Below are 144,179 nucleotides of genomic sequence, written 5' to 3' on the forward strand. Positions count from 1 at the left end.
TCGAGATGAGGGATCCTTTCCCTGCTTTCAACGGGAAAGAATTCCCGGCGTTCCCGTCGCATCTCAAGAGGAGGCACTCTCAACAGGAAAGGCGAGAGGAACTCCATGGTCGTACCACCATTCCAAGAGTCCCCCAGATGTCTCAGTCCATTCCAGAGGAACCTCTTTGCCCTGCACTGGCTCATCTTTCACGCCGAGGATCGACTCACACCACGGTGGCACGTGGGACAGCCCTGTGGGAAAGCCTCGAGGGAAAGCCTCGAGGGAAAACCACAGATCCTTTGATCAACGCCACGGGAAGCGTGACATTGCTGCTACAGCCTGGAAGGAAAGCGCACGTGCATGCTCCCACTCAAGTCGAGGCCTGACTCCCCTGGGGAGACTCCAGAAGTACCCAAAGATCCATGTCAGCCCCTGATAGGAATCCTCGGTTCCGGGCCTGACTCCACAGAAGGTTTTTGGCCCCGGTATCGACGGGAGAGGAATCCCGAGAGGCCCCCTAGCAACTAGCATGGGGACTGGCCTCTCCTGAGGCCACCAGGGCGGGTCCCTGAGGTCCCCGTCGTAACTCGAGAACACCTGCCGCAACTCGAGCAAATCCAGGAAGTTCTCCCTTCCAGGCGAGATGAGGCCTATTTCCGATGAGGCGTCTGGAGCCTAATGACACCTAACCTCTGGAACTTCGAAAGGGTCATTCACACCCTTGCTGCAACTCAAGAAGTTCACCGCCATACCCGTCTCCACTCGGGAGGAAGCACGATGGTCCCGCCCACATCCAGAGGAGCCCCGTTTCCCCCTCTTAGCTCGAGATGAGGGATCCTTTCCCTGCTTTCAACGGGAAAGAATTCCCGGCGTTCCCGTCGCATCTCAAGAGGAGGCACTCTCAACAGGAAAGGCCAGAGGAACTCCATGGTCGTACCACCATTCCAAGAGTCCCCCAGATGTCTCAGTCCATTCCAGAGGAACCTCTTTGCCCTGCACTGGCTCATCTTTCACGCCGAGGATCGACTCACACCACGGTGGCACGTGGGACAGCCCTGTGGGAAAGCCTCGAGGGAAAGCCTCGAGGGAAAACCACAGATCCTTTGATCCACGCGACGGGAAGCGTGACATTGATGCTACAGCCTGGAAGGAAAGCGCACGTGCATGCTCCCACTCAAGACGAGGCCTGACTCCCCTGGGGAGACTCCAGAAGTACCCAAAGATCCATGTCAGCCCCTGACAGGAATCCTCGGTTCCGGGCCTGACTCCACAGAAGGTTTTTGGCCCCGGTATCGACGGGAGAGGAATCCCGAGAGGCCCCCTAGCAACTCGCATGGGGACTGGCCTCTCCTGAGGCCACCAGGGCGGGTCCCTGAGGTCCCCGTCGTAACTCGAGAACACCTGCCGCAACTCGAGAAAATCCAGGAAGTTCTCCCTTCCAGGCGAGATGAGGCCTATTTCCGATGAGGCGTCTGGAGCCTAATGACACCTAACCTCTGGAACTTCGAAAGGGTCATTCACAACCTTGCTGCAACTCAAGAATTTCACCGCCATACCCGTCTCCACTCGGGAGGAAGCACGATGGTCCCGCCCACATCCAGAGGAGCCCCGTTTCCCCCTCGGAGCTCGAGATGAGGGATCCTTTCCCTGCTTTCAACGGAAAAGAATTCCTGGCGTTCCCGTCGCATCTCAAGAGGAGGCACTCTCAACAGGAAAGGCGAGAGGAACTCCATGGTCGTACCACCATTCAAAGAGTCCCCCAGATGTCTCAGTCCATTCCAGAGGAACCTCTTTGCCCTGCACTGGCTCATCTTTCACGCCGAGGATTGACTCACACCACAGTGGCACGTGGGACAGCCCTGTGGGAAAGCCTCGAGGGAAAGCCTCGACGGAAAACCACAGATCCTTTGATCCACGCGACAGGAAACGTGACATTGCTGCTACAGCCTGGAAGGAAAGCGCACGTGCATGCCCCCACTCGAGACGAGGCCTGACTCCCCTGGGGAGACTCCAGAAGTACCCAAAGATCCATGTCAGCCCCTGAGAGGAATCCTCGGTTCCGGCCCTGACTCCACACAAGGTTTTTGGCCCCGGTATCGACAGAAGAGGAATCCCGAGAGGCCCCCCAGCAACTCGCATGGGGAATGGCCTCTCCTGAGGCCACCAGGGCGGGTCCCTGAGGTCCCCGTCGTAACTCGAGAACACCTGCCGCAACTCGAGAAAATCCAGGAAGTTCTCCCTTCCAGGCGAGATGAGGCCTATTTCCGATGAGGCGTCTGGAGACTAATGACACCTAACCTCTGGAACTTCGAAAGGGTCTTTCACACCCTTGCTGCAACTCAAGAAGTTCACCGCCATACCCGTCTCCACTCGAGAGGAAGCACGATGGTCCCGCCCACATCCAGAGGAGCCCCGTTTCCCCCTCGTAGCTCGAGATGAGGGATCCTTTCCCTGCTTTCAACGGGAAAGAATTCCCGGCATTCACGTCGCATCTCAAGAGGAGGCACTCTCAACAGGAAAGGCGAGAGGAACTCCATGGTCGTACCACCATTCCAAGAGTCCCCCAGATGTCTCAGTCCATTCCAGAGGAACCTCTTTGCCCTGCACTGGCTCATCTTTCACGCCGAGGATCGACTCACACCACGGTGGCACGTGGGACAGCCCTGTGGGAAAGCCTCGAGGGAAAGCCTCGAGGGAAAACCACAGATCCTTTGATCCACGTGACGGGAAGCGTCACATTCCTGCTACAGCCTGGAAGGAAAGCGCACGTGCATGCCCCCGCTCGAGACGAGGCCTGACTCCCCTGGGGAGACTCCAGAAGTACCCAAAGATCCATGTCACCCCTGAGAGGAATCCTCGGTTCCGGCCCTGACTCCACACAAGGTTTTTGGCCCCGGTATCGACAGGAGAGGAATCCCGAGAGGCCACCTAGCAACTCGCATGGACCTGGCCTCTCCTGAGGCCATCAGGGCGGGTCCCTGAGGTCCCCGTCGTAATCGAGAACACCTGCCCCAACTCAAAAAAATCCAGGAAGTTCTCCCTTCCAGGCGAGATGAGGCCTATTTCCGATGAGGCGTCTGGAGCCTAATGACACCTAACCTCTGGAACTTCGAAAGGGTCTTTCACACCCTTGCTGCAACTCAAGAAGTTCACCGCCATACCCATCTCCACTCGAGAGGAAGCACGACGGTCCCGCCCACATCCAGAGGAGCCCCGTTTCCCCCTCGTAGGTCGAGATGAGGGATCCTTTTCCTGCATTCAACGGGAAAGAATTCCCGGCGTTCCCGTCGCATCTCAAGAGGAGGCACTCTCAACAGGAAAGGCGAGAGGAACTCCATGGTCGTACCAGCATTCCAAGAGTCCCCCAGATGTCTCAGTCCATTCCAGAGGAACCTCTTTGCCCTGCACTGGCTCATCTTTCACGCCGAGGATCGATTCACACCACGGTGGCACGTGCGACAGCCCTGTGGGAAAGCCTCGAGGGAAAACCACAGATCCTTTGATCCACGCGACGGGAAGCGTGACATTGCTGCTACAGCCGGGAAGGAAAGTGCACGTGCATGCCCCCATTCGAGACGAGGCCTGACTCCCGTGGGGAGTCTCCAGAAGTACCCAAAGATCCATGTCAGCCCCTGAGAGGAATCCTCGGTCCCGGCCCTGACTCCACACAAGGTTTTTGGCCCCGGTATCGACGGGAGAGGAATCCCGAGAGGCCGCCTAGCAACTCGCATGGGGACTGGCCTCTCCTGAGGCCACCAGGGCGGGTCCCTGAAGTCCCCGTCGTAACTCGAGAACACCTGCCGCAACTCGAGAAAATCCAGGAAGTTCTCCCTTCCAGGAAAGATGAGGGCTATTTCCGATGAGGCGTCTGGAGACTAATGACACCTAACCTCTGGAACTGCGAAAGGGTATTTCACACCCTTGCTGCAACTCAAGAAGTTCACCGCCATACCCGTCTCCACTCGAGAGGAAGCACGATGGTCCCGCCCACATCCAGAGGAGCCCCGTTTCCCCCTCGTAGCTCGAGATGAGGGATCCTTTCCCTGCTTTCAACGGGAAAGAATTCCCGGCGTTCCCGTCGCATCTCAAGAGGAGGCACTCTCAACAGGAAAGGCGAGAGGAACTCCATGGTCGTACCACCATTCCAAGAGTCCCCCAGATGTCTCAGTCCATTCCAGAGGAACCTCTTTGCCCTGCACTGGCTCATCTTTCACGCCGAGGATCGACTCACACCACGGTGGCACGTGGGACAGCCCTGTGGGAAAGCCTCATGGGAAAGCCTCGAGGAAAAACCACAGATTCTTTGATCCACGCGACGGGAAGCGTGACATTGCTGCTAGAGCCTGGAAGGAAAGCGCACGTGCATGCCCCCACTCGAGACGAGGCCTGACTCCCCTGGGGAGACTCCAGAAGTACCCAAAGATCCATGTCAGCCCCTGAGAGGAATCCTCGGTTCCGGCCCTGACTCCACACAAGGTTTTTGGCCCCGGTATCGACGGGAGAGGAATCCCGAGGGGCCCCCTAGCAACTAGCATGGGGACTGGCCTCTCCTGAGGCCACCAGGGCGGGTCCCTGAGGTCCCCGTCGTAACTCGAGAACACCTGCCCCAACTCGAGAAAATCCAGGAAGTTCTCCCTTCCAGGCGAGATGAGGCCTATTTCCGTTGAGGCGTCTGGAGACTAATGACACCTAACCTCTGGAACTTCGAAAGGGTCTTTCACACCCTTGCTGCAACTCAAGAAGTTCACCGCCATACCCGTCTCCACTCGGGAGGAAGCACGATGGTCCCGCCCACATCCAGAGGAGCCCCGTTTCCCCCTCGGAGCTCGAGATGAGGGATCCTTTCCCTGCTTTCAACGGATAAGAATTCCTGGCGTTCCCGTCGCATGTCAAGAGGAGGCACTCTCAACAGGAAAGGCGAGAGGAACACCATGGTCGTACCACCATTCCAAGAGTCCCCCAGATGTCTCAGTCCATTCCAGAGGAACCTCTTTGCCCTGCACTGGCTCATCTTTCACGCCGAGGATCGACTCACACCACAGTGGCACGTGGGACAGCCCTGTGGGAAAGCCTCGAGGGAAAGCCTCGAGGGAAAACCACAGATCCTTTGATCCACGCCACGGAAAGCGTGACATTGCTGCTACAGCCTGGAAGGAAAGCGCACGTGCATGCCCCCACTCGAGACGACGCCTGACTCCCCTGGGGAGACTCCAGAAGTACCCAAAGATCCATGTCAGCCCCTGAGAGGAATCCTCGGTTCCGGCCCTGACTCCACACAATGTTTTTGGCCCCAGTATTGATGGGATAGGAATCCCGAGAGGCCCCCTAGCAACTCACATGGGGACTGGCCGTTCCTGAGGCCACCAGGGCGGATCCCTGAGGTCCCCGTCGTAACTCGAGAACTCCTGCCGAAACTCGAGAAAATCCAGGAAGTTCTCCCTTCCAGGCGAGATGAGGCCTATTTCCGATGAGGCGTCTGGAGACTAATGACACCTAACCTCTGGAACTTCGAAAGGGTCTTTCACACCCTTGCTGCAACTCAAGAAGTTCACCGCCATACCCGTCTCCACTCGAGAGGAAGCACGATGGTCCCGCCCACATCCAGAGGAGCCCCGTTTCCTCCTCGGAGCTCGAGATGAGGGATCGTTTCCCTGCTTTCAACAGGAAAAAATTCCCAGCATTCCCGTCGCAACTCAACAGGAGGCACTCTCAACAGGAAAGGCGAGAGGAATTCAATGGTTGTACCACCATTCCTAGAGTCCCCTAGATGTCTCAGTCCATTCCAGAGGAACCTCTTTTACCTGCACTGGCTCATCTTTCACGCCGAGGATCGACTCACACCACGGTGGCACGTGGGACAGCCCTGTGGGAAAGCCTCGAGGGAAAGCCTCGAGGGAAAGCCACAGATCCTTTGATAAATGCGACGGGAAGAATGACATTGCTGCTACAGCCTGGAAGGAAAGCACACGTGCATGCCCCCACTCGATACGAGGCCTGACTCCCCTGGGGAGACTCCAGAAGTACCCAAAGATCCATGTCAGCCCCTGAGAGGAATCCTCGGTTCCGGCCCTGACTCCACACAATGTTTTTGGCCCCAGTATTGATGGGATAGGAATCCCGAGAGGCCCCCTAGCAACTCGCATGGGGACTGGCCGTTCCTGAGGCCACCAGGGCGGATCCCTGAGGTCCCCGTCGTAACTCGAGAACTCCTGCCGAAACTCGAGAAAATCCAGGAAGTTCTCCCTTCCAGGCGAGATGAGGCCTATTTCCGATGAGGCGTCTGGAGACTAATGACACCTAACCTCTGGAACTTCGAAAGGGTCTTTCACACCCTTGCTGCAACTCAAGAAGTTCACCGCCATACCCGTCTCCACTCGAGAGGAAGCACGATGGTCCCGCCCACATCCAGAGGAGCCCCGTTTCCTCCTCGGAGCTCGAGATGAGGGATCGTTTCCCTGCTTTCAACAGGAAAAAATTCCCAGCATTCCCGTCGCAACTCAACAGGAGGCACTCTCAACAGGAAAGGCGAGAGGAATTCAATGGTTGTACCACCATTCCTAGAGTCCCCTAGATGTCTCAGTCCATTCCAGAGGAACCTCTTTTACCTGCACTGGCTCATCTTTCACGCCGAGGATCGACTCACACCACGGTGGCACGTGGGACAGCCCTGTGGGAAAGCCTCGAGGGAAAGCCTCGAGGGAAAGCCACAGATCCTTTGATAAATGCGACGGGAAGAATGACATTGCTGCTACAGCCTGGAAGGAAAGCACACGTGCATGCCCCCACTCGATACGAGGCCTGACTCCCCTGGGGAGACTCCAGAAGTACCCAAAGATCCATGTCAGCCCCTGAGAGGAATCCTCGGTTCCGGCCCTGACTCCACACAAGGTTTTTGGCCCCGGTATCGACGGGAGAGGAATCCCGAGGGGCCCCCTAGCAACTCGCATGGGGACTGGCCTCTCCTGAGGCCACCAGGGCGGGTCCCTGAGGTCCCCGTCGTAACTCGAGAACACCTTCCGCAACTCGAGCAAATCCAGGAAGTTCTCCCTTCCAGGCGAGATGAGGCCTATTTCCGATGAGGCGTCTGGAGACTAATGACACCTAACCTCAGGAACTTCGAAAGGGTCATTCACACCCTTGCTGCAACTCAAGAAGTTCACCGAAATACCCGTCTCCACTCGGGAGGAAGCACGATGGTCCCGCCCACATCCAGAGGAGCCCCGTTTCCCCCTCGGAGCTTGAGATGAGGGATCCTTTCCCTGCTTTCAACGGGAAAGATTTCCCGGCGTTCCCGTCGCATCTCAAGAGGAGGCACTCTCAACAGGAAAGGCGAGAGGAACTCCATGGTCGTACCACCATTCCAAGAGTCCCCCAGATGTCTCAGTCCATTCCAGAGGAACCTCTTTGCCCTGCACTGGCTCATCTTTCACACCGAGGATCGACTCACACCACGGTGGCACGTGGGACAGCCCTGTGGGAAAGCCTCGAGGGAAAGCCTCGAGGGAAAACCACAGATCCTTTGATCCACGCGACGAGAAGCGTGACATTGCTGCTACAGCCTGGAAGGAAATCGCACGTGCATGCCCCCACTCGAGACGAGGCCTGACTCCCCTGGGGAGTCTCCAGAAGTACCCAAAGATCCATGTCAGCCCCTGAGAGGAATCCTCGGTTCCGGCCCTGACTCCACAAAAGGTTTTTGGCCCCGGTATCGACGGGAGAGGAATCCCGAGAGGCCGCCTAGGAACGCGCATGGGGAGTGGCCTCTCCTGAGGCCACCAGGGCGGGTCCCTGAGTTCCCCGTCGTAACTCGAGAATACCTGCCGCAACTCGAGAAAATCCAGGAAGTTCTCCCTTCCAGGCGATATGAGGCCTATTTCCGATGAGGCGTCTGGAGACTAATGACACCTAACCTCTGGAACTTCGAAAGGGTCTTTCACACAATTGCTGCAACTCAAGAAGTTCACCGCCATACCCGTCTCCACTCGAGAGGAAGCACGATGGTCCCGCCCACATCCAGAGGAGCCCCGTTTCCCCCTCGTAGCTCGAGATGAGGGATCCTTTCCCTGCTTTCAACGGGAAAGAATTCCCAGCGTTCCCGTCGCATCTCAAGAGGAGGCACTCTCAACAGAAAAGGCGAGAGGAACTCCATGGTCGTACCACCATTCCAAGAGTCCCCCAGATGTCTCAGTCTATTCCAGAGGAACCTCTTTGCCCTGCACTGGCTCATCTTTCACGCCGAGGATCGACTCACACCAAGGTGGCACGTGGGGCAGCCCTGTGGGAAAGCCTCGAGGGAAAACCACAGATCCTTTGATCCACGCGACGGGAAGCGTGACATTGCTGCTACAGTCTGGAAGGAAAGCGCACGTCCATGCCCCCACTCGAGACGAGGCCTGACTCCCCTGGGGAGACTCCAGAAGTACTCAAAGATTCATGTCAGCCCCTGAGAGGAATCCTCGGTTCCAGCCCTGACTCCACACAAGGTTTTTGGCCCCAGTATCGACGGGAGAGGAATCCCTAGAGGCCCCCTAGCAACTCGCATGGGGACTGGCTTTTCCAGAGGCCACCAGAGCGGGTCCCTGATGTCCCCGTCGTATCTCGAGAACACCTGCCGCAACTCGAGAAAATCCAGGAAGTTCTCCCTTACAGGCGAGATGAGGCCAATTTCCGATGAGGCGTCTGGAGAGTAATGACACCTAACCTCTGGAAATTCGAAAGGGTCTTTCACACCCTTGCTGCAACTCAAGAAGTTCACCGCCATACCCGTCTCCACTCGAGAGGAAGCACGATGGTCCCGCCCACATCCAGAGGAGCCCCGTATCCCCCTCGTAGCTCGAGATGAGGGATCCTTTCCCTGCTTTCAACGGGAAAGAATTCCCGGCGTTCCCGTCGCATCTCAAGAGGAGGCACTCTCAACAGGAAAGGCGAGAGTAACTCCATGGTCGTACCACCATTCCAAGAGTCCCCCAGATGTCTCAGTCCATTCCAGAGGAACCTCTTTGCCCTGCACTGGCTCATCTTTCACGCCGAGGATCGACTCACACCACGGTGGCACGTGGGACAGCCCTGTGGGAAAGCCTCGAGGGAAAGCCTCGAGGGAAAACCACAGATCCTTTGATCCACGCGATGGGAAGCGTGACATTGCTGCTACAGCCTGGAAGGAAAACGCACGAGCATGCCCCCACTCGAGATGAGGCCTGTCTCCCCTGGCGAGACTCCAGAAGTACCCAAAGATCCATATCAGCCCGTGAGAGAAATCCTCGGTTCCGGCCCTGACTCCACACAAGGTTTTTGGCCCGGGTATCGACGGGAGAGGAATCCCGAGAGGCCCCCTAGCAACTCGCATGGGGACTGGCCTCTCCTGAGGCCACCAGGGCGGGTCCCTGAAGTCCCCGTCGTAACTCGAGAACACCTGCCGCAACTCGAGAAATTCCATTAAGTTCCCCCTTCCAGGCGAGATGAGGCCTATTTCCGATGAGGCGTCTGGAGACTAATGACACCTAACCTCTGGAAATTCGAAAGGGTCTTTCACACCCTTGCGGCAACTCAAGAAGTTCACCGCCATACCCATCTCCACTCGAGAGGAAGCACGATGATCCCGCGCACATCCAGAGGAGCCCCGTATCCCCCTCTTAGCTCGAGATGAGGGATCCTTTCCCTGCTTTCAACGGGAAAGAATTCCCGGCGTTCCCGTCGCATCTCAAGAGGAGGCACTCTCAACAGGAAAGGCGAGAGGAACTCCATGGTCGTACCACCATTCCAAGAGTCCCCCAGATGTCTCAGTCCATTCCAGAGGAACCTCTTTGCCCTGCACTGGCTCATCTTTCACGCCGAGGATCGACTCACACCACGGTGGCACGTGGGACAGCCCTGTGGGAAAGCCTCGAGGGAAAGCCTCGAGGGAAAACCACAGATCCTTTGATCAACGCCACGGGAAGCGTGACATTGCTGCTACAGCCTGGAAGGAAAGCGCACGTGCATGCTCCCACTCAAGTCGAGGCCTGACTCCCCTGGGGAGACTCCAGAAGTACCCAAAGATCCATGTCAGCCCCTGATAGGAATCCTCGGTTCCGGGCCTGACTCCACAGAAGGTTTTTGGCCCCGGTATCGACGGGAGAGGAATCCCGAGAGGCCCCCTAGCAACTAGCATGGGGACTGGCCTCTCCTGAGGCCACCAGGGCGGGTCCCTGAGGTCCCCGTCGTAACTCGAGAACACCTGCCGCAACTCGAGCAAATCCAGGAAGTTCTCCCTTCCAGGCGAGATGAGGCCTATTTCCGATGAGGCGTCTGGAGCCTAATGACACCTAACCTCTGGAACTTCGAAAGGGTCATTCACACCCTTGCTGCAACTCAAGAAGTTCACCGCCATACCCGTCTCCACTCGGGAGGAAGCACGATGGTCCCGCCCACATCCAGAGGAGCCCCGTTTCCCCCTCTTAGCTCGAGATGAGGGATCCTTTCCCTGCTTTCAACGGGAAAGAATTCCCGGCGTTCCCGTCGCATCTCAAGAGGAGGCACTCTCAACAGGAAAGGCCAGAGGAACTCCATGGTCGTACCACCATTCCAAGAGTCCCCCAGATGTCTCAGTCCATTCCAGAGGAACCTCTTTGCCCTGCACTGGCTCATCTTTCACGCCGAGGATCGACTCACACCACGGTGGCACGTGGGACAGCCCTGTGGGAAAGCCTCGAGGGAAAGCCTCGAGGGAAAACCACAGATCCTTTGATCCACGCGACGGGAAGCGTGACATTGATGCTACAGCCTGGAAGGAAAGCGCACGTGCATGCTCCCACTCAAGACGAGGCCTGACTCCCCTGGGGAGACTCCAGAAGTACCCAAAGATCCATGTCAGCCCCTGACAGGAATCCTCGGTTCCGGGCCTGACTCCACAGAAGGTTTTTGGCCCCGGTATCGACGGGAGAGGAATCCCGAGAGGCCCCCTAGCAACTCGCATGGGGACTGGCCTCTCCTGAGGCCACCAGGGCGGGTCCCTGAGGTCCCCGTCGTAACTCGAGAACACCTGCCGCAACTCGAGAAAATCCAGGAAGTTCTCCCTTCCAGGCGAGATGAGGCCTATTTCCGATGAGGCGTCTGGAGCCTAATGACACCTAACCTCTGGAACTTCGAAAGGGTCATTCACAACCTTGCTGCAACTCAAGAATTTCACCGCCATACCCGTCTCCACTCGGGAGGAAGCACGATGGTCCCGCCCACATCCAGAGGAGCCCCGTTTCCCCCTCGGAGCTCGAGATGAGGGATCCTTTCCCTGCTTTCAACGGAAAAGAATTCCTGGCGTTCCCGTCGCATCTCAAGAGGAGGCACTCTCAACAGGAAAGGCGAGAGGAACTCCATGGTCGTACCACCATTCAAAGAGTCCCCCAGATGTCTCAGTCCATTCCAGAGGAACCTCTTTGCCCTGCACTGGCTCATCTTTCACGCCGAGGATTGACTCACACCACAGTGGCACGTGGGACAGCCCTGTGGGAAAGCCTCGAGGGAAAGCCTCGACGGAAAACCACAGATCCTTTGATCCACGCGACAGGAAACGTGACATTGCTGCTACAGCCTGGAAGGAAAGCGCACGTGCATGCCCCCACTCGAGACGAGGCCTGACTCCCCTGGGGAGACTCCAGAAGTACCCAAAGATCCATGTCAGCCCCTGAGAGGAATCCTCGGTTCCGGCCCTGACTCCACACAAGGTTTTTGGCCCCAGTATCGATGGGAGAGGAATCCCGAGAGGCCCCCTAGCAACTCGCATGGGGACTCTCCGTTCCTTAGGCCACCAGGGCGGGTCCCTGAGGTCCCCGTCGTAACTCGAGAACACCTGCCGCAACTCGAGAAAATCCAGGGAGTTCTCCCTTCCAGGCGAGATGAGGCCTATTTCCGATGAGGCGTCTGGAGACTAATGACACCTAACCTCTGGAACTTCGAAAGGGTCTTTCACACCCTTGCTGCAACTCAAGAAGTTCACCGCCATACCAGTCTCCACTCGAGAGGAAGCACGATGGTCCCGCCCACATCCAGAGGAGCCCCGTTTCCCCCTCGGAGCTCGAGATGAGGGATCGTTTCCCTGCTTTCAACGGGAAAAAATTCCCAGCATTCCCGTCGCATCTCAAGAGGAGGCAATCTCAACAGGAAAGGCGAGAGGAACTCCATGGTCGTACCACCATTCCTAGAGTCCCCTAGATGTCTCAGTCCATTCCAGAGGAAACTCTTTGACCTGCACTGGCTCATCTTTCACGCCGAGGATCGACTCACACCACGGTGCCACGTGGGACAGCCCTGTGGGAAAGCCTCGAGGGAAAGCCTCGAGGGAAAGCCACAGATCCTTTCATAAATGCGACGTGAAGAATGACATTGCTGCTACAGCCTGGAAGGAAAGCGCACGTGCATGCCCCCACTCGAGACGAGGCCTGACTCCCCTGGGGAGACTCCAGAAGTACCCAAAGATCCATGTCAGCCCCTGAGAGGAATCCTCGGTTCCGGCCCTGACTCCACACAAGTTTTTTGGCCCCGGTATCGACGGGAGAAGAATCACGAGAGGCCACCTAGCAAGACGCATGGGGACTGTTCTCTATTGAGGCCACCAGGGCGGGTCCCTGAGGTCCCCGTCTTAACTCTAGAACACCTCCCGCAACTCGAGAAAATCCAGGAAGTTCTCCCTTCCAGGCGAGATGAGGCCTATTTCCGATGAGGCGTCTGGAGACTAATGACACCTAACCTCTGGAACTTCGAAAGGGTCTTTCACACCCTTGCTGCAACTCAAGAAGTTCACCGCCATACCCGTCTCCACTCTAGAGGAAGCACGATGGTCCCGCCCACATCCAGAGGAGCCCCGTTTCCCCCTCGTAGCTCGAGATGAGTGATCCTTTTCCTGCATTCAACGGGAAAGAATTCCCGGCGTTCCCGTCACATCTCAAGAGGAGGCACTCTCAACAGGAAAGGCGAGAGGAACTCCATGGTCGTAACACCATTCCAAGAGTCCCCCAGATGTCTCAGTCCATTCCAGACGAACCTCTTTGCCCTGCACTGGCTCATCTTTCACGCCGAGGATCGACTCACACCACGGTGGCACGTGGGACAGCCCTGTGGGAAAGCCTCGAGGGAAAACCACAGATCCTTTGATCCACGCCACGGGAAGCGTCACATTGCTGCTACAGCCTGTAAGGAAAGCGCACGTGCATGCCCCCACTCGAGACGAGGCCTGACTCCCCTGGGGAGACTCCAGAAGTACCCAAAGATCCATGTCAGCCCCTGAGAGGAATCCTCGGATCCGGCCCTGACTCCAAACAAGGTTTTTGGCCCCGGTATCGACAGAAGAGGAATCCCGAGAGGCCCCCCAGCAACTCGCATGGGGAATGGCCTCTCCTGAGGCCACCAGGGCGGGTTCCTGAGGTCCCCGTCGTAACTCGAGAACACCTGCCGCAACTCGAGAAAATCCAGGAAGTTCTCCCTTCCAGGCGAGATGAGGCCTATTTCCGATGAGGCGTCTGGAGACTAATGACACCTAACCTCTGGAACTTCGAAAGGGTCTTTCACACCCTTGCTGCAACTCAAGAAGTTCACCGCCATACCCGTCTCCACTCGAGAGGAAGCACGATGGTCCCGCCCACATCCAGAGGAGCCCCGTTTCCCCCTCGTAGCTCGAGATGAGGGATCCTTTCCCTGCTTTCAACGGGAAAGAATTCCCGGCATTCACGTCGCATCTCAAGAGGAGGCACTCTCAACAGGAAAGGCGAGAGGAACTCCATGGTCGTACCACCATTCCAAGAGTCCCCCAGATGTCTCAGTCCATTCCAGAGGAACCTCTTTGCCCTGAACTGGCTCATCTTTCACGCCGAGGATCGACTCACACCACGGTGGCACGTGGGACAGCCCTGTGGGAAAGCCTCGAGGGAAAGCCTCGAGGGAAAACCACAGATCCTTTGATCCACGCGACGGGAAGCGTCACATTCCTGCTACAGCCTGGAAGGAAAGCGCACGTGCATGCCCCCGCTCGAGACGAGGCCTGACTCCCCTGGGGAGACTCCAGAAGTACCCAAAGATCCATGTCACCCCTGAGAGGAATCCTCGGTTCCGGCCCTGACTCCACACAAGGTTTTTGGCCCCGGTATCGACAGGAGAGGAATCCCGAGAGGCCACCTAGCAACTCGCATGGACCTGGCCTCTCCTGAGGCCATCAGGGCGGGTCCCTGAGGTCCCCGTCGTAATCGAGAACACCTGCCCCAACTCAAAAAAATCCAGGAAGTTCTCCCTTCCAGGCGAGATGAGGCCTATTTCCGATGAGGCGTCTGGAGACTAATGACACCTAACTTCTGGAACTTCGAAAGGGTCTTTCACACCCTTGCTGCAACTCAAGAAGTTCACCGCCATACCCATCTCCACTCGAGAGGAAGCACGACGGTCCCGCCCACATCCAGAGGAGCCCCGTTTCCCCCTCGTAGGTCGAGATGAGGGATCCTTTCCCTGCATTTAACGGGAAAGAATTCCCGGCGTTCTCGTCGCATCTCAAGAGGAGGCACTCTCAACAGGAAAGGCTTGAGGAACTCCATGGTCGTACCACCATGCCAAGAGTCCCCCAGATGTCTCAGTCCATTCCAGAGGAACCTCTTTGCCCTGCACTGGCTCATCTTTCACGCCTAGGATCGACTCACACCACGGTGGCACGTGGGACAGCCCTGTGGGAAAGCCTCGAGGGAAAGCCTCGAGGGAAAACCACAGATCCTTTGATCCACGCGACGGGAAGCGTGACATTGCTGCTACAGCCTCGAAGGAAAGCGCACGTGCATGTCCCCACTCGAGACGAGGCCTGACTCAGCTGGGGAGACTCCAGAAGTTCCCAAAGATCCATGTCAGCCCCTGAGAGGAATCCTCGGTTCCGGCCCTGACTCCACACAAGTTTTTTGGCCCCGGTATCGACGGGAGAGGAATCCCGAGAGGCCACCTAGCAACACGCATGGGGACTGTCCTCTATTGAGGCCACCAGGGCGGGTCCCCGAGGTCCCCGTCTTAACTCTAGAACACCTCCCGCAACTCGAGAAAATCCAGGGAGTTCTCCCTTCCAGGCGAGATGAGGCCTATTTCCGATGAGGCGACTGGAGACTAATGACACGGAACCTCTGGAACTTCGAAAGGTTCATTCACACCCTTGCTGCAACTCAAGAAGTTCACCGCCATACCCGTCTCCACTCGAGAGGAAGCACGATGGTCCCGCCCACATCCAGAGGAGCCCTGTTTCCCCGTCATAGCTCGAGATGAGGGATCCTTTCCCTACTTTCAACGGGAAAGAATTCCCGGCGTTCCCGTCGCATCTCAAGAGGAGGCACTCTCAACAGGAAAGGCGAGAGGAACTCCATGGTCGTCCCACCATTCCAAGAGTCCCCCAGATGTCTCAGTCCATTCCAGAGAACCTCTTTGCCCTGCACTGGCTCATCTTTCACGCCGAGGATCGATTCACACCACGGTGGCACGTGGGACAGCCCTGTGGGAAAGCCTGGATGGAAAATCACAGATCCTTTGATCCACGCGACGGGAAGCGTGACATTGGTGCTACAGCCTGAAAGGAAAGCGCACGTGCATGCCCCCACTCGAGACGAGGCCTGACTCCCCTGGGGAGACTCCAGAAGTACCCAAAGATCCATGTCAGCCCCTGAGAGGAATCCTCGGTTCCGGCCCTGACTCTACACAAGGTTTTTGGCCCCGGTATCGACGGGAGAGGAATCCCGAGAGGCCCCCTAGCAACTCGCATGGGGACTGGCCTCTCCTGAGGCCACCAGGGCGGGTCCCTGAGGTCCCCGTCGTAACTCGAGAACACCTGCCGCAACTCGAGAAAATCCAGGAAGTTCTCCCTTCCAGGCGAGATGAGGCCTATTTCCGATGTGGCGTCTGGAGACTAATGACACCTAACCTCTGGAACTTCGAAAGGGTCTTTCACACCCTTGCTGCAACTCAAGAAGTTCACCGCCATACCCGTCTCCACTCGAGAGGAAGCACGATGGTCCCGCCCACATCCAGAGGAGCCCCGTTTCCCCCTCGTAGCTCGAGATGAGGGATCCTTTCCCTGCTTTCAACGGGAAAGAATTCCCGGCGTTACCGTCGCATCTCAAGAGGAGGCACTCTCAACAGGAAAGGCGAGAGAAACTCCATGGTCGTACCACCATTACAAAAGTCCCCCAGATGTCTCAGTCCATTCCAGAGGAACCTCTTTGCCCTGCACTGGCTCATCTTTCACGCCGAGGATCGACTCACACCACGGTGGCACGTGGGGCAGCCCTGTGGGAAAGCCTCGAGGGAAAGCCTCGAGGGAAAACCACAGATCCTTTGATCCACGCGACGGGAAGCGTCACATTGCTGCTACAGCCTGGAAGGAAAGCGCACGTGCATGCCCCCACTCGAGACGAGGCCTGACTCCCCTGGGGAGACTCCAGAAGTACCCAAAGATCCATGTCAGCCCTTGAGAGGAATTCTCGGTTCCGGCCCTGAATCCACACAAGGTTTTTGGCCCCGGTATCAACGGGAGAGGAATCCCGAGAGGCCTCCCAGCAACTCGCATGGGGACTGGCCTCTCCTGAGGCCACCAGGGCGGGTCCCTGAGGTCCCCGTCGTAACTCGAGAACACCTGCCGCAACTCGAGAAAATCCAGGAAGTTCTCCCTTCCAGGCGAGATGAGGCCTATTTCCGATGAGGCGTCTGGAGACTAATGACACCTAACCTCTGGAACTTCGAAAGGGTCTTTCACACCCTTGCTGCAACTCAAGAAGTTCACCGCCATACCCGTCTCCACTCTAGAGGAAGCACGATGGTCCCGCCCACATCCAGAGGAGCCCCGTTTCCCCCTCGTAGCTCGAGATGAGTGATCCTTTCCCTGCATTCAACGGGAAAGAATTCCCGGCGTTCCCGTCACATCTCAAGAGGAGGCACTCTCAACAGGAAAGGCGAGAGGAACTCCATGGTCGTACCACCATTCCAAGAGTCCCCCAGATGTCTCAGTCCATTCCAGACGAACCTCTTTGCCCTGCACTGGCTCATCTTTCACGCCGAGGATCGACTCACACCACGGTGGCACGTGGGACAGCCCTGTGGGAAAGCCTCGAGGGAAAACCACAGATCCTTTGATCCACGCCACGGGAAGCGTGACATTGCTGCTACAGCCTGTAAGGAAAGCGCACGTGCATGCCCCCACTCGAGACGAGGCCTGACTCCCCTGGGGAGACTCCAGAAGTACCCAAAGATCCATGTCAGCCCCTGAGAGGAATCCTCGGATCCGGCCCTGACTCCAAACAAGGTTTTTGGCCCCGGTATCGACAGAAGAGGAATCCCGAGAGGCCCCCTAGCAACTCGCATGGGGAATGGCCTCTCCTGAGGCCACCAGGGCGGGTCCCTGAGGTCCCCGTCGTAACTCGAGAACACCTGCCGCAACTCGAGAAAATCCAGGAAGTTCTCCCTTCCAGGCGAGATGAGGCCTATTTCCGATGAGGCGTCTGGAGACTAATGACACCTAACCTCTGGAACTTCGAAAGGGTCTTTCACACCCTTGCTGCAACTCAAGAAGTTCACCGCCATACCCGTCTCCACTCGAGAGGAAGCACGATGGTCCCGCCCACATCCAGAGGAGCCCCGTTTCCCCCTCGTAGCTCGAGATGAGGGATCCTTTCCCTGCTTTCAACGGGAAAGAATTCCCGGCATTCACGTCGCATCTCAAGAGGAGGCACTCTCAACAGGAAAGGCGAGAGGAACTCCATGGTCGTACCACCATTCCAAGAGTCCCCCAGATGTCTCAGTCCATTCCAGAGGAACCTCTTTGCCCTGCACTGGCTCATCTTTCACGCCGAGGATCGACTCACACCACGGTGGCACGTGGGACAGCCCTGTGGGAAAGCCTCGAGGGAAAGCCTCGAGGGAAAACCACAGATCCTTTGATGCAAGCGACGGGAAGCGTCACATTGCTGCTACAGCCTGGAAGGAAAGCGCACGTGCATGCCCCCGCTCGAGACGAGGCCTGACTCCCCTGGGGAGACTCCAGAAGTACCCAAAGATCCATTTCACCCCTGAGAGGAATCCTCGGTTCCGGCCCTGACTCCACACAAGGTTTTTGGCCCCGGTATCGACAGGAGAGGAATCCCGAGAGGCCACCTAGCAACTCGCATGGACCTGGCCTCTCCTGAGGCCATCAGGGCGGGTCCCTGAGGTCCCCGTCGTAATCGAGAACACCTGCCGCAACTCAAAAAAATCCAGGAAGTTCTCCCTTCCAGGCGAGATGAGGCCTATTTCCGATGAGGCGTCTGGAGACTAATGACACCTAACCTCTGGAACTTCGAAAGGGTCTTTCACAACCTTGCTGCAACTCAAGAAGTTCACCGCCATACCCATCTCCACTCGAGAGGAAGCACGACGGTCCCGCCCACATCCAGAGGAGCCCCGTTTCCCCCTCGTAGGTCGAGATGAGGGATCCTTTCCCTGCATTTAACGGGAAAGAATTCCCGGCGTTCTCGTCGCATCTCAAGAGGAGGCACTCTCAACAGGAAAGGCGAGAGGAACTCCATGGTCGTACCACCATGCCAAGAGTCCCCCAGATGTCTCAGTCCATTCCAGAGGAACCTCTTTGCCCTGCACTGGCTCATCTTTCACGCCTAGGATCGACTCACACCACGGTGGCACGTGGGACAGCCCTGTGGGAAAGCCTCGAGGGAAAGCCTCGAGGGAAAACCACAGATCCTTTGATCCACGCGACGGGAAGCGTGACATTGCTGCTACAGCCTCGAAGGAAAGCGCACGTGCATGTCCCCACTCGAGACGAGGCCTGACTCAGCTGGGGAGACTCCAGAAGTACCCAAAGATCCATGTCAGCCCCTGAGAGGAATCCTCGGTTCCGGCCCTGACTCCACACAAGTTTTTTGGCCCCGGTATCGACGGGAGAGGAATCCCGAGAGGCCACCTAGCAACACGCATGGGGACTGTCCTCTATTGAGGCCACCAGGGCGGGTCCCCGAGTTCCCCGTCTTAACTCTAGAACACCTCCCGCAACTCGAGAAAATCCAGGAAGTTCTCCCTTCCAGGCGAGATGAGGCCTATTTCCGATGAGGCGACTGGAGACTAATGACACGGAACCTCTGGAACTTCGAAAGGTTCATTCACACCCTTGCTGCAACTCAAGAAGTTCACCGCCATACCCGTCTCCACTCGAGAGGAAGCACGATGGTCCCGCCCACATCCAGAGGAGCCCCGTTTCCCCCTCGTAGCTCGAGATGAATGATCCTTTCCCTGCATTCAACGGGAAAGAATTCCCGGCGTTCCCGTCACATCTCAAGAGGAGGCACTCTCAACAGGAAAGGCGAGAGGAACTCCATGGTCGTACCACCATTCCAAGAGTCCCCCAGATGTCTCAGTCCATTCCAGACGAACCTCTTTGCCCTGCACTGGCTCATCTTTCACGCCGAGGATCGACTCACACCACGGTGGCACGTGGGACAGCCCTGTGGGAAAGCCTCGAGGGAAAACCACAGATCCTTTGATCCACGCCACGGGAAGCGTGACATTGCTGCTACAGCCTGTAAGGAAAGCGCACGTGCATGCCCCCACTCGAGACGAGGCCTGACTCCCCTGGGGAGACTCCAGAAGTACCCAAAGATCCATGTCAGCCCCTGAGAGGAATCCTCGGATCCGGCCCTGACTCCAAACAAGGTTTTTGGCCCCGGTATCGACAGAAGAGGAATCCCGAGAGGCCCCCTAGCAACTCGCATGGGGAATGGCCTCTCCTGAGGCCACCAGGGCGGGTCCCTGAGGTCCCCGTCGTAACTCGAGAACACCTGCCGCAACTCGAGAAAATCCAGGAAGTTCTCCCTTCCAGGCGAGATGAGGCCTATTTCCGATGAGGCGTCTGGAGACTAATGACACCTAACCTCTGGAACTTCGAAAGGGTCTTTCACACCCTTGCTGCAACTCAAGAAGTTCACCGCCATACCCGTCTCCACTCGAGAGGAAGCACGATGGTCCCGCCCACATCCAGAGGAGCCCCGTTTCCCCCTCGTAGCTCGAGATGAGGGATCCTTTCCCTGCTTTCAACGGGAAAGAATTCCCGGCATTCACGTCGCATCTCAAGAGGAGGCACTCTCAACAGGAAAGGCGAGAGGAACTCCATGGTCGTACCACCATTCCAAGAGTCCCCCAGATGTCTCAGTCCATTCCAGAGGAACCTCTTTGCCCTGCACTGGCTCATCTTTCACGCCGAGGATCGACTCACACCACGGTGGCACGTGGGACAGCCCTGTGGGAAAGCCTCGAGGGAAAGCCTCGAGGGAAAACCACAGATCCTTTGATCCACGCCACGGGAAGCGTCACATTCCTGCTACAGCCTGGAAGGAAAGCGCACGTGCATGCCCCCGCTCGAGACGAGGCCTGACTCCCCTGGGGAGACTCCAGAAGTACCCAAAGATCCATGTCACCCCTGAGAGGAATCCTCGGTTCCGGCCCTGACTCTACACAAGTTTTTTGGCCCCGGTATCGACAGGAGAGGAATCCCGAGAGGCCACCTAGCAACTCGCATGGACCTGGCCTCTCCAGAGGCCATCAGGGCGGGTCCCTGAAGTCCCCGTCGTAATCGAGAACACCTGCCGCAACTCAAAAAAATCCAGGAAGTTCTCCCTTCCAGGCGAGATGAGGCCTATTTCCGATGAGGCGTCTGGAGACTAATGACACCTAACCTCTGGAACTTCGAAAGGGTCTTTCACACCCTTGCTGCAACTCAAGAAGTTCACCGCCATACCCATCTCCACTCGAGAGGAAGCACGACGGTCCCGCCCACATCCAGAGGAGCCCCGTTTCCCCCTCGTAGGTCGAGATGAGGGATCCTTTCCCTGCATTTAACGGGAAAGAATTCCCGGCGTTCTCGTCGCATCTCAAGAGGAGGCACTCTCAACAGGAAAGGCTTGAGGAACTCCATGGTCGTACCACCATGCCAAGAGTCCCCCAGATGTCTCAGTCCATTCCAGAGGAACCTCTTTGCCCTGCACTGGCTCATCTTTCACGCCTAGGATCGACTCACACCACGGTGGCACGTGGGACAGCCCTGTGGGAAAGCCTCGAGGGAAAGCCTCGAGGGAAAACCACAGATCCTTTGATCCACGCGACGGGAAGCGTGACATTGCTGCTACAGCCTCGAAGGAAAGCGCACGTGCATGTCCCCACTCGAGACGAGGCCTGACTCAGCTGGGGAGACTCCAGAAGTACCCAAAGATCCATGTCAGCCCCTGAGAGGAATCCTCGGTTCCGGCCCTGACTCCACACAAGTTTTTTGGCCCCGGTATCGACGGGAGAGCAATCCCGAGAGGCCACCTAGCAACACGCATGGGGACTGTCCTCTATTGAGGCCACCAGGGCGGGTCCCCGAGTTCCCCGTCTTAACTCTAGAACACCTCCCGCAACTCGAGAAAATCCAGGAAGTTCTCCCTTCCAGGCGAGATGAGGCCTATTTCCGATGAGGCGACTGGAGACTAATGACACGGAACCTCTGGAACTTCGAAAGGTTCATTCACACCCTTGCTGCAACTCAAGAAGTTCACCGCCATACCCGTCTCCACTCGAGAGGAAGCACGATGGTCCCGCCCACATCCAGAGGAGCCCCGTTTCCCCCTCATAGCTCGAGATGAGGGATCCTTTCCCTACTTTCAACGGGAAAGAATTCCCGGCGTTCCCGTCACATCTCAAGAGGAGGCACTCTCAACAGGAAAGGCGAGAGGAACTCCATGTTCGTCCCACCATTCCAAGAGTCCCCCAGATATCTCACTCCATTCCAGAGGAACCTCTTTGCCCTGCACTGGCTCATCTTTCACGCCGAGGATCGACTCACACCACGGTGGCACGTGGGACAGCCCTGTGGGAAAGCCTCGATGGAAAATCACAGATCCTTTGATCCACGCGACGGGAAGCGTGACATTGGTGCTACAGCCTGGAAGGAAAGCGCACGTGCATGCCCCCACTCGAGACGAGGCCTGACTCCCCTGGGGAAACTCCAGAAGTACCCAAAGATCCATGTCAGCCCCTGAGAGGAATCCTCGGTTCCGGCCCTGACTCTACACAAGGTTTTTGGCCCCGGTATCGACGGGAGAGTAATCCCGAGAGGCCCCCTAGCAACTCGCATGGGGACTGGCCTCTCCTGAGGCCACCAGGGCGGGTCCCTGAGGTCCCCGTCGTAACTCGAGAACACCTGCCGCAACTCGAGAAAATCCAGGAAGTTCTCCCTTCCAGGCGAGATGAGGCCTATTTCCGATGAGGCGTCTGGAGACTAATGACACCTAACCTCTGGAACTTCGAAAGGGTCTTTCACACCCTTGCTGCAACTCAAGAAGTTCACCGCCATACCCGTCTCCACTCGAGAGGATGCACGATGGTCCCGCCCACATCCAGAGGAGCCACGTTTCCCCCTCGTAGCTCGAGATGAGGGATCCTTTCCCTGCTTTCAACGGGAAAGAATTCCCGGCGTTCTCGTCGCATCTCAAGAGGAGGCACTCTCAACAGGAAAGGCGAGAGAAACTCCATGGTCGTACCACCATTCCAAAAGTCCCCCAGATGTCTCAGTCCATTGCAGAGGAACCTCTTTGCCCTGCACTGGCTCATCTTTCACGCCGAGGATCGACTCACACCACGGTGGCACGTGGGGCAGCCCTGTGGGAAAGCCTCGAGGGAAAGCCTCGAGGGAAAACCACAGATCCTTTGATCCACGCGACGGGAAGCGTCACATTGCTGCTACAGCCTGGAAGGAAAGCGCACGTGCATGCCCCCACTCGAGACGAGGCCTGACTCCCCTGGGGAGACTCCAGAAGTACCCAAAGATCCATGTCAGCCCTTGAGAGGAATTCTCGGTTCCGGCCCTGACTCCACACAAGGTTTTTGGCCCCGGTATCGACGGGAGAGGAATCCCGAGAGGCCTCCCAGCAACTCGCATGGGGACTGCCCTCTCCTGAGGCCACCAGGGCGGGTCCCTGAGGTCCCCGTCGTAACTCGAGAACACCTGCCGCAACTCGAGAAAATCCAGGAAGTTCTCCCTTCCAGGCGAGATGAGGCCTATTTCCGATGAGGCGTCTGGAGACTAATGACACCTAACCTCTGGAACTTCGAAAGGGTCTTTCACACCCTTGCTGCAACTCAAGAAGTTCACCGCCATACCCGTCTCCACTCGAGAGGAAGCACGATGGTCCCGCCCACATCCAGAGGAGCCCCGTTTCCCCCTCGTAGCTCGAGATGAGGGATCCTTTCCCTGCTTTCAACGGGAAAGAATTCCCGGCGTTCCCGTCGCATCTCAAGAGGAGGCACTCTCAACAGGAAAGGCGAGCGGAACTCCATGGTCGTACCACCATTCCAAGAGTCCCCCAGATGTCTCAGTCCACTCCAGAGGAACCTCTTTGCCCTGCACTGGCTCATCTTTCACGCCGAGGATCGACTCACACCACGGTGGCACGTGGGACAGCCCTGTGGGAAAGCCTCGAGGGAAAACCACAGATCCATTACTCCACGCGATGGGATGCGTGACATTGCTGCTACAGCCTTGAAGGAAATCGCACGTGCATGCCCCCACACGAGCCGAGGCCTGACTCCCCTGGGGAGACTCCAGAAGTACCCAAAGATCCATGTCAGCCCCTGAGAGGAATCCTCGGTTCCGGCCCTGACTCCACACAAGGTTTTTGGCCCCGGTATCGACGGGAGATTAATCCCGAGAGGCCCCCTAGCAACTCGCATGGGTACTGGCCTCCCCTGAGGCCACCAGGGCGGGTCCCTGAGGTCCCCGTCGTAACTCGAGTACACCTGCCGCAACTCGAGAAAATCCAGGAAGTTCTCCCTTCCAGGCGAGATGAAGCCTATTTCCGATGAGGCGTCTGGAGACGAATGACACCTAACCTCTGGAACTTCGAAAGGGTCTTTCACACCCTTGCTGCAACTCAAGAAGTTCACCGCCATACCCGTCTCCACTCGAGAGGAAGCACGATGGTCCCGCCCACATCGAGAGGAGCCCCGTTTCCCCCTCGAAGCTCGAGATGAGGGATCCTTTCCCTGCTTTCAACGCAAAGAATTCCCAGCGTTCCCGTCACATCTCAAGAGGAGGCACTCTCAACAGGAAAGGCGAGAGAAACTCCATGGTCGTACCACCATTCCAAGAGTCCCCGAGATGTCTCTGTCCATTCCAGAGGAACCTCTTTGCCCTGCACTGGCTCATCTTTCACGCCGAGGATCGACGCACACCACGGTGGCACGTGGGACAGCCCTGTGGGAAAGCCTCGAGGGAAAGCCTCGAGGGAAAACCACAGATCCTTTGATCCACGCCACGGGAAGCGTGACATTGCTGCTACAGCCTGGAAGGAAAGCGCACGTGCATGCCCCCACTCGAGACGAGGCCTGACTCCCCTGGGGAGACTCCAGAAGTACCCAAAGATCCATGTCAGCCCTTGAGAGGAATTCTCGGTTCCGGCCCTGACTCCACACAAGGTTTTTGGTCCCGGTATCGACGGGAGAGGAATCCCGAGAGGCCTCCCAGCAACTCGCATGGGGACTGGCCTCTCCTGAGGCCACCAGGGCGGGTTCCTGAGGTCCCCGTCGTAACTCGAGAACACCTGCCACAACTCGAGAAAATCCAGGAAGTTCTCCCTTCCAGGCGAGATGAGGCCTATTTCCGATGAGGCGTCTGGAGACTAATGACACCTAACCTCTGGAACTTCGAAAGGGTCTTTCACACCCTTGCTGCAACTCAAGAAGTTCACCGCCATACCCGTCTCCACTCGAGAGGAAGCACGATGGTCCCGCCCACATCCAGAGGAGCCCCGTTTCCCCCTCGTAGCTCGAGATGAGGGATCCTTTCCCTGCTTTCAACGGGAAAGAATTCACGGCGTTCCCGTCGCATCTCAAGAGGTGGCACTCTCAACAGGAAAGGCGAGCGGAACTCCATGGTCGTACCACCATTCCAAGAGTCCCCCAGATGTCTCAGTCCATTCCAGAGGAACCTCTTTGCCCTGCACTGGCTCATCTGTCACGCCGAGGATCGACTCACACCACGGTGGCACGTGGGACAGCCCTGTGGGAAAGCCTCGAGGGAACGCCTCGAGGGAAAACCACAGATCCTTTGATCCACGCGACGGGAAGCGTCACATTGCTGCTACAGCCTGGAAGGAAAGCGCACGTGCATGCCCCCATTCGAGACGAGGCCTGACTCCCCTGGGGAGACTCCTGAAGTACCCAAAGATCCATGTCAGCCATTGAGAGGAATTCTCGGTTCCGGCCCTGACTCCACACAAGGTATTTGGCCCCAGTATCGACGGGAGAGGAATCCCGAGAGGCCTCCCAGCAACTCGCATGGGGACTGGCCTCTCCTGAGGCTACCAGGGCGGGTCCCTGAGGTCCCCGTCGTAACTCGAGAACACCTGCCGCAACTCGAGAAAATCCAGGAAGTTCTCCCTTCCAGGCGAGATGAGGCTTAATTCCGATGAGGCGTCTGGAGACTAATGACACCTAACCTCTGGAACTTCGAAAGGGTCTTTCACACCCTTGCTGCAACTCAAGAAGTTCACCGCCATACCCGTCTCCACTCGAGAGGAAGCACGATGGTCCCGCCCACATCCAGAGGAGCCCCGTTTCCCCCTCGTAGCTCGAGATGAGTGATCCTTTCCCTGCATTCAACGGGAAAGAATTCCCGGCGTTCCCGTCACATCTCAAGAGGAGGCACTCTCAACAGGAAAGGCGAGAGGAACTCCATGGTCGTACCACCATTCCAAGAGTCCCCCAGATGTCTCAGTCCATTCCAGACGAACCTCTTTGCCCTGCACTGGCTCATCTTTCACGCCGAGGATCGACTCACACCACGGTGGCACGTGGGACAGCCCTGTGGGAAAGCCTCGAGGGAAAGCCTCGAGGGAAAACCACAGATCCTTTGATCCACGCCACGGGAAGCGTGACATTGCTGCTACAGCCTGTAAGGAAAGCGCACGTGCATGCCCCCACTCGAGACGAGGCCTGACTCCCCTGGGGAGACTCCAGAAGTACCCAAAGATCCATGTCAGCCCCTGAGAGGAATCCTCGGATCCGGCCCTGACTCCAAACAAGGTTTTTGGCCCCGGTATCAACAGAAGAGGAATCCCGAGAGGCCCCCTAGCAACTCGCATGGGGAATGGCCTCTCCTGAGGCCACCAGGGCGGGTCCCTGAGGTCCCCGTCGTAACTCGAGAACACCTGCCGCAACTCGAGAAAATCCAGGAAGTTCTCCCTTCCAGGCGAGATGAGGCCTATTTCCGATGAGGCGTCTGGAGACTAATGACACCTAACCTCTGGAACTTCGAAAGGGTCTTTCACACCCTTGCTGAAACTCAAGAAGTTCACCGCCATACCCGTCTCCACTCGAGAGGATGCACGATGGTCCCGCCCACATCCAGAGGAGCCCCGTTTCCCCCTCGTAGCTCGAGATGAGGGATCCTTTCCCTGCTTTCAACGGGAAAGAATTCCCGGCGTTCCCGTCGCATCTCAAGAGGAGGCACTCTCAACAGGAAAGGCGAGAGAAACTCCATGGTCGTACGACCATTCCAAGAGTCCCCCAGATGTCTCAGTCCATTCCAGAGGAAACTCTTTGCCCTGCACTGGCTCATCTTTCACGCCGAGGATCGACTCACACCACGGTGGCACGTGGGGCAGCCCTGTGGGAAAGCCTCGAGGGATAGCCTCGAGGGAAAACCACAGATCCTTTGATCCACGCGACGGGAAGCGTGACATTGCTGCTACAGCCTGGAAGGAAATCGCACGTGCATGCCCCCACTCGAGACGAGGCCTGACTCCCCTGGGGAGACTCCAGAAGTACCCAAAGATCCATGTCAGCCCTTGAGAGCAATTCTCGGTTCCGGCCCTGACTCCACACAAGGTTTTTGGCCCCGGTATCGACGGGAGAGGAATCCCGAGAGGCCTCCCAGCAACTCGCATGGGGACTGGCCTCTCCTGAGTCCACCAGGGCGGGTCCCTGAGGTCCCCGTCGTAACTCGAGAACACCTGCCGCAACTCGAGAAAATCCAGGAAGTTCTCCCTTCCAGGCGAGATGAGGCCTATTTCCGATGAGGCGTCTGGAGACTAATGACACCTAACCTCTGGAACTTCGAAAGGGTCTTTCACACCCTTGCTGCAACTCAAGAAGTTCACCGCCATACCCGTCTCCACTCGAGAGGAAGCACGATCGTCCCGCCCACATCCAGAGGAGCCCCCTTTCCCCCTCGTAGCTCGAGATGAGGAATCCTTTCCCTGCTTTCAATGGGAAAGAATTCCCGGCGTTCCCGTCGCATTTCAAGCGGAGGTACTCTCAACAGGAAAGGCGAGAGGAACTCCATGGTCGTACCACCATTCCAAGAGTCCCCCAGATGTCTTAGTACATTCCAGAGGAAGCTCTTTGCCCTGCACTGGCTCATCTTTCACGCCGAGGATCGACTCACACCACGGTGGCACGTGGGACAGCCCTGTGGGAAAGCCTCGAGGGAAAGCCTCGAGGGAAAACCACAGATCCTTTGATCCACGAAACGGGAAGCGTGACATTGCTACTACAGCCTGGAAGGAAAGTGCACGTGCATGCCCCGACTCGAGACGAGGCCTGACTCCCCTGGGGAGACTCCAGAAGTACCCAAAGATCCATGTCAGCCCCTGAGAGGAGTCCTCGGTTACGGCCCTGACTCCACACAAGGTTTTTGGCCCCGGTATCGACGGGAGAGGAATCCCGAGAGGCCCCCTAGCAACTCGCATGGGGACTGGCCTCTCCTGAGGCCACCAGGGCGGGTCCCTGAGGTCCCCGTCTTAACTCGAGAACACCTGCCGCAACTCGAGATATTCCAGGAAGTTCCCCCTTCCAGGCGAGATGAGGCCTATTTCCGATGAGGCGTCTGGAGACTAATGACACCTAACCTCTGGAACTTCGAAAGGGTCTTTCACACCCTTGCTGCAACTCAAGAAGTTCACCGCCATACCCGTCTCCACTCGAGAGGAAGCACGATCGTCCCGCCCACATCCAGAGAAGCCCCCTTTCCCCCTCGTAGCTCGAGATGAGGAATTCTTTCCCTGCTTTCAATGGGAAAGAATTCCCGGCGTTCCCATCGCATCTCAAGCGGAGGCACTCTCAACAGGAAAGGCGAGAGGAACTCCATGGTCGTACCACCATTCCAAGAGTCCCCCAGATGTCTCAGTCCATTCCAGAGGAACATCTTTGCCCTGCACTGGCTCATCTTTCACGCCGAGGATCGACTCACACCACGGTGGCACGTGGGACAGCCCTGTGGGAAAGCCTCTAGGGAAAGCCTCGAGGGAAAACCACAGATCCTTTGATCCACGCCACGGGAAGCGTGACATTGCTGCTACAGCCTGGAAGGAAAGCGCACGTGCATGCCCCCACTCGAGACGAGGCCTGAATCCCCTGGGGAGTCTCCAGAAGTACCCACAGATCCATGTCAGCCCCTGAGAGGAATCCTCGGTTCCGGCCCTGACTCCACACAAGGTTTTTGGCTCCGTTATCGACGGGAGAGGAATCCCGAGAGGCCCCCTAGCAACTCGCATGGGGACTGGCCTCTCCTGAGGCCACCAGGGCGGGTCCCTGAGGTCCCCGTCGTAACTCGAGAACACCTGCCGCAACTCGAGAAAATCCAGGAAGTTCTCCCTTCCAGGCGAGATGAGGCCTATTTCCGATGAGGCTTCTGGAGACTAATGACACCTAACCTCTGGAACTTCGAAAGGGTCTTTCACACCCTTGCTGCAACTCAAGAAGTTCACCGCCATACCCGTCTCCACTCGAGAGGAAGCACGATGGTCCCGCCCACATCCAGAGGAGCCCCGTTTCCCCCTCGTAGCTCGAGATGAGGGATCCTTTCCCTGCTTTCAACGGGAAAGAATTCCCGGCGTTCCCGTCGCATCTCAAGAGGAGGCACTCTCTACAGGAAAGGCGAGAGGAACTCCATGGTCGTACCACCATTCCAAGACTCCCCCAGATGTCTCAGTCCATTCCAGAGGAACCTCTTTGCCCTGCACTGGCTCATCTTTCACGCCGAGGATCGACTCACACCACGGTGGCACGTGGGACAGCCCTGTGGGAAAGCCTCGAGGGAAAGCCTCGAGGGAAAACCACAGATCCTTTGATCCACGCGATGGGAAGCGTGACATTTCTGCTACAGCCTGCAAGGAAAGCGCACGTGCATGCCCCCACTCGAGACGAGGCCTGACTCCCCTGGGGAGACTCCAGAAGTACCCAAAGATCCATGTCAGCCCCTGAGAGGAATCCTCGGTTACGGCCCTGACTCCACACAAGGTTTTTGGCCCCGGTATCGACGGGAGAGGAATCCCGAGAGGCCCCCTAGCAACTCGCATGGGGACTGGCCTCTCCTGAGGCCACCAGGGCGGGTCCCTGAGGTCCCCGTCTTAACTCGAGAACACCTGCCGCAACTCGAGATATTCCAGGAAGTTCCCCCTTCCAGGCAAGATGAGGCCTATTTCCGATGAGGCGTCTGGAGACTAATGACACCTAACCTCTGGAACTTCGAAAGGGTCTTTCACACCCTTGCTGCAACTCAAGAAGTTCACCGCCATACCCGGCTCCACTCGAGAGGAAGCACGATCGTCCCGCCCACATCCAGAGGAGCCCCCTTTCCCCCTCGTAGCTCGAGATGAGGAATCCTTTCCCTGCTTTCAATGGGAAACAATTCCCGGCGTTCCCGTCGCATCTCAAGCGGAGGCACTCTCAACAGGAAAGGCGAGAGGAACTCCATGGTCGTACCACCATTCCAAGAGTCCCCCAGATGTCTCAGTCCATTCCAGAGGAAGCTCTTTGCCCTGCACTGGCTCATCTTTCACGCCGAGGATCGACTCACACCACGGTGGCACGTGGGACAGCCCTGTGGGAAAGCCTCGAGGGAAAGCCTCGAGGGAAAACCACAGATCCTTTGATCCACGCCACGGGAAGCGTGACATTGCTGCTACAGCCTGGAAGGAAAGCGCACGTGCATGCCCCGACTCGAGACGACGCCTGACTCCCCTGGGGAGACTCCAGAAGTACCCAAAGATCCATGTCAGCCCCTGAGAGGAATCCTCGGTTCAGGCCCTGACTCCACACAAGGTTTTTGGCCCCGGTATCGACGGGAGAGGAATCCCGAGAGGCCCCCTAGCAACTCGCATGGGGACTGGCCTCTCCTGAGGCCACCAGGGCGGGTCCCTGAGGTCCCCGTAGTAACTCGAGAACACCTGCCACAACTCGAGAAATTCCAGGAAGTTCCCCCTTCCAGGCGAGATGAGGCCTATTTCCGATGAGGCGTCTGGAGACTAATGTCACCTAACCTCTGGAACTTCGAAAGGGTCTTTCACACCCTTGCTGCAACTCAAGAAGTTCACCGCCACACCCGTCTCCACTCGAGATGAAGCACGATGGTCCCGCCCACATCCAGAGGAGCCCCGTTTCCCCCTCGTAGCTCGAGATGAGGGATCCTTTCCCTGCTTTCAACGGGAAAGAATTCCCGGCGTTCCCGTCGCATCTCAAGAGGAGGCACTCTCAAAGGAAAGGCGAGAGGAACTCCATGGTCGTACCACCATTCCAAGAGTCCCCCAGATGTCTCAGTCCATTCCAGAGGAACCTCTTTGCCCTGCACTGGCTCATCTTTCACGCCGAGGATCGACTCACACCACGGTGGCACGTGGGACAGCCCTGTGGGAAAGCCTCGAGGGAAAGCCTCGAGGGAAAACCACAGATCCTTTGATCCACGCGATGGGAAGCGTGACATTGCTGCTACAGCCTGGAAGGAAAGCGCACGTGCATGCCCCCACTCGAGACGAGGCCTGAATCCCCTGGGGAGTCTCCAGAAGTACCCACAGATCCATGTCAGCCCCTGAGAGGAATCCTCGGTTCCGGCCCTGACTCCACACAAGGTTTTTGGCTCCGTTATCGACGGGAGAGGAATCCCGAGAGGCCCCCTAGCAACTCGCATGGGGACTGGCCTCTCCTGAGGCCACCAGGGCGGGTCCCTGAGGTCCCCGTCGTAACTCGAGAACACCTGCCGCAACTCGAGAAAATCCAGGAAGTTCTCCCTTCCAGGCGAGATGAGGCCTATTTCCGATGAGGCTTCTGGAGACTAATGACACCTAACCTCTGGAACTTCGAAAGGGTCTTTCACACCCTTGCTGCAACTCAAGAAGTTCACCGCCATACCCGTCTCCACTCGAGAGGAAGCACGATGGTCCCGCCCACATCCAGAGGAGCCCCGTTTCCCCCTCGTAGCTCGAGATGAGGGATCCTTTCCCTGCTTTCAACGGGAAAGAATTCCCGGCGTTCCCGTCGCATCTCAAGAGGAGGCACTCTCTACAGGAAAGGCGAGAGGAACTCCATGGTCGTACCACCATTCCAAGACTCCCCCAGATGTCTCAGTCCATTCCAGAGGAACCTCTTTGCCCTGCACTGGCTCATCTTTCACGCCGAGGATCGACTCACACCACGGTGGCACGTGGGACAGCCCTGTGGGAAAGCCTCGAGGGAAAGCCTCGAGGGAAAACCACAGATCCTTTGATCCACGCGATGGGAAGCGTGACATTTCTGCTACAGCCTGCAAGGAAAGCGCACGTGCATGCCCCCACTCGAGACGAGGCCTGACTCCCCTGGGGAGACTCCAGAAGTACCCAAAGATCCATGTCAGCCCCTGAGAGGAATCCTCGGTTACGGCCCTGACTCCACACAAGGTTTTTGGCCCCGGTATCGACGGGAGAGGAATCCCGAGAGGCCCCCTAGCAACTCGCATGGGGACTGGCCTCTCCTGAGGCCACCAGGGCGGGTCCCTGAGGTCCCCGTCTTAACTCGAGAACACCTGCCGCAACTCGAGATATTCCAGGAAGTTCCCCCTTCCAGGCAAGATGAGGCCTATTTCCGATGAGGCGTCTGGAGACTAATGACACCTAACCTCTGGAACTTCGAAAGGGTCTTTCACACCCTTGCTGCAACTCAAGAAGTTCACCGCCATACCCGGCTCCACTCGAGAGGAAGCACGATCGTCCCGCCCACATCCAGAGGAGCCCCCTTTCCCCCTCGTAGCTCGAGATGAGGAATCCTTTCCCTGCTTTCAATGGGAAACAATTCCCGGCGTTCCCGTCGCATCTCAAGCGGAGGCACTCTCAACAGGAAAGGCGAGAGGAACTCCATGGTCGTACCACCATTCCAAGAGTCCCCCAGATGTCTCAGTCCATTCCAGAGGAAGCTCTTTGCCCTGCACTGGCTCATCTTTCACGCCGAGGATCGACTCACACCACGGTGGCACGTGGGACAGCCCTGTGGGAAAGCCTCGAGGGAAAGCCTCGAGGGAAAACCACAGATCCTTTGATCCACGCCACGGGAAGCGTGACATTGCTGCTACAGCCTGGAAGGAAAGCGCACGTGCATGCCCCGACTCGAGACGACGCCTGACTCCCCTGGGGAGACTCCAGAAGTACCCAAAGATCCATGTCAGCCCCTGAGAGGAATCCTCTTTTCAGGCCCTGACTCCACACAAGGTTTTTGGCCCCGGTATCGACGGGAGAGGAATCCCGAGAGGCCCCCTAGCAACTCGCATGGGGACTGGCCTCTCCTGAGGCCACCAGGGCGGGTCCCTGAGGTCCCCGTAGTAACTCGAGAACACCTGCCACAACTCGAGAAATTCCAGGAAGTTCCCCCTTCCAGGCGAGATGAGGCCTATTTCCGATGAGGCGTCTGGAGACTAATGTCACCTAACCTCTGGAACTTCGAAAGGGTCTTTCACACCCTTGCTGCAACTCAAGAAGTTCACCGCCACACCCGTCTCCACTCGAGATGAAGCACGATGGTCCCGCCCACATCCAGAGGAGCCCCGTTTCCCCCTCGTAGCTCGAGATGAGGGATCCTTTCCCTGCTTTCAACGGGAAAGAATTCCCGGCGTTCCCGTCGCATCTCAAGAGGAGGCACTCTCAAAGGAAAGGCGAGAGGAACTCCATGGTCGTACCACCATTCCAAGAGTCCCCCAGATGTCTCAGTCCATTCCAGAGGAACCTCTTTGCCCTGCACTGGCTCATCTTTCACGCCGAGGATCGACTCACACCACGGTGGCACGTGGGACAGCCCTGTGGGAAAGCCTCGAGGGAAAGCCTCGAGGGAAAACCACAGATCCTTTGATCCACGCGATGGGAAGCGTGACATTGCTGCTACAGCCTGGAAGGAAAGCGCACGTGCATGCCGCCACTCGAGACGAGGCCTAACTCCCATGGGGAGACTCCAGAAGTACCCAAAGATTCATGTCAGCCCCTGAGAGGATTCCTCGGTTCCGGCCCTGATTCCACACAAGGTTTTTGACCCCGGTATCGACGGGAGAGGAATCCCGAGAGGCCCCCTAGCAACTCGCATGGGGACTGGCCTCTCCTGAGGCCACCAGGGGGGGTCCCTGAGGTCCCCGTCGTAACTCGAGAACACCTGCCGCAACTCGAGATAATCCAGGAAGTTCTCCCTTCCAGGCGAGATGAGGCCTATTTCCGATGAGGCGTCTGGAGACTAATGACACCTAAACTCTGGAACTTCGAAAGGGTCTTTCACACCCTTGCTGCAACTCAAGAAGTTCACCGCCATACCCGTCTCCACTCTAGAGGAAGCACGATGGTCCCGCCCACATCCAGAGGAGCCCCGTTTCCCCCTCCTAGCTCGAGATGAGCGATCCTTTCCCTGCTTTCAACGGGAAAGAATTCCCGGCGTTCCCGTCGCATCTCAAGAGGAGGCACTCTCAACAGGAAAGGCGAGAGGAACTCCATGGTCGTACCACCATTCCAAGAGTCCCCCAGATGTCTCAGTCCATTCCAGAGGAACCTCTTTGCCCTGCACTGGCTCATCTTTCACTCCGAGGATCGACTCACACCACGGTGGCACGTGGGACAGCCCTGTGGGAAAGCCTCGAGGGAAAGCCTCGAGGGAAAACCACAGATCCTTTGATCCACGCGATGGGAAGCGTGACATTGCTGCTACAGCCTGGAAGGAAAGCGCACGTGCATGCCCCCACTCGAGACGAGGCCTGACTCCCATGGGGAGACTCCAGAAGGACCCAAAGATCCATGTCAGCCCCGGAGAGGAATCCTCGGTTCCGGGCCTGACTCCACACAAGGTTTTTGGCCCCGGTATCGACGGGAGAGGAATCCCGAGAGGCCCCCTAGCAACTCGCATGGGGACTGGCCTCTCCTGAGGCCACCAGGGCGGGTCCCTGAGGTCCCCGTCGTAACTCGAGAACACCTGCCGCAACTCGAGAAAATCCAGGAAGTTATCCCTTCCAGGCGAGATGAGGCCTATTTCCGATGAGGCGTCTGGAGACTAATGACACCTAACCTCTGGAACTTCGAAAGGGTCTTTCACACCCTTGCTGCAACTCAAGAAGTTCACCGCCATACCCGTCTCCACTCGAGAGGAAGCACGATAGTTCCGCCCACATCCAGAGGAGCCCCGTTTCCCCCTCGGAGCTCGAGATGAGGGATCCTTTCCCTGCTTTCAACGGGAAAGAATTCCCGGCGTTCCCGTCGCATCTCAAGAGGAGGCACTCTCAACAGGAAAGGCGAGAGGAACTCCATGGTCGTACCACCATTCCAAGACTCCCCCAGATGTCTCAGTCCATTCCAGAGGAACCTCTTTGCCCTGCACTGGCTCATCTTTCACGCCGAGGATCGACTCACACCACGGTGGCACGTGGGACAGCCCTGTGGGAAAGCCTCGAGGGAAAGCCTCGAGGGAAAACCACAGATCCTTTGATCCACGCGATGGGAAGCGTGACATTTCTGCTACAGCCTGCAAGGAAAGCGCACGTGCATGCCCCCACTCGAGACGAGGCCTGACTCCCCTGGGGAGACTCCAGAAGTACCCAAAGATCCATGTCAGCCCCTGAGAGGAATCCTCGGTTACGGCCCTGACTCCACACAAGGTTTTTGGCCCCGGTATCGACGGGAGAGGAATCCCGAGAGGCCCCCTAGCAACTCGCATGGGGACTGGCCTCTCCTGAGGCCACCAGGGCGGGTCCCTGAGGTCCCCGTCTTAACTCGAGAACACCTGCCGCAACTCGAGATATTCCAGGAAGTTCCCCCTTCCAGGCAAGATGAGGCCTATTTCCGATGAGGCGTCTGGAGACTAATGACACCTAACCTCTGGAACTTCGAAAGGGTCTTTCACACCCTTGCTGCAACTCAAGAAGTTCACCGCCATACCCGGCTCCACTCGAGAGGAAGCACGATCGTCCCGCCCACATCCAGAGGAGCCCCCTTTCCCCCTCGTAGCTCGACATGAGGAATCCTTTCCCTGCTTTCAATGGGAAAGAATTCCCGGCGTTCCCGTCGCATCTCAAGCGGAGGCACTCTCAACAGGAAAGGCGAGAGGAACTCCATGGTCGTACCACCATTCCAAGAGTCCCCCAGATGTCTCAGTCCATTCCAGAGGAAGCTCTTTGCCCTGCACTGGCTCATCTTTCACGCCGAGGATCGACTCACACCACGGTGGCACGTGGGACAGCCCTGTGGGAAAGCCTCGAGGGAAAGCCTCGAGGGAAAACCACAGATCCTTTGATCCACGCGATGGGAAGCGTGACATTGCTGCTACAGCCTGGAAGGAAAGCGCACGTGCATGCCCCCACTCGAGACGAGGCCTGACTCCCATGGGGAGACTCCAGAAGGACCCAAAGATCCATGTCAGCCCCGGAGAGGAATCCTCGGTTCCGGGCCTGACTCCACACAAGGTTTTTGGCCCCGGTATCGACGGGAGAGGAATCCCGAGAGGCCCCCTAGCAACTCGCATGGGGACTGGCCTCTCCTGAGGCCACCAGGGCGGGTCCCTGAGGTCCCCGTCGTAACTCGAGAACACCTGCCGCAACTCGAGAAAATCCAGGAAGTTATCCCTTCCAGGCGAGATGAGGCCTATTTCCGATGAGGCGTCTGGAGACTAATGACACGTAACCTCTGGAACTTCGAAAGGGTCTTTCACACCCTTGCTGCAACTCAAGAAGTTCACCGCCATAACCGTCTCCACTCGAGAGGAAGCACGATAGTCCCGCCCACATCCAGAGGAGCCCCGTTTCCCCCTCGGAGCTCGAGATGAGGGATCCTTTCCCTGCTTTCAACGGGAAAGAATTCCCGGCGTTCCCGTCGCATCTCAAGAGGAGGCACTCTCAACAGGAAAGGCGAGAGGAACTCCATGGTCGTACCACCATTCCAAGAGTCCCCCAGATGTCTCAGTCCATTCCAGAGGAAGCTCTTTGCCCTACACTGGCTCATCTTTCACGCCGAGGATCGACTCACACCACGGTGGCACGTGGGACAGCCCTGTGGGAAAGCCTCGAGGGAAAGCCTCGAGGGAAAACCACAGATCGTTTGATTCACGCCACGGGAAGCGTGACATTGCTGCTACCGCCTTGAAGGAAAGCGCACGTGCATGCCCCCACTCGAGACGAGGCCTGACTCCCCTGGGGAGACTCCAGAAGTACCCAAAGATCCATGTCAGCCACTGAGAGGAATCCTCGGTTCCGGCCCTGACTCCACACAAGGTTTTTGGCCCCGGTATCGACGGGAGAGGAATCCCGAGAGGCCCCCTAGCAACTCGCATGGGGACTGGCCTCTCCTGAGGCCACCAGGGCGGGTCCCTGAGGTCCCCGTCGTAACTCGAGAACACCTGCCGCAACTCGAGAAAATCCAGGAAGTTCTCCCTTCCAGGCGAGATGAGGCCTATTTCCGATGAGGCGTCTGGAGACTAATGACACCTAAACTCTGGAACTTCGAAAGGGTCTTTCACACCCTTGCTGCAACTCAAGAAGTTCACCGCCATACCCGTCTCCACTCGAGAGGAAGCACGATGGTCCCGCCCACATCCAGAGGAGCCCCGTTTCCCCCTCCTAGCTCGAGATGAGCGATCCTTTCCCTGCTTTCAACGGGAAAGAATTCCCGGCGTTCCCGTCGCATCTCAAGAGGAGGCACTCTCAACAGGAAAGGCGAGAGGAACTCCATGGTCGTACCACCATTCCAAGAGTCCCCCAGATGTCTCAGTCCATTCCAGAGGAACCTCTTTGCCCTGCACTGGCTCATCTTTCACTCCGAGGATCGACTCACACCACGGTGGCACGTGGGACAGCCCTGTGGGAAAGCCTCGAGGGAAAGCCTCGAGGGAAAACCACAGATCCTTTGATCCACGCGATGGGAAGCGTGACATTGCTGCTACAGCCTGGAAGGAAAGCGCACGTGCATGCCCCCACTCGAGACGAGGCCTGACTCCCATGGGGAGACTCCAGAAGGACCCAAAGATCCATGTCAGCCCCTGAGAGGAATCCTCGGTTCCGGCCCTGACTCCACACAAGGTTTTTGGCTCCGTTATCGACGGGAGAGGAATCCCGAGAGGCCCCCTAGCAACTCGCATGGGGACTGGCCTCTCCTGAGGCCACCAGGGCGGGTCCCTGAGGTCCCCGTCGTAACTCGAGAACACCTGCCACAACTCGAGAAAATCCAGGAAGTTCTCCCTTCCAGGCGAGATGAGGCCTATTTCCGATGAGGCTTCTGGAGACTAATGACACCTAACCTCTGGAACTTCGAAAGGGTCTTTCACACCCTTGCTGCAACTCAAGAAGTTCACCGCCATACCCGTCTCCACTCGAGAGGAAGCACGATGGTCCCGCCCACATCCAGAGGAGCCCCGTTTCCCCCTCGTAGCTCGAGATGAGGGATCCTTTCCCTGCTTTCAACGGGAAAGAATTCCCGGCGTTCCCGTCGCATCTCAAGAGGAGGCACTCTCAACAGGAAAGGCGAGAGGAACTCCATGGTCGTACCACCATTCCAAGACTCCCCCAGATGTCTCAGTCCATTCCAGAGGAACCTCTTTGCCCTGCACTGGCTCATCTTTCACGCCGAGGATCGACTCACACCACGGTGGCACGTGGGACAGCCCTGTGGGAAAGCCTCGAGGGAAAGCCTCGAGGGAAAACCACAGATCCTTTGATCCACGCGATGGGAAGCGTGACATTTCTGCTACAGCCTGCAAGGAAAGCGCACGTGCATGCCCCCACTCGAGACGAGGCCTGACTCCCCTGGGGAGACTCCAGAAGTACCCAAAGATCCATGTCAGCCCCTGAGAGGAATCCTCGGTTACGGCCCTGACTCCACACAAGGTTTTTGGCCCCGGTATCGACGGGAGAGGAATCCCGAGAGGCCCCCTAGCAACTCGCATGGGGACTGGCCTCTCCTGAGGCCACCAGGGCGGGTCCCTGAGGTCCCCGTCTTAACTCGAGAACACCTGCCGCAACTCGAGATATTCCAGGAAGTTCCCCCTTCCAGGCAAGATGAGGCCTATTTCCGATGAGGCGTCTGGAGACTAATGACACCTAACCTCTGGAACTTCGAAAGGGTCTTTCACACCCTTGCTGCAACTCAAGAAGTTCACCGCCATACCCGGCTCCACTCGAGAGGAAGCACGATCGTCCCGCCCACATCCAGAGGAGCCCCCTTTCCCCCTCGTAGCTCGACATGAGGAATCCTTTCCCTGCTTTCAATGGGAAAGAATTCCCGGCGTTCCCGTCGCATCTCAAGCGGAGGCACTCTCAACAGGAAAGGCGAGAGGAACTCCATGGTCGTACCACCATTCCAAGAGTCCCCCAGATGTCTCAGTCCATTCCAGAGGAAGCTCTTTGCCCTGCACTGGCTCATCTTTCACGCCGAGGATCGACTCACACCACGGTGGCACGTGGGACAGCCCTGTGGGAAAGCCTCGAGGGAAAGCCTCGAGGGAAAACCACAGATCCTTTGATCCACGCCACGGGAAGCGTGACATTGCTGCTACAGCCTGGAAGGAAAGCGCACGTGCATGCCCCGACTCGAGACGACGCCTGACTCCCCTGGGGAGACTCCAGAAGTACCCAAAGATCCATGTCAGCCCCTGAGAGGAATCCTCGGTTCAGGCCCTGACTCCACACAAGGTTTTTGGCCCCGGTATCGACGGGAGAGGAATCCCGAGAGGCCCCCTAGCAACTCGCATGGGGACTGGCCTCTCCTGAGGCCACCAGGGCGGGTCCCTGAGGTCCCCGTAGTAACTCGAGAACACCTGCCACAACTCGAGAAATTCCAGGAAGTTCCCCCTTCCAGGCGAGATGAGGCCTATTTCCGATGAGGCGTCTGGAGACTAATGACACCTAACCTCTGGAACTTCGAAAGGGTCTTTCACACCCTTGCTGCAACTCAAGAAGTTCACCGCCACACCCGTCTCCACTCGAGATGAAGCACGATGGTCCCGCCCACATCCAGAGGAGCCCCGTTTCCCCCTCGTAGCTCGAGATGAGGGATCCTTTCCCTGCTTTCAACGGGAAAGAATTCCCGGCGTTCCCGTCGCATCTCAAGAGGAGGCACTCTCAAAGGAAAGGCGAGAGGAACTCCATGGTCGTACCACCATTCCAAGAGTCCCCCAGATGTCTCAGTCCATTCCAGAGGAAGCTCTTTGCCCTACACTGGCTCATCTTTCACGCCGAGGATCGACTCACACCACGGTGGCACGTGGGACAGCCCTGTGGGAAAGCCTCGAGGGAAAGCCTCGAGGGAAAACCACAGATCCTTTGATCCACGCGATGGGAAGCGTGACATTGCTGCTACAGCCTGGAAGGAAAGCGCACGTGCATGCCCCCACTCGAGACGAGGCCTGACTCCCATGGGGAGACTCCAGAAGTACCCAAAGATTCATGTCAGCCCCTGAGAGGATTCCTCGGTTCCGGCCCTGACTCCACACAAGGTTTTTGGCCCCGGTATCGACGGGAGAGGAATCCCGAAAGGCCCCCTAGCAACTCGCATGGGGACTGGCCTCTCCTGAGGCCACCAGGGGGGGTCCCTGAGGTCCCCGTCGTAACTCGAGAACACCTGCCGCAACTCGAGATAATCCAGGAAGTTCTCCCTTCCAGGCGAGATGAGGCCTATTTCCGATGAGGCGTCTGGAGACTAATGACACCTAAACTCTGGAACTTCGAAAGGGTCTTTCACACCCTTGCTGCAACTCAAGAAGTTCACCGCCATACCCGTCTCCACTCTAGAGGAAGCACGATGGTCCCGCCCACATCCAGAGGAGCCCCGTTTCCCCCTCGTAGCTCGAGATGAGCGATCCTTTCCCTGCTTTCAACGGGAAAGAATTCCCGGCGTTCCCGTCGCATCTCAAGAGGAGGCACTCTCAACAGGAAAGGCGAGAGGAACTCCATGGTCGTACCACCATTCCAAGAGTCCCCCAGATGTCTCAGTCCATTCCAGAGGAACCTCTTTGCCCTGCACTGGCTCATCTTTCACTCCGAGGATCGACTCACACCACGGTGGCACGTGGGACAGCCCTGTGGGAAAGCCTCGAGGGAAAGCCTCGAGGGAAAACCACAGATCCTTTGATCCACGCGATGGGAAGCGTGACATTGCTGCTACAGCCTGGAAGGAAAGCGCACGTGCATGCCCCCACTCGAGACGAGGCCTGACTCCCATGGGGAGACTCCAGAAGGACCCAAAGATCCATGTCAGCCCCGGAGAGGAATCCTCGGTTCCGGGCCTGACTCCACACAAGGTTTTTGGCCCCGGTATCGACGGGAGAGGAATCCCGAGAGGCCCCCTAGCAACTCGCATGGGGACTGGCCTCTCCTGAGGCCACCAGGGCGGGTCCCTGAGGTCCCCGTCGTAACTAGAGAACACCTGCCGCAACTCGAGAAAATCCAGGAAGTTATCCCTTCCAGGCGAGATGAGGCCTATTTCCGATGAGGCGTCTGGAGACTAATGACACCTAACCTCTGGAACTTCGAAAGGGTCTTTCACACCCTTGCTGCAACTCAAGAAGTTCACCGCCATACCCGTCTCCACTGGAGAGGAAGCACGATAGTCCCGCCCACATCCAGAGGAGCCCCGTTTCCCCCTCGTAGCTCGAGATGAGGGATCCTTTCCCTGCTTTCAACGGGAAAGAATTCCCGGCGTTCCCGTCGCATCTCAAGAGGAGGCACTCTCAACAGGAAAGGCGAGAGGAACTCCATGGTCGTACCACCATTCCAAGAGTCCCCCAGATGTCTCAGTCCATTCCAGAGGAAGCTCTTTGCCCTACACTGGCTCATCTTTCACGCCGAGGATCGACTCACACCACGGTGGCACGTGGGACAGCCCTGTGGGAAAGCCTCGAGGGAAAGCCTCGAGGGAAAACCACAGATCGTTTGATTCACGCCACGGGAAGCGTGACATTGCTGCTACAGCCTTGAAGGAAAGCGCACGTGCATGCCCCCACTCGAGACGAGGCCTGACTCCCCTGGGGAGACTCCAGAAGTACCCAAAGATCCATGTCAGCCACTGAGAGGAATCCTCGGTTCCGGCCCTGACTCCACACAAGGTTTTTGGCCCCGGTATCGACGGGAGAGGAATCCCGAGAGGCCCCCTAGGAACTCGCATGGGGACTGGCCTCTCCTGAGGCCACCAGGGCGGGTCCCTGAGGTCCCCGTCGTAACTCGAGAACACCTGCCGCAACTCGAGAAAATCCAGGAAGTTCTCCCTTCCAGGCGAGATGAGGCCTATTTCCGATGAGGCGTCTGGAGACGAATGACACCTAAACTCTGGAACTTCGAAAGGGTCTTTCACACCCTTGCTGCAACTCAAGAAGTTCACCGCCATACCCGTCTCCACTCGAGAGGAAGCACGATGGTCCCGCCCACATCCAGAGGAGCCCCGTTTCCCCCTCCTAGCTCGAGATGAGCGATCCTTTCCCTGCTTTCAACGGGAAAGAATTCCCGGCGTTCCCGTCGCATCTCAAGAGGAGGCACTCTCAACAGGAAAGGCGAGAGGAACTCCATGGTCGTACCACCATTCCAAGAGTCCCCCAGATGTCTCAGTCCATTCCAGAGGAACCTCTTTGCCCTGCACTGGCTCATCTTTCACTCCGAGGATCGACTCACACCACGGTGGCACGTGGGACAGCCCTGTGGGAAAGCCTCGAGGGAAAGCCTCGAGGGAAAACCACAGATCCTTTGATCCACGCGATGGGAAGCGTGACATTGCTGCTACAGCCTGGAAGGAAAGCGCACGTGCATGCCCCCACTCGAGACGAGGCCTGACTCCCATGGGGAGACTCCAGAAGGACCCAAAGATCCATGTCAGCCCCTGAGAGGAATCCTCGGTTCCGGCCCTGACTCCACACAAGGTTTTTGGCCCCGGTATCGACGGGAGAGGAATCCCGAGAGGCCCCCTAGCAACTCGCATGGGGACTGGCCTCTCCTGAGGCCACCAGGGCGGGTCCCTGAGGTCCCCGTCGTAACTCGAGAACACCTGCCGCAACTCGAGAAAATCCAGGAAGTTCTCCCTTCCAGGCGAGATGAGGCCTATTTCCGATGAGGCGTCTGGAGACTAATGACACCTAACCTCTGGAACTGCGAAAGGGTATTTCACACCCTTGCTGCAACTCAAGAAGTTCACCGCCATACCCGTCTCAACTCGAGAGGAAGCACGATAGTCCCGCCCACATCCAGAGGAGCCCCGTTTCCCCCTCGTAGCTCGAGATGAGGGATCCTTTCCCTGCTTTCAACGGGAAAGAATTCCCGGCGTTCCCGTCGCATCTCAAGAGGAGGCACTCTCAACAGGAAAGGCGAGAGGAACTCCATGGTCGTACCACCATTCCAAGAGTCCCCCAGATGTCTCAGTCCATTCCAGAGGAAGCTCTTTGCCCTGCACTGGCTCATCTTTCGCGCCGAGGATCGACTCACACCACGGTGGCACGTGGGACAGCCCTGTGGGAAAGCCTCGAGGGAAAGCCTCGAGGGAAAACCACAAATCCTTTGATCCACGCGATGGGAAGCGTGACATTGCTGCTACAGCCTGGAAGGAAAGCGCACGTGCATGCCCCCACTCGAGATGAGGCCTGTCTCCCCTGGCGAGACTCCAGAAGTACCCAAAGATCCATATCAGCCCGTGAGAGGAATCCTCGGTTCCGGCCCTGACTCCACACAAGGTTTTTGGCCCCGGTATCGACGGGAGAGGAATCCCGAGAGGCCCCCTAGCAACTCGCATGGGGACTGGCCTCTCCTGAGGCCACCAGGGCGGGTCCCTAAGGTCCCCGTCGTAACTAGAGAACACCTGCCGCAACTCGAGAAGATCCAGGAAGTTCTCCCTTCCAGGCGAGATGAGGCCTATTTGCGATGAGGCGTCTGGAGACTAATGACACCTAACCTCTGGAACTTCGAAAGGGTCTTTCACACCCTTGCTGCAACTCAAGAAGTTCACCGCCATACCCGTCTCCACTCGAGAGGAAGCACGATGGTCCCGCCCACATCCAGAGGAGCCCCCTTTCCCCCTCGTAGCTCGAGATGAGGAATCCTTTCCCTGCTTTCAATGGGAAAGAATATCTGGCGTTCCCGTCGCATCTGAAGCGGAGGCACTCTCAACAGGAAAGGAGAGAGGAACTCCATGGTCGTACCACCATTCCAAGAGTCCCCCAGATGTCTCAGTCCATTCCAGAGGAACCTCTTTGCCCTGCACTGGCTCATCTTTCACTCCGAGGATCGACTCACACCACGGTGGCACGTGGGACAGCCCTGTGGGAAAGCCTCGAGGGAAAGCCTCGAGGGAAAACCACAGATCCTTTGATCCACGCGATGGGAAGCGTGACATTGCTGCTACAGCCTGGAAGGAAAGCGCACGTGCATGCCCCCACTCGAGACGAGGCCTGACTCCCATGGGGAGACTCCAGAAGGACCCAAAGATCGATGTCAGCCCCTGAGAGGAATCCTCGGTTCCGGCCCTGACTCCACACAAGGTTTTTGGCCCCGGTATCGACGGGAGAGGAATCCCGAGAGGCCCCCTAGCAACTCGCATGGGGACTGGCCTGTCCTGAGGCCACCAGGGCGGGTCCCTGAGGTCCCCGTCGTAACTCGAGAACACCTGCCGCAACTCGAGAAGATCCAGGAAGTTCTCCCTTCCAGGCGAGATGAGGCCTATTTCCGATGAGGCGTCTGGAGACTAATGACAACTAACGTCTGGAACTTCGAAAGGGTCTTTCACACCCTTGCTGCAACTCAAGAAGTTCACCGCCATACCCGTCTCCACTCGAGAGGAAGCACGATCGTCCCGCCCACATCCAGAGGAGCCCCCTTTCCCCCTCGTAGCTCGAGATGAGGAATCCTTTCCCTGCTTTCAATGGGAAAGAATTCCCGGCGTTCCCGTCGCATCTGAAGCGGAGGCACTCTCAACAGGAAAGGAGAGAGGAACTCCATGGTCGTACCACCATTCCAAGAGTCCCCCAGATGTCTCAGTCCATTCCAGAGGAAGATCTTTGCCCTGCACTGGCTCATCTTTCACGCCGAGGATCGACTCACACCACGTTGGCACGTGGGACAGCCCTGTGGGAAAGCCTCGAGGGAAAGCCTCGAGGGAAAACCACAGATCCTTTGATCCACGCCACGGGAAGCGTGACATGGCTGCTACAGCCTGGAAGGAAAGCGCACGTGCATGCCCCCATTCGAGACGAGGCCTGACTCCCCTGGGGAGACTCCACAAGTACCCACAGATCCATGTCAGCCCCTGAGAGGAATCCTCGGTTCCGGCCCTGACTCCACAGAAGGTTTTTGGCCCCGGTATCGACGGGAGAGGAATCCCGAGAGGCCCCCTAGCAACTAGCATGGGGACTGGCCTCTCCTGAGGCCACCAGGGCGGGTCCCTGAGGTCCCCGTCGTAACTCGAGAACACCTGCTGCAACTCGAGAAAATCCAGGAAGTTCTCCCTTCCAGGCGAGATGAGGCCTATTTCCGATGAGGCGTCTGGAGACTAATGACACCTAAACTCTGGAACTTCGAAAGGGTCTTTCACACCCTTGCTGCAACTCAAGAAGTTCACCGCCATACCCGTCTCCACTCGAGAGGAAGCACGATGGTCCCGCCCACATCCAGAGGAGCCCCGTTTCCCCCTCCTAGCTCGAGATGAGCGATCCTTTCCCTGCTTTCAACAGGAAAGAATTCCCGGCGTTCCCGTCGCATCTCAAGAGGAGGCACTCTCAACAGGAAAGGCGAGAGGAACTCCATGGTCGTACCACCATTCCAAGAGTCCCGCAGATGTCTCAGTCCTTTCCAGAGGAACCTCTTTGCCCTGCACTGGCTCATCTTTCACGCCGAGGATCGACTCACACCACGGTGGCACGTGGGACAGCCCTGTGGGAAGCCTCGAGGGAAAGCCTCGAGAGAAAACCACAGATCCTTTAATCCACGCGATGGGAAGCGTGACATTGCTGCTACAGCCTGGAAGGAAAGCGCACGTGCATGCCCCCACTCGAGATGAGGCCTGTCTCCCCTGGCGAGACTCCAGAAGTACCCAAAGATCCATATCAGCCCGTGAGAGGAATCCTCGGTTCAGGCCCTGACTCCACACAAGGTTTTTGGCCCCGGTATCGGCGGGAGAGGAATCCCGAGAGGCCCCCTAGCAACTCGCATGGGGACTGGCCTCTCCTGAGGCCACCAGGGCGGGTCCCTGAGGTCCCCGTAGTAACTCAAGAACACCTGCCACAACTCGAGAAATTCCAGGAAGTTCCCCCTTCCAGGCGAGATGAGGCCTATTTCCGATGAGGCGTCTGGAGACTAATGACACCTAACCTCTGGAACTTCGAAAGGGTCTTTCACACCCTTGCTGCAACTCAAGAAGTTCACCGCCACACCCGTCTCAACTCGAGAGGAAGCACGATGGTCCCGCCCACATCCAGAGGAGCCCCGTTTCCCCCTCGTAGCTCGAGATGAGGGATCCTTTCCCTGCTTTCAACGGGAAAGAATTCCCGGCGTTCCCGTCGCATCTCAAGAGGAGGCACTCTCAAAGGAAAGGCGAGAGGAACTCCATGGTCGTACCACCATTCCAAGAGTCCCCCAGATGTCTCAGTCCATTCCAGAGGAACCTCTTTGCCCTGCACTGGCTCATCTTTCACGCCGAGGATCGACTCACACCACGGTGGCACGTGGGACAACCCTGTGGGAAAGCCTCGAGGGAAAGCCTCGAGGGAAAACCACAGATCCTTTGATCCACGCCACGGGAAGCGTGACATTTCTGCTACAGCCTGGAAGGAAAGCGCACGTGCATGCCCCCACTCGAGACGAGGCCTGACTCCCCTGGGGAGACTCCAGAAGTACCCAAAGATCCATGTCAGCCCCTGAGAGGAATCCTCGGTTCCGGCCCTGACTCCACACAAGGTTTTTGGCCCCGGTATCGACGGGAGAGGAATCCCGAGAGGCCCCCTAGCAACTCGCATGGGGACTGGCCTCTCCTGAGGCCACCAGGGCGGGTCCCTGAGGTCCCCGTCGTAACTCAAGAACACCTGCCACAACTCGAGAAATTCCAGGAAGTTCCCCCTTCCAGGCGAGATGAGGCCTATTTCCGATGAGGCGTCTGGAGACTAATGACACCTAACCTCTGGAACTTCGAAAGGGTCTTTCACACCCTTGTTGCAACTCAAGAAGTTCACCGCCACACCCGTCTCCACTCGAGAGGAAGCACGATGGTCCCGCCCACATCCAGAGGAGCCCCGTTTCCCCCTCGTAGCTCGAGATGAGGGATCCTTTCCCTGCTTTCAACGGGAAAGAATTCCCGGCGTTCCCGTCGCATCTCAAGAGGAGGCACTCTCAACAGGAAAGGCGAGAGGAACTCCATGGTCGTACCACCATTCCAAGAGTCCCCCAGATGTCTCAGTCCATTCCAGAGGAACGTCTTTGCCCTGCACTGTCTCATCTTTCACGCCGAGGATCGACTCACACCACGGTGGCACGTGGGACAGCCCTGTGGGAAAGCCTCGAGGGAAAGCCTCGAGGGAAAACCACAGATCGTTTGATTCACGGCACGGGAAGCGTGGCATTGCTGCTACAGCCTTGAAGGAAAGCGCACGTGCATGCCCCCACTCGAGACGAGGCCTGACTCCCCTGGGGAGACTCCAGAAGTACCCAAAGATCCATGTCAGCCACTGAGAGGAATCCTCGGTTCCGGCCCTGACTCCACACAAGGTTTTTGGCCCCAGTATCGACGGGAGAGGAATCCCGAGAGGCACCCTAGCAACTCGCATGGGGACTGGCCTCTCCTGAGGCCACCAGGGCGGGTCCCTGAGGTCCCCGTCGTAACTCGAGAACACCTGCCGCAACTCGAGAAAATCCAGGAAGTTCTCCCTTCCAGGCGAGATGAGGCCTATTTCCGATGAGGCGTCTGGAGACTAATGACACCTAACCTCTGGAACTTCGAAAAGGTCTTTCACACCCTTGCTGCAACTCAAGAAGTTCACCGCCATACCCGTCTCCACTCTAGAGGAAGCACGATGGTCCCGCCCACATCCAGAGGAGCCTCGTTTCCCCCTCCTAGATCGAGATGAGGGATCCTTTCCCTGCTTTCAACGGGAAAGAATTCCCGGTATTCCCGTCCCATCTCAAGAGGAGGCACTCTCAACAGGAAAGGCGAGAGGAACTCCATGGTCGTACCACCATTCCAAGAGTCCCCCAGATGTCTCAGTCCATTCCAGAGGAACCTCTTTGCCCTGCACTGGCTCATCTTTCACGCCGAGGATCGACTCACACCACGGTGGCACGTGGGACAGCCCTGTGGGAAAGCCTCGAGGGAAAGCCTCGAGGGAAAACCACAGATCCTTTGATCCACGCGACGGGAAGCGTCACATTGCTGCTACAGCCTGGAAGGAAAGCGCACGTGCATGCCCCCACTCGAGACGAGGCCTGTCTCCCCTGGCGAGACTCCAGAAGTACCCAAAGATCCATATCAGCCCCTGAGAGGAATCCTCGGTTTGGGCCCTGACTCCACACAAGGTTTTTGGCCCCGGTATCGACGGGAGAGGAATCCCGAGAGGCCCCCTAGCAACTCGCATGGGGACTGGCCTCTCCTGAGGGCACCAGGGCGGGTCCCTGAGGTCCCCGTCGTAACTCGAGAACACCTGCCGCAACTCGAGAAAATCCAGGAAGTTCTCCCTTCCAGGCGAGATGAGGCCTATTTCCGATGAGGCGTCTGGAGACTAATGACACCTAACCTCTGGAACTTGGAAAGGGTCTTTCACACCCTTGCTGCAACTCAAGAAGTTCACCGCCATACCCGTCTCCACTCGAGAGGAAGCACGATGGTCCCGCCCACATCCAGAGGAGCCCCGTTTCCCCCTCGGAGCTCGAGATGAGGGATCCTTTCCCTGCTTTCAACGGGAAAGAATTCCCGGCGTTCCCGTCGCATCTCAAGAGGAGGCACTCTCAACAGGAAAGGCGAGAGGAACTCCATGGTCGCACCACCATTCCAAGAGTCCCCCTAATGTCTCAGTCCATTCCAGAGGAAACTCTTTGCCCTGCACTGGCTCATCTTTCACGCCGAGGATCGACTCACACCACGGTGGCACGTGGGACAGCCCTGTGGGAAAGCCTCGAGGGAAAGCCTCGAGGGAAAACCACAGATCCTTTGATCCACGCCTCGGGAAGCGTGACATTGCTGCTACAGCCTGGAAGGAAAGCGCAAGTGCATGCCCCCACTCGAGCCGAGGCCTGACTCCCCTGGGGAGACTCCAGAAGTACCCAAAGATACATGTCAGCCCGTGAGAGGAATCCTCGGTTCCGGCCCTGACTCCACACAAGGTTTTTGGCCCCGGTATCGACGGGAGAGGAATCCCGAGAGGCCCCCTAGCAACTCGCATGGGGACTGGCCTCTCCTGAGGCCACCAGGGCGGGTCCCTGAGGTCCCCGTCGTAACTCAAGAACACCTGCCACAACTCGAGAAATTCCAGGAAGTTCCCCCTTCCAGGCGAGATGAGGCCTATTTCCGATGAGGCGTCTGGAGACTAATGACACCTAACCTCTGGAACTTCGAAAGGGTCTTTCACACCCTTGTTGCAACTCAAGAAGTTCACCGCCACACCCGTCTCCACTCGAGAGGAAGCACGATGGTCCCGCCCACATCCAGAGGAGCCCCGTTTCCCCCTCGTAGCTCGAGATGAGGGATCCTTTCCCTGCTTTCAACGGGAAAGAATTCCCGGCGTTCCCGTCGCATCTCAAGAGGAGGCACTCTCAACAGGAAAGGCGAGAGGAACTCCATGGTCGTACCACCATTCCAAGAGTCCCCCAGATGTCTCAGTCCATTCCAGAGGAACGTCTTTGCCCTGCACTGTCTCATCTTTCACGCCGAGGATCGACTCACACCACGGTGGCACGTGGGACAGCCCTGTGGGAAAGCCTCGAGGGAAAGCCTCGAGGGAAAACCACAGATCGTTTGATTCACGGCACGGGAAGCGTGGCATTGCTGCTACAGCCTTGAAGGAAAGCGCACGTGCATGCCCCCACTCGAGACGAGGCCTGACTCCCCTGGGGAGACTCCAGAAGTACCCAAAGATCCATGTCAGCCACTGAGAGGAATCCTCGGTTCCGGCCCTGACTCCACACAAGGTTTTTGGCCCCAGTATCGACGGGAGAGGAATCCCGAGAGGCACCCTAGCAACTCGCATGGGGACTGGCCTCTCCTGAGGCCACCAGGGCGGGTCCCTGAGGTCCCCGTCGTAACTCGAGAACACCTGCCGCAACTCGAGAAAATCCAGGAAGTTCTCCCTTCCAGGCGAGATGAGGCCTATTTCCGATGAGGCGTCTGGAGACTAATGACACCTAACCTCTGGAACTTCGAAAAGGTCTTTCACACCCTTGCTGCAACTCAAGAAGTTCACCGCCATACCCGTCTCCACTCTAGAGGAAGCACGATGGTCCCGCCCACATCCAGAGGAGCCTCGTTTCCCCCTCCTAGATCGAGATGAGGGATCCTTTCCCTGCTTTCAACGGGAAAGAATTCCCGGTATTCCTGTCCCATCTCAAGAGGAGGCACTCTCAACAGGAAAGGCGAGAGGAACTCCATGGTCGTACCACCATTCCAAGAGTCCCCCAGATGTCTCAGTCCATTCCAGAGGAACCTCTTTGCCCTGCACTGGCTCATCTTTCACGCCGAGGATCGACTCACACCACGGTGGCACGTGGGACAGCCCTGTGGGAAAGCCTCGAGGGAAAGCCTCGAGGGAAAACCACAGATCCTTTGATCCACGCGACGGGAAGCGTCACATTGCTGCTACAGCCTGGAAGGAAAGCGCACGTGCATGCCCCCACTCGAGACGAGGCCTGTCTCCCCTGGCGAGACTCCAGAAGTACCCAAAGATCCATATCAGCCCCTGAGAGGAATCCTCGGTTTGGGCCCTGACTCCACACAAGGTTTTTGGCCCCGGTATCGACGGGAGAGGAATCCCGAGAGGCCCCCTAGCAACTCGCATGGGGACTGGCCTCTCCTGAGGGCACCAGGGCGGGTCCCTGAGGTCCCCGTCGTAACTCGAGAACACCTGCCGCAACTCGAGAAAATCCAGGAAGTTCTCCCTTCCAGGCGAGATGAGGCCTATTTCCGATGAGGCGTCTGGAGACTAATGACACCTAACCTCTGGAACTTGGAAAGGGTCTTTCACACCCTTGCTGCAACTCAAGAAGTTCACCGCCATACCCGTCTCCACTCGAGAGGAAGCACGATGGTCCCGCCCACATCCAGAGGAGCCCCGTTTCCCCCTCGGAGCTCGAGATGAGGGATCCTTTCCCTGCTTTCAACGGGAAAGAATTCCCGGCGTTCCCGTCGCATCTCAAGAGGAGGCACTCTCAACAGGAAAGGCGAGAGGAACTCCATGGTCGCACCACCATTCCAAGAGTCCCCCAAATGTCTCAGTCCATTCCAGAGGAAACTCTTTGCCCTGCACTGGCTCATCTTTCACGCCGAGGATCGACTCACACCACGGTGGCACGTGGGACAGCCCTGTGGGAAAGCCTCGAGGGAAAGCCTCGAGGGAAAACCACAGATCCTTTGATCCACGCCTCGGGAAGCGTGACATTGCTGCTACAGCCTGGAAGGAAAGCGCAAGTGCATGCCCCCACTCGAGCCGAGGCCTGACTCCCCTGGGGAGACTCCAGAAGTACCCAAAGATCCATGTCAGCCCCTGAGAGGAATCCTCGTTTCCGGCCCTGACTCCACACAAGGTTTTTTGCCCCGGTATCGATGGGAGAGGAATCCCGAGAGGCCCCCTAGCAACTCGCATGGGGACTGGCCTCTCCTGAGGCCATCAGGGCGGGTCCCTGAGGTCCCCGTCGTAACTCGAGAGCACCTGCCGCAACTCGAGAAAATCCAGGAAGTTCTCCCTTCCAGGCGAGATGAGGCCTATTTCCGATGAGGCGTCTGGAGACTAATGACACCTAACCTCTGGAACTTCGAAAAGGTCTTTCACACCCTTGCTGCAACTCAAGAAGTTCACCGCATACCCGTCTCCACTCTAGAGGAAGCACGATGGTCCCGCCCACATCCAGAGGAGCCCCGTTTCCCCCTCCTAGCTCGAGATGAGCGATCCTTTCCCTGCTTCCAACGGGAAAGAATTCCCGGCGTTCCCGTCGCATCTCAAGAGGAGGCACTCTCAACAGGAAAGGCGAGAGGAACTCCATGGTCGTACCACCATTCCAAGAGTCCCCCAGATGTCTCAGTCCATTCCAGAGGAACCTCTTTGCCCTGCACTGGCTCATCTTTCACGCCGAGGATCGACTCACACCACGGTGGCACGTGGGACAGCCCTGTGGGAAAGCCTCGAGGGAATGCCTCGAGGGAAAATCACAGATCCTTTGATCCACGCGACGGGAAGCGTGACATTGCTGCTACAGCCTGGAAGGAAAGCGCACGTGCATGCCCCCACTCGAGACGAGGCCTGACTCCCCTGGGGAGACTCCACAAGTACCCAAAGATCCATGTCAGCCCCTGAGAGGAATCCTCGGTTCCGGCCCTGACTCCACACAAGGTTTTTGGCCCCGGTATCGAAGGGAGAGGAATCCCGAGAGGCCCCCTAGCAACTCGCCTGGGGACTGGCCTCTCCTGAGGCCACCAGGGCGGGTCCCTGAGGTCACCATCGTAACTCGAGAACACCGGCTGCAACTCGAGAAAATCCAGGAAATTCTCCCTTCCAGGCTAGATGAGGCCTATTTCCGATGAGGCGTCTGGAGACTAATGACACTTAACCTCTGGAACTTCGAAAGGGTCTTTCACACCCTTGCTGCAACTCAAGAAGTTCACCGCCATACCCGTCTCCACTCGCGAGGAAGCACGATGGTCCCTCCCAAATCCAGAAGAGCCCCGTTTCCCCCTCGTAGCTCGAGATGAGGGATCCTTTCCCTGCTTTCAACGGGAAAGAATTCCTGGCGTTCCCGTCGCATCTCAAGAGGAGGCACTCTCAACAGGAAAGGCGAGAGGAACTCCATGGTCGTACCACCATTCCAAGAGTCCCCCAGATGTCTCAGTCCATTCCAGAGGAAACTCTTTGCCCTGCACTGGCTCATCTTTCACGCCGAGGATCGACTCACACCACGGTGGCACGTGGGACAGCCCTGTGGGAAAGCCTCGAGGGAAAACCACAGATCCTTTGATCCACGCGACGGGAAGCGTGACATTGCTGCTACAGCCTGGAAGGAAAGTGCACGTGCATGCCCCCACTCGAGACGAGGCCTGACTCCCCTGGGGAGACTCCAGAAGTACCCAAAGATCCATGTCAGCCCCTGAGAGGAATCCTCGGTTCCGGCCCTGACTCCACACAAGGTTTTTGGCCCCGGTATAGACGGGAGAGGAATCCCGAGAGGCCCCCTAGCAACTCGCATGGGGACTGGCCTCTCCTGAGGCCACCAGGGCGGGTCCCTGAGGTCCCCGTCGTAACTCGAGAACACCTGCCGCAACTCGAGAAAATCCAGGAAGTTCTCCCTTGCAGGCGAGATGAGGCCTATTTCCGATGAGGCGTCTGGAGACTAATGACACCTAACCTCTGGAACTTCGAAAGGGTCTTTCACACCCTTGCTGCAACTCAAGAAGTTCACCGCCATACCCGTCTCCACTCGAGAGGAAGCACGATGGTCCCGCCCACATCCAGAGGAGCCCCGTTTCCCCCTCGTAGCTCGAGATGAGGGATCCTTTCCCTGCTTTCAACGGGAAAGAATTCCCGGCGTTCCCGTCGCATCTCAAGAGGAGGCACTCTCAACAGGAAAGGCGAGAGGAACTCCATGGTCGTACCACCATTCTAAGAGTCCCCCAGAAGTCTCAGTCCATTCCAGAGGAACCTCTTTGCCCTGCACTGGCTCATCTTTCACGCCGAGGATCGACTCACACCACGGTGGCACGTGGGACAGCCCTGTGGGAAAGCCTCGAGGGAAAGCCACGAGGGAAAACCACAGATCCTTTGATCCAGGCCACGGGAAGCGTGACATTACTGCTACAGCCTGGAAGGAAAGCACACGTGCATGCCCCCACTCGAGACGAGGCCTGACTCCCCTGTGGAGACTCCACAAGTACCCAAAGATCCATGTCAGCCCCTGAGAGGAATCCTCGGTTCCGGCCCTGACTCCACACAAGGTTTTTGGCCCCGGTATCGAAGGGAGAGGAATCCCGAGAGGCCCCCTAGCAACTCGCCTGGGGACTGGCCTCTCCTGAGGCCACCAGGGCGGGTCCCTGAGGTCCCCATCGTAACTCGAGAACACCGGCTGCAACTCGAGAAAATCCAGGAAATTCTATCTTGCAGGCTAGATGAGGCCTATTTCCGATGAGGCGTCTGGAGACTAATGACACTTAACCTCTGGTACTTCGAAAGGGTCTTTCACACCCTTGCTGCAACTCAAGAAGTTCACCGCCATACCCGTCTCCACTCGCGAGGAAGCACGATGGTCCCTCCCAAATCCAGAGGAGCCCCGTTTCCCCCTCGTAGCTCGAGATGAGGGATCCTTTCCCTGCTTTCAACGGGAAAGAATTCCCGGCGTTCCCGTCGCATCTCAAGAGGAGGCACTCTCAACAGGAAAGGCGAGAGGAACTCCATGGTCGTACCACCATTCCAAGAGTCCCCCAGATGTCTCAGTCCATTCCAGAGGAACCTCTTTGCCCTGCACTGGCTCATCTTTCACGCCGAGGATCGACTCACACCACGGTGGCACGTGGGAGAGCCCTGTGGGAAAGCCTCGAGGGAAAGCCTCGAGGGAAAACCACAGATCCTTTAATCCACGCGACGGGAAGAGTGACATTGCTGCTACAGCCTGGAAGGAAAGCGCACGTGCATGCCCCCACTCGAGACGAGGCCTGACTCCTCTGGGGAGACTCCACAAGTACCCAAAGATCCATGTCAGCCCCTGAGAGGAATCCTCGGTTCCGGCCCTGACTACACACAAGGTTTTTGGCCCCGGAATTGACGGGAGAGGAACCCCAAGAGGTCCCCTAGCACCTCGCATGGGGACTGGCCTCTCCTGAGGCCACCAGGGCGGGTCCCTGAGGTCACCGTCGTAACTCGAGAACACCTGCCGCAACTCGTGAAAATCCAGGAAGTTCTCCCTTCCAGGCGAGATGAGGCCTATTTCCGATGAGGCGTCTGGAGACTAATGACACCTAACCTCTGGAACTTCGAAAGGGTCTTTCACACCCTTGCTGCAACTCAAGAAGTTCACCGCCATACCCGTCTCCACTCGAGAGGAAGCACGATGGTCCCGCCCACATCCAGAGGAGCCCCGTTTCCCCCTCGTAGATCAAGATGAGGGATCCTTTCCCTGCTTTCAACGGGAAAGAATTCCCGGCGTTCCCGTCGCATCTCAAGAGGAGGCACTCTCAACAGGAAAGAAGAGAGGAACTCCATGGTCGTACCACCATTCCAAGAGTCCCCCAGATGTCTCAGTCCATTCCAGAGGAACCTCTTTGCCCTGCACTGGCTCATCTTTCACGCCGAGGATCGACTCACACCACAGTGGCACGAGCGACAGCCCTGTGGGAAAGCCTCGAGGGAAAACCACAGATCCTTTGATCCACGCGACGGGAAGCGTGACATTGCTGCTACAGCCTGGACGGAAAGCGCACGTGCATGCCCCGACTCGAGACGATGCCTGACTCCCCTGGGGAGACTCCAGAAGTACCCAAAGATCCATGTAAGCCCCTGAGAGGAATCCTCGTTTCCGGACCTGACTCCACACAAAGTTTTTGGCCCCGGTATCGACGGGAGAGGAATCCCGAGAGGCCCCCTAGCATCTCGCATGGGGACTGGCCTCTCCTGAGGCCACCAGGGCGGGTCCCTGAGGTCCCCGTCGTAACTCGAGAGCACCTGCCGCAACTCGAGAAAATCCAGGAAGTTCTCCCTTCCAGGCGAGATGAGGCCTATTTCCGATGAGGCGTCTGGAGACTAATGACACCTAACCTCTGGAACTTCGAAAGGGTCTTTCACACCCTTGCTGCAACTCAAGAAGTTCACCGCCATACCCGTCTCCACTCGAGAGGAAGCACGATGGTCCCGCCCACATCCAGAGGAGCCCCGTTTCCCCCTCGTAGCTCGAGATGAGCGATCCTTTCCCTGCTTTCAACGGGAAAGAATTCCCGGCGTTCCCGTCGCATCTCAAAAGGAGGCATTCTCAACAGGAAAGGCGAGAGGAACTCCATGGTCGTACCAACATTCCAAGAGTCCCCCAGATGTCTCAGTCCATTCCAGCGGAACCTCTTTGCCCTGCACTGGCTCATCTTTCACGCCAGGATCGACTCACACCACGTTGGCACGTGGGACAGCCCTGTGGGAAAGCCTCGATGGAAAGCCTCGAGGGAAAACCACAGATCCTTTGATCCACGCGAAGGGAAGCGTGACATTGCTGCTACAGCCTGGAAGGAAGGCGCACGTGCATGCCCCCACTCGAGACGAGGACTTACTCCCCTGTGGAGACTCCAGAAGTACCCAAAGATCCATGTCAGCCCCTGAGAGGAATCCTCGGTTCCGGCCCTGACTCCACACAAGGTTTTTGGCCCCGGTATCGACGGGAGAGGAATCCCGAGAGGCCCCCTAGCAACTCGCATGGGGACTGGCCTCTCCTGAGGCCACCAGTGCGGGTCCCTGAGGTCCCCGTCGTAACTCCAGAACAGCTGCCGCAACTCGAGAAAATCCAGGAAGTTCTCCCTTCCAGGCGAGATTAGGCCTATTTCCGACGAGGCGTCTGGAGACTAATGACACCTAACCTCTGGAACTTCGAAAGGGTCTTTCACACCCTTGCTGCAACTCAAGAAGTTCACCGCCATACCCGTCTCGACTCGAGAGGAAGCACGATGGTCCCGCCCACATCCAGAGGAGCCCCGTTTCCCCCTCGTAGCTCGAGATGAGGGATCCTTTCCCTGCTTTCAACGGGAAAGAATTCCCGGCGTTCCCGTCGCATCTCAAGAGGAGGCACTCTCAACAGGAAAGGCGAGAGGAACTCCATGGTCGTACCACCATTCCAAGAGTCCCCCAGATGTCTCAGTCCATTCCAGAGGAACCTCTTTGCCCTACACTGGCTCATCTTTCACGCCGAGGATCGACTCACACCACGGTGGCACGTGGGACAGCCCTGTGGGAAAGCCTCGAGGGAAAACCACAGATCCTTTGATCCACGCGACGGGAAGCGTGACATTGCTGCTACAGCCTGGAAGGAAATCACACGTGCATGCCCCCACTCGAGACGAGGCCTGACTCCCCTGGGGAGACTCCAGAAGTACCCAAAGATCCATGTCAGCCCCTGAGAGGAATCCTCGGTTCCGGCCCTGACTCCACACAAGGTTTTTGGCCCCGGTATCGACGGGAGAGGAATCCCGAGAGGCCCCCTAGCAACTCGCATGGGGACTGGCCTCTCCTGAGGCCACCAGGGCGGGTCCCTGAGGTCCCCGTCGTAACTCGAGAACACCTGCGGCAACTCGAGAAAATCCAGGAAGTTCTCCCTTCCAGGCGAGATGAGGCCTATTTCCGATGAGGCGTCTGGAGACTAATGACACCTAACCTCTGGAACTTCGAAAGGGTCTTTCACACCCTTGTTGCAACTCAAGAAGTTCAATGCCATACCCGTCTCGACTCGAGAGGAAGTACGATGGTCCGCCCACATCCAGAGGAGCCCCGTTTCCCCCTCGTAGCTAGAGATGAGGGATCCTTTCCCTGCTTTCAACGGGAAATAATTCCCGGCGTTCCGGTCGCATCTCAAGAGGAGGCACTCTCAACAGGAAAGGCGAGAGGAACTCCATGGTCGTACCACCATTCCAAGAGTCCCCCAGATGTCTCAGTCCATTCCAGAGGAACCTCTTTGCCCTGCACTGGCTCATCTTTCACGCCAGGATCGACTCACACCACGGTGGCACGTGGGACAGCCCTGTGGGAAAGCCTCGAGGGAAAGCCTCGAGGGAAAACCACAGATCCTTTGATCCACGCGAAGGGAAGCGTGACATTGCTGCTACAGGCTGGAAGGAAAGCGCACGTGCATGCCCCCACTCGGGACGAAGCCTGATTCCCCTGGGGAGACTCCAGAAGTACCCAAAGATCCATGTCAGCCCCTGAGAGGAATCCTCGATTCCGGCCCTGACTCCACACAAGCTTTTTGGCCCCGGTATCGACGGGAGAGGAATCCCGAGAGGCCCCCTAGCAACTCGCATGGGGACTGGCCTCTCCTGAGGCCACCAGGGCGGGTCCCTGAGGTCCCCATCGTAACTCGAGAACACCTGCCGCAACTCGAGAAAATCCAGGAAGTTCTCCCTTCCAGGCGAGATGAGGCCTATTTCCGATGAGGCCTCTGGAGACTAATGACACCTAACCTCTGGAACTTCGAAAGGGTCTTTCACACCCTTGCTGCAACTCAAGAAGTTCACCGCCATACCCGTCTCCACTCGAGAGGAAGCACGATGGTCCCGCCCACATCCAGAGGAGCCCCGTTTCCCCCTCGTAGCTCGAGATGAGGGATCCTTTCCCTGCTTTCAACGGGAAAGTATTCCCGGCGTTCCCGTCGCATCTCAAGAGGAGGCACTCTCAACAGGAAAGGCGAGAGGAACTCCATGGTCGTACCACCATTCCAAGAGTCCCCCAGATGTCTCAGTCCATTCCAGAGGAACCTCTTTGCCCTGCACTGGCTCATCTTTCAAGCCGAGGATCGACTCACACCACGGTGGCACGTGGGACAGCCCTGTGGGAAAGCCTCGAGGGAAAGCCTCGAGGGAAAACCACAGATCCTTTGATCCACGCGACGGGAAGCGTGACATTGCTGCTTCAGCCTGGAAGGAAAGCGCACGTGCATGCCCCCACTCGAGACGAGGCCTGACTCCCCTGGGGAGACTCCAGAAGTACCCAAAGATCCATGTCAGCCCCTGAGAGGAATCCTCGGTTCCGGCCCTGACTCCACACAAGGTTTTTGGCCCCGGTATCGACGGGAGAGGAATCCCGAGAGGCCCCCTAGCAACTCGCATAGGGACTGGCCTCTCCTGAGGCCACCAGGGCGGGTCCCTGAGGTCCCCGTCGTAACTCGAGAACACCTGCCGCAACTCGAGAAAATCCAGGAAGTTCTCCCTTCCAGGCGAGATGAGGCCTATTTCCGATGAGGCGTCTGGAGACTAATGACACCTTACCTCTGGAACTTCGAAAGGGTCTTTCACAGCCTTGCTGCAACTCAAGAAGTTCACCACCATACCCTGCCGGAAGCCAGTGTGAGGAATCCCGCCCGTGACAAGGTCATGAGGAAGGAAGCTGACATAGGCAAGGCGTGCTCAGACTTCAGGGACCCCTCTGGATATTCCTAAGCATGTACCCCAGCAAAAATCTGCTGGCTTTTGTGCTCTGCTTTTCCACTTTTCTGATATTCTCTGGAAAAAAGTCAATTCAGGGTTTTAGTCTTCTGCATTTGAAAGGGATGTTTCAGTTAAACCCCTCTGATAGCTCTCTAGTCTGCCTAACAGGTTCCCCAGACCTCTTACAGCTTGTGAATTGCTTACAGCCCCCCAACCGCGAGAGGCACAAAGCTTACAGCTTGTGAATTGCTTACAGCCCCCCAACCGCGGGAGGCACAAAGCTTAAAAGCATCTTAAAGATACAGAGCCTTTTCTAAAGAGTTAAAAATTATATTGGTAGAGGGTTTTCACTGTTGACTCAAGGATTGCTGCCAGACCTCCTTATTCTTTATCTTTTAGGCACCTGGAAGGATGTTAATGTAAGCAGGATGTAGAAAAAGATACATAGTAGTTTTGATGTTAGCAACACTAGACTTTTGAGTTAATTGCTTCTCTTTTGCTATAAATCACTGCACTCCCTCTACTTGTTATAAGTTGCTGTATCCTTGCTGTCTAAGAATGTAACTTTCTTTAGTGCTTTCCGAGAGTGGCACCAGACCTTGGGAAGATCAACACAAATAAGTCTTGTGGTTGACAAACCCTTATCAGAAAAAAGGCTGTAAAATGTTAATTGGCCCTTTTGGTTGGAAGATGATGTAAATTACCTAAGACTTGTGTATACAATTAGGTATGCAGAGAGAAAAGCCTGGTTTTGATAAGAGTCTGGACTGCTAACGCTGCATAACTTTGTGTTACCCATTGATCTCCATGTTTTATCAAAAGTATAAAAGGCCTTCTGAACAATAAAGGACGGGACCAGATTCTCAGACCAGTTTCTCGGACTAGTCTCGGCCTGGTTTCTTGGGAATCTGGCTCCCCCCCTGTCTCTCTGTCTCTCTCTTTTTCTCTCCCTTTTCTTCCCTCTGCTCTTTACTTTAATTTCAGGCTGAATTTCCATCTGGGGCGCGGAGGCTCGCCAGGTCTACTTATTTGCCCTGGTTATTAAGATCCGCGAGAAAGGGAGCTTAAGGCGAGGCACCCTTAGATATTCAAGCGGGCACCGGTGGCCCAACGTAGATGGTGCAAATTCCTTGTCTGGAATTTTATTGGTCTTCCGCGTAAACCAAGCTATTCAGCCCTCTTTCTCCACTTAATCTTCCTACTGCACTACAGTTTCTTAATCTAATCTTATATTAATAAATAAACAAGTCTTTCCACGCCAACGCCGTCCACCCTTCGAATTCCCTGGATCCACCGGGGCTGGACCCCGGCAAGTGGCGCCCGGAACAGGCTATTCGAAGGTAGGTTCCTCGGAGCAAAAGCTCCCCCCGGAGCACTCTCTGTAGCTCCCCCCGGAGCACTCTCTGTTGCTCCCCCCGGAGCACTCTCTGTTGCTCCCCCCCGGAGTGACTTAATCACTCCCCCCGGAGTACTTTCGGGTACTCCCCCAGTGTTGAGTGTTCGGGACGGCTAGGACCCCACTCAGGGTGCCGCGGACCCCCCTGTAGGATAGACAGGGTGAGGAGGAGTGGGAAGTGTTCAAGGGTTTAAGAGAAACCTGGTGCTCTAGAGGTTGAAAAGAAACCTGCTATCTTAGGGTTGAAAACAAAACCCCCCTCGCCAAAGGTAAAACCTTTTTGTTGAGGTAGACTTTTCTATAAGACTTAATTTTCTGACATGGGTAACAGTGAATCAAAAGAAAGACAGCTTTTTACAGGAGTAATCTTGCAGTTACTAACTAAACGAGGAATTAAAGTTAAAAAATCCAATATTCATTCATTTTTTTCCTTTGTACAAGAACAGTGTCCCTGGTTTCCAGAAGAAGGCACTGTTAACTTAGACACCTGGGAGAGAGTAGGAAAACAACTAAAAACTTACCATGCTGAACATGGCTCACAAAAGGTGCCTACTGACGCCTTTTCCTTATGGAATATAATTAGGGACGCTCTAGACCCTGCCCCTGAATCTGAAAAGGTACATCTTAAAGAGGAAAGTGCAGAGAAAAAGGTATCTATCGAAGAGGAGAGTGATGAAAAGGAGGCTACACCTAACTATCGGCAGTTGAGTCAAATGATAGCTGCAATGACTGCCCAAGAAAAGGTAATAGATAGAGATGACAAAAAAGAGCAGCTTTCAGATGAGGAAGATTTGGAAGAGGAAGTAAGTCAAGATCATTCTGATGAGGACTGGTCTTTATTAAATAAAGATGCTCCAAGGAGTTTAAGAGAAACTTCTCCAATTAGATTATCTGCTCCAAAGAGCTTAATAAAAACTTCCCCAACCAGACCACCTGCTTCCACAAATTCAAGAGAAATTTCCTTAATTAAGCCTTCTGCTTCCAGAGGCTCAAGACAAATGTCCCCCATCAGATTATATGCACCTGAGAGTTTAAGGCCAGATTCCCCAGATAAAACATCCGTAAGACCTAAACACAGAACGGATAAAAAATTCCCAAAGTACGAAGAAAGTGACATAGGACACCCCTTGCCCCCCCCTCCCTATAAGGGTGAGGGGCCTCCACTAGAAGCTCCCCGAAGAAGAGTTTTCTCTAGCCCAGATGATGAACTTGATCCCCACCTTGAGGCTTGTTTCCCCATAATATTTGGTGGAAGTGGTGGGAGAACAGCCCCCCACTGGGAACCCATTCCAATGAAAATGATTAAAGAACTCAAACAGGCTTGTGCTTTGTATGGGCCTAAAGCCCCGTACACTGTATCATTGGTGGAAGCTTTAGCGGGCAGATGGATGACACCCCATGACTGGAAGACAGTCGCTAAAGCTTGTCTGTCTGGAGGTCAATATGTACTTTGGAGAACTGAATATGAAGATCTAGCCCAAAAACAGGCTGATGCTAACCAAAAATATGGCCCAAGATATATTATAAAAAATATGTTGGCAGGGACTAATGATTTTGGAACACTTAGAGATCAAATGGGATTAGATAAAACCACTTTAGATCAAGTAACCGCCTGCGCCCTTGGGGCTTGGCGTTTGTTGCCTGAAGGGAAAGAATCTACCTCTTCCTTCTCAAATGTTAAACAAAAACCAGAAGAGCCATATGAAGACTTTATATCAAGACTTGCAGAGGCAGTCAACAGAGTAATTTCCAACACTGAGGCAGCTAGTATATTGATAAAACAACTGGCATTTGAAAATGCTAATTCTACCTGCCAGGCCATTTTACGTCCTATTAAAAAAACTGGGGAAATAATAGATTATATCAGGCAATGTGCAGATGTAGGACCAGCGATGATGCAGGGCGTTGCCATAGCTGCAGCCATAAAGGGAAATTCTTACCAGCAGGCAGTACAGTCCTTTTTTACAAATAGAAATAACCCGTCAAAGAGTCATTCCAGTAGTCCAGGCCAGAATATTGGTTTATCCAAGGCCTGCTTCTCTTGCGGACGGGAAGGGCACCTTATGCGAGCTTGTCCCCAAAAAGCAGCCGGTTCTTCTCTGCCGAATTCTCCCTCCCCGGCTGTGCCTACTAATCTCCCTAGATCTCTCTGCCCTCGTTGTCAAAAAGGATATCACTGGGCAAAAGAATGTAGGTCACAATTCCATAGAAATGGAGCCTTTTTGGGCCCCGACCAGCAGTTGGGAAACGGATTGAGGGGCCAGCCTCAGGCCCCGACAACAATTGGGGCAGCCTCACTGAACCCATTCATTCCCTTCGTCCCATCGCAGAACTCATCAGAGCAACCCCAGGCAGCGCAGGACTGGACCTCAGTTCCACCACCTCAGCAATATTAACACCAGATAGCCCCACTGTAAAAATACCTACAGGAGTTAAAGGCCCATTACCAACAGGTTTAGTAGGAATTATACTAGGCAGAAGTTCCTTAGCTATGCAAGGTCTCACAATCATCCCTGGAGTAATTGACTCAGATTATACAGGAGAAATCCAGATAATGATTTCACCCCCAACTAAAACTTTCCAAATACATCAGGGACAAAGAATAGCCCAACTTTTGCTTTTGCCTTACCACACTGCAATTGGGCGCACAGCTACTCAAAATGAAAGGCAGGATAAAGGATTTGGGTCTAGTGATATGGTTTTTTGGATAACAGAAATTACTCAGAAACGTCCTATGAAGACTATCCTGATTAATGGCAAGTCTATTGTGGGGTTATTAGACACAGGAGCAGATGTTTCTTGCATTTCAGGAAAAGACTGGCCCAGCTCCTGGCCCACACATACTACTGAAAATAACTTGGTGGGGATAGGAAGAGCCCCCACAATAGCCAAAAGTGCAAAAATTTTAGATTGGCAATTTGAGGATACCCGTGGAACTTTCCAACCTTATGTCGTTCCTTCGCTCCCCCTTACCCTGTGGGGGAGGGACGTGCTATCTCAAATGGGAGTGTTACTTTTTAGCCCTGATGATAAAGTGACCTCTCAGATGTTGCAGATGGGCTATGATCCATCAAAAGGATTGGGTAAACAACAGACAGGAATAATTGAGCCAATTTGCCCAACTCCTCGCAAGCTACGTGCTGGATTGGGATATCCAAATTTATAATTGAGGCCATTGTTTTTGCTGCCGACCCCATCACATGGAAATCTCAAGATCCGGTGTGGGTAGAACAGTGGCCTCTGCATAAGGAAAAATTATTGGCAGCTAAAGCATTAATCTTTGAACAATTAGAATTGGGACATATTGAGCCCTCCAATAGCCCCTGGAACACTCCTATTTTTGTCATTAAGAAAAAATCTGGTAAATGGCGACTTTTACAGGATTTGAGAGCTATTAATGCCACCATGGAGGACATGGGGGCCTTACAGCCTGGGCTCCCTTCCCCAGTAGCCGTTCCAGAGGGATATAATATAATTGTTATTGATTTACAAGATTGTTTTTTCACTATTCCCTTAAATCCTGAGGATAAAAAGCGATTTGCCTTTAGTCTGCCATCAGAAAATCTTAAACAGCCTTATTTACGGTTTCAGTGGAAGGTTCTGCCTCAGGGAATGAAAAATAGCCCTACTTTATGCCAAAAATTTGTTAATGCCGCTCTAGAAGATACTAGGGCTAAATATGAACACGTGTATATGATTCACTATATGGATGATATTTTAATAGCTCATCCTGATAGAGTTCACCTGCAGACTGTGCTCCAAGACCTGACCCAGGCATTGACAGACAGAGGCCTAAAAATTGCCCCAGAAAAAATTCAAATCAATCCGCCCATAACTTACTTAGGAAGAGTCATAAATTCGGAAACGGTGACTCATACCCCGCTGCAATTGAGAAAAGACCATCTTATTACTTTAAATGATTATCAAAAACTCTTAGGTGATATTAATTGGATTAGACCATATTTAAAATTAACCACTGCCGAATTAAAACCTCTTTTTAACACTTTACGCGGGGATCCTGATCCAACCTCAAAAAGACAATTAACAGCTGAGGCTCAAGAAGCCCTAGGCAAAGTAGAAGCAGCCTTATCAAATAGCTATGTAAAAAGAATTGATTTGACGATGACGTGGCAGTTCCTTTGCCTAGCTACTCCAACGGCGCCTACGGGAGTTCTGTGGCAACGCGGCCCTTTAGAATGGATCCATCTTCCTACCCAAGCTAAAAAAGTCGTGGCTTCTTATCCTGGTTTAATTGCCACATTAATGCTAAAAGGAAGGAAGCGGAGCATTGAATTGTTTGGTAAAGAGCCATCAGAGATTGTAATTCCATATAATAAGGAGCAGCTTGATGCTCTTTTAATGTTTGATGAAGACTGGCAGATTGCCATAGGGAATTACTGTGGTCAAATTTTGCATCATTTACCCTCGCATGTTTTACTAAATTTTATGTCTAACCATCCAGTTATTTTTCCTGTCCGGTGTAAACAGTTCCCTATTTCAGATGCTCAGGTAGTCTTTACTGATGGATCGGCTAACGGTAGAGCCTCTATAGTCACAAGAGATCATCAAAAACTTTTGGAAACACAAGAAACTTCAGCTCAAAGGGCTGAAATCACAGCTGTTATTGAGGCCTTTGTTATGTTTGCGGAGAAAGAATTTAACCTTTATTCTGACTCTCAGTATGTGGTCAGGCTGTTTCCACACATTGAGACTGCAGTTTTGCCTGAAAACAAAACTGCTATCTTCCATTTGTTAACTAAACTGCAGCAGCAAATATGGAAAAGAAATCGGGCGTTCTTTATCGGCCACATTCGGGCTCATTCCGGCCTGCCTGGCCCTTTAAATGCTCTCAATGAATTGGCAGATTCGTTAACCAGGATTTCAGTGGCTTCTGTTTTTGAAGAAGCTCGAGCTTCTCACTCACTTCATCACCAAAATGCCACTGCCTTACGATACCAGTTTCAAATTCCTCGAGAATCTGCCCGAGAGATTGTTCGTTCTTGTTCACATTGTCCTACTACCGTGAATGCTTTGCCTCTGGGAGTTAACCCTCGCGGTCTCAAACCTAATGCACTCTGGCAAATGGATGTAACCCATGTCTCTTCATTTGGAAAACTGTCTTTTGTTCATGTAACTGTAGATACCTTCTCTCATGTTATTATTGCCACTGCTCGTACAGGGGAAGCAGTTAAAGATGTAATACAACATCTTTTTACATGCTTTTCCTATCTGGGCTTGCCAAAAGCTTTAAAAACTGATAATGCTCCTGCTTACACTTCTAAATCTTTTCAGCAATTCTGTACAAGATTTCAAATTAAACATAACACCGGCATCCCTTATAACCCACAAGGACAAGCCATTGTGGAAAGAGCACATCAAACACTGAAAATCCATATTCAAAAACTAAAAGAAGGGGAATTTAAATATAGTTCCCCCCATCAGATTTTGCAACATGCTCTTTTCGTAATAAATAACTTAAATGCTGATTCATCCGGAAACACTGCAATGCTTCGCCATTGGTGCCCAGAGCAATTGAATGCAAAACCATTAGTAAAATGGAGGGACCTTCTTTCCGGACAATGGAAAGGTCCTGACCCCTTATTAACCAATGGGCGAGGGTATGCTTGTGTTTTTCCACAGGACGCGGACGCTCCGATTTGGGTTCCAGACAGACTAATTCGCCATGTCTCAGCTCCCCGGATACCAGAATCCCCCGCCACCGCGATCTCTAAAAAGGAAGAAACTCCCTCTTCCCCCGCTCCCTCCGCCAGCACGGGAAACGCCGCTGACCCCAGGACAGCTGACATTGGAGATCCCGGATAGGCGCGGATCGGAGCCACCCACTGGACAGATGTCACGACTTCAGATACAGGATATTGCACCCCCTGATTTTTTGCCTCGCAGGAATCCATTAGGACGCCCAGCTCAGTCAACCCAACAAGCCTCCTTGCCCACCTGGGGACAGATTAAAGCTCTCTGTCGCCAGGCACAGGGGATAGCTACCCTACAGGGATCGTCAGTCTCTCCTGAAAAGGTGTTTATTGCCATGCTTGCCTTGCTCTCTTGCCAGGTAAGCGCTGCTCCCATTCCAACCAAATATTGGGCGTTTCTCCCGGATCCTCCAACTTTCCAAGTTGTTACTTGGAACAGTGACCCCATACGAGTTAGTACAGACCAGCCTCGCCTTTTGGGAGGATCTTATACTTCCTATACAAAAGACCAATACCCTATTAATTTCAATTATACCTTTAAAGGACTAGCAGATGATTTTCCTGTCTGCTTTAATTTTCCTCCTGGCCTTACAGGAGACTTCTTTACCAAGACAGGATGCATTGGAGCCTCCACAAAAGCAGTTATGACAGATTCCCCAACCTCTAAATTTGCATCTATAGGGGATCGGTCTGCTTGGATATTACGAGCCCGTATGCCTGGGGTCCTTGGCCCCTATAAGTCTTTGTCTCTCAAAACTCCATCAGAATATCCAAATTGTGATGATGTTGCTCCCTCAGATGTTATTTGGAAAACTATAGATGATCATTCAGGATATCCGATTTGGAAATCTTGTATTTATAATTCGAGAGTAGATTACAATATGCCGGGAGGAAGAAATTGTGCGATTCAGGACTGGAACAACCCAAATCCAGGTCAAGACCCTGAGTCTGACGATGACTTTATCAATAGATTGGATAATTGGAAAGAATATTCAATTTCTTGGCCGTTAGTTGCCACCAGACGGCATCATAACCAATTTGTTCCCCCTATGCTGTCTTATATAACTAGAGGTAAAACCTTTTGGCAGCCAGAAATTTGGAGAGCCCTTGCGGCTACCGCCCCTATTATTTTAATCCGACCAAAAAATACCTCTATTTACTCTATTTTAGCTTGTCTACCCTCTCCTTATGTTTTTCTTTTCACTAATGATTCTGAAAGACTTAACATACAATTGAATTATACAGGTGGACCCCATGTAGTGTCTTGTGAACAATGTATGCTTTCATCCTGTTTAACTCCTCAATATAAAGTTTGCTCTTTCATGGTTTTAAAACGTCCGCCCTATCTCATGGTACCTGTAACTGTAGCCACGTATTGGTATGATAACCATGGCCTAGCTGTACTGCAACAGCTACAAGATTTAATGCGAACACGACGGTTTGTGGGCTTACTTGTTTTGGGAATATCAGCTTTGATAACCGCAATTACTTCTATTACTGTGGCGGCATTATCATTGTCTCAACAAGTGTATACTGCCCAATATGTTGACACCGTATCCAAAAATGTTTCTCTAACGCTGGCAACCCAGGAAATTATAGATAGGAAGCTAGAAATAAGGATTGATGCCTTAGAAGAAGCAGTAATGCATATTGGGAATGAATTACAGAGTCTGAAAATGAAATTGGCTCTTTCATGTCATGCCGATTACCGGTGGATATGTGTTACATCCCTGAAAGTAAATGAGACAGATTTTAAATGGGAGAGGGTCAAAAATCATATTTTAGGTGTCTGGAACAGCTCAGATATTAGTTTAGATTTAGGGAAACTTCATAATCAGATTCAGACCTTGGAACACTCCCGATTAGATTTTACCGCCGCAGGAGAAGCCAATGACTTTTTCCACACCTTCTCTGACTTCATTTCTGGAAAAACTCTTCTGACTACTGTCTCTAGCTATGCTGCTGTGGGTGCCATAATCCTGCTCCTTGTAATCGTGCTTCCTTGTGTTGTCAGGACTCTTCGGCAGAGCATTCGGAATCTCGCGACTGAACTGCACCTAATTTTTTTAAAAAACTAATAAAGAAGGGGGAGTTGCCGGAAGCCAGTGTGAGGAATCCCGCCCGTGACAAGGTCATGAGGAAGGAAGCTGACATACGCAAGGCGTGCTCAGACTTCAGGGACCCCTCTGGATATTCCTAAGCATGTACCCCAGCAAAAATCTGCCGGCTTTTGTGCTCTGCTTTTCCACTTTTCTGATATTCTCTGGAAAAAAGTCAATTCAGGGTTTTAGTCTTCTGCATTTGAAAGGGATGTTTCAGTTAAACCCCTCTGATAGCTCTCTAGTCTGCCTAACAGGTTCCCCAGACCTCTTACAGCTTGTGAATTGCTTACAGCCCCCCAACCGCGAGAGGCACAAAGCTTACAGCTTGTGAATTGCTTACAGCCCCCCAACCGCGGGAGGCACAAAGCTTAAAAGCATCTTAAAGATACAGAGCCTTTTCTAAAGAGTTAAAAATTATATTGGTAGAGGGTTTTCACTGTTGACTCAAGGATTGCTGCCAGACCTCCTTATTCTTTATCTTTTAGGCACCTGGAAGGATGTTAATGTAAGCAGGATGTAGAAAAAGATACATAGTAGTTTTGATGTTAGCAACACTAGACTTTTGAGTTAATTGCTTCTCTTTTGCTATAAATCACTGCACTCCCTCTACTTGTTATAAGTTGCTGTATCCTTGCTGTCTAAGAATGTAACTTTCTTTAGTGCTTTCCGAGAGTGGCACCAGACCTTGGGAAGATCAACACAAATAAGTCTTGTGGTTGACAAACCCTTATCAGAAAAAAGGCTGTAAAATGTTAATTGGCCCTTTTGGTTGGAAGATGATGTAAATTACCTAAGACTTGTGTATACAATTAGGTATGCAGAGAGAAAAGCCTGGTTTTGATAAGAGTCTGGACTGCTAACGCTGCATAACTTTGTGTTACCCATTGATCTCCATGTTTTATCAAAAGTATAAAAGGCCTTCTGAACAATAAAGGACGGGACCAGATTCTCAGACCAGTTTCTCGGACTAGTCTCGGCCTGGTGTCTTGGGAATATGGCTCCCCCCGTGTCTCTCTCTCTCTCTCTTTTTCTCTCCCTTTTCTTCCCTCTGCTCTTTACTTTAATTTCAGGCTGAATTTCCATCTGGGGCGCGGAGGCTCGCCAGGTCTACTTATTTGCCCTGGTTATTAAGATCCGCGAGAAAGGGAGCTTAAGGCGAGGCACCCTTAGATATTCAAGCGGGCACCGGTGGCCCAACGTAGATGGTGCAAATTCCTTGTCTGGAATTTTATTGGTCTTCCGCGTAAACCAAGCTATTCAGCCCTCTTTCTCCACTTAATCTTCCTACTGCACTACAGTTTCTTAATCTAATCTTATATTAATAAAAAAACAAGTCTTTCCACGCCAACGCCGTCCACCCTTCGAATTCCCTGGATCCACCGGGGCTGGACCCCGGCAATACCCGTCTCCACTCGAGAGGAAGCACGATGGTCCCGCCCACATCCAGAGGAGCCCCGTTTCCCCCTCGTAGCTCGAGATGAGGGATCCTTTCCCTGCTTTCAACGGGAAAGAATTCCCGGCGTTCCCGTCGCATCTCAAGAGGAGGCACTCTCAACAGGAAAGGCGAGAGGAACTCCATGGTTGTACCACCATTCCAAGAGTCCCCCAGATGTCTCAGTCCATTCCAGAGGAACCTCTGTGCCCTGCACTGGCTCATCTTTCACGCCGAGGATCGACTCACAACACGGTGGCACGTGGGACAGCCCTGTGGGAAAGCCTCGAGGGAAAGCCTCGAGGGAAAACCACAGATCCTATGATCCACGCGACGGGAAGCGTGACATTGCTGCTACAGCCTGGAAGGAAAGCGCACGTGCATGCCCCCACTCGAGACGAGGCCTGACTCCCCTGGGGAGACTCCAGAAGTACCCAAAGATCCATGTCAGCCCCTGAGAGGAATCCTCGGTTCCGGCCCTGACTCCACACAAGGTTTTTGGCCCCGGTATCGACGGGAGAGGAATCCCGAGAGGCCCCCTAGCAACTCGCATAGGGACTGGCCTCTCCTGAGGCCACCAGGGCGGGTCCCAGAGGTCCCCGTCGTAACTCGAGAACACCTGCCGCAACTCGAGAAAATCCAGGAAGTTCTCCCTTCCAGGCGAGATGAGGCCTATTTCTGATGAGGTGTCTGGAGACTAATGACACCTAACCTCTGGAACTTCGAAAGGGTCTTTCACACCCTTGCTGCAACTCAAGAAGTTCACCGCCATACCCGTCTCCACTCGAGAGGAAGCACGATGGTCCCGCCCACATCCAGAGGAGCCCCGTTTCCCCCTCGTAGCTCGAGATGAGGGATCCTTTCCCTGCTTTCAACGGGAAAGTATTCCCGGCGTTCCCGTCGCATCTCAAGAGGAGGCACTCTCAACAGGAAAGGCGAGAGGAACTCCATGGTCGTACCACCATTCCAAGAGTCCCCCAGATGTCTCAGTCCATTCCAGAGGAACCTCTTTGCCCTGCACTGGCTCATCTTTCAAGCCGAGGATCGACTCACACCACGGTGGCACGTGGGACAGCCCTGTGGGAAAGCCTCGAGGGAAAGCCTCGAGGGAAAACCACAGATCCTTTGATCCACGCGACGGGAAGCGTGACATTGCTGCTTCAGCCTGGAAGGAAAGCGCACGTGCATGCCCCCACTCGAGACGAGGCCTGACTCCCCTGGGGAGACTCCAGAAGTACCCAAAGATCCATGTCAGCCCCTGAGAGGAATCCTCGGTTCCGGCCCTGACTCCACACAAGGTTTTTGGCCCCGGTATCGACGGGAGAGGAATCCCGAGAGGCCCCCTAGCAACTCGCATAGGGACTGGCCTCTCCTGAGGCCACCAGGGCGGGTCCCTGAGGTCCCCGTCGTAACTCGAGAACACCTGCCGCAACTCGAGAAAATCCAGGAAGTTCTCCCTTCCAGGCGAGATGAGGCCTATTTCCGATGAGGCGTCTGGAGACTAATGACACCTTACCTCTGGAACTTCGAAAGGGTCTTTCACAGCCTTGCTGCAACTCAAGAAGTTCACCACCATACCCTGCCGGAAGCCAGTGTGAGGAATCCCGCCCGTGACAAGGTCATGAGGAAGGAAGCTGACATAGGCAAGGCGTGCTCAGACTTCAGGGACCCCTCTGGATATTCCTAAGCATGTACCCCAGCAAAAATCTGCTGGCTTTTGTGCTCTGCTTTTCCACTTTTCTGATATTCTCTGGAAAAAAGTCAATTCAGGGTTTTAGTCTTCTGCATTTGAAAGGGATGTTTCAGTTAAACCCCTCTGATAGCTCTCTAGTCTGCCTAACAGGTTCCCCAGACCTCTTACAGCTTGTGAATTGCTTACAGCCCCCCAACCGCGAGAGGCACAAAGCTTACAGCTTGTGAATTGCTTACAGCCCCCCAACCGCGGGAGGCACAAAGCTTAAAAGCATCTTAAAGATACAGAGCCTTTTCTAAAGAGTTAAAAATTATATTGGTAGAGGGTTTTCACTGTTGACTCAAGGATTGCTGCCAGACCTCCTTATTCTTTATCTTTTAGGCACCTGGAAGGATGTTAATGTAAGCAGGATGTAGAAAAAGATACATAGTAGTTTTGATGTTAGCAACACTAGACTTTTGAGTTAATTGCTTCTCTTTTGCTATAAATCACTGCACTCCCTCTACTTGTTATAAGTTGCTGTATCCTTGCTGTCTAAGAATGTAACTTTCTTTAGTGCTTTCCGAGAGTGGCACCAGACCTTGGGAAGATCAACACAAATAAGTCTTGTGGTTGACAAACCCTTATCAGAAAAAAGGCTGTAAAATGTTAATTGGCCCTTTTGGTTGGAAGATGATGTAAATTACCTAAGACTTGTGTATACAATTAGGTATGCAGAGAGAAAAGCCTGGTTTTGATAAGAGTCTGGACTGCTAACGCTGCATAACTTTGTGTTACCCATTGATCTCCATGTTTTATCAAAAGTATAAAAGGCCTTCTGAACAATAAAGGACGGGACCAGATTCTCAGACCAGTTTCTCGGACTAGTCTCGGCCTGGTTTCTTGGGAATCTGGCTCCCCCCCTGTCTCTCTGTCTCTCTCTTTTTCTCTCCCTTTTCTTCCCTCTGCTCTTTACTTTAATTTCAGGCTGAATTTCCATCTGGGGCGCGGAGGCTCGCCAGGTCTACTTATTTGCCCTGGTTATTAAGATCCGCGAGAAAGGGAGCTTAAGGCGAGGCACCCTTAGATATTCAAGCGGGCACCGGTGGCCCAACGTAGATGGTGCAAATTCCTTGTCTGGAATTTTATTGGTCTTCCGCGTAAACCAAGCTATTCAGCCCTCTTTCTCCACTTAATCTTCCTACTGCACTACAGTTTCTTAATCTAATCTTATATTAATAAATAAACAAGTCTTTCCACGCCAACGCCGTCCACCCTTCGAATTCCCTGGATCCACCGGGGCTGGACCCCGGCAAGTGGCGCCCGGAACAGGCTATTCGAAGGTAGGTTCCTCGGAGCAAAAGCTCCCCCCGGAGCACTCTCTGTAGCTCCCCCCGGAGCACTCTCTGTTGCTCCCCCCGGAGCACTCTCTGTTGCTCCCCCCCGGAGTGACTTAATCACTCCCCCCGGAGTACTTTCGGGTACTCCCCCAGTGTTGAGTGTTCGGGACGGCTAGGACCCCACTCAGGGTGCCGCGGACCCCCCTGTAGGATAGACAGGGTGAGGAGGAGTGGGAAGTGTTCAAGGGTTTAAGAGAAACCTGGTGCTCTAGAGGTTGAAAAGAAACCTGCTATCTTAGGGTTGAAAACAAAACCCCCCTCGCCAAAGGTAAAACCTTTTTGTTGAGGTAGACTTTTCTATAAGACTTAATTTTCTGACATGGGTAACAGTGAATCAAAAGAAAGACAGCTTTTTACAGGAGTAATCTTGCAGTTACTAACTAAACGAGGAATTAAAGTTAAAAAATCCAATATTCATTCATTTTTTTCCTTTGTACAAGAACAGTGTCCCTGGTTTCCAGAAGAAGGCACTGTTAACTTAGACACCTGGGAGAGAGTAGGAAAACAACTAAAAACTTACCATGCTGAACATGGCTCACAAAAGGTGCCTACTGACGCCTTTTCCTTATGGAATATAATTAGGGACGCTCTAGACCCTGCCCCTGAATCTGAAAAGGTACATCTTAAAGAGGAAAGTGCAGAGAAAAAGGTATCTATCGAAGAGGAGAGTGATGAAAAGGAGGCTACACCTAACTATCGGCAGTTGAGTCAAATGATAGCTGCAATGACTGCCCAAGAAAAGGTAATAGATAGAGATGACAAAAAAGAGCAGCTTTCAGATGAGGAAGATTTGGAAGAGGAAGTAAGTCAAGATCATTCTGATGAGGACTGGTCTTTATTAAATAAAGATGCTCCAAGGAGTTTAAGAGAAACTTCTCCAATTAGATTATCTGCTCCAAAGAGCTTAATAAAAACTTCCCCAACCAGACCACCTGCTTCCACAAATTCAAGAGAAATTTCCTTAATTAAGCCTTCTGCTTCCAGAGGCTCAAGACAAATGTCCCCCATCAGATTATATGCACCTGAGAGTTTAAGGCCAGATTCCCCAGATAAAACATCCGTAAGACCTAAACACAGAACGGATAAAAAATTCCCAAAGTACGAAGAAAGTGACATAGGACACCCCTTGCCCCCCCCTCCCTATAAGGGTGAGGGGCCTCCACTAGAAGCTCCCTGAAGAAGAGTTTTCTCTAGCCCAGATGATGAACTTGATCCCCACCTTGAGGCTTGTTTCCCCATAATATTTGGTGGAAGTGGTGGGAGAACAGCCCCCCACTGGGAACCCATTCCAATGAAAATGATTAAAGAACTCAAACAGGCTTGTGCTTTGTATGGGCCTAAAGCCCCGTACACTGTATCATTGGTGGAAGCTTTAGCGGGCAGATGGATGACACCCCATGACTGGAAGACAGTCGCTAAAGCTTGTCTGTCTGGAGGTCAATATGTACTTTGGAGAACTGAATATGAAGATCTAGCCCAAAAACAGGCTGATGCTAACCAAAAATATGGCCCAAGATATATTATAAAAAATATGTTGGCAGGGACTAATGATTTTGGAACACTTAGAGATCAAATGGGATTAGATAAAACCACTTTAGATCAAGTAACCGCCTGCGCCCTTGGGGCTTGGCGTTTGTTGCCTGAAGGGAAAGAATCTACCTCTTCCTTCTCAAATGTTAAACAAAAACCAGAAGAGCCATATGAAGACTTTATATCAAGACTTGCAGAGGCAGTCAACAGAGTAATTTCCAACACTGAGGCAGCTAGTATATTGATAAAACAACTGGCATTTGAAAATGCTAATTCTACCTGCCAGGCCATTTTACGTCCTATTAAAAAAACTGGGGAAATAATAGATTATATCAGGCAATGTGCAGATGTAGGACCAGCGATGATGCAGGGCGTTGCCATAGCTGCAGCCATAAAGGGAAATTCTTACCAGCAGGCAGTACAGTCCTTTTTTACAAATAGAAATAACCCGTCAAAGAGTCATTCCAGTAGTCCAGGCCAGAATATTGGTTTATCCAAGGCCTGCTTCTCTTGCGGACGGGAAGGGCACCTTATGCGAGCTTGTCCCCAAAAAGCAGCCGGTTCTTCTCTGCCGAATTCTCCCTCCCCGGCTGTGCCTACTAATCTCCCTAGATCTCTCTGCCCTCGTTGTCAAAAAGGATATCACTGGGCAAAAGAATGTAGGTCACAATTCCATAGAAATGGAGCCTTTTTGGGCCCCGACCAGCAGTTGGGAAACGGATTGAGGGGCCAGCCTCAGGCCCCGACAACAATTGGGGCAGCCTCACTGAACCCATTCATTCCCTTCGTCCCATCGCAGAACTCATCAGAGCAACCCCAGGCAGCGCAGGACTGGACCTCAGTTCCACCACCTCAGCAATATTAACACCAGATAGCCCCACTGTAAAAATACCTACAGGAGTTAAAGGCCCATTACCAACAGGTTTAGTAGGAATTATACTAGGCAGAAGTTCCTTAGCTATGCAAGGTCTCACAATCATCCCTGGAGTAATTGACTCAGATTATACAGGAGAAATCCAGATAATGATTTCACCCCCAACTAAAACTTTCCAAATACATCAGGGACAAAGAATAGCCCAACTTTTGCTTTTGCCTTACCACACTGCAATTGGGCGCACAGCTACTCAAAATGAAAGGCAGGATAAAGGATTTGGGTCTAGTGATATGGTTTTTTGGATAACAGAAATTACTCAGAAACGTCCTATGAAGACTATCCTGATTAATGGCAAGTCTATTGTGGGGTTATTAGACACAGGAGCAGATGTTTCTTGCATTTCAGGAAAAGACTGGCCCAGCTCCTGGCCCACACATACTACTGAAAATAACTTGGTGGGGATAGGAAGAGCCCCCACAATAGCCAAAAGTGCAAAAATTTTAGATTGGCAATTTGAGGATACCCGTGGAACTTTCCAACCTTATGTCGTTCCTTCGCTCCCCCTTACCCTGTGGGGGAGGGACGTGCTATCTCAAATGGGAGTGTTACTTTTTAGCCCTGATGATAAAGTGACCTCTCAGATGTTGCAGATGGGCTATGATCCATCAAAAGGATTGGGTAAACAACAGACAGGAATAATTGAGCCAATTTGCCCAACTCCTCGCAAGCTACGTGCTGGATTGGGATATCCAAATTTATAATTGAGGCCATTGTTTTTGCTGCCGACCCCATCACATGGAAATCTCAAGATCCGGTGTGGGTAGAACAGTGGCCTCTGCATAAGGAAAAATTATTGGCAGCTAAAGCATTAATCTTTGAACAATTAGAATTGGGACATATTGAGCCCTCCAATAGCCCCTGGAACACTCCTATTTTTGTCATTAAGAAAAAATCTGGTAAATGGCGACTTTTACAGGATTTGAGAGCTATTAATGCCACCATGGAGGACATGGGGGCCTTACAGCCTGGGCTCCCTTCCCCAGTAGCCGTTCCAGAGGGATATAATATAATTGTTATTGATTTACAAGATTGTTTTTTCACTATTCCCTTAAATCCTGAGGATAAAAAGCGATTTGCCTTTAGTCTGCCATCAGAAAATCTTAAACAGCCTTATTTACGGTTTCAGTGGAAGGTTCTGCCTCAGGGAATGAAAAATAGCCCTACTTTATGCCAAAAATTTGTTAATGCCGCTCTAGAAGATACTAGGGCTAAATATGAACACGTGTATATGATTCACTATATGGATGATATTTTAATAGCTCATCCTGATAGAGTTCACCTGCAGACTGTGCTCCAAGACCTGACCCAGGCATTGACAGACAGAGGCCTAAAAATTGCCCCAGAAAAAATTCAAATCAATCCGCCCATAACTTACTTAGGAAGAGTCATAAATTCGGAAACGGTGACTCATACCCCGCTGCAATTGAGAAAAGACCATCTTATTACTTTAAATGATTATCAAAAACTCTTAGGTGATATTAATTGGATTAGACCATATTTAAAATTAACCACTGCCGAATTAAAACCTCTTTTTAACACTTTACGCGGGGATCCTGATCCAACCTCAAAAAGACAATTAACAGCTGAGGCTCAAGAAGCCCTAGGCAAAGTAGAAGCAGCCTTATCAAATAGCTATGTAAAAAGAATTGATTTGACGATGACGTGGCAGTTCCTTTGCCTAGCTACTCCAACGGCGCCTACGGGAGTTCTGTGGCAACGCGGCCCTTTAGAATGGATCCATCTTCCTACCCAAGCTAAAAAAGTCGTGGCTTCTTATCCTGGTTTAATTGCCACATTAATGCTAAAAGGAAGGAAGCGGAGCATTGAATTGTTTGGTAAAGAGCCATCAGAGATTGTAATTCCATATAATAAGGAGCAGCTTGATGCTCTTTTAATGTTTGATGAAGACTGGCAGATTGCCATAGGGAATTACTGTGGTCAAATTTTGCATCATTTACCCTCGCATGTTTTACTAAATTTTATGTCTAACCATCCAGTTATTTTTCCTGTCCGGTGTAAACAGTTCCCTATTTCAGATGCTCAGGTAGTCTTTACTGATGGATCGGCTAACGGTAGAGCCTCTATAGTCACAAGAGATCATCAAAAACTTTTGGAAACACAAGAAACTTCAGCTCAAAGGGCTGAAATCACAGCTGTTATTGAGGCCTTTGTTATGTTTGCGGAGAAAGAATTTAACCTTTATTCTGACTCTCAGTATGTGGTCAGGCTGTTTCCACACATTGAGACTGCAGTTTTGCCTGAAAACAAAACTGCTATCTTCCATTTGTTAACTAAACTGCAGCAGCAAATATGGAAAAGAAATCGGGCGTTCTTTATCGGCCACATTCGGGCTCATTCCGGCCTGCCTGGCCCTTTAAATGCTCTCAATGAATTGGCAGATTCGTTAACCAGGATTTCAGTGGCTTCTGTTTTTGAAGAAGCTCGAGCTTCTCACTCACTTCATCACCAAAATGCCACTGCCTTACGATACCAGTTTCAAATTCCTCGAGAATCTGCCCGAGAGATTGTTCGTTCTTGTTCACATTGTCCTACTACCGTGAATGCTTTGCCTCTGGGAGTTAACCCTCGCGGTCTCAAACCTAATGCACTCTGGCAAATGGATGTAACCCATGTCTCTTCATTTGGAAAACTGTCTTTTGTTCATGTAACTGTAGATACCTTCTCTCATGTTATTATTGCCACTGCTCGTACAGGGGAAGCAGTTAAAGATGTAATACAACATCTTTTTACATGCTTTTCCTATCTGGGCTTGCCAAAAGCTTTAAAAACTGATAATGCTCCTGCTTACACTTCTAAATCTTTTCAGCAATTCTGTACAAGATTTCAAATTAAACATAACACCGGCATCCCTTATAACCCACAAGGACAAGCCATTGTGGAAAGAGCACATCAAACACTGAAAATCCATATTCAAAAACTAAAAGAAGGGGAATTTAAATATAGTTCCCCCCATCAGATTTTGCAACATGCTCTTTTCGTAATAAATAACTTAAATGCTGATTCATCCGGAAACACTGCAATGCTTCGCCATTGGTGCCCAGAGCAATTGAATGCAAAACCATTAGTAAAATGGAGGGACCTTCTTTCCGGACAATGGAAAGGTCCTGACCCCTTATTAACCAATGGGCGAGGGTATGCTTGTGTTTTTCCACAGGACGCGGACGCTCCGATTTGGGTTCCAGACAGACTAATTCGCCATGTCTCAGCTCCCCGGATACCAGAATCCCCCGCCACCGCGATCTCTAAAAAGGAAGAAACTCCCTCTTCCCCCGCTCCCTCCGCCAGCACGGGAAACGCCGCTGACCCCAGGACAGCTGACATTGGAGATCCCGGATAGGCGCGGATCGGAGCCACCCACTGGACAGATGTCACGACTTCAGATACAGGATATTGCACCCCCTGATTTTTTGCCTCGCAGGAATCCATTAGGACGCCCAGCTCAGTCAACCCAACAAGCCTCCTTGCCCACCTGGGGACAGATTAAAGCTCTCTGTCGCCAGGCACAGGGGATAGCTACCCTACAGGGATCGTCAGTCTCTCCTGAAAAGGTGTTTATTGCCATGCTTGCCTTGCTCTCTTGCCAGGTAAGCGCTGCTCCCATTCCAACCAAATATTGGGCGTTTCTCCCGGATCCTCCAACTTTCCAAGTTGTTACTTGGAACAGTGACCCCATACGAGTTAGTACAGACCAGCCTCGCCTTTTGGGAGGATCTTATACTTCCTATACAAAAGACCAATACCCTATTAATTTCAATTATACCTTTAAAGGACTAGCAGATGATTTTCCTGTCTGCTTTAATTTTCCTCCTGGCCTTACAGGAGACTTCTTTACCAAGACAGGATGCATTGGAGCCTCCACAAAAGCAGTTATGACAGATTCCCCAACCTCTAAATTTGCATCTATAGGGGATCGGTCTGCTTGGATATTACGAGCCCGTATGCCTGGGGTCCTTGGCCCCTATAAGTCTTTGTCTCTCAAAACTCCATCAGAATATCCAAATTGTGATGATGTTGCTCCCTCAGATGTTATTTGGAAAACTATAGATGATCATTCAGGATATCCGATTTGGAAATCTTGTATTTATAATTCGAGAGTAGATTACAATATGCCGGGAGGAAGAAATTGTGCGATTCAGGACTGGAACAACCCAAATCCAGGTCAAGACCCTGAGTCTGACGATGACTTTATCAATAGATTGGATAATTGGAAAGAATATTCAATTTCTTGGCCGTTAGTTGCCACCAGACGGCATCATAACCAATTTGTTCCCCCTATGCTGTCTTATATAACTAGAGGTAAAACCTTTTGGCAGCCAGAAATTTGGAGAGCCCTTGCGGCTACCGCCCCTATTATTTTAATCCGACCAAAAAATACCTCTATTTACTCTATTTTAGCTTGTCTACCCTCTCCTTATGTTTTTCTTTTCACTAATGATTCTGAAAGACTTAACATACAATTGAATTATACAGGTGGACCCCATGTAGTGTCTTGTGAACAATGTATGCTTTCATCCTGTTTAACTCCTCAATATAAAGTTTGCTCTTTCATGGTTTTAAAACGTCCGCCCTATCTCATGGTACCTGTAACTGTAGCCACGTATTGGTATGATAACCATGGCCTAGCTGTACTGCAACAGCTACAAGATTTAATGCGAACACGACGGTTTGTGGGCTTACTTGTTTTGGGAATATCAGCTTTGATAACCGCAATTACTTCTATTACTGTGGCGGCATTATCATTGTCTCAACAAGTGTATACTGCCCAATATGTTGACACCGTATCCAAAAATGTTTCTCTAACGCTGGCAACCCAGGAAATTATAGATAGGAAGCTAGAAATAAGGATTGATGCCTTAGAAGAAGCAGTAATGCATATTGGGAATGAATTACAGAGTCTGAAAATGAAATTGGCTCTTTCATGTCATGCCGATTACCGGTGGATATGTGTTACATCCCTGAAAGTAAATGAGACAGATTTTAAATGGGAGAGGGTCAAAAATCATATTTTAGGTGTCTGGAACAGCTCAGATATTAGTTTAGATTTAGGGAAACTTCATAATCAGATTCAGACCTTGGAACACTCCCGATTAGATTTTACCGCCGCAGGAGAAGCCAATGACTTTTTCCACACCTTCTCTGACTTCATTTCTGGAAAAACTCTTCTGACTACTGTCTCTAGCTATGCTGCTGTGGGTGCCATAATCCTGCTCCTTGTAATCGTGCTTCCTTGTGTTGTCAGGACTCTTCGGCAGAGCATTCGGAATCTCGCGACTGAACTGCACCTAATTTTTTTAAAAAACTAATAAAGAAGGGGGAGTTGCCGGAAGCCAGTGTGAGGAATCCCGCCCGTGACAAGGTCATGAGGAAGGAAGCTGACATACGCAAGGCGTGCTCAGACTTCAGGGACCCCTCTGGATATTCCTAAGCATGTACCCCAGCAAAAATCTGCCGGCTTTTGTGCTCTGCTTTTCCACTTTTCTGATATTCTCTGGAAAAAAGTCAATTCAGGGTTTTAGTCTTCTGCATTTGAAAGGGATGTTTCAGTTAAACCCCTCTGATAGCTCTCTAGTCTGCCTAACAGGTTCCCCAGACCTCTTACAGCTTGTGAATTGCTTACAGCCCCCCAACCGCGAGAGGCACAAAGCTTACAGCTTGTGAATTGCTTACAGCCCCCCAACCGCGGGAGGCACAAAGCTTAAAAGCATCTTAAAGATACAGAGCCTTTTCTAAAGAGTTAAAAATTATATTGGTAGAGGGTTTTCACTGTTGACTCAAGGATTGCTGCCAGACCTCCTTATTCTTTATCTTTTAGGCACCTGGAAGGATGTTAATGTAAGCAGGATGTAGAAAAAGATACATAGTAGTTTTGATGTTAGCAACACTAGACTTTTGAGTTAATTGCTTCTCTTTTGCTATAAATCACTGCACTCCCTCTACTTGTTATAAGTTGCTGTATCCTTGCTGTCTAAGAATGTAACTTTCTTTAGTGCTTTCCGAGAGTGGCACCAGACCTTGGGAAGATCAACACAAATAAGTCTTGTGGTTGACAAACCCTTATCAGAAAAAAGGCTGTAAAATGTTAATTGGCCCTTTTGGTTGGAAGATGATGTAAATTACCTAAGACTTGTGTATACAATTAGGTATGCAGAGAGAAAAGCCTGGTTTTGATAAGAGTCTGGACTGCTAACGCTGCATAACTTTGTGTTACCCATTGATCTCCATGTTTTATCAAAAGTATAAAAGGCCTTCTGAACAATAAAGGACGGGACCAGATTCTCAGACCAGTTTCTCGGACTAGTCTCGGCCTGGTGTCTTGGGAATATGGCTCCCCCCGTGTCTCTCTCTCTCTCTCTTTTTCTCTCCCTTTTCTTCCCTCTGCTCTTTACTTTAATTTCAGGCTGAATTTCCATCTGGGGCGCGGAGGCTCGCCAGGTCTACTTATTTGCCCTGGTTATTAAGATCCGCGAGAAAGGGAGCTTAAGGCGAGGCACCCTTAGATATTCAAGCGGGCACCGGTGGCCCAACGTAGATGGTGCAAATTCCTTGTCTGGAATTTTATTGGTCTTCCGCGTAAACCAAGCTATTCAGCCCTCTTTCTCCACTTAATCTTCCTACTGCACTACAGTTTCTTAATCTAATCTTATATTAATAAAAAAACAAGTCTTTCCACGCCAACGCCGTCCACCCTTCGAATTCCCTGGATCCACCGGGGCTGGACCCCGGCAATACCCGTCTCCACTCGAGAGGAAGCACGATGGTCCCGCCCACATCCAGAGGAGCCCCGTTTCCCCCTCGTAGCTCGAGATGAGGGATCCTTTCCCTGCTTTCAACGGGAAAGAATTCCCGGCGTTCCCGTCGCATCTCAAGAGGAGGCACTCTCAACAGGAAAGGCGAGAGGAACTCCATGGTTGTACCACCATTCCAAGAGTCCCCCAGATGTCTCAGTCCATTCCAGAGGAACCTCTGTGCCCTGCACTGGCTCATCTTTCACGCCGAGGATCGACTCACAACACGGTGGCACGTGGGACAGCCCTGTGGGAAAGCCTCGAGGGAAAGCCTCGAGGGAAAACCACAGATCCTATGATCCACGCGACGGGAAGCGTGACATTGCTGCTACAGCCTGGAAGGAAAGCGCACGTGCATGCCCCCACTCGAGACGAGGCCTGACTCCCCTGGGGAGACTCCAGAAGTACCCAAAGATCCATGTCAGCCCCTGAGAGGAATCCTCGGTTCCGGCCCTGACTCCACACAAGGTTTTTGGCCCCGGTATCGACGGGAGAGGAATCCCGAGAGGCCCCCTAGCAACTCGCATAGGGACTGGCCTCTCCTGAGGCCACCAGGGCGGGTCCCAGAGGTCCCCGTCGTAACTCGAGAACACCTGCCGCAACTCGAGAAAATCCAGGAAGTTCTCCCTTCCAGGCGAGATGAGGCCTATTTCTGATGAGGTGTCTGGAGACTAATGACACCTAACCTCTGGAACTTCGAAAGGGTCTTTCACACCCTTGCTGCAACTCAAGAAGTTCACCGCCATACCCGTCTCCACTCGAGAGGAAGCACGATGGTCCCGCCCACATCCAGAGGAGCCCCGTTTCCCCCTCGTAGCTCGAGATGAGGGATCCTTTTCCTGTTTTCAACGGGAAAAAATTCCCGACGTTCCCGTCGCATCTCAAGAGGAGGCACTCTCAACAGGAAAGGCGAGAGGAACTCCATGGTCGTACCACCATTCCAAGAGTCCCCCAGATGTCTCAGTCCATTCCAGAGGAACCTCTTTGCCCTGCACTGGCTCATCTTTCACGCCGAGGATCGACTCACACCACGGTGGCACGTGGGACAGCCCTGTGGGAAAGCCTCGAGGGAAAGCCTCGAGGGAAAACCACAGATCCTTTGATCCACGCGACGGGAAGCGTGACATTGCTGCTACAGCCTGGAAGGAAAGTGTACGTGCATGCCCCCTCACGAGACGAGGCCTGTCTCCCCTGGCGAGACTCCAGAAGTACCCAAAGATCCATATCAGCCCCTGAGAGGAATCCTCGGTTCTGGCCCTGACTCCACACAAGGTTTTTGGCCCCGGTATCGACGGGAGAGGAATCCCGAGAGGCCCCCTAGCAACTCGCATGGTGACTGGCCACTCCTGAGGCCACCAGGGCGGGTCCCTGAGGTCCCCGTCGTAACTCGAGAACACCTGCCGCAACTCGAGAAAATCCAGGAAGTTCTCCCTTCCAGGCGAGATGAGGCCTATTTCCGATGAGGCGTCTGGAGACTAATGACACCTAACCTCTGGAACTTCGAAAGGGTCTTTCACACCCTTGCTGCAACTCAAGAAGTTCACCGCCATACCCGTCTCCACTCGAGAGGAAGCACGATGGTCCCGCCCACATCCAGAGGAGCCCCGTTTCCCCCTCGTAGCTCGAGATGAGGGATCCTTTGCCTGCTTTCAACGGGAAAGAATTCCCGGAGTTCCCGTCGCATCTCAAGAGGAGGCACTCTCAACAGGAAAGGCGAGAGGAACTCCATGGTCGTACCACCATTCCAAGAGTCCCCCAGATGTCTCAGTCCATTCCAGAGGAACCTCTTTGCCCTGCACTGGCTCATCTTTCACGCCGAGGATCGACTCACACCACGGTGGCACGTGGGACAGCCCTGTGGGAAAGCCTCGAGGGAAAACCACAGATCCTTTGATCCACGCGAAGGGAAGCGTGACATTGCTGCTACAGCCTGGAAAGAAAACGCACGTGCATGCCCCCACTCGAGACGAGGCCTGACTCCCCTGCGGAGACTCCAGAAGTACCCAAAGATCCATGTCAGCCCCTGAGAGGAATCCTCGTTTCCGGCCCTGACTCCACACAAGGTTTTTGGCCCCGGTATCGACGGGAGAGGAATCCCGCGAGGCCCCCTAGCAACTCGCATGTGGACTGGCCTCTCCTGAGGCCACCAGGGCGGGTCCCTGAGGTCCCCGTCGTAACTCGAGAACACCTGCCGCATCTCGAGAAAATCCAGGAAGTTCTCCCTTCCAGGCGAGATGAGGCCTATTTCCGATGAGGCGTCTGGAGACTAATGACACCTAACCTCTGGAACTTCGAAAGGGTCTTTCACACCCTTGCTGCAACTCAAGAAGTTCACCGCCATACCCGTCTCCACTCGAGAGGAAGCACGATGGTCCCGCCCACATCCAGAGGAGCCCCGTTTCCCCCTCGTAGCTCGAGATGAGGGATCCTTTCCCTGCTTTCAACGGGAAAGTATTCCCGTCATTCCCGTCGCATCTCAAGAGGAGGCACTCTCAACAGGAAAGGCGAGAGGAACTCCATGGTCGTACCACCATTCCAAGAGTCCCCCAGATGTCTCAGTCCATTCCAGAGGAACCTCTTTGCCCTGCACTGGCTCATCTTTCACGCCGAGGATCGACTCACACCACGGAGGCACGTGGGACAGCCCTGTGGGAAAGCCTCGAGGGAAAGCCTCGAGGGAAAACCACAGATCCTTTGATGCACGCGACGGGAAGCGTGACATTGCTGCTACAGCCTGGAAGGAAAGCGCACGTGCATGCCCCCACTCGAGACGAGGCCTGACTCCCCTGGGGGGACTCCAGAAGAACCCAAAGATCCATGTCAGCCCCTGAGAGGAATCCTCGGTTCCGGCCCTGACTCCATACAAAGTTTTTGGCCCCGGTATCGACGGGAGAGGAATCCCGAGAGGCCCCCTAGCAACTCGCATGGGGACTGGCCTCTCCTGACGCCACCAGGGCGGGTCCGTGAGGTCCCCGTCGTAACTCGAGAACACCTGCCCCAACTCGAGAAAATCCAGGAAGTTCTCCCTTCCAGGCGAGATGAGGCCTATTTCCGATGAGGCGTCTGGAGACTAATGACACCTAACCTCTGGAACTTCGAAAGGGTCTTTCACACCCTTGCTGCAACTCAAGAAGTTCACCGCCATATCCGTCTCCACTCGAGAGGAAGCATGATGGTCCCTCCCACATCCAAAGGAGCCCCGTTTCCCCCTCGGAGCTCGAGATGATGGATCCTTTCCCTGCTTTCAACGGGGAAGATTTCCCGGCGTTCCCGTCGCATCTCAAGAGGAGGCACTCTCAACAGGAAAGGCGAGAGGAACTCCATGGTCGTACCACCATTCCAAGAGTCCCCCAGATGTCTCAGTCCATTCCAGAGGAACCTCTTTGCCCTGCACTGGCTCATCTTTCACGCTGAGGATCGACTCACACCACGGTGGCACGTGGGACAGCCCTGTGGGAAAGCCTCGAGGGAAAACCACAGATCCTTTGATCCACGCGACGGGAAGCGTGACATTGCTGCTACAGCCGGGAAGGAAAGCGCACGTGCATGCCCCCACTCGAGAAGAGGCCTAACTCCCCTGGGGAGACTCCAGAAGTACCCAAAGATCCATGTCAGCCCCTGAGAGGAATCCTCGGTTCCGGCCCTGACTCCACACAAGGTTTTTGGCCCCGGTATCGACGGGAGAGGAATCCCGAGAGGCCCCCTAGCACCTCGCATGGGGACTGGCCTCTCCTGAGGCCACCAGGGCGGGTCCCTGAGGTCCCCGTCGTAACTCGAGAACACCTGCCGCAACTCGAGAAAATCCAGGAAGTTCTCCCTTTCAGGCGAGATGAGGCCTATTTCTGATGAGGCGTCTGGAGACTAATGACACCTAACCTCTGGAACTTCGAAAGGGTCTTTCACACCCTTGCTGCAACTCAAGAAGTTCACCGCCATACCCGTCTCCACTCGAGAGGAAGCACGATGGTCCCGCCCACATCCAGAGGAGCCCCGTTTCCCCCTCGGAGCTCGAGATGATGGATCCTTTCCCTGCTTTCAACGGGGAAGATTTCCCGGCGTTCCCGTCGCATCTCAAGAGGAGACACTCTCAACAGGAAAGGCGAGAGGAACTCCATGGTCGTACCACCATTCCAAGAGTCCCCCAGATGTCTCAGTCCATTCCAGAGGAACCTCTTTGCCCTGCACTGGCTCATCTTTCACGCCGAGGATCGACTCACACCACGGTGGCACGTGGGACAGCCCTGTGGGAAAGCCTCGAGGGAAAACCACAGATCCTTTGATCCACGCGACGGGAAGCGTGACATTGCTGCTACAGCCGGGGAGGAAAGCGCACGTGCATGCCCCCACTCGAGAAGAGGCCTAACTCCCCTGGGGAGACTCCAGAAGTACCCAAAGATCCATGTCAGCCCCTGAGAGGAATCCTCGGTTCCGGCCCTGACTCCACACAAGGTTTTTGGCCCCGGTATCGACGGGAGAGGAATCCCGAGAGGCCCCCTAGCACCTCGCATGGGGACTGGCCTCTCCTGAGGCCACCAGGGCGGGTCCCTGAGGTCCCCGTCGTAACTCGAGAACACCTGCCGCAACTCGAGAAAATCCAGGAAGTTCTCCCTTGCAGGCGAGATGAGGCCTATTTCCGATGAGGCGTCTGGAGACTAATGACACCTAACCTCTGGAACTTCGAAAGGGTCTTTCACACCCTTGCTGCAACTCAAGAAGTTCACCGCCATACCCGTCTCCACTCGAGAGGAAGCATGATGGTCCCGCCCACATCCAGAGGAGCCCCGTTTCCCCCTCGTAGCTCGAGATGAGGGAACCTTTCCCTGCTTTAGACGGGAAAGAATTCCCGGCGTTCCCGTCGCATCTCAAGAGGAGGCACTCTCAACAGGAAAGGCGAGAGGAACTCCATGGTCGTACCACCATTCAAGGAGTCCCCAAGATGTCTCAGTCCATTCCAGAGGAACCTCTTTGCCCTGCACTGGCTCATCTTTCACGCCGAGGATCGACTCACACCACGGTGGCACGTGGGACAGCCCTGTGGGAAAGCCTCGAGGGAAAGTCTCGAGGGAAAACCACAGATCCTTTGATCCACGCGAAAGGAAGCGTGACATTGCTGCTACAGCCTGGAAGGAAAGCGCACGTGCATGCCCCCACTCGAGACGAGGCCTGACTCCCCTGGGGAGACTCCAGAAGTACCCAAAGATCCATGTCAGCCCCTGAGAGTAATCCTCGGTTCCGGCCCTGACTCCACACAAGGTTTTTGGCCCCGGTATCGACGGGAGAGGAATCCCGAGAGGCCCCCTAGCATATCGCATGGGGACTGGCCTCTCCTGAGGCCACCAGGGCGGGTCCCTGAGTTCCCCGTCGTAACTCGAGAACACCTGCCGCAACTCGAGAAAATCCAGGAAGTTCTCCCTTCCAGGCGAGATGAGGCCTATTTCCGATGAGGCGTCTGGAGACTAATGACACCTAACCTCTGGAACTTCGAAAGGGTCTTTCACACCCTTGCTGCAACTCAAGAAGTTCACCGCCATACCCGTGTCCACTCGAGAGGAAGCACGATGGTCCGCCCACATCCAGAGGAGCCCCGTTTCCCCCTCGTAGCTCGAGATGAGGGATCCTTTCCCTGCTTTCAACGGGAAAGAATTCCCGGCGTTCCCGTCGCATCTCAAGAGGAGGCACTCTCAACAGGAAAGGCGAGAGGAACTCCATGGTCGTACCACCATTCCAAGAGTCCCCCAGATGTCTCAGTCCATTCCAGAGGAACCTCTTTGCCCTGCACTGGCTCATCTTTCACGCCGAGGATCGACTCACACCACGGTGGCACGTGGGACAGCCCTGTGGGAAAGTCTCGAGGGAAAACCACAGATCCTTTGATACACGCCACGGGAAGCGTGACATTGCTGCTACAGCCTGGAAGGAAAGCGCACGTGCATGCCCCCACTCGAGTCGAGGCCTGACTCCCCTGGGGAGACTCCAGAAGTACCCAAAGATCCATGTCAGCCCCTGAGAGGAATCCTCGGTTCCGGCCCTGACTCCACACAAGCTTTTTGGCCCCGGTATCGACGGGAGAGGAATCCCGAGAGGCCCCCTAGCACCTCGCATGGGGACTGGCCTCTCCTGAGGCCACCAGGGCGGGTCCCTGAGGTCCCCGTCTTAACTCGAGAACACCTGCGGCAACTCGAGAAAATCCAGGAAGTTCTCCCTTCCAGGCGAGATGAGGCCTATTTCCGATGAGGCGTCTGGAGACTAATGACACCTAACCTTTGGAATTTCGAAAGGGTCTTTCACACCCTTGCTGCAACTCAAGAAGTTCACCGCCATACCCGTCTCCACTCGAGAGGAAGCACGATGGTCCCGCCCACATCCAGAGGAGCCCCGTTTCCCTCTCGGAGCTCGAGATGAGGGATCCTTTCCTGCTTTCAACGGGAAGGAATTCCCGGCGTTCCCGTCGCATCTCAAGAGGAGGCACTCTCAACAGGAAAGGCGAGAGGAACTCCATGGTCGTACCACCATTCCTAGAGTCCCCCAGATGTCTCAGTCCATTCCAGAGGAACCTCTTTGCCCTGCACTGGCTCATCTTTCACGCCGAGGATCGACTCACACCACGGAGGCACGTGGGACAGCCCTGTGGGAAAGCCTCGAGGGAATGCCTCGAGGGAAAACCACAGATCCTTTGATCCACGCGACGGGAAGTGTGACATTGCTGCTACAGCCTGGAAGGAAAGCGCACGTGCATGCCCCCACTCGAGACGAGGCCTGTCTCCCCTGGCGAGACTCCAGAAGTACCCAAAGATCCATATAAGCCCCTGAGAGGAATCCTCGGTTCCGACCCTGACTCCACACAAGGTTTTTGGCCTTGGAATCGACGGGAGAGGAATCCCGAGAGGCCCCCTAGCACCTCGCATGGGGACTGGCCTCTCCTGAGGCCACCAGGGCGGGTCCCTGAGGTCCCCGTCGTAACTCGAGAACACCTGCCGCAACTCCAGAAAATCCAGGAAGTTCTCCCTTCCAGGCGAGATGAGGCCTATTTCCGATGAGGCGTCTGGAGACTAATGACACCTAACCTCTGGAACTTCGAAAGGGTCTTTCACACCCTTGCTGCAACTCAAGAAGTTCACCGCCATATCCGTCTCCACTCGAGAGGAAGCACGATGGTCCCGCCCACATCCAGAGGAGCCCCGTTTCCCCCTCTTAGCTCGAGATGAGGGATCCTTTCCCTGCTTTCAGCGGGAAAGAATTCCCGGTGTTCCCGTCGTATCTCAAGAGGAGGCACTCTCAACAGGAAAGGCGAGAGGAGCTCCATGGTCGTACCACCATTCCAAGAGTCCCCCAGATGTCTCAGTCCATTCCAGAGGAACCTCTTTGCCCTGCACTGGCTAATCTTTCACGCCGAGGATCGACTCACACCACGGTGGCACGTGGGACAGCCCTGTGGGAAAGCCTCGAGGGAAAGCCTCGAGGGAATACCACAGATCCTTTGATTCACGCGACAGGAAGCGTGACATTGCTGCTACAGCCTGGAAGGAAAGCGCACGTGCATGCCCCCACTCGAGTCGAGGCCTGACTCCCCTGGGGAGACTCCAGAAGTACCCAAAGATCCATGTCAGCCCCTGAGAGGAATCCTCGGTTCCGGCCCTGACTCCACACAAGCTTTTTGGCCCCGGTATCGACGGGAGAGGAATCCCGAGAGGCCCCCTAGCACCTCGCATGGGGAATGGCCTCTCCTGAGGCCACCAGGGCGGGTCCCTGAGGTCCCCGTCTTAACTCTAGAACACCTGCCGCAACTCGAGAAAATCCAGGAAGTTCTCCCTTCCAGGCGAGATGAGGCCTATTTCCAATGAGGCGTCTGGAGACTAATGACACCCAACCTCTGGAACTTCGAAAGGGTCTTTCACACCCTTGCTGCTACTCAAGAAGTTCACCTCCTTGCCCGTCTCCACTCGAGAGGAAGCACGATGGTCCCGCCCACATCCAGAGGAGCCCCGTTTCCCCCTCGTAGCTAGAGATGAGGGATCCTTTCCCTGCTTTCAACGGGAAAGAATTCCCGGCATTCCCGTCGCATCTCAAGAGGAGGCACTCTCAACAGGAAAGGCGAGAGGAACTCCATGGTCGTACCACCATTCCAAGAGTCCCCCAGATGTCTGAGTCCATTCCAGAGGAACCTCTTTGCCCTGCACTGGCTCATCTTTCATGCCGAGGATCGAATCACACCACGGTGGCACGTGGGACAGCCCTGTGGGAAAGCCTCGAGGGAAAGCCTCGAGGGAAAACCACAGATCCTTTGATCCACGCGACGGGAAGCGTGACATTGCTGCTACAGCCTGGAAGGAAAGCACACGTGCATGCCCCCACTCGAGACGAGGCCTGACTCCCCTGGGGAGACTCCAGAAGTACCCAAAGATCCATGTCAGCCCCTGAGAGGAATCCTCGGTTCCGGCCCTGACTCCACACAAGGTTTTTGGCCCCGGTATCGACGGGAGAGGAATCCCGAGAGGCCCCCTAGCAACTCGCATGGGGACTGGCCTCTCCTGAGGCCACCAGGGCGGGTCCGTGAGGTCCCCGTTGTAACTCGAGAACACCTGCCGCAACTCGAGAAAATCCAGGAAGTTCTCCCTTCCAGGCGAGATGAGGCCTATTTCCGATGAGGCGTCTGGAGACTAATGACACCTAACCTCTGGGACTTCGAAAGGGTCTTTCACACCCTTGCTGCAACTCAAGAAGTTCACCGCCATACCCGTCTCCACTCGAGAGGAAGCACGATGGTCCCGCCCACATCCAGAGGAGCCCCGTTTCCCCCTCGTAGCTCGAGATGAGGGATCCTTTCCCTGCTTTCAACGGGAAAGTATTCCCGTCATTCCCGTCGCATCTCAAGAGGAGGCACTCTCAACAGGAAAGGCGAGAGGAACTCCATGGTCGTACCACCATTCCACGAGTCCCCCAGATGTCTCAGTCCATTCCAGAGGAACCTCTTTGCCCTGCACTGGCTCATCTTTCACGCCGAGGATCGACTCACACCACGGTGGCACGTGGGACAGCCCTGTGGGAAAGCCTCGAGGGAAAATCACAGATCCTTTGATCCACGCGACGGGAAGCGTGACATTGCTGCTACAGCCTGGAAGGAAAGCGCACGTGCATGCCCCCACTCGAGACGAGGCCTGACTCCCCTGGGGAGACTCCAGAAGTACCCAAAGATCCATGTCAGCCCCTGAGAGGAATCCTCGGTTCCGGCCCTGACTGCACACAAGGTTTTTGGCCCCGGTATCGACGGGAGAGGAATCCCGAGAGGCCCCCTAGCACCTCGCATGGGGACTGGCCTCTCCTGAGGCCACCAGGGCGGGTCCCTGAGGTCCCCGTCGTAACTCGAGAACACCTGCCGCAACTCGAGAAAATCCAGGAAGTTCTCCCTTCCAGGCGAGATGAGGCCTATTTCCGATGAGGCGTCTGGAGACTAATGACACCCAACCTCTGGAAATTCGAAAGGGTCTTTCACACCCTTGCTGCTACTCAAGAAGTTCACCGCCATACCCGTCTCCACTCGAGAGGAAGCACGATGGTCCCGCCCACCTCCAGAGGAGCCCCGTTTCCCCCTCGTAGCTAGAGATGAGGGATCCTTTCCCTGCTTTCAACGGGAAAGAATTCCCGGCATTCCCGTCGCATCTCAAGAGGAGGCACTCTCAACAGGAAAGGCGAGAGGAACTCCATGGTCGTACCACCATTCCAAGAGTCCCCCAGATGTCTGAGTCCATTCCAGAGGAACCTCTTTGCCCTGCACTGGCTCATCTTTCATGCCGAGGATCGACTCACACCACGGTGGCACGTGGGACAGCCCTGTGGGAAAGCCTCGAGGGAAAGCCTCGAGGGAAAACCACAGATCCTTTGATCCACGCGACGGGAAGCGTGACATTGCTGCTACAGCCTGGAAGGAAAGCACACGTGCATGCCCCCACTCGAGACGAGGCCTGACTCCCCTGGGGAGACTCCAGAAGTACCCAAAGATCCATGTCAGCCCCTGAGAGGAATCCTCGGTTCCGGCCCTGACTCCACACAAGGTTTTTGGTCCCGGTATCGACGGGAGAGGAATCCCGAGAGGCCCCCTAGCAACTCGCATGGGGACTGGCCTCTCCTGAGGCCATCAGGGCGGGTCCCTGTGGTACCCGTCGTATCTCGAGAACACCTGCCGCACCTCGAGAAAATCCAGGAAGTTCTCCCTTCCAGGCGAGATGAGGTCTATTTCCGATGAGGCATCTGGAGACTGACACGTAACCTCTGGAACTTCGAAAGGGTCTTTCACACCCTTGCTGCAACTCAAGAAGTTCACCGCCATACCCGTCTCCACTCGAGAGGAAGCACGATGGTCCCGCCCACATCCAGAGGAGCCCCGTTTCCCCCTCGTAGCTCGAGATGAGGGATCCTTTCCCTGCTTTCAACGGGAAAGAATTCCCGGCGTTCCCGTCGCATCTCAAGAGGAGGCACTCTCAACAGGAAAGGCGAGAGGAACTCCATGGTCGTACCACCATTCCAAGAGTCCCCCAGATGTCTCAGTCCATTCCAGAGGAACCTCTTTGCCCTGCACTGGCTCATCTTTCACGCCGAGGATCGACTCACACCACGGTGGCACGTGGGACAGCCCTGTGGGAAAGCCTCGAGGGAAAACCACAGATCCTTTGATCCACGCGACGGGAAGCATGACATTGCTGCTACAGCCTGGAAGGAAAGCGCACGTGCATGCCCCCACTCGAGACGAGGCCTGACTCCCCTGGGGAGACTCCAGAAGTACCCAAAGATCCATGTCAGCCCCTGAGAGGAATCCTCGGTTCCGGCCCTGACTGCACACAAGGTTTTTGGCCCCGGTATCGACGGTAGAGGAATCCCGATAGGCCCCCTAGCACCTCGCATGGGGACTGGCCTCTCCTGAGGCCACCAGAGCGGGTCCCTGAGGTCCCCGTCGTAACTCGAGAACACCTACCGCAACTCGAGAAAATCAAGGAAGTTCTCCCTTGCAGGCGAGATGAGGCCTATTTCCGATGAGGCGTCTGGAGACTAATGACACCTAACCTCTGGAACTTCGAAAGGGTCTTTCACACCCTTGCTGCAACTCAAGAAGTTCACCGCCATATGCGTCTCCACTCGAGAGGAAGCACGATGGTCCCGCCCACATCCAGAGGAGCCCCGTTTCCCCCTCGTGGCTCGAGATGAGGGATCCTTTCCCTGCTTTCAACGGGAAAGAATTCCCGGCGTTCCCGTCGCATCTCAAGAGGAGGCACTCTCAACAGGAAAGGCGAGAGGAACTCCATGGTCGTACCACCATTCCAAGAGTCCCCCAGATGTCTCAGTCCATTCCAGAGGAACCTCTTTGCCCTGCACTGGCTCATCTTTCACGCCGAGGATCGACTCACACCACGGTGGCACGTGGGACAGCCCTGTGGGAAAGCCTCGAGGGAAAACCACAGATCCTTTGATCCACGCCACGGGAAGCGTGACATTGCTGCTACAGCCTGGAAGGAAAGCGCACGTGCATGCCCCCACTCGAGACGAGGCCTGATTCCCCTGGGGAGACTCCAGAAGTACCCAAAGATCCATGTCAGCCCCTGAGAGGAATCCTCGGTTACGGCCCTGACTCCACACAAGGTTTTTGGCCCCGGTATCGACGGGAGAGGAATCCCGAGAGGCCCCGTAGCAAATCGCATGGGGACTGGCCTCTTGAGGCAACCAGGGCGGGTCCCTGAGGTCCCCGTCGTAACTCGAGAACACCTACCGCAACTCGAGAAAATCAAGGAAGTTCTCCCTTGCAGGCGAGATGAGGCCTATTTCCGATGAGGCGTCTGGAGACTAATGACACCTAACCTCTGGAACTTCGAAAGGGTCTTTCACACACTTGCTGCAACTCAAGAAGTTCACCGCCATACCCGTCTCCACTCGAGAGGAAGCACGATGGTCCCGCCCACATCCAGAGGAGCCCCGTTTCCCCCTCGTAGCTCGAGATGAGGGATCCTTTCCCTGCTTTCAACGGGAAAGTATTCCCGTCATTCCCGTCGCATCTCAAGAGGAGGCACTCTCAACAGGAAAGGCGAGAGGAACTCCATGGTCGTACCACCATTCCAAGAGTCCCCCAGATGTCTCAGTCCATTCCAGAGGAACCTATTTGCCCTGCACTGGCTCATCTTTCACGCCGAGGATCGACTCACACCACGGTGGCACGTGGCACAGCCATGTGGGAAAGCCTCGAGGGAAAGCCTCGAGGGAAAAACACAGATCCTTTGATCCACGCGACGGGAAGCGTGACATTGCTGCTACAGCCTGGAAGGAAAGCGCACGTGCATGCCCCCACTCGAGACGAGGCCTGAATCCCCTGGGGAGACTCCAGAAGTACCCAAAGATCCATGTCAGCCCCTGAGAGGAATCCTCGTTTCCGGCCCTGACTGCACACAAGGTTTTTGGCCCCGGTATCGACGGGAGAGGATTCCCGAGAGGCCCCCTAGCACCTCGCATGGGGACTGGCCTCTCCTGAGGCCACCAGGGCGGGTCCCTGAGGTCCCCGTCGAAACTCGAGAACACCTGCCGCAACTCGAGAAAATCCAGGAAGTTCTCCCTTCCAGGCGAGATGAGGCCTATTTCCGATGAGGCGTCTGGAGACTAATGACACCCAACCTCTGGAACTTCGAAAGGGTCTTTCACACCCTTGCTGCTACTCAAGAAGTTCACCTCCTTGCCCGTCTCCACTCGAGAGGAAGCACGATGGTCCCGCCCACATCCAGAGGAGCCCCGTTTCCCCCTCGTAGCTAGAGATGAGGGATCCTTTCCCTGCTTTCAACGGGAAAGAATTCCCGGCATTCCCGTCGCATCTCAAGAGGAGGCACTCTCAACAGGAAAGGCGAGAGGAACTCCATGGTCGTACCACCATTCCAAGAGTCCCCCAGATGTCTGAGTCCATTCCAGAGGAACCTCTTTGCCCTGCACTGGCTCATCTTTCATGCCGAGGATCGACTCACACCACGGTGGCACGTGCGACAGCCCTGTGGGAAAGCCTCGAGGGAAAGCCTCGAGGGAAAACCACAGATCCTTTGATCCACGCGACGGGAAGCGTGACATTGCTGCTACAGCCTGGAAGGAAAGCACACGTGCATGCCCCCACTCGAGACGAGGCCTGACTCCCCTGGGGAGACTCCAGAAGTACCCAAAGATCCATGTCAGCCCCTGAGAGGAATCCTCGGTTCCGGCCCTGACTCCACACAAGGTTTTTGGCCCCGGTATCGACGGGAGAGGAATCCCGAGAGGCCCCCTAGCAACTCGCATGGGGACTGGCTGTTCTTGAGGCCACCAGGGTGGGTCCCTGAGGTCCCCGTCGTAACTCGAGAACACCTGCCGCAACTCGAGAAAATCCAGGAAGTTCTCCCTTCCAGGCGAGATGAGGCCTATTTCCGATGAGGCGTCTGGAGACTAATGACACCTAACCTCTGGAACTTCGAAAGGGTCTTTCACACCCTTGCTGCAACTCAAGAAGTTCACCGCCATACCCGTCTCCACTCGAGAGGAAGCACGATGGTCCCGCCCACATCCAGAGGAGCCCCGTTTCCCCCTCAGAGCTCGAGATGAGGGATCCTTTCCCTGCTTTCAACGGGAAAGAATTCCCGGCGTTCCCGTCGCATCTCAAGAGGAGGCACTCTCAACAGGAAAGGCGAGAGGAACTCCATGGTCGTACCACCATTCCAAGAGTCCCCCAGATGTCTCAGTCCATTCCAGAGGAACCTCTTTGCCCAGCACTGGCTCATCTTTGACGCCGTGGATCGACTCACACCACGGTGGCACGTGGGACAGCCCTGCGGGAAGGCCTCGAGGGAAAGCCTCGAGGGAAAACCACAGATCCTTTGATGCACGCCACGGGAAGCGTGACATTGCTGCTACAGCCTGGAAGGAAAGCGCACGTGCATGCCCCCACTCGAGACGAGGCCTGACTCCCCTGGGGAGACTCCAGAAGTACCCAAAGATCCATGTCACCCCTGTGAGGAATCCTCGGTTCCGGCCCTGACTCCACACAAGGTTTTTGGCCCTAGTATCGACGGGAGAGGAATCCCGAGAGGCCCCCTAGCAACTCGCATGGGGACTGGCCTCTCCTGAGGCCATCAGGGCGGGTCCCTGTGGTACCCGTCGTAACTCGAGAACACCTGCCGCACCTCGAGAAAATCCAGGAAGTTCTCCCTTCCAGGCGAGATGAGGCCTATTTCCGATGAGGCGTCTGGAGACTAATGACACCTAACCTCTGGAACTTCGAAAGGGTCTTTCACACACTTGCTGCAACTCAAGAAGTTCACCGCCATACCCGTCTCCACTCGAGAGGAAGCACGATGGTCCCGCCCACATCCAGAGGAGCCCCGTTTCCCCCTCGTAGCTCGAGATGAGGGATCCTTTCCCTGCTTTCAACGGGAAAGTATTCCCGTCATTCCCGTCGCATATCAAGAGGAGGCACTCTCAACAGGAAAGGCGAGAGGAACTCCATGGTCGTACCACCATTCCAAGAGTCCCCCAGATGTCTCAGTCCATTCCAGAGGAACCTCTTTGCCCTGCACTGGCTCATCTTTCACGCCGAGGATCGACTCACACCACGGTGGCACGTGGCACAGCCATGTGGGAAAGCCTCGAGGGAAAACCACAGATCCTTTGATCCACGCCACGGGAAGCGTGACATTGCTGCTATAGCCTGGAAGGAAAGCGCACGTGCATGCCCCCACTCGAGACGAGGCCTGACTCCCCTGGGGAGACTCCAGAAGTACCCAAAGATCCATGTCAGCCCCTGAGAGGAATCCTCGGTTCCGGCCCTGACTCCACACAAGGTTTTTGGCCCCGGTATCGACGGGAGAGGAATCCCGAGAGGCCCCCTAGCAACTCGCATGGGGACTGGCCTCTCCTGAGGCCACCAGGGCGGGTCCCTGAGGTCCCCGTCGTAACTCGAGAACACCTGCCGCAAATCGAGGAAATCCAGGAATTCTCCCTTCCAGGCGAGATGAGGCCTATTTCCGATGAGGCGTCTGGAGACTAATGACACCTAACCTCTGGAACTTCGAAAGGGTCTTTCACACCCTTGCTGCAACTCAAGAAGTTCAGCGCCATACCCGTGTCCACTCGAGAGGAAGCACGATGGTCCCGCCCACATCCAGAGGAGCCCCGTTTCCCCCTCGGAGCTCGAGATGAGGGATCCTTTCCCTGCTTTCAACGGGAAAGAATTCCCGGCGTTCCCGTCGCATCTCAAGAGGAGGCACTCTCAACAGGAAAGGCGAGAGGAACTCCATGGTCGTACCATCATTCCAAGAGTCCCCCAGATGTCTCAGTCCATTCCAGAGGAACCTCTTTGCCCTGCACTGGCTCATCTTTCACGCCGAGGATCGACTCACACCACGGTGGCACGTGGGACAGCCCTGTGGGAAAGCCTCGAGGGAAAGCCTCGAGGGAAACCACAGATCCTTTGATGCACGCGACGGGAAGCGTGACATTGCTGCTACAGCCTGGAAGGAAAGCGCAAGTGCATGTCCCCACTCGAGACGAGGCCTGACTCCCCTGGGGAGACTCCAGAAGTGCCCAAAGATCCATGTCACCCCTGAGAGGAATCCTCGGTTCCGGCCCTGACTCCACACAAGGTTTTTGGCCCCGGTATCGACGGGAGAGGAATCCCGAGAGGCCCCCTAGCAACTCGCATGGGGACTGGCCTCTCCTGAGGCCACCAGGGCGGGTCCCTGAGGTCCCCGTCATAACTCGAGAACACCTGCCGCAAATCGAGAATATCCAGGAAGTTCTCCCTTCCAGGCGAGATGAGGCCTATTTCCGATGAGGCGTCTGCAGACTAATGACACCTAACCTCTGGAACTTCGAAAGGGTCTTTCACACCCTTGCTGCAACTCAAGAAGTTCACCGCCATACCCGTCTCCACTCGAGAGGAAGCACGATGGTCCCGCCCACATCCAGAGGAGCCCCGTTTCCCCCTCGTAGCTCGAGATGAGGGATCCTTTCCCTGCTTTCAACGGGAAAGAATTCCCGGCGTTCCCGTCGCATCTCAAGAGGAGGCACTCTCAACAGGAAAGGCGAGAGGAACTCCATGGTCGTACCACCATTCCAAGAGTCGCCCAGATGTCTCAGTCCATTCCAGAGTAACGTCTTTGCCCTGCACTGGCTCATCTTTCACGCCGAGGATCGACTCACACCACGGTGGCACGTGGGACAGCCCTGCTGGAAAGCCTCGAGGGAAAACCACAGATCCTTTGATGCACGCGACGGGAAGCGTGACATTGCTGCTACAGCCTGGAAGGAAAGCGCACGTGCATGCCCCCACTCGAGACGAGGCCTGACTCCCCTGGGGAGACTCCAGAAGTACCCAAAGATCCATGTCACCCCTGTGAGGAATCCTCGGTTCCGGCCCTGACTCCACACAAGGTTTTTGGCCCTAGTATCGACGGGAGAGGAATCCCGAGAGGCCCCCTAGCAACTCGCATGGGGACTGGCCTCTCCTGAGGCCATCAGGGCGGGTCCCTGTGGTACCCGTCGTAACTCGAGAACACCTGCCGCACCTCGAGAAAATCCAGGAAGTTCTCCCTTCCAGGCGACATGAGGCCTATTTCCGATGAGGCGTCTGGAGACTAATGACACCTAACCTCTGGAACTTCGAAAGGGTCTTTCACACCCTTGCTGCAACTCAAGAAGTTCACCGCCATACCCGTCTCCACTCGAGAGGAAGCACGATGGTCCCGCCCACATCCAGAGGAGCCCCGTTTCCCCCTCGGAGCTCGAGATGTGGGATCCTTTCCCTGCTTTCAACGGGAAAGAATTCCCGGCGTTCCCGTCGCATCTCAAGAGGAGGCACTCTCAACAGGAAAGGCGAGAGGAACTCCAGGGTCGTACCACCATTCCAAGAGTCCCCCAGATGTCTCAGTCCATTCCAGAGGAACCTCTTTGCCCTGCACTGGCTCATCTTTCACGCCGAGGATCGACTCACACCACGGTGGCACGTGGGACAGCCCTGCTGGAAAGCCTCGAGGGAAAGCCTCGAGGGAAAACCACAGATCCTTTGACGCACGCGACGGGAAGCGTGACATTGCTGCTACAGCCTGGAAGGAAAGCGCACGTGCATGCCCCCACTCGAGACGAGGCCTGACTCCCCTGGGGAGACTCCAGAAGTACCCAAAGATCCATGTCAGCCCCTGAGAGGAATCCTCGGTTCCAGCCCTGACTCCACACAAGGTTTTTGGCCCCGGTATCGACGGGAGAGGAATCCCGAGAGGCCCCCTAGCAACTCGCATGGGGACTGGCCTCTCCTGAGGCCACCAGGGCGGGTCCCTGAGGTCCCCGTCGTAACTCGAGAACACCTGCCGCAACTCGAGAAAATCCAGGAAGTTCTCCCTTCCAGGCGAGATGAGGCCTATTTCCGATGAGGCGTCTGGAGACTAATGACACCTAACCTCTGGAACGTCGAAAGGGTCTTTCACACCCTTGCTGCAACTCAAGAAGTTCACCGCCATACCCGTCTCCCCTCGAGAGGAAGCACGATGGTCCCGCCCACATCCAGAGGAGCCCCGTTTCCCCCTCGGAGCTCGAGATGAGGGATCCTTTCCCTGCTTTCAACGGGAAAGAATTCCCGGCGTTCCCGTCGCATCTCAAGAGGAGGCACTCTCAACAGGAAAGGCGAGAGGAACTCCATGGTCGTACCACCATTCCAAGAGTCCCCCAGATGTCTCAGTCCATTCCAGAGGAACCTCTTTGCCCTGCACTGGCTCATCTTTCACGCCGAGGATCGACTCACACCACGGTGGCACGTGGGACAGCCCTGTGGGAAAGCCTCGAGGGAAAGCCTCGAGGGAAACCACAGATCCTTTGATGCACGCGACGGGAAGCGTGACATTGCTGCTACAGCCTGGAAGGAAAGCGCACGTGCATGTCCCCACTCGAGACGAGGCCTGACTCCCCTGGGGAGACTCCAGAAGTGCCCAAAGATCCATGTCACCCCTGAGAGGAATCCTCGGTTCCGGCCCTGACTCCACACAAGGTTTTTGGCCCCGGTATCGACGGGAGAGGAATCCCGAGAGGGCCCCTAGCAACTCGCATGGGGACTGGCCTCTCCTGAGGCCACCAGGGCGGGTCCCTGAGGTCCCCGTCATAACTCGAGAACACCTGCCGCAAATCGAGAATATCCAGGAAGTTCTCCCTTCCAGGCGAGATGAGGCCTATTTCCGATGAGGCGTCTGCAGACTAATGACACCTAACCTCTGGAACTTCGAAAGGGTCTTTCACACCCTTGCTGCAACTCAAGAAGTTCACCGCCATACCCGTCTCCACTCGAGAGGAAGCACGATGGTCCCGCCCACATCCAGAGGAGCCCCGTTTCCCCCTCGGAGCTCGAGATGAGGGATCCTTTCCCTGCTTTCAACGGGAAAGAATTCCCGGCGTTCCCGTCGCATCTCAAGAGGAGGCACTCTCAACAGGAAAGGCGAGAGGAACTCCATGGTCGTACCACCATTCCAAGAGTCCCCCAGATGTCTCAGTCCATTCCAGAGGAACCTCTTTGCCCAGCACTGGCTCATCTTTGACGCCGTGGATCGACTCACACCACGGTGGCACGTGGGACAGCCCTGCGGGAAAGCCTCGAGGGAAAGCCTCGAGGGAAAACCACAGATCCTTTGATGCACGCGACGGGAAGCGTGACATTGCTGCTACAGCCTGGAAGGAAAGCGCACGTGCATGCCCCCACTCGAGACGAGGCCTGACTACCCTGGGGAGACTCCAGAAGTACCCAAAGATCCATGTCACCCCTGTGAGGAATCCTCGGTTCCGGCCCTGACTCCACACAAGGTTTTTGGCCCTAGTATCGACGGGAGAGGAATCCCGAGAGGCCCCCTAGCACCTCGCATGGGTACTGGCCTCTCCTGAGGCCATCAGGGCGGGTCCCTGTGGTACCCGTCGTAACTCGAGAACACCTGCCGCACCTCGAGAAAATCCAGGAAGTTCTCCCTTCCAGGCGAGATGAGGCCTATTTCCGATGAGGCGTCTGGAGACTAATGACACCTAACCTCTGGAACTTCGAAAGGGTCTTTCACAACCTTGCTGCAACTCAAGAAGTTCACCGCCATACCCGTGTCCACTCGAGAGGAAGCACGATGGTCCCGCCCACATCCAGAGGAGCCCCGTTTCCCCCTCGTAGCTCGAGATGAGGGATCCTTTCCCTGCTTTCAACGGGAAAGTATTCCCGGCGTTCCCGTCGCATCTCAAGAGGAGGCACTCTCAACAGGAAAGGCGAGAGGAACTCCATGGTCGTACCACCATTCCAAGAGTCCCCCAGATGTCTCAGTCCATTCCAGAGGAACCTCTTTGCCCTGCACTGGCTCATCTTTCACGCCGAGGATCGACTCACACCACGGTGGCACGTGGGACAGCCCTGTGGGAAAGCCTCGAGGGAAAACCACAGATCCTTTGATCCACGCCACGGGAAGCGTGACATTGCTGCTATAGCCTGGAAGGAAAGCGCACGTGCATGCCCCCACTCGAGACGAGGCCTGACTCCCCTGGGGAGACTCCAGAAGTACCCAAAGATCCATGTCAGCCCCTGAGAGGAATCCTCGGTTACGGCCCTGACTCCACACAAGGTTTTTGGCCCCAGTATCGACGGGAGAGGAAACCCGAGAGGCCCCGTAGCAAATCGCATGGGGACTGGCCTCTTGAGGCAACCAGGGCGGGTCCCTGAGGTCCCCGTCGTAACTCGAGAACACCTACCGCAACTCGAGAAAATCAAGGAAGTTTTCCCTTGCAGGCGAGATGAGGCCTATTTCCGATGAGGCGTCTGGAGACTAATGACACCTAACCTCTGGAACTTCGAAAGGGTCTTTCACACACTTGCTGCAACTCAAGAAGTTCACCGCCATACCCGTCTCCACTCGAGAGGAAGCACGATGGTCCCGCCCACATCCAGAGGAGCCCCGTTTCCCCCTCGTAGCTCGAGATGAGGGATCCTTTCCCTGCTTTCAACGGGAAAGTATTCCCGTCATTCCCGTCGCATATCAAGAGGAGGCACTCTCAACAGGAAAGGCGAGAGGAACTCCATGGTCGTACCACCATTCCAAGAGTCGCCCAGATGTCTCAGTCCATTCCAGAGGAACCTCTTTGCCCTGCACTGGCTCATCTTTCACGCCGAGGATCGACTCACACCACGGTGGCACGTGGCACAGCCATGTGGGAAAGCCTCGAGGGAAAGCCTCGAGGGAAAACCACAGATCCTTTGATCCACGCGACGGGAAGCGTGACATTGCTGCTACAGCCTGGAAGGAAAGCGCACGTGCATGCCCCCACTCGAGACGAGGCCTGAATCCCCTGGGGAGACTCCAGAAGTACCCAAAGATCCATGTCACCCCTGAGAGGAATCCTCGTTTCCGGCCCTGACTGCACACAAGGTTTTTGGCCCCGGTATCGACGGGAGAGGAATCCCGAGAGGCCCCCTAGCACCTCGCATGGGGACTGGCCTCTCCTGAGGCCACCAGGGCGGGTCCCTGAGGTCCCCGTCGTAACTCGAGAACACCTGCCGCAACTCGAGAAAATCCAGGAAGTTCTCCCTTCCAGGCGAGATGAGGCCTATTTCCGATGAGGCGTCTGGAGACTAATGACACCCAACCTCTGGATCTTCGAAAGGGTCTTTCACACCCTTGCTGCTACTCAAGAAGTTCACCTCCTTGCCCGTCTCCACTCGAGAGGAAGCACGATGGTCCCGCCCACATCCAGAGGAGCCCCGTTTCCCCCTCGTAGCTCGAGATGAGGGATCCTTTCCCTGCTTTCAACGGGAAAGAATTCCCGGCATTCCCGTCGCATCTCAAGAGGAGGCAATCTCAACAGGAAAGGCGAGAGGAACTCCATGGTTGTACCACCATTCCAAGAGTCCCCCAGATGTCTCAGTCCATTCCAGAGGAACCTCTTTGCCCTGCAGTGGCTCATCTTTCATGCCGAGGATCGACTCACACCACGGTGGCACGTGGGACAGCCCTGTGGGAAAGCCTCGAGGGAAAGCCTCGAGGGAAAACCACAGATCCTTTGATGCACGCGACGGGAAGCGTGACATTGCTGCTACAGCCTGGAAGGAAAGCACACGTGCATGCCCCCACTCGAGACGAGGCCTGACTCCCCTGGGGAGACTCCAGAAGTACCCAAAGATCCATGTCAGCCCCTGAGAGGAATCCTCGGTTCCGGCCCTGACTCCACACAAGGTTTTTGGCCCCGGTATCGACGGGAGAGGAATCCCGAGAGGCCCCCTAGCAACTCGCATGGGGACTGGCTGTTCTTGAGGCTACCAGGGCGGGTCCCTGAGGTCCCCGTCGTAACTCGAGAACACCTGCCGCAACTCGAGAAAATCCAGGAAGTTCTCCCTTCCAGGCGAGATGAGGCCTATTTCCGATGAGGTGTCTGGAGACTAATGACACCTAACCTCTGGAACTTCGAAAGGGTCTTTCACACCCTTGCTGCAACTCAAGAAGTTCACCGCCATACCCGTCTCCACTCGAGAGGAAGCACGATGGTCCCGCCCACATCCAGAGGAGCCCCGTTTCCCCCTCGGAGCTCGAGATGAGGGATCCTTTCCCTGCTTTCAACGGGAAAGAATTCCCGGCGTTCCCGTCGCATCTCAAGAGGAGGCACTCTCAACAGGAAAGGCGAGAGGAACTCCATGGTCGTACCACCATTCCAAGAGTCCCCCAGATGTCTCAGTCCATTCCAGAGGAACCTCTTTGCCCTGCACTGGCTCATCTTTCACGCTGAGGATCGACTCACACCACGGTGGCACGTGGGACAGCCCTGTGGGAAAGCCTCGAGGGAAAGCCTCGAGGGAAAACCACAGATCCTTTGATCCACGCGACGGGAAGCGTGACATTGCTGCTACAGCCTGGAAGGAAAGCGCACGTGCATGCCCCCACTGGAGACGAGGCCTGACTCCCCTGGGGAGACTCCAGAAGTACCCAAAGATCCATGTCAGCCCCTGAGAGGAATCCTCGGTTCCGGCCTTGACTCCACACAAGGTTTTTGGCCCCGGTATCGACGGGAGAGGAATCCCGAGAGGCCCCCTAGCAACTCGCATGGGGACTGGCCTCTCCTGAGGCCACCAGGGCGGGTCCCTGAGGTCCCCGTCGTAACTCGAGAACACCTGCCGCAAATCGAGAAAATCCAGGAAGTTCTCCCTTCCAGGCGAGATGAGGCCTATTTCCGATGAGGCGTCTGGAGACTAATGACACCTAACCTCTGGAACTTCGAAAGGGTCTTTCACACCCTTGCTGCAACTCAAGAAGTTCAGCGCCATACCCGTGTCCACTCGAGAGGAAGCACGATGGTCCCGCCCACATCCAGAGGAGCCCCGTTTCACCCTCGTAGCTCGAGATGAGGGATCCTTTCCCTGCTTTCAACGGGAAAGAATTCCCGGCGTTCCCGTCGCATCTCAAGAGGAGGCACTCTCAACAGGAAAGGCGAGAGGAACTCCATGGTCGTACCACCATTCCAAGAGTCCCCCAGATGTCTCAGTCCATTCCAGAGGAACCTCTTTGCCCTGCACTGGCTCATCTTTCACGCCGAGGATCGACTCACACCACGGTGGCACGTGGGACAGCCCTGCTGGTAAGCCTCGAGGGAAAGCCTCGAGGGAAAACCACAGATCCTTTGATGCACGCGACGGGAAGCGTGACATTGCTGCTACAGCCTGGAAGGAAAGCGCACGTGCATGCCCCCACTCGAGACGAGGCCTGACTCCCCTGGGGAGACTCCAGAAGTACCCAAAGATCCATGTCAGCCCCTGAGAGGAATCCTCGGTTCCAGCCCTGACTCCACACAAGGTTTTTGGCCCCGGTATCGACGGGAGAGGAATCCCGAGAGGCCCCCTAGCAACTCGCATGGGGACTGGCCTCTCCTGAGGCCACCAGTGCGGGTCCCTGAAGTCCCCGTCGTAACTCGAGAACACCTGCCGCAACTCGAGAAAATCCAGGAAGTTCTCCCTTCCAGGCGAGATGAGGCCTATTTCCGATGAGGCGTCTGGAGACTAATGACACCTAACCTCTGGAACGTCGAAAGGGTCTTTCACACCCTTGCTGCAACTCAAGAAGTTCACCGCCATACCCGTCTCCACTCGAGAGGAAGCACGATGGTCCCGCCCACATCCAGAGGAGCCCCGTTTCCCCCTCGGAGCTCGAGATGAGGGATCCTTTCCCTGCTTTCAACGGGAAAGAATTCCCGGCGTTCCCGTCGCATCCAAAGAGGAGGCACTCTCTACAGGAAAGGCGAGAGGAACTCCATGGTCGTACCACCATTCCAAGAGTCCCCCAGATGTCTCAGTCCATTCCAGAGGAACCTCTTTGCCCTGCACTGGCTCATCTTTCACGCCGAGGATCGACTCACACCACGGTGGCACGTGGCACAGCCATGTGGGAAAGCCTCGAGGGAAAGCCTCGAGGGAAAACCACAGATCCTTTGATCCACGCGACGGGAAGCGTGACATTGCTGCTACAGCCTGGAAGGAAAGCGCACGTGCATGCCCCCACTCGAGACGAGGCCTGAATCCCCTGGGGAGACTCCAGAAGTACCCAAAGATCCATGTCAGCCCCTGAGAGGAATCCTCGTTTCCGGCCCTGACTGCACACAAGGTTTTTGGCCCCGGTATCGACGGGAGAGGAATCCCGAGAGGCCCCCTAGCACCTCGCATAGGGACTGGCCTCTCCTGAGGCCACCAGGGCGGGTCCCTGAGGTCCCCGTCGTAACTCGAGAACACCTGCCGCAACTCGAGAAAATCCAGGAAGTTCTCCCTTCCAGGCGAGATTAGGCCTATTTCCGATGAGGCGTCTGGAGACTAATGACACCCAACCTCTGGAACTTCGAAAGGGTCTTTCACACCCTTGCTGCTACTCAAGAAGTTCACCTCCTTGCCCGTCTCCACTCGAGAGGAAGCACGATGGTCCCGCCCACATCCAGAGGAGCCCCGTTTCCCCCTCGTAGCTAGAGATGAGGGATCCTTTCCCTGCTTTCAACGGGAAAGAATTCCCGGCATTCCCGTCGCATCTCAAGAGGAGGCACTCTCAACAGGAAAGGCGAGAGGAACTCCATGGTCGTACCACCATTCCAAGAGTCCCCCAGATGTCTCAGTCCATTCCAGAGGAACCTCTTTGCCCTGCAGTGGCTCATCTTTCATGCCGAGGATCGACTCACACCACGGTGGCACGTGGGACAGCCCTGTGGGAAAGCCTCGAGGGAAAGCCTCGAGGGAAAACCACAGATCCTTTGATCCACGCGACGGGAAGCGTGACATTGCTGCTACAGCCTGGAAGGAAAGCACACGTGCATGCCCCCACTCGAGACGAGGCCTGACTCCCCTGGGGAGACTCCAGAAGTACCCAAAGATCCATGTCAGCCCCTGAGAGGAATCCTCGGTTCCGGCCCTGACTCCACACAAGGTTTTTGGCCCCGGTATCGACGGGAGAGGAATCCCGAGAGGCCCCCTAGCAACTCGCATGGGGACTGGCTGTTCTTGAGGCTACCAGGGCGGGTCCCTGCGGTCCCCGTCGTAACTCGAGAACACCTGCCGCAACTCGAGAAAATCCAGGAAGTTCTCCCTTCCAGGCGAGATGAGGCCTATTTCCGATGAGGCGTCTGGAGACTAATGACACCTAACCTCTGGAACTTCGAAAGGGTCTTTCACACCCTTGCTGCAACTCAAGAAGTTCACCGCCATACCCGTCTCCACTCGAGAGGAAACACGATGGTCCCGCCCACATCCAGAGGAGCCCCGTTTCCCCCTCGGAGCTCGAGATGAGGGATCCTTTCCCTGCTTTCAACGGGAAAGTATTCCCGTCATTCCCGTCGCATCTCAAGAGGAGGCACTCTCAACAGGAAAGGCGAGAGGAACTCCATGGTCGTACCACCATTCCAAGAGTCCCCCAGATGTCTCAGTCCATTCCAGAGGAACCTCTTTGCCCAGCACTGGCTCATCTTTGACGCCGTGGATCGACTCACACCACGGTGGCACGTGGGACAGCCCTGCGGGAAAGCCTCGAGGGAAAGCCTCGAGGGAAAACCACAGATCCTTTGATGCACGCGACGGGAAGCGTGACATTGCTGCTACAGCCTGGAAGGAAAGCGCACGTGCATGCCCCCACTCGAGACGAGGCCTGACTACCCTGGGGAGACTCCAGAAGTACCCAAAGATCCATGTCACCCCTGTGAGGAATCCTCGGTTCCGGCCCTGACTCCACACAAGGTTTTTGGCCCTAGTATCGACGGGAGAGGAATCCCGAGAGGCCCCCTAGCACCTCGCATGGGGACTGGCCTCTCCTGAGGCCATCAGGGCGGGTCCCTGTGGTACCCGTCGTAACTCGAGAACACCTGCCGCACCTCGAGAAAATCCAGGAAGTTCTCCCTTCCAGGCGAGATGAGGCCTATTTCCGATGAGGCGTCTGGAGACTAATGACACCTAACCTCTGGAACTTCGAAAGGGTCTTTCACAACCTTGCTGCAACTCAAGAAGTTCACCGCCATACCCGTGTCCACTCGAGAGGAAGCACGATGGTCCCGCCCACATCCAGAGGAGCCCCGTTTCCCCCTCGTAGCTCGAGATGAGGGATCCTTTCCCTGCTTTCAACGGGAAAGTATTCCCGGCGTTCCCGTCGCATCTCAAGAGGAGGCACTCTCAACAGGAAAGGCGAGAGGAACTCCATGGTCGTACCACCATTCCAAGAGTCCCCCAGATGTCTCAGTCCATTCCAGAGGAACCTCTTTGCCCTGCACTGGCTCATCTTTCACGCCGAGGATCGACTCACACCACGGTGGCACGTGGGACAGCCCTGTGGGAAAGCCTCGAGGGAAAACCACAGATCCTTTGATCCACGCCACGGGAAGCGTGACATTGCTGCTATAGCCTGGAAGGAAAGCGCACGTGCATGCCCCCACTCGAGACGAGGCCTGACTCCCCTGGGGAGACTCCAGAAGTACCCAAAGATCCATGTCAGCCCCTGAGAGGAATCCTCGGTTACGGCCCTGACTCCACACAAGGTTTTTGGCCCCAGTATCGACGGGAGAGGAATCCCGAGAGGCCCCGTAGCAAATCGCATGGGGACTGGCCTCTTGAGGCAACCAGGGCGGGTCCCTGAGGTCCCCGTCGTAACTCGAGAACACCTACCGCAACTCGAGAAAATCAAGGAAGTTTTCCCTTGCAGGCGAGATGAGGCCTATTTCCGATGAGGCGTCTGGAGACTAATGACACCTAACCTCTGGAACTTCGAAAGGGTCTTTCACACACTTGCTGCAACTCAAGAAGTTCACCGCCATACCCGTCTCCACTCGAGAGGAAGCACGATGGTCCCGCCCACATCCAGAGGAGCCCCGTTTCCCCCTCGTAGCTCGAGATGAGGGATCCTTTCCCTGCTTTCAACGGGAAAGTATTCCCGTCATTCCCGTCGCATATCAAGAGGAGGCACTCTCAACAGGAAAGGCGAGAGGAACTCCATGGTCGTACCACCATTCCAAGAGTCCCCCAGATGTCTCAGTCCATTCCAGAGGAACCTCTTTGCCCTGCACTGGCTCATCTTTCACGCCGAGGATCGACTCACACCACGGTGGCACGTGGCACAGCCATGTGGGAAAGCCTCGAGGGAAAGCCTCGAGGGAAAACCACAGATCCTTTGATCCACGCGACGGGAAGCGTGACATTGCTGCTACAGCCTGGAAGGAAAGCGCACGTGCATGCCCCCACTCGAGACGAGGCCTGAATCCCCTGGGGAGACTCCAGAAGTACCCAAAGATCCATGTCACCCCTGAGAGGAATCCTCGTTTCCGGCCCTGACTGCACACAAGGTTTTTGGCCCCGGTATCGACGGGAGAGGAATCCCGAGAGGCCCCCTAGCACCTCGCATGGGGACTGGCCTCTCCTGAGGCCACCAGGGCGGGTCCCTGAGGTCCCCGTCGTAACTCGAGAACACCTGCCGCAACTCGAGAAAATCCAGGAAGTTCTCCCTTCCAGGCGAGATGAGGCCTATTTCCGATGAGGCGTCTGGAGACTAATGACACCCAACCTCTGGAACTTCGAAAGGGTCTTTCACACCCTTGCTGCTACTCAAGAAGTTCACCTCCTTGCCCGTCTCCACTCGAGAGGAAGCACGATGGTCCCGCCCACATCCAGAGGAGCCCCGTTTCCCCCTCGTAGCTCGAGATGAGGGATCCTTTCCCTGCTTTCAACGGGAAAGAATTCCCGGCATTCCCGTCGCATCTCAAGAGGAGGCAATCTCAACAGGAAAGGCGAGAGGAACTCCATGGTCGTACCACCATTCCAAGAGTCCCCCAGATGTCTCAGTCCATTCCAGAGGAACCTCTTTGCCCTGCAGTGGCTCATCTTTCATGCCGAGGATCGACTCACACCACGGTGGCACGTGGGACAGCCCTGTGGGAAAGCCTCGAGGGAAAGCCTCGAGGGAAAACCACAGATCCTTTGATGCACGCGACGGGAAGCGTGACATTGCTGCTACAGCCTGGAAGGAAAGCACACGTGCATGCCCCCACTCGAGACGAGGCCTGACTCCCCTGGGGAGACTCCAGAAGTACCCAAAGATCCATGTCAGCCCCTGAGAGGAATCCTCGGTTCCGGCCCTGACTCCACACAAGGTTTTTGGCCCCGGTATCGACGGGAGAGGAATCCCGAGAGGCCCCCTAGCAACTCGCATGGGGACTGGCTGTTCTTGAGGCTACCAGGGCGGGTCCCTGAGGTCCCCGTCGTAACTCGAGAACACCTGCCGCAACTCGAGAAAATCCAGGAAGTTCTCCCTTCCAGGCGAGATGAGGCCTATTTCCGATGAGGTGTCTGGAGACTAATGACACCTAACCTCTGGAACTTCGAAAGGGTCTTTCACACCCTTGCTGCAACTCAAGAAGTTCACCGCCATACCCGTCTCCACTCGAGAGGAAGCACGATGGTCCCGCCCACATCCAGAGGAGCCCCGTTTCCCCCTCGGAGCTCGAGATGAGGGATCCTTTCCCTGCTTTCAACGGGAAAGAATTCCCGGCGTTCCCGTCGCATCTCAAGAGGAGGCACTCTCAACAGGAAAGGCGAGAGGAACTCCATGGTCGTACCACCATTCCAAGAGTCCCCCAGATGTCTCAGTCCATTCCAGAGGAACCTCTTTGCCCTGCACTGGCTCATCTTTCACGCTGAGGATCGACTCACACCACGGTGGCACGTGGGACAGCCCTGTGGGAAAGCCTCGAGGGAAAGCCTCGAGGGAAAACCACAGATCCTTTGATCCACGCGACGGGAAGCGTGACATTGCTGCTACAGCCTGGAAGGAAAGCGCACGTGCATGCCCCCACTGGAGACGAGGCCTGACTCCCCTGGGGAGACTCCAGAAGTACCCAAAGATCCATGTCAGCCCCTGAGAGGAATCCTCGGTTCCGGCCTTGACTCCACACAAGGTTTTTGGCCCCGGTATCGACGGGAGAGGAATCCCGAGAGGCCCCCTAGCAACTCGCATGGGGACTGGCCTCTCCTGAGGCCACCAGGGCGGGTCCCTGAGGTCCCCGTCGTAACTCGAGAACACCTGCCGCAAATCGAGAAAATCCAGGAAGTTCTCCCTTCCAGGCGAGATGAGGCCTATTTCCGATGAGGCGTCTGGAGACTAATGACACCTAACCTCTGGAACTTCGAAAGGGTCTTTCACACCCTTGCTGCAACTCAAGAAGTTCAGCGCCATACCCGTGTCCACTCGAGAGGAAGCACGATGGTCCCTCCCACATCCAGAGGAGCCCCGTTTCACCCTCGTAGCTCGAGATGAGGGATCCTTTCCCTGCTTTCAACGGGAAAGAATTCCCGGCGTTCCCGTCGCATCTCAAGAGGAGGCACTCTCAACAGGAAAGGCGAGAGGAACTCCATGGTCGTACCACCATTCCAAGAGTCCCCCAGATGTCTCAGTCCATTCCAGAGTAACGTCTTTGCCCTGCACTGGCTCATCTTTCACGCCGAGGATCGACTCACACCACGGTGGCACGTGGGACAGCCCTGCTGGTAAGCCTCGAGGGAAAGCCTCGAGGGAAAACCACAGATCCTTTGATGCACGCGACGGGAAGCGTGACATTGCTGCTACAGCCTGGAAGGAAAGCGCACGTGCATGCCCCCACTCGAGACGAGGCCTGACTCCCCTGGGGAGACTCCAGAAGTACCCAAAGATCCATGTCAGCCCCTGAGAGGAATCCTCGGTTCCAGCCCTGACTCCACACAAGGTTTTTGGCCCCGGTATCGACGGGAGAGGAATCCCGAGAGGCCCCCTAGCAACTCGCATGGGGACTGGCCTCTCCTGAGGCCACCAGTGCGGGTCCCTGAAGTCCCCGTCGTAACTCGAGAACACCTGCCGCAACTCGAGAAAATCCAGGAAGTTCTCCCTTCCAGGCGAGATGAGGCCTATTTCCGATGAGGCGTCTGGAGACTAATGACACCTAACCTCTGGAACGTCGAAAGGGTCTTTCACACCCTTGCTGCAACTCAAGAAGTTCACCGCCATACCCGTCTCCACTCGAGAGGAAGCACGATGGTCCCGCCCACATCCAGAGGAGCCCCGTTTCCCCCTCGGAGCTCGAGATGAGGGATCCTTTCCCTGCTTTCAACGGGAAAGAATTCCCGGCGTTCCCGTCGCATCCAAAGAGGAGGCACTCTCTACAGGAAAGGCGAGAGGAACTCCATGGTCGTACCACCATTCCAAGAGTCCCCCAGATGTCTCAGTCCATTCCAGAGGAACCTCTTTGCCCTGCACTGGCTCATCTTTCACGCCGAGGATCGACTCACACCACGGTGGCACGTGGCACAGCCATGTGGGAAAGCCTCGAGGGAAAGCCTCGAGGGAAAACCACAGATCCTTTGATCCACGCGACGGGAAGCGTGACATTGCTGCTACAGCCTGGAAGGAAAGCGCACGTGCATGCCCCCACTCGAGACGAGGCCTGAATCCCCTGGGGAGACTCCAGAAGTACCCAAAGATCCATGTCAGCCCCTGAGAGGAATCCTCGTTTCCGGCCCTGACTGCACACAAGGTTTTTGGCCCCGGTATCGACGGGAGAGGAATCCCGAGAGGCCCCCTAGCACCTCGCATGGGGACTGGCCTCTCCTGAGGCCACCAGGGCGGGTCCCTGAGGTCCCCGTCGTAACTCGAGAACACCTGCCGCAACTCGAGAAAATCCAGGAAGTTCTCCCTTCCAGGCGAGATTAGGCCTATTTCCGATGAGGCGTCTGGAGACTAATGACACCCAACCTCTGGAACTTCGAAAGGGTCTTTCACACCCTTGCTGCTACTCAAGAAGTTCACCTCCTTGCCCGTCTCCACTCGAGAGGAAGCACGATGGTCCCGCCCACATCCAGAGGAGCCCCGTTTCCCCCTCGTAGCTAGAGATGAGGGATCCTTTCCCTGCTTTCAACGGGAAAGAATTCCCGGCATTCCCGTCGCATCTCAAGAGGAGGCACTCTCAACAGGAAAGGCGAGAGGAACTCCATGGTCGTACCACCATTCCAAGAGTCCCCCAGATGTCTCAGTCCATTCCAGAGGAACCTCTTTGCCCTGCAGTGGCTCATCTTTCATGCCGAGGATCGACTCACACCACGGTGGCACGTGGGACAGCCCTGTGGGAAAGCCTCGAGGGAAAGCCTCGAGGGAAAACCACAGATCCTTTGATCCACGCGACGGGAAGCGTGACATTGCTGCTACAGCCTGGAAGGAAAGCACACGTGCATGCCCCCACTCGAGACGAGGCCTGACTCCCCTGGGGAGACTCCAGAAGTACCCAAAGATCCATGTCAGCCCCTGAGAGGAATCCTCGGTTCCGGCCCTGACTCCACACAAGGTTTTTGGCCCCGGTATCGACGGGAGAGGAATCCCGAGAGGCCCCCTAGCAACTCGCATGGGGACTGGCTGTTCTTGAGGCTACCAGGGCGGGTCCCTGCGGTCCCCGTCGTAACTCGAGAACACCTGCCGCAACTCGAGAAAATCCAGGAAGTTCTCCCTTCCAGGCGAGATGAGGCCTATTTCCGATGAGGCGTCTGGAGACTAATGACACCTAACCTCTGGAACTTCGAAAGGGTCTTTCACACCCTTGCTGCAACTCAAGAAGTTCACCGCCATACCCGTCTCCACTCGAGAGGAAGCACGATGGTCCCGCCCACATCCAGAGGAGCCCCGTTTCCCCCTCGGAGCTCGAGATGAGGGATCCTTTCCCTGCTTTCAATGGGAAAGAATTCCCGGCGTTCCCGTCGCATCTCAAGAGGAGGCACTCTCAACAGGAAAGGCGAGAGGAACTCCATGGTCGTACCACCATTCCAAGAGTCCCCCAGATGTCTCAGTCCATTCCAGAGGAACCTCTTTGCCCAGCACTGGCTCATCTTTGACGCCGTGGATCGACTCACACCACGGTGGCACGTGGGACAGCCCTGCGGGAAAGCCTCGAGGGAAAGCCTCGAGGGAAAACCACAGATCCTTTGATGCACGCGACGGGAAGCGTGACATTGCTGCTACAGCCTGGAAGGAAAGCGCACGTGCATGCCCCCACTCGAGACGAGGCCTGACTCCCCTGGGGAGACTCCAGAAGTACCCAAAGATCCATGTCACCCCTGTGAGGAATCCTCGGTTCCGGCCCTGACTCCACACAAGGTTTTTGGCCCTAGTATCGACGGGAGAGGAATCCCGAGAGGCCCCCTAGCAACTCGCATGGGGACTGGCCTCTCCTGAGGCCATCAGGGCGGGTCCCTGTGGTACCCGTCGTAACTCGAGAACACCTGCCGCACCTCGAGAAAATCCAGGAAGTTCTCCCTTCCAGGCGACATGAGGCCTATTTCCGATGAGGCGTCTGGAGACTAATGACACCTAACGTCTGGAACTTCGAAAGGGTCTTTCACACCCTTGCTGCAACTCAAGAAGTTCACCGCCATACCCGTCTCCACTCGAGAGGAAGCACGATGGTCCCGCCCACATCCAGAGGAGCCCCGTTTCCCCCTCGGAGCTCGAGATGTGGGATCCTTTCCCTGCTTTCAACGGGAAAGAATTCCCGGCGTTCCCGTCGCATCTCAAGAGGAGGCACTCTCAACAGGAAAGGCGAGAGGAACTCCATGGTCGTACCACCATTCCAAGAGTCCCCCAGATGTCTCAGTCCATTCCAGAGGAACCTCTTTGCCCTGCACTGGCTCATCTTCCACGCCGAGGATCGACTCACACCACGGTGGCACGTGGGACAGCCCTGTGGGAAAGCCTCGAGGGAAAGCCTCGAGGGAAAACCACAGATCCTTTGATCCACGCGACGGGAAGTGTGACATTGCTGCTACAGCCTGGAAGGAAAGCGCACGTGCATGCCCCCACTGGAGACGAGGCCTGACTCCCCTGGGGAGACTCCAGAAGTACCCAAAGATCCATGTCAGCCCCTGAGAGGAATCCTCGGTTCCGGCCTTGACTCCACACAAGGTTTTTGGCCCCGGTTTCGACGGGAGAGGAATCCCGAGAGGCCCCCTAGCAACTCGCATGGGGACTGGCCTCTCCTGAGGCCACCAGGGCGGGTCCCTGAGGTCCCCGTCGTAACTCGAGAACACCTGCCGCAAATCGAGAAAATCCAGGAAGTTCTCCCTTCCAGGCGAGATGAGGCCTATTTCCGATGAGGCGTCTGGAGACTAATGACACCTAACCTCTGGAACTTCGAAAGGGTCTTTCACACCCTTGCTGCAACTCAAGAAGTTCAGCGCCATACCCGTGTCCACTCGAGAGGAAGCACGATGGTCCCGCCCACATCCAGAGGAGCCCCGTTTCACCCTCGTAGCTCGAGATGAGGGATCCTTTCCCTGCTTTCAACGGGAAAGAATTCCCGGCGTTCCCGTCGCATCTCAAGAGGAGGCACTCTCAACAGGAAAGGCGAGAGGAACTCCATGGTCGTACCACCATTCCAAGAGTCCCCCAGATGTCTCAGTCCATTCCATAGTAACGTCTTTGCCCTGCACTGGCTCATCTTTCACGCCGAGGATCGACTCACACCACGGTGGCACGTGGGACAGCCCTGCTGGTAAGCCTCGAGGGAAAGCCTCGAGGGAAAACCACAGATCCTTTGATGCACGCGACGGGAAGCGTGACATTGCTGATACAGCCTGGAAGGAAAGCGCACGTGCATGCCCCCACTCGAGACGAGGCCTGACTCCCCTGGGGAGACTCCAGAAGTACCCAAAGATCCATGTCAGCCCCTGAGAGGAATCCTCGGTTCCAGCCCTGACTCCACACAAGGTTTTTGGCCCCGGTATCGACGGGAGAGGAATCCCGAGAGGCCCCCTAGCAACTCGCATGGGGACTGGCCTCTCCTGAGGCCACCAGGGCGGGTCCCTGAGGTCCCCGTCGTAACTCGAGAACACCTGCCGCAACTCGAGAAAATCCAGGAAGTTCTCCCTTCCAGGCGAGATGAGGCCTATTTCCGATGAGGCGTCTGGAGACTAATGACACCTAACCTCTGGAACGTCGAAAGGGTCTTTCACACCCTTGCTGCAACTCAAGAAGTTCACCGCCATACCCGTCTCCACTCGAGAGGAAGCACGATGGTCCCGCCCACATCCAGAGGAGCCCCGTTTCCCCCTCGGAGCTCGAGATGAGGGATCCTTTCCCTGCTTTCAACGGGAAAGAATTCCCGGCGTTCCCGTCGCATCTCAAGAGGAGGCACTCTCAACAGGAAAGGCGAGAGGAACTCCATGGTCGTACCACCATTCCAAGAGTCCCCCAGATGTCTCAGTCCATTCCAGAGGAACCTCTTTGCCCTGCACTGGCTCATCTTTCACGCCGAGGATCGACTCACACCACGGTGGCACGTGGGACAGCCCTGTGGGAAAGCCTCGAGGGAAAGCCTAGAGGGAAAACCACAGATCCTTTGATGCACGCGACGGGAAGCGTGACATTGCTGCTACAGCCTGGAAGGAAAGCGCACGTGCATGTCCCCACTCGAGACGAGGCCTGACTCCCCTGGGGAGACTCCAGAAGTGCCCAAAGATCCATGTCACCCCTGAGAGGAATGCTCGGTTCCGGCCCTGACTCCACACAAGGCTTTTGGCCCCGGTATCGACGGGAGAGGAATCCCGAGAGGCCCCCTAGCAACTCGCATGGGGACTGGCCTCTCCTGAGGCCACCAGGGCGGGTCCCTGAGGTCCCCGTCGTAACTCGAGAAAACCTGCCGCAACTCGAGAAAATCCAGGAAGTTCTCCCTTCCAGACGAGATGAGGCCTATTTCCGATGAGGCGTCTGCAGACTAATGACACCTAAGCTCTGGAACTTCGAAAGGGTCTTTCACACCCTTGCTGCAACTCAAGAAGTTCACCGCCATACCCGTCTCCACTCGGGAGGAAGCACGATGGTCCCGCCCACATCCAGAGGAGCCCCATTTCCCCCTCGGAGCTCGAGATGAGGGATCCTTTCCCTGCTTTCAACGGGAAAGAATTCCCGGCCTTCCCGTCGCATCTCAAGAGGAGGCACTCTCAACAGGAAAGGCGAGAGGAACTCCATGGTCGTACCACCATTCCAAGAGTCCCCCAGATGTCTCAGTCCATTCCAGAGGAACCTCTTTGCCCTGCACTGGCTCATCTTTCACGCCGAGGATCGACTCACACCACGGTGGAACGTGGGACAGCCCTGTGGGAAAGCCTCGAGGGAAAACCACAGATCCTTTGTTCCACGCGACGGGAAGCGTGACATTGCTGCTACAGCCTGGAAGGAAAGCACACGTGCATGCCCCCAATCGAGAAGAGGACTGACTCCCCTGGTGGGACTCCAGAAGTACCCAAAGATCCATGTCAGCTCCTGAGAGGAATCCTCGGTTCCAGCCCTGACTCCACACAAGGTTTTTGGCCCCGGTATCGACGGGAGAGGAATCCCGAGAGGCCCCCTAGCAACTCGCATGGGGACTGGCCTCTCCTGAGGCCACCAGGGCGGGTCCCTGAGGTCCCCGTCGTAACTCGAGAACACCGGCCGCACCTCGAGAAAATCCGGGAAGTTCTCCCTTCCAGGCGAGATGAGGCCTATTTCCGATGAGGCGTCTGGAGACTAATGACACCTAACCTCTGGAACTTCGAAAGGGTCTTTCACACCCTTGCTGCAACTCAAGAAGTTTACCGCCATACCCGTCTCCACAAGAGAGAAAGCACGATGGTCCCGCCCACATCCAGAGGAGCCCCGTTTCCCCCTCGGAGCTCGAGATGAGGGATCCTTTCCCTGCTTTCAACAGGAAAGAATTCCCGGCATTCCCGTCGCATCTCAAGAGGAGGCACTCTCAACAGGAAAGGCGAGAGGAACTCCATGGTCGTACCACCATTCCAAGAGTCCCCCAGATGTCTCAGTCCATTCCAGAGGAACCTCTTTGCCCTGCACTGGCTCATCTTTCACGCCGAGGATCGACTCACACCACGGTGGCACGTGGGACAGCCCTGTGGGAAAGCCTCGAGGGAAAGCCTCGAGGGAAAACCACAGATCCTTTGATGCACGCGACGGGAAGCGTGACATTGCTGCTACAGCCTGGAAGGAAAGCACACGTGCATGCCCCCACTCGAGACGAGGCCTGACTCCCCTGGGGAGACTCCAGAAGTACCCAAAGATCCATGTCAGCCCCTTAGAGGAATCCTCGGTTCCGGCCCTGACTCCACACAAGGTTTTTGGCCCCGGTATCGACGGGAGAGGAATCCCGAGAGGCCCCCTAGCAACTCGCATGGGGACTGGCTGTTCTTGAGGCCACCAGGGCGGGTCCCTGAGGTCCCCGTCGTAACTCGAGAACACCTGCCGCAATTCGAGAAAATCCAGGAAGTTCTCCCTTCCAGGCGAGATGAGGCCTATTTCCGATGAGGCGTCTGGAGACTAATGACACCTAACCTCTGGAACTTCGAAAGGGTCTTTCACACCCTTGCTGCAACTCAAGAAGTTCACCGCCATACCCGTCTCCACACGAGAGGAAGCACGATGGTCCCGCCCACATCCAGAGGAGCCCCGTTTCCCCCTCGGAGCTCGAGATGAGGGATCCTTTCCCTGCTTTCAACGGGAAAGAATTCCCGGCGTTCCCGTCGCATCTCAAGAGGAGGCACTCTCAACAGGAAAGGCGAGAGGAACTCCATGGTCGTACCACCATTCCAAGAGTCCCCCAGATGTCTCAGTCCATTCCAGAGGAACCTCTTTGCCCAGCACTGGCTCATCTTTGACGCCGTGGATCGACTCACACCACGGTGGCACGTGGGACAGCCCTGCGGGAAAGCCTCGAGGGAAAGCCTCGAGGGAAAACCACAGATCCTTTGATGCACGCGACGGGAAGCGTGACATTGCTGCTACAGCCTGGAAGGAAAGCGCACGTGCATGCCCCCACTCGAGACGAGGCCTGACTCCCCTGGGGAGACTCCAGAAGTACCCAAAGATCCATGTCACCCCTGTGAGGAATCCTCGGTTACGGCCCTGACTCCACACAAGGTTTTTGGCCCTAGTATCGACGGGAGAGGAATCCCGAGAGGCCCCCTAGCAACTCGCATGGGGACTGGCCTCTCCAGAGGCCATCAGGGCGGGTCCCTGTGGTACCCGTCGTAACTCGAGAACACCTGCCGCAACTCGAGAAAATCCAGGAAGTTCTCCCTTCCAGGCGAGATGAGGCCTATTTCCGATGAGGCGTCTGGAGACTAATGACACCTAACCTCTGGAACTTCGAAAGGGTCTTTCACACCCTTGCTGCAACTCAAGAAGTTCACCGCCATACCCGTGTCCACTCGAGAGGAAGCACGATGGTCCCGCCCACATCCAGAGGAGCCCCGTTTCCCCCTCGGAGCTCGAGATGTGGGATCCTTTCCCTGCTTTCAACGGGAAAGAATTCCCGGCGTTCCCGTCGCATCTCAAGAGGAGGCACTCTCAACAGGAAAGGCGAGAGGAACTCCAGGGTCGTACCACCATTCCAAGAGTCCCCCAGATGTCTCAGTCCATTCCAGAGGAACCTCTTTGCCCTGCACTGGCTCATCTTCCACGCCGAGGATCGACTCACACCACGGTGGCACGTGGGACAGCCCTGTGGGAAAGCCTCGAGGGAAAGCCTCGAGGGAAAACCACAGATCCTTTGATCCACGCGACGGGAAGCGTGACATTGCTGCTACAGCCTGGAAGGAAAGCGCACGTGCATGCCCCCACTGGAGACGAGGCCTGACTCCCCTGGGGAGACTCCAGAAGTACCCAAAGATCCATGTCAGCCCCTGAGAGGAATCCTCGGTTCCAGCCCTGACTCCACACAAGGTTTTTGGCCCCGGTATCGACGGGAGAGGAATCCCGAGAGGCCCCCTAGCAACTCGCATGGGGACTGGCCTCTCCTGAGGCCACCAGGGCGGGTCCCTGAGGTCCCCGTCGTAACTCGAGAACACCTGCCGCAACTCGAGAAAATCCAGGAAGTTCTCCCTTCCAGGCGAGATGAGGCCTATTTCCGATGAGGCGTCTGGAGACTAATGACACCTAACCTCTGGAACGTCGAAAGGGTCTTTCACACCCTTGCTGCAACTCAAGAAGTTCACCGCCATACCCGTCTCCACTCGAGAGGAAGCACGATGGTCCCGCCCACATCCAGAGGAGCCCCGTTTCCCCCTCGGAGCTCGAGATGAGGGATCCTTTCCCTGCTTTCAACGGGAAAGAATTCCCGGCGTTCCCGTCGCATCTCAAGAGGAGGCACTCTCAACAGGAAAGTCGAGAGGAACTCCATGGTCGTACCACCATTCCAAGAGTCCCCCAGATGTCTCAGTCCATTCCAGAGGAACCTCTTTGCCCTGCACTGGCTCATCTTTCACGCCGAGGATCGACTCACACCACGGTGGCACGTGGGACAGCCCTGTGGGAAAGCCTCGAGGGAAAGCCTCGAGGGAAAACCACAGATCCTTTGATGCACGCGACGGGAAGCGTGACATTGCTGCTACAGCCTGGAAGGAAAGCGCACGTGCATGTCCCCACTCGAGACGAGGCCTGACTCCCCTGGGGAGACTCCAGAAGTGCCCAAAGATCCATGTCACCCCTGAGAGGAATCCTCGGTTCCGGCCCTGACTCCACACAAGGTTTTTGGCCCCGGTATCGACGGGAGAGGAATCCCGAGACGCCCCCTAGCAACTCGCATGGGGACTGGCCTCTCCTGAGGCCACCAGGGCGGGTCCCTGAGGTCCCCGTCGTAACTCGAGAACACCTGCCGCAATTCGAGAAAATCCAGGAAGTTCTCCCTTCCAGGCGAGATGAGGCCTATTTCCGATGAGGCGTCTGGAGACTAATGACACCTAACCTCTGGAACTTCGAAAGGGTCTTTCACACCCTTGCTGCAACTCAAGAAGTTCACCGCCATACCCGTCTCCACACGAGAGGAAGCACGATGGTCCCGCCCACATCCAGAGGAGCCCCGTTTCCCCCTCGGAGCTCGAGATGAGGGATCCTTTCCCTGCTTTCAACGGGAAAGAATTCCCGGCGTTCCCGTCGCATCTCAAGAGGAGGCACTCTCAACAGGAAAGGCGAGAGGAACTCCATGGTCGTACCACCATTCCAAGAGTCCCCCAGATGTCTCAGTCCATTCCAGAGGAACCTCTTTGCCCAGCACTGGCTCATCTTTGACGCCGTGGATCGACTCACACCACGGTGGCACGTGGGACAGCCCTGTGGGAAAGCCTCGAGGGAAAGCCTCGAGGGAAAACCACAGATCCTTTGATCCACGCGACGGGAAGCGTGACATTGCTGCTACAGCCTGGAAGGAAAGCGCACGTGCATGCCCCCACTGGAGACGAGGCCTGACTCCCCTGGGGAGACTCCAGAAGTACCCAAAGATCCATGTCAGCCCCTGAGAGGAATCCTCGGTTCCAGCCCTGACTCCACACAAGGTTTTTGGCCCCGGTATCGACGGGAGAGGAATCCCGAGAGGCCCCCTAGCAACTCGCATGGGGACTGGCCTCTCCTGAGGCCACCAGGGCGGGTCCCTGTGGTACCCGTCGTAACTCGAGAACACCTGCCGCAACTCGAGAAAATCCAGGAAGTTCTCCCTTCCAGGCGAGATGAGGCCTATTTCCGATGAGGCGTCTGCAGACTAATGACACCTAAGCTCTGGAACTTCGAAAGGGTCTTTCACACCCTTGCTGCAACTCAAGAAGTTCACCGCCATACCCGTCTCCACTCGGGAGGAAGCACGATGGTCCCGCCCACATCCAGAGGAGCCCCATTTCCCCCTCGGAGCTCGAGATGAGGGATCCTTTCCCTGCTTTCAACGGGAAAGAATTCCCGGCCTTCCCGTCGCATCTCAAGAGGAGGCACTCTCAACAGGAAAGGCGAGAGGAACTCCATGGTCGTACCACCATTCCAAGAGTCCCCCAGATGTCTCAGTCCATTCCAGAGGAACCTCTTTGCCCTGCACTGGCTCATCTTTCACGCCGAGGATCGACTCACACCACGGTGGAACGTGGGACAGCCCTGTGGGAAAGCCTCGAGGGAAAACCACAGATCCTTTGTTCCACGCGACGGGAAGCGTGACATTGCTGCTACAGCCTGGAAGGAAAGCACACGTGCATGCCCCCAATCGAGAAGAGGACTGACTCCCCTGGTGGGACTCCAGAAGTACCCAAAGATCCATGTCAGCTCCTGAGAGGAATCCTCGGTTCCAGCCCTGACTCCACACAAGGTTTTTGGCCCCGGTATCGACGGGAGAGGAATCCCGAGAGGCCCCCTAGCAACTCGCATGGGGACTGGCCTCTCCTGAGGCCACCAGGGCGGGTCCCTGAGGTCCCCGTCGTAACTCGAGAACACCGGCCGCACCTCGAGAAAATCCGGGAAGTTCTCCCTTCCAGGCGAGATGAGGCCTATTTCCGATGAGGCGTCTGGAGACTAATGACACCTAACCTCTGGAACTTCGAAAGGGTCTTTCACACCCTTGCTGCAACTCAAGAAGTTTACCGCCATACCCGTCTCCACAAGAGAGAAAGCACGATGGTCCCGCCCACATCCAGAGGAGCCCCGTTTCCCCCTCGGAGCTCGAGATGAGGGATCCTTTCCCTGCTTTCAACAGGAAAGAATTCCCGGCATTCCCGTCGCATCTCAAGAGGAGGCACTCTCAACAGGAAAGGCGAGAGGAACTCCATGGTCGTACCACCATTCCAAGAGTCCCCCAGATGTCTCAGTCCATTCCAGAGGAACCTCTTTGCCCTGCACTGGCTCATCTTTCACGCCGAGGATCGACTCACACCACGGTGGCACGTGGGACAGCCCTGTGGGAAAGCCTCGAGGGAAAGCCTCGAGGGAAAACCACAGATCCTTTGATGCACGCGACGGGAAGCGTGACATTGCTGCTACAGCCTGGAAGGAAAGCACACGTGCATGCCCCCACTCGAGACGAGGCCTGACTCCCCTGGGGAGACTCCAGAAGTACCCAAAGATCCATGTCAGCCCCTTAGAGGAATCCTCGGTTCCGGCCCTGACTCCACACAAGGTTTTTGGCCCCGGTATCGACGGGAGAGGAATCCCGAGAGGCCCCCTAGCAACTCGCATGGGGACTGGCTGTTCTTGAGGCCACCAGGGCGGGTCCCTGAGGTCCCCGTCGTAACTCGAGAACACCTGCCGCAATTCGAGAAAATCCAGGAAGTTCTCCCTTCCAGGCGAGATGAGGCCTATTTCCGATGAGGCGTCTGGAGACTAATGACACCTAACCTCTGGAACTTCGAAAGGGTCTTTCACACCCTTGCTGCAACTCAAGAAGTTCACCGCCATACCCGTCTCCACACGAGAGGAAGCACGATGGTCCCGCCCACATCCAGAGGAGCCCCGTTTCCCCCTCGGAGCTCGAGATGAGGGATCCTTTCCCTGCTTTCAACGGGAAAGAATTCCCGGCGTTCCCGTCGCATCTCAAGAGGAGGCACTCTCAACAGGAAAGGCGAGAGGAACTCCATGGTCGTACCACCATTCCAAGAGTCCCCCAGATGTCTCAGTCCATTCCAGAGGAACCTCTTTGCCCAGCACTGGCTCATCTTTGACGCCGTGGATCGACTCACACCACGGTGGCACGTGGGACAGCCCTGCGGGAAAGCCTCGAGGGAAAGCCTCGAGGGAAAACCACAGATCCTTTGATGCACGCGACGGGAAGCGTGACATTGCTGCTACAGCCTGGAAGGAAAGCGCACGTGCATGCCCCCACTCGAGACGAGGCCTGACTCCCCTGGGGAGACTCCAGAAGTACCCAAAGATCCATGTCACCCCTGTGAGGAATCCTCGGTTACGGCCCTGACTCCACACAAGGTTTTTGGCCCTAGTATCGACGGGAGAGGAATCCCGAGAGGCCCCCTAGCAACTCGCATGGGGACTGGCCTCTCCAGAGGCCATCAGGGCGGGTCCCTGTGGTACCCGTCGTAACTCGAGAACACCTGCCGCAACTCGAGAAAATCCAGGAAGTTCTCCCTTCCAGGCGAGATGAGGCCTATTTCCGATGAGGCGTCTGGAGACTAATGACACCTAACCTCTGGAACTTCGAAAGGGTCTTTCACACCCTTGCTGCAACTCAAGAAGTTCACCGCCATACCCGTGTCCACTCGAGAGGAAGCACGATGGTCCCGCCCACATCCAGAGGAGCCCCGTTTCCCCCTCGGAGCTCGAGATGTGGGATCCTTTCCCTGCTTTCAACGGGAAAGAATTCCCGGCGTTCCCGTCGCATCTCAAGAGGAGGCACTCTCAACAGGAAAGGCGAGAGGAACTCCAGGGTCGTACCACCATTCCAAGAGTCCCCCAGATGTCTCAGTCCATTCCAGAGGAACCTCTTTGCCCTGCACTGGCTCATCTTCCACGCCGAGGATCGACTCACACCACGGTGGCACGTGGGACAGCCCTGTGGGAAAGCCTCGAGGGAAAGCCTCGAGGGAAAACCACAGATCCTTTGATCCACGCGACGGGAAGCGTGACATTGCTGCTACAGCCTGGAAGGAAAGCGCACGTGCATGCCCCCACTGGAGACGAGGCCTGACTCCCCTGGGGAGACTCCAGAAGTACCCAAAGATCCATGTCAGCCCCTGAGAGGAATCCTCGGTTCCAGCCCTGACTCCACACAAGGTTTTTGGCCCCGGTATCGACGGGAGAGGAATCCCGAGAGGCCCCCTAGCAACTCGCATGGGGACTGGCCTCTCCTGAGGCCACCAGGGCGGGTCCCTGAGGTCCCCGTCGTAACTCGAGAACACCTGCCGCAACTCGAGAAAATCCAGGAAGTTCTCCCTTCCAGGCGAGATGAGGCCTATTTCCGATGAGGCGTCTGGAGACTAATGACACCTAACCTCTGGAACGTCGAAAGGGTCTTTCACACCCTTGCTGCAACTCAAGAAGTTCACCGCCATACCCGTCTCCACTCGAGAGGAAGCACGATGGTCCCGCCCACATCCAGAGGAGCCCCGTTTCCCCCTCGGAGCTCGAGATGAGGGATCCTTTCCCTGCTTTCAACGGGAAAGAATTCCCGGCGTTCCCGTCGCATCTCAAGAGGAGGCACTCTCAACAGGAAAGTCGAGAGGAACTCCATGGTCGTACCACCATTCCAAGAGTCCCCCAGATGTCTCAGTCCATTCCAGAGGAACCTCTTTGCCCTGCACTGGCTCATCTTTCACGCCGAGGATCGACTCACACCACGGTGGCACGTGGGACAGCCCTGTGGGAAAGCCTCGAGGGAAAGCCTCGAGGGAAAACCACAGATCCTTTGATGCACGCGACGGGAAGCGTGACATTGCTGCTACAGCCTGGAAGGAAAGCGCACGTGCATGTCCCCACTCGAGACGAGGCCTGACTCCCCTGGGGAGACTCCAGAAGTGCCCAAAGATCCATGTCACCCCTGAGAGGAATCCTCGGTTCCGGCCCTGACTCCACACAAGGTTTTTGGCCCCGGTATCGACGGGAGAGGAATCCCGAGACGCCCCCTAGCAACTCGCATGGGGACTGGCCTCTCCTGAGGCCACCAGGGCGGGTCCCTGAGGTCCCCGTCGTAACTCGAGAACACCTGCCGCAATTCGAGAAAATCCAGGAAGTTCTCCCTTCCAGGCGAGATGAGGCCTATTTCCGATGAGGCGTCTGGAGACTAATGACACCTAACCTCTGGAACTTCGAAAGGGTCTTTCACACCCTTGCTGCAACTCAAGAAGTTCACCGCCATACCCGTCTCCACACGAGAGGAAGCACGATGGTCCCGCCCACATCCAGAGGAGCCCCGTTTCCCCCTCGGAGCTCGAGATGAGGGATCCTTTCCCTGCTTTCAACGGGAAAGAATTCCCGGCGTTCCCGTCGCATCTCAAGAGGAGGCACTCTCAACAGGAAAGGCGAGAGGAACTCCATGGTCGTACCACCATTCCAAGAGTCCCCCAGATGTCTCAGTCCATTCCAGAGGAACCTCTTTGCCCAGCACTGGCTCATCTTTGACGCCGTGGATCGACTCACACCACGGTGGCACGTGGGACAGCCCTGTGGGAAAGCCTCGAGGGAAAGCCTCGAGGGAAAACCACAGATCCTTTGATCCACGCGACGGGAAGCGTGACATTGCTGCTACAGCCTGGAAGGAAAGCGCACGTGCATGCCCCCACTGGAGACGAGGCCTGACTCCCCTGGGGAGACTCCAGAAGTACCCAAAGATCCATGTCAGCCCCTGAGAGGAATCCTCGGTTCCAGCCCTGACTCCACACAAGGTTTTTGGCCCCGGTATCGACGGGAGAGGAATCCCGAGAGGCCCCCTAGCAACTCGCATGGGGACTGGCCTCTCCTGAGGCCACCAGGGCGGGTCCCTGTGGTACCCGTCGTAACTCGAGAACACCTGCCGCAACTCGAGAAAATCCAGGAAGTTCTCCCTTCCAGGCGAGATGAGGCCTATTTCCGATGAGGCGTCTGGAGACTAATGACACCTAACCTCTGGAACTTCGAAAGGGTCTTTCACACCCTTGCTGCAACTCAAGAAGTTCACCGCCATACCCGTGTCCACTCGAGAGGAAGCACGATGGTCCCGCCCACATCCAGAGGAGCCCCGTTTCCCCCTCGGAGCTCGAGATGTGGGATCCTTTCCCTGCTTTCAACGGGAAAGAATTCCCGGCGTTCCCGTCGCATCTCAAGAGGAGGCACTCTCAACAGGAAAGGCGAGAGGAACTCCAGGGTCGTACCACCATTCCAAGAGTCCCCCAGATGTCTCAGTCCATTCCAGAGGAACCTCTTTGCCCTGCACTGGCTCATCTTCCACGCCGAGGATCGACTCACACCACGGTGGCACGTGGGACAGCCCTGTGGGAAAGCCTCGAGGGAAAGCCTCGAGGGAAAACCACAGATCCTTTGATCCACGCGACGGGAAGCGTGACATTGCTGCTACAGCCTGGAAGGAAAGCGCACGTGCATGCCCCCACTGGAGACGAGGCCTGACTCCCCTGGGGAGACTCCAGAAGTACCCAAAGATCCATGTCAGCCCCTGAGAGGAATCCTCGGTTCCAGCCCTGACTCCACACAAGGTTTTTGGCCCCGGTATCGACGGGAGAGGAATCCCGAGAGGCCCCCTAGCAACTCGCATGGGGACTGGCCTCTCCTGAGGCCACCAGGGCGGGTCCCTGAGGTCCCCGTCGTAACTCGAGAACACCTGCCGCAACTCGAGAAAATCCAGGAAGTTCTCCCTTCCAGGCGAGATGAGGCCTATTTCCGATGAGGCGTCTGGAGACTAATGACACCTAACCTCTGGAACGTCGAAAGGGTCTTTCACACCCTTGCTGCAACTCAAGAAGTTCACCGCCATACCCGTCTCCACTCGAGAGGAAGCACGATGGTCCCGCCCACATCCAGAGGAGCCCCGTTTCCCCCTCGGAGCTCGAGATGAGGGATCCTTTCCCTGCTTTCAACGGGAAAGAATTCCCGGCGTTCCCGTCGCATCTCAAGAGGAGGCACTCTCAACAGGAAAGTCGAGAGGAACTCCATGGTCGTACCACCATTCCAAGAGTCCCCCAGATGTCTCAGTCCATTCCAGAGGAACCTCTTTGCCCTGCACTGGCTCATCTTTCACGCCGAGGATCGACTCACACCACGGTGGCACGTGGGACAGCCCTGTGGGAAAGCCTCGAGGGAAAGCCTCGAGGGAAAACCACAGATCCTTTGATGCACGCGACGGGAAGCGTGACATTGCTGCTACAGCCTGGAAGGAAAGCGCACGTGCATGTCCCCACTCGAGACGAGGCCTGACTCCCCTGGGGAGACTCCAGAAGTGCCCAAAGATCCATGTCACCCCTGAGAGGAATCCTCGGTTCCGGCCCTGACTCCACACAAGGTTTTTGGCCCCGGTATCGACGGGAGAGGAATCCCGAGAGGCCCCCTAGCAACTCGCATGGGGACTGGCCTCTCCTGAGGCCACCAGGGCGGGTCCCTGAGGTCCCCGTCATAACTCGAGAACACCTGCCGCAAATCGAGAATATCCAGGAAGTTCTCCCTTCCAGGCGAGATGAGGCCTATTTCCGATGAGGCGTCTGGAGACTAATGACACCTAACCTCTGGAACTTCGAAAGGGTCTTTCACACCCTTGCTGCAACTCAAGAAGTTCACCGCCATACCCGTCTCCACTCGAGAGGAAGCACGATGGTCCCGCCCACATCCAGAGGAGCCCCGTTTCCCCCTCGGAGCTCGAGATGAGGGATCCTTTCCCTGCTTTCAACGGGAAAGAATTCCCGGCGTTCCCGTCGCATCTCAAGAGGAGGCACTCTCAACAGGAAAGTCGAGAGGAACTCCATGGTCGTACCACCATTCCAAGAGTCCCCCAGATGTCTCAGTCCATTCCAGAGGAACCTCTTTGCCCAGCACTGGCTCATCTTTGACGCCGTGGATCGACTCACACCACGGTGGCACGTGGGACAGCCCTGCGGGAAAGCCTCGAGGGAAAGCCTCGAGGGAAAACCACAGATCCTTTGATGCACGCGACGGGAAGCGTGACATTGCTGCTACAGCCTGGAAGGAAAGCGCACGTGCATGCCCCCACTCGAGACGAGGCCTGACTCCCCTGGGGAGACTCCAGAAGTACCCAAAGATCCATGTCACCCCTGTGAGGAATCCTCGGTTCCGGCCCTGACTCCACACAAGGTTTTTGGCCCTAGTATCGACGGGAGAGGAATCCCGAGAGGCCCCCTAGCAACTCGCATGGGGACTGGCCTCTCCTGAGGCCATCAGGGCGGGTCCCTGTGGTACCCGTCGTAACTCGAGAACACCTGCCGCACCTCGAGAAAATCCAGGAAGTTCTCCCTTCCAGGCGAGATGAGGCCTATTTCCGATGAGGCGTCTGGAGACTAATGACACCTAACCTCTGGAACTTTGAAAGGGTCTTTCACAACCTTGCTGCAACTCAAGAAGTTCACCGCCATACCCGTGTCCACTCGAGAGGAAGCACGATGGTCCCGCCCACATCCAGAGGAGCCCCGTTTCCCCCTCGTAGCTCGAGATGAGGGATCCTTTCCCTGCTTTCAACGGGAAAGAATTCCCGGCGTTCCCGTCGCATCTCAAGAGGAGGCACTCTCAACAGGAAAGGCGAGAGGAACTCCATGGTCGTACCACCATTCCAAGAGTCCCCCAGATGTCTCAGTCCATTCCAGAGGAACCTCTTTGCCCTGCACTGGCTCATCTTTCACGCCGAGGATCGACTCACACCACGGTGGCACGTGGGACAGCCCTGTGTGAAAGCCTCGAGGGAAAACCACAAATCCTTTGATCCACGCCACGGGAAGCGTGACATTGCTGCTATAGCCTGGAAGGAAAGCGCACGTGCATGCCCCCACTCGAGACGAGGCCTGACTCCCCTGGGGAGACTCCAGAAGTACCCAAAGATCCATGTCAGCCCCTGAGAGGAATCCTCGGTTACGGCCCTGACTCCACACAAGGTTTTTGGCCCTAGTATCGACGGGAGAGGAATCCCGAGAGGCCCCCTAGCAACTCGCATGGGGACTGGCCTCTCCAGAGGCCATCAGGGCGGGTCCCTGTGGTACCCGTCGTAACTCGAGAACACCTGCCGCAACTCGAGAAAATCCAGGAAGTTCTCCCTTCCAGGCGAGATGAGGCCTATTTCCGATGAGGCGTCTGGAGACTAATGACACCTAACCTCTGGAACTTCGAAAGGGTCTTTCACACCCTTGCTGCAACTCAAGAAGTTCACCGCCATACCCGTGTCCACTCGAGAGGAAGCACGATGGTCCCGCCCACATCCAGAGGAGCCCCGTTTCCCCCTCGGAGCTCGAGATGTGGGATCCTTTCCCTGCTTTCAACGGGAAAGAATTCCCGGCGTTCCCGTCGCATCTCAAGAGGAGGCACTCTCAACAGGAAAGGCGAGAGGAACTCCAGGGTCGTACCACCATTCCAAGAGTCCCCCAGATGTCTCAGTCCATTCCAGAGGAACCTCTTTGCCCTGCACTGGCTCATCTTCCACGCCGAGGATCGACTCACACCACGGTGGCACGTGGGACAGCCCTGTGGGAAAGCCTCGAGGGAAAGCCTCGAGGGAAAACCACAGATCCTTTGATCCACGCGACGGGAAGCGTGACATTGCTGCTACAGCCTGGAAGGAAAGCGCACGTGCATGCCCCCACTGGAGACGAGGCCTGACTCCCCTGGGGAGACTCCAGAAGTACCCAAAGATCCATGTCAGCCCCTGAGAGGAATCCTCGGTTCCAGCCCTGACTCCACACAAGGTTTTTGGCCCCGGTATCGACGGGAGAGGAATCCCGAGAGGCCCCCTAGCAACTCGCATGGGGACTGGCCTCTCCTGAGGCCACCAGGGCGGGTCCCTGAGGTCCCCGTCGTAACTCGAGAACACCTGCCGCAACTCGAGAAAATCCAGGAAGTTCTCCCTTCCAGGCGAGATGAGGCCTATTTCCGATGAGGCGTCTGGAGACTAATGACACCTAACCTCTGGAACGTCGAAAGGGTCTTTCACACCCTTGCTGCAACTCAAGAAGTTCACCGCCATACCCGTCTCCACTCGAGAGGAAGCACGATGGTCCCGCCCACATCCAGAGGAGCCCCGTTTCCCCCTCGGAGCTCGAGATGAGGGATCCTTTCCCTGCTTTCAACGGGAAAGAATTCCCGGCGTTCCCGTCGCATCTCAAGAGGAGGCACTCTCAACAGGAAAGTCGAGAGGAACTCCATGGTCGTACCACCATTCCAAGAGTCCCCCAGATGTCTCAGTCCATTCCAGAGGAACCTCTTTGCCCTGCACTGGCTCATCTTTCACGCCGAGGATCGACTCACACCACGGTGGCACGTGGGACAGCCCTGTGGGAAAGCCTCGAGGGAAAGCCTCGAGGGAAAACCACAGATCCTTTGATGCACGCGACGGGAAGCGTGACATTGCTGCTACAGCCTGGAAGGAAAGCGCACGTGCATGTCCCCACTCGAGACGAGGCCTGACTCCCCTGGGGAGACTCCAGAAGTGCCCAAAGATCCATGTCACCCCTGAGAGGAATCCTCGGTTCCGGCCCTGACTCCACACAAGGTTTTTGGCCCCGGTATCGACGGGAGAGGAATCCCGAGAGGCCCCCTAGCAACTCGCATGGGGACTGGCCTCTCCTGAGGCCACCAGGGCGGGTCCCTGAGGTCCCCGTCATAACTCGAGAACACCTGCCGCAAATCGAGAATATCCAGGAAGTTCTCCCTTCCAGGCGAGATGAGGCCTATTTCCGATGAGGCGTCTGGAGACTAATGACACCTAACCTCTGGAACTTCGAAAGGGTCTTTCACACCCTTGCTGCAACTCAAGAAGTTCACCGCCATACCCGTCTCCACTCGAGAGGAAGCACGATGGTCCCGCCCACATCCAGAGGAGCCCCGTTTCCCCCTCGGAGCTCGAGATGAGGGATCCTTTCCCTGCTTTCAACGGGAAAGAATTCCCGGCGTTCCCGTCGCATCTCAAGAGGAGGCACTCTCAACAGGAAAGGCGAGAGGAACTCCATGGTCGTACCACCATTCCAAGAGTCCCCCAGATGTCTCAGTCCATTCCAGAGGAACCTCTTTGCCCAGCACTGGCTCATCTTTGACGCCGTGGATCGACTCACACCACGGTGGCACGTGGGACAGCCCTGCGGGAAAGCCTCGAGGGAAAGCCTCGAGGGAAAACCACAGATCCTTTGATGCACGCGACGGGAAGCGTGACATTGCTGCTACAGCCTGGAAGGAAAGCGCACGTGCATGCCCCCACTCGAGACGAGGCCTGACTCCCCTGGGGAGACTCCAGAAGTACCCAAAGATCCATGTCACCCCTGTGAGGAATCCTCGGTTCCGGCCCTGACTCCACACAAGGTTTTTGGCCCTAGTATCGACGGGAGAGGAATCCCGAGAGGCCCCCTAGCAACTCGCATGGGGACTGGCCTCTCCTGAGGCCATCAGGGCGGGTCCCTGTGGTACCCGTCGTAACTCGAGAACACCTGCCGCACCTCGAGAAAATCCAGGAAGTTCTCCCTTCCAGGCGAGATGAGGCCTATTTCCGATGAGGCGTCTGGAGACTAATGACACCTAACCTCTGGAACTTTGAAAGGGTCTTTCACAACCTTGCTGCAACTCAAGAAGTTCACCGCCATACCCGTGTCCACTCGAGAGGAAGCACGATGGTCCCGCCCACATCCAGAGGAGCCCCGTTTCCCCCTCGTAGCTCGAGATGAGGGATCCTTTCCCTGCTTTCAACGGGAAAGAATTCCCGGCGTTCCCGTCGCATCTCAAGAGGAGGCACTCTCAACAGGAAAGGCGAGAGGAACTCCATGGTCGTACCACCATTCCAAGAGTCCCCCAGATGTCTCAGTCCATTCCAGAGGAACCTCTTTGCCCTGCACTGGCTCATCTTTCACGCCGAGGATCGACTCACACCACGGTGGCACGTGGGACAGCCCTGTGTGAAAGCCTCGAGGGAAAACCACAAATCCTTTGATCCACGCCACGGGAAGCGTGACATTGCTGCTATAGCCTGGAAGGAAAGCGCACGTGCATGCCCCCACTCGAGACGAGGCCTGACTCCCCTGGGGAGACTCCAGAAGTACCCAAAGATCCATGTCAGCCCCTGAGAGGAATCCTCGGTTACGGCCCTGACTCCACACAAGGTTTTTGGCCCCGGTATCGACGGGAGAGGAATCCCGAGAGGCCCCGTAGCAAATCGCATGGGGACTGGCCTCTTGAGGCAACCAGGGCGGGTCCCTGAGGTCCCCGTCGTAACTCGAGAACACCTACCGCAACTCGAGAAAATCAAGGAAGTTCTCCCTTGCAGGCGAGATGAGGCCTATTTCCGATGAGGCGTCTGGAGACTAATGACACCTTACCTCTGGAACTTCGAAAGGGTCTTTCACACACTTGCTGCAACTCAAGAAGTTCACCGCCATACCCGTCTCCACTCGAGAGGAAGCACGATGGTCCCGCCCACATCCAGAGGAGCCCCGTTTCCCCCTCGTAGCTCGAGATGAGGGATCCTTTCCCTGCTTTCAACGGGAAAGTATTCCCGTCATTCCCGTCGCATATCAAGAGGAGGCACTCTCAACAGGAAAGGCGAGAGGAACTCCATGGTCGTACCACCATTCCAAAGTCCCCCAGATGTCTCAGTCCATTCCAGAGGAACCTCTTTGCCCTGCACTGGCTCATCTTTCACGCCGAGGATCGACTCACACCACGGTGGCACGTGGCACAGCCATGTGGGAAAGCCTCGAGGGAAAGCCTCGAGGGAAAACCACAGATCCTTTGATCCACGCGACGGGAAGCGTGACATTGCTGCTACAGCCTGGAAGGAAAGCGCACGTGCATGCCCCCACTCGAGACGAGGCCTGAATCCCCTGGGGAGACTCCAGAAGTACCCAAAGATCCATGTCAGCCCCTGAGAGGAATCCTCGTTTCCGGCCCTGACTGCACACAAGGTTTTTGGCCCCGGTATCGACGGGAGAGGAATCCCGAGAGGCCCCCTAGCACCTCGCATGGGGACTGGCCTCTCCTGAGGCCACCAGGGCGGGTCCCTGAGGTCCCCGTCGTAACTCGAGAACACCTGCCGCAACTCGAGAAAATCCAGGAAGTTCTCCCTTCCAGGCGAGATGAGGCCTATTTCCGATGAGGCGTCTGGAGACTAATGACACCCAACCTCTGGAACTTCGAAAGGGTCTTTCACACCCTTGCTGCTACTCAAGAAGTTCACCTCCTTGCCCGTCTCCACTCGAGAGGAAGCACGATGGTCCCGCCCACATCCAGAGGAGCCCCGTTTCCCCCTCGTAGCTAGAGATGAGGGATCCTTTCCCTGCTTTCAACGGGAAAGAATTCCCGGCATTCCCGTCGCATCTCAAGAGGAGGCACTCTCAACAGGAAAGGCGAGAGGAACTCCATGGTCGTACCACCATTCCAAGAGTCCCCCAGATGTCTGAGTCCATTCCAGAGGAACCTCTTTGCCCTGCAGTGGCTCATCTTTCATGCCGAGGATCGACTCACACCACGGTGGCACGTGGGACAGCCCTGTGGCAAAGCCTCGAGGGAAAGCCTCGAGGGAAAACCACAGATCCTTTGATCCACGCGACGGGAAGCGTGACATTGCTGCTACAGCCTGGAAGGAAAGCACACGTGCATGCCCCCACTCGAGACGAGGCCTGACTCCCCTGGGGAGACTCCAGAAGTACCCAAAGATCCATGTCAGCCCCTGAGAGGAATCCTCGGTTCCGGCCCTGACTCCACACAAGGTTTTTGGCCCCGGTATCGACGGGAGAGGAATCCCGAGAGGCCCCCTAGCAACTCGCATGGGGACTGGCTGTTCTTGAGGCTACCAGGGCGGGTCCCTGAGGTCCCCGTCGTAACTCGAGAACACCTGCCGCAACTCGAGAAAATCCAGGAAGTTCTCCCTTCCAGGCGAGATGAGGCCTATTTCCGATGAGGCGTCTGGAGACTAATGACACCTAACCTCTGGAACTTCGAAAGGGTCTTTCACACCCTTGCTGCAACTCAAGAAGTTCACCGCCATACCCGTCTCCACTCGAGATGAAGCACGATGGTCCCGCCCACATCCAGAGGAGCCCCGTTTCCCCCTCGAAGCTCGAGATGAGGGATCCTTTCCCTGCTTTCAATGGGAAAGAATTCCCGGCATTCCCGTCGCATCTCAAGAGGAGGCACTCTCAACAGGAAAGGCGAGAGGAACTCCATGGTCGTACCACCATTCCAAGAGTCCCCCAGATGTCTCAGTCCATTCCAGAGGAACCTCTTTGCCCAGCACTGGCTCATCTTTGACGCCGTGGATCGACTCACACCACGGTGGCACGTGGGACAGCCCTGCGGGAAAGCCTCGAGGGAAAGCCTCGAGGGAAAACCACAGATCCTTTGATGCACGCGACGGGAAGCGTGACATTGCTGCTACAGCCTGGAAGGAAAGCGCACGTGCATGCCCCCACTCGAGACGAGGCCTGACTCCCCTGGGGAGACTCCAGAAGTACCCAAAGATCCATGTCACCCCTGTGAGGAATCCTCGGTTCCGGCCCTGACTCCACACAAGGTTTTTGGCCCTAGTATCGACGGGAGAGGAATCCCGAGAGGCCCCCTAGCAACTCGCATGGGGACTGGCCTCTCCTGAGGCCATCAGGGCGGGTCCCTGTGGTACCCGTCGTAACTCGAGAACACCTGCCGCACCTCGAGAAAATCCAGGAAGTTCTCCCTTCCAGGCGACATGAGGCCTATTTCCAATGAGGCGTCTGGAGACTAATGACACCTAACGTCTGGAACTTCGAAAGGGTCTTTCACACCCTTGCTGCAACTCAAGAAGTTCACCGCCATACCCGTCTCCACTCGAGAGGAAGCACGATGGTCCCGCCCACATCCAGAGGAGCCCCGTTTCCCCCTCGGAGCTCGAGATGTGGGATCCTTTCCCTGCTTTCAACGGGAAAGAATTCCCGGCGTTCCCGTCGCATCTCAAGAGGAGGCACTCTCAACAGGAAAGGCGAGAGGAACTCCAGGGTCGTACCACCATTCCAAGAGTCCCCCAGATGTCTCAGTCCATTCCAGAGGAACCTCTTTGCCCTGCACTGGCTCATCTTCCACGCCGAGGATCGACTCACACCACGGTGGCACGTGGGACAGCCCTGTGGGAAAGCCTCGAGGGAAAGCCTCGAGGGAAAACCACAGATCCTTTGATCCACGCGACGGGAAGTGTGACATTGCTGCTACAGCCTGGAAGGAAAGCGCACGTGCATGCCCCCACTGGAGACGAGGCCTGACTCCCCTGGGGAGACTCCAGAAGTGCCCAAAGATCCATGTCACCCCTGAGAGGAATCCTCGGTTCCGGCCCTGACTCCACACAAGGTTTTTGGCCCCGGTATCGACGGGAGAGGAATCCCGAGAGGCCCCCTAGCAACTCGCATGGGGACTGGCCTCTCCTGAGGCCACCAGGGCGGGTCCCTGAGGTCCCCGTCGTAACTCGAGAACACCTGCCGCAACTCGAGAAAATCCAGGAAGTTCTCCCTTCCAGGCGAGATGAGGCCTATTTCCGATGAGGCGTCTGGAGACTAATGACACCTAACCTCTGGAACGTCGAAAGGGTCTTTCACACCCTTGCTGCAACTCAAGAAGTTCACCGCCATACCCGTCTCCACTCGAGAGGAAGCACGATGGTCCCGCCCACATCCAGAGGAGCCCCGTTTCCCCCTCGGAGCTCGAGATGAGGGATCCTTTCCCTGCTTTCAACGGGAAAGAATTCCCGGCGTTCCCGTCGCATCTCAAGAGGAGGCACTCTCAACAGGAAAGGCGAGAGGAACTCCATGGTCGTACCACCATTCCAAGAGTCCCCCAGATGTCTCAGTCCATTCCAGAGGAACCTCTTTGCCCTGCACTGGCTCATCTTTCACGCCGAGGATCGACTCACACCACGGTGGCACGTGGGACAGCCCTGTGGGAAAGCCTCGAGGGAAAGCCTAGAGGGAAAACCACAGATCCTTTGATCCACGCGACGGGAAGCGTGACATTGCTGCTACAGCCTGGAAGGAAAGCGCACGTGCATGTCCCCACTCGAGACGAGGCCTGACTCCCCTGGGGAGACTCCAGAAGTGCCCAAAGATCCATGTCACCCCTGAGAGGAATCCTCGGTTCCGGCCCTGACTCCACACAAGGTTTTTGGCCCCGGTATCGACGGGAGAGGAATCCCGAGAGGCCCCCTAGCAACTCGCATGGGGACTGGCCTCTCCTGAGGCCACCAGGGCGGGTCCCTGAGGTCCCCGTCATAACTCGAGAACACCTGCCGCAAATCGAGAAAATCCAGGAAGTTCTCCCTTCCAGGCGAGATGAGGCCTATTTCCGATGAGGCGTCTGGAGACTAATGACACCTAACCTCTGGAATTTCGAAAGGGTCTTTCACACCCTTGCTGCAACTCAAGAAGTTCACCGCCATACCCGTGTCCACTCGAGAGGAAGCACGATGGTCCCGCCCACATCCAGAGGAGCCCCGTTTCCCCCTCGTAGCTCGAGATGAGGGATCCTTTCCCTGCTTTCAACGGGAAAGAATTCCCGGCGTTCCCGTCGCATCCAAAGAGGAGGCACTCTCAACAGGAAAGGCGAGAGGAACTCCATGGTCGTACCACCATTCCAAGAGTCCCCCAGATGTCTCAGTCCATTCCAGAGGAACCTCTTTGCCCTGCACTGGCTCATCTTTCACGCCGAGGATCGACTCACACCACGGTGGCACGTGGGACAGCCCTGTGGGAAAGCCTCGAGGGAAAGCCTCGAGGGAAAACCACAGATCCTTTGATCCACGCGACGGGAAGCGTGACATTGCTGCTACAGCCTGGAAGGAAAGCGCACGTGCATGCCCCCACTCGAGACGAGGCCTGACTCCCCTGGGGAGACTCCAGAAGTACCCAAAGATCCATGTCACCCCTGAGAGGAATGCTCGGTTCCGGCCCTGACTCCACACAAGGCTTTTGGCCCCAGTATCGACGGGAGAGGAATCCCGAGAGGCCCCCTAGCAACTCGCATGGGGACTGGCCTCTCCTGAGGCCACCAGGGCGGGTCCCTGAGGTCCCCGTCGTAACTCGAGAACACCTGCCGCAACTCGAGAAAATCCAGGAAGTTCTCCCTTCCAGGCGAGATGAGGCCTATTTCCGATGAGGCGTCTGCAGACTAATGACACCTAAACTCTGGAACTTCGAAAGGGTCTTTCACACCCTTGCTGCAACTCAAGAAGTTCACCGCCATACCCGTGTCCACTCGGGAGGAAGCACGATGGTCCCGCCCACATCCAGAGGAGCCCCATTTCCCCCTCGGAGCTCGAGATGAGGGATCCTTTCCCTGCTTTCAACGGGAAAGAATTCCCGGCGTTCCCGTCGCATCTCAAGAGGAGGCACTCTCAACAGGAAAGGCGAGAGGAACTCCATGGTCGTACCACCATTCCAAGAGTCCCCCAGATGTCTCAGTCCATTCCAGAGGAACCTCTTTGCCCTGCACTGGCTCATCTTTCACGCCGAGGATCGACTCACACCACGGTGGCACGTGGGACAGCCCTGTGGGAAAGCCTCGAGGGAAAACCACAGATCCTTTGATCCACGCGACGGGAAGCGTGACATTGCTGCTACAGCCTGGAAGGAAAGCACACGTGCATGCCCCCAATCGAGAAGAGGACTGACTCCCCTGGTGGGACTCCAGAAGTACCCAAAGATCCATGTCAGCTCCTGAGAGGAATCCTCGGTTCCAGCCCTGACTCCACACAAGGTTTTTGGCCCCGGTATCGACGGGAGAGGAATCCCGAGAGGCCCCCTAGCAACTCGCATGGGGACTGGCCTCTCCTGAGGCCACCAGGGCGGGTCCCTGAGGTCCCCGTCGTAACTCGAGAACACCTGCCGCAATTCGAGAAAATCCAGGAAGTTCTCCCTTCCAGGCGAGATGAGGCCTATTTCCGATGAGGCGTCTGGAGACTAATGACACCTAACCTCTGGAACTTCGAAAGGGTCTTTCACACCCTTGCTGCAACTCAAGAAGTTCACCGCCATACCCGTCTCCACACGAGAGGAAGCACGATGGTCCCGCCCACATCCAGAGGAGCCCCGTTTCCCCCTCGGAGCTCGAGATGAGGGATCCTTTCCCTGCTTTCAAGGGGAAAGAATTCCGGGCGTTCCCGTCGCATCTCAAGAGGAGGCACTCTCAACAGGAAAGCGAGAGGAACTCCATGGTCGTACCACCATTCCAAGAGTCCCCCAGATGTCTCAGTCCATTCCAGAGGAACCTCTTTGCCCAGCACTGGCTCATCTTTGATGCCGTGGATCGACTCACACCACGGTGGCACGTGGGACAGCCCTGCGGGAAAGCCTCGAGGGAAAGCCTCGAGGGAAAACCACAGATCCTTTGATGCTCGCGACGGGAAGCGTGACATTGCTGCTACAGCCTGGAAGGAAAGCGCACGTGCATGCCCCCACTCGAGACGAGGCCTGACTCCCCTGGGGAGACTCCAGAAGTACCCAAAGATCCATGTCACCCCTGTGAGGAATCCTCGGTTCCGGCCCTGACTCCACACAAGGTTTTTGGCCCTAGTATCGACGGGAGAGGAATCCCGAGAGGCCCCCTAGCAACTCGCATGGGGACTGGCCTCTCCTGAGGCCATCAGGGCGGGTCCCTGTGGTACCCGTCGTAACTCGAGAACACCTGCCGCAACTCGAGAAAATCCAGGAAGTTCTCCCTTCCAGGCGAGATGAGGCCTATTTCCGATGAGGCGTCTGGAGACTAATGACACCTAACCTCTGGAACTTCGAAAGGGTCTTTCACACCCTTGCTGCAACTCAAGAAGTTCACCGCCATACCCGTCTCCACTCGAGAGGAAGCACGATGGTCCCGCCCACATCCAGAGGAGCCCCGTTTCCCCCTCGGAGCTCGAGATGTGGGATCCTTTCCCTGCTTTCAACGGGAAAGAATTCCCGGCGTTCCCGTCGCATCTCAAGAGGAGGCACTCTCAACAGGAAAGGCGAGAGGAACTCCAGGGTCGTACCACCATTCCAAGAGTCCCCCAGATGTCTCAGTCCATTCCAGAGGAACCTCTTTGCCCTGCACTGGCTCATCTTCCACGCCGAGGATCGACTCACACCACGGTGGCACGTGGGACAGCCCTGTGGGAAAGCCTCGAGGGAAAGCCTCGAGGGAAAACCACAGATCCTTTGATCCACGCGACGGGAAGCGTGACATTGCTGCTACAGCCTGGAAGGAAAGCACACGTGCATGCCCCCAATCGAGAAGAGGACTGACTCCCCTGGTGGGACTCCAGAAGTACCCAAAGATCCATGTCAGCTCCTGAGAGGAATCCTCGGTTCCAGCCCTGACTCCACACAAGGTTTTTGGCCCCGGTATCGACGGGAGAGGAATCCCGAGAGGCCCCCTAGCAACTCGCATGGGGACTGGCCTCTCCTGAGGCCACCAGGGCGGGTCCCTGAGGTCCCCGTCGTAACTCGAGAACACCGGCCGCACCTCGAGAAAATCCGGGAAGTTCTCCCTTCCAGGCGAGATGAGGCCTATTTCCGATGAGGCGTCTGGAGACTAATGACACCTAACCTCTGGAACTTCGAAAGGGTCTTTCACACCCTTGCTGCAACTCAAGAAGTTTACCGCCATACCCGTCTCCACACGAGAGAAAGCACGATGGTCCCGCCCACATCCAGAGGAGCCCCGTTTCCCCCTCGGAGCTCGAGATGAGGGATCCTTTCCCTGCTTTCAACGGGAAAGAATTCCCGGCATTCCCGTCGCATCTCAAGAGGAGGCACTCTCAACAGGAAAGGCGAGAGGAACTCCATGGTCGTACCACCATTCCAAGAGTCCCCCAGATGTCTCAGTCCATTCCAGAGGAACCTCTTTGCCCTGCACTGGCTCATCTTTCACGCCGAGGATCGACTCACACCACGGTGGCAAGTGGGACAGCCCTGTGGGAAAGCCTCGAGGGAAAGCCTCGAGGGAAAACCACAGATCCTTTGATCCACAAGACGGGAAGCGTGACATTGCTGCTACAGCCTGGAAGGAAAGCGCACGTGCATGCCCCCACTCGAGACGAGGCCTGACTCCCCTGGGGAGACTCTAGAAGTACCCAAAGATCCATGTCAGCCCCTGAGAGGAATCCTCGGTTCCGGCCCTGACTCCACACAAGGTTTTTGGCCCCGGTATCGACGGGAGAGGAATCACGAGAGGCCCCCTAGCAACTCGCATGGAGACTGGCCGTTCCTGAGGCCATCAGGGCGGGTCCCTGTGGTACCCGTCGTAACTCGAGAACACCTGCCGCACCTCGAGAAAATTCAGGAAGTTCTCCCTTCCAGGCTAGATGAGGCCTATTTCCGATGAGGCGTCTGGAGACTAATGACACCTAAACTCTGGAACTTCGAAAGGGTCTTTCACACCCTTGCTGCAACTCAAGAAGTTCACCGCCATACCCGTCTCCACTCGAGAGGAAGCACGATGGTCCCGCCCACATCCAGAGGAGCCCTGTTTCCCGCTCGTAGCTCGAGAAGAGGGATCCTTTCCCTGCTTTCAACGGGAAAGAATTCCCGGCGTTCCCGGCGCATCTCAAGAGGAGGCACTCTCAACAGGAAAGGCGAGAGGAACTCCATGGTCGTACCACCATTCCAAGAGTCCCCCAGATGTCTCAGTCCATTCGAGAGGAAGCTCTTTGCCCTGCACTGGCTCATCTTTCACGCCGAGGATCGACTCACACCACGGTGGCACGTGGGACAGCCCTGTGGGAAAGCCTCGAGGGAAAGCCTCGAGGGAAAACCACAGATCCTTTGATCCACGCGACGGGAAGCGTGACATTGCTGCTACAGCCTGGAAGGAAAGCACACGTGCATGCCCCCACTCGAGACGAGGCCTGACTCCCCTGGGGAGACTCCAGAAGTACCCAAAGATCCATGTCAGCCCCTGAGAGGAATCCTCGGTTCCGGCCCTGACTCCACACAAGGTTTTTGGCCCCAGTATCGACGGGAGAGGAATCCCGAGAGGCCCCCTAGCAACTCGCATGGGGACTGGCCTCTCCTGAGGCCACCAGGGCGGGTCCCTGAGGTCCCCGTCGTAACTCGAGAACACCTGCCGCAACTCGAGAAAATCCAGGAAGTTCTCCCTTCCAGGCGAGATGAGGCCTATTTCCGATGAGGCGTCTGGAGACTAATGACACCTAACCTCTGGAACTTCGAAAGGGTCTTTCACACCCTTGCTGCAACTCAAGAAGTTCACCGCCATACCCGTCTCCACTCGAGAGGAAGCACGATGGTCCCGCCCACATCCAGAGGAGCCCCGTTTCCCCCTCGTAGCTCGAGATGAGGGATCCTTTCCCTGCTTTCAACGGGAAAGAATTCCCGGCGTTCCCGTCGGATCTAAAGAGGAGGCACTCTTAACAGGAAAGGCGAGAGGAACTCCATGGTCGTACCACCATTCCAAGAGTCCCCCAGATGTCTCAGTCCATTCCAGAGGAACCTCTTTGCCCTGCACTGGCTCATCTTTCGCGCCGAGGATCGACTCACACCACGGTGGCACGTGGGACAGCCCTGTGGGAAAGCCTCGAGGGAAAGCCTCGAGGGAAAACCACAGATCCTTTGATCCACGCCACGGAAAGCGTGACATTGCTGCTACAGCCTGGAAGGAAAGCGCACGTGCATGCCCCCACTCGAGACGAGGCCTGACTCCCCTGGGGAGACTCCAGAAGTACCCAAAGATCCATGTCAGCCCCTGAGAGGAATCCTCGGTTCCGGCCCTGACTCCACACAAGGTTTTTGGCCCCGGTATCTACGGGAGAGGAATCCCGAGAGGCCCCCTAGCAACTCGCATGGGGACTGGCCTCTCCTGAGGCCACCAGGGCGGGTCCCTGAGGTCTCCGTCGTAACTCGAAAACACCTGCCGCAACTCGAGAAAATCCAGGAAGTTCTCCCTTCCAGGCGAGATGAGGCCTATTTCCGATGAGGCGTCTGGAGACTAATGACACCTAACCTCTGGAACTTCGAAAGGGTCTTTCACACCCTTGCTGCAACTCAAGAAGTTTACCGCCATACCCGTCTCCACACGAGAGAAAGCACGATGGTCCCGCCCACATCCAGAGGAGCCCCGTTTCCACCTCGTAGCTCGAGATGAGGGATCCTTTCCCTGCTTTCAACGGGAAAGAATTCCCGGCATTCCCGTCGCATCCCAAGAGGAGGCACTCTCAACAGGAAAGGCGAGAGGAACTCCATGGTCGTACCACCATTCCAAGAGTCCCCCAGATGTCTCAGTCCATTCCAGAGGAACCTCTTTGCCCTGCACTGGCTCATCTTTCACGCCGAGAATCGACTCACACCACGGTGGCACGTCGGACAGCCCTGTGGGAAAGCCTCGAGGTAAAGCCTAGAGGGAAAACCACAGATACTTTGATCCACGCGACGGGAAGCGTGACATTGCTGCTACAGCCTGGAAGGAAAGCGCACGTGCATGCCCCCACTCGAGACGAGGCCTGACTCCCCTGGGGAGACTCCAGAAGTACCCAAAGATCCATGTCAGCCCCTGAGAGGAATCCTCGGTTCCGGCCCTGACTCCACACAAGGTTTTTGGCCCCAGTATCGACGGGAGAGGAATCCCGAGAGGCCCCCTAGCAACACGCATGGGGACTGGCCTCTCCTGAGGCCATCAGGGCGGGTCCCTGTGGTACCAGTCGTAACTCAAGAACACCTGCCGCACCTCGAGAAAATCCAGGAAGTTCTCCCTTCCAGGCGAGATGAGGTCTATTTCCGATGAGGCGTCTGGAGACTGACACGTAACCTCTGGAACTTCGAAAGGGTCTTTCACACCCTTGCTGCAACTCAAGAAGTTCACCGCCATACCCGTCTCCACTCGGGAGGAAGCACGAAGGTCCCGCCCACATCCCGAGGAGCCCCGTTTCCCCCTCGTAGCTCGAGATGAGGGATCCTTTCCCTGCTTTCAACGGGAAACAATTCCCAGCGTTCCCGTCGCATCTCAAGAGGAGGCACTCTCAACAGGAAAGGCGAGAGGAACTCCATGGTCGTACCACCATTCCAAGAGTCCTCCAGATGTCTCAGTCCATTCCAGAGGAACCTCTTTGCCCTGCACTGGCTCATCTTTCACGCCGAGGATCGACTCACACCACGGTGGCACATGGGACAGCCCTGTGGGAAAGCCTCGAGGGAAAGCCTCGAGGGAAAACCACAGATCATTTGATCCACGCGACGGGAAGCGTGACATTGCTGCTACAGCCTGGAAGGAAAGCGCACGTGCATGCCCCCACTCGAGACGAGGCCTGACTCCCCTGGGGAGACTCCAGAAGTACCCAAAGATCCATGTCAGCCCCTGAGAGGAATCCTCGGTTCTGGCCCTGACTCCACACAAGGTTTTTGGCCCCGGTATCGACTGGAGAGGAATCCCGGGAGGCCCCCTAGCAACTCGCATGGGGACTGGCCTCTCCTGAGGCCATCAGGGCGGGTCCCTGTGGTACCCGTCGTAACTCGAGAACACCTGCCGCACCTCGAGAAAATCCAGGAAGTTCTCCCTTCCAGGCTAGATGAGGCCTATTTCCGATGAGGCGTCTGGAGACTAATGACACCTAACCTCTGGAACTTCGAAAGGGTCTTTCACACCCTGGCTGCAACTCAAGAAGTTCACCGACATACCCGTGTCCACTCGAGAGGAAGCACGATGGTCCCGCCCACATCCCGAGGAGCCCCGTTTCCCCCTCTTAGCTCGAGATGAGGGATCCTTTCCCTGCTTTCAACGGGAAAGAATTCCCGGCGTTCCCGTCACAACTCAAGAGGAGGCACTCTCAACAGGAAAGGCGAGAGGAACTCCATGGTCGTACCACCATTCCAAGAGTCCCCCAGATGTCTCAGTCCATTCCAGAGGAACCTCTTTGCCCTGCACTGGCTCATCTTTCACGCCGAGGATCGACTCACACCACGGTGGCACGTGGGACAGCCCTGTGGGAAAGCCTCGAGGGAAAGCCTCGAGGGAAAACCACAGATCCTTTGATCCACGCGACGGGAAGCGTGACATTGCTGCTACAGCCTGGAAGGAAAGCGCACGTGCATGCCCCCACTCGAGACGAGGCCTGACTCCCCTGGGGAGACTCCAGAAGTACACAAAGATCCATGTCAGCCCCTGAGAGGAATCCTCGATTCTGGCCCTGACTCCACACAAGGTTTTTGGCCCCGGTATCGACGGGAGAGGAATCCCGAGAGGCCCCCTAGCAACTCGCATGGGGACTGGCCTCTCCTGAGGCCATCAGGGCGGGTCCCTGTGGTACCCGTCGTAACTCGAAAACACCTGCCGCACCTCGAGAAAATCCAGGAAGTTCTCCCTTCCAGGCGAGATGAGGCCTATTTCCGATGAGGCGTCTGGAGACTAATGACACCTAACCTCTGGAACTTCGAAAGGGTCTTTCACACCCTTGCTGCAACTCAAGAAGTTCACCGACATACCCGTGTCCACTCGAGAGGAAGCACGATGGTCCCGCCCACATCCCGAGGAGCCCCGTTTCCCCCTCGTAGCTCGAGATGAGGGATCCTTTCCCTGCTTTCAACGGGAAAGAATTCCCGGCGTTCCCGTCGCATCTCAAGAGGAGGCACTCTCAACAGGAAAGGCGAGAGGAACTCCATGGTCGTACCACCATTCCAAGAGTCCCCCAGATGTCTCAGTCCATTCCAGAGGAACCTCTTTG

The sequence above is a fragment of the Capricornis sumatraensis genome, chromosome 19, assembly GCF_032405125.1.
Source record: "Capricornis sumatraensis isolate serow.1 chromosome 19, serow.2, whole genome shotgun sequence".
Taxonomy (NCBI): Eukaryota; Metazoa; Chordata; class Mammalia; order Artiodactyla; family Bovidae; genus Capricornis; species Capricornis sumatraensis.